The sequence below is a fragment of the Oncorhynchus keta genome, chromosome 17, assembly GCF_023373465.1.
Source record: "Oncorhynchus keta strain PuntledgeMale-10-30-2019 chromosome 17, Oket_V2, whole genome shotgun sequence".
Classification (NCBI taxonomy): Eukaryota; Metazoa; Chordata; class Actinopteri; order Salmoniformes; family Salmonidae; genus Oncorhynchus; species Oncorhynchus keta.
This window is the reverse complement of record NC_068437.1, coordinates 25654291-25798469: the sequence shown is the minus strand read 5'-3', so window position 1 is coordinate 25798469 and position 144179 is coordinate 25654291. Positions and strand designations below refer to the sequence as shown.

The following is a 144179-nucleotide window of genomic DNA, read 5'->3' as shown; positions in this document are numbered from 1 at the left end:
TCATCGGTCTGTTCCGTGTATTCAACAGCTGAAGTGGGAGCTCTGGCTAGTTTATCGTACTGTTCCTACCATCGTCAGCTTCCACTTGAGAAGCTTCTGTCCCAGCTTGTACAAAGTATAAAAAGTCATCGCAAGTGATCTTGTGGTCACGGAGTCCCTGTGTCACGTTTAGGACAACCTGCATCCTTTGGTTCTTCTCAGGGGCTCCTCCATCTGGCTTCCCCATATACACTTGCAAATTCCACACATATGATGATGTAGCATCACAGGCAGCCCAGATGTCGATTCCATATTTTGCGGGTTTAGACGGTATGTACTGCCTGAAGGGGCAGCGGCCCCTAAATGGCATAAGCTGCTCACCAACAGTAACGTTATGCCCAGGGTTGTAAAACAGGGTCCCACTTGTCCCACACTGACCTGATTGCCGCTAGCTTGTCTCTCTGCCGCCGAGCTGGTCTGGTGTCTCGGTTATCGAAGCAGATAATCCTGGAAATAATGTGAAAGTTTTCCAGAGACATTGTTGCACTGAAAAGTTCTCTGCCAGTTTCTGCATCCCACATGGATTCTGTGGATTCCCCATTGGATCTGAAAACACCAGCAAGGATAAGAACCCCAAAGTATGCATGTAAATGAGTTTGGTCCATCTCCTTCCATCTCTCTCCAAAAACATGCCTTCCCTCCAGATTAGTCCAGTCCAGAATAATTTTCTGGATGGTGTCTGGGTTGAACAGTTCAAAAGAAGACTTTATGTACCCTGCACATCTGTAACCGCCATCCGTGTCGGCCCTGGTTGCATCCTTGTCATATTGGCAGCCAGTGGCTCATTCCTTGGGCAAGAAGACCACTCAATTTCATTTTTTTTACATAATATTTCTCCTCATGCTGGCTGCTGACGGGCTGGTCTAGGGGCTGGCTGAGGGTCAATCTCATCCTCTTCTTCCAACTCACTGTCAGACTCTGAATTGACAGAGACATGATCCTCACATTTGGAAAATTCTTCATCTTCCAAAGTGGAAGACGCTCCTTCCACACAAGCTTCTCTATTTGCAAGAAAATGTTCCCAGGCCCGCTGGGCAGAGATTATTTTTACCATGCTAATTGATTGTGGTAAGGTGCCACACATGCAAAGCTATTTATATGTTGTGACCCTCCCAAAATGCGCATCTGGCTGGGGTAGAAGTGGGGGAAAATACATACTTTTTTTTTACAATGTAGCGAAATAATGTATTGAAATAACATTGTGCAGGTTCTTGCAAGACATTGTGTAGTTTCACACACTACAAAGGGTAAAGAGTACGAGAAAAGCGGGAGACAGGCAGACAGGCAGGGAGACAGACCGGTTCTTGGTGCTACATTGAAACAGCAAGGAGAAGGAAGACAGAGTGAAGGCACACAGATTTTTGTTTAATATTTACTTTTTTCACCTTCACCTTCATTTTCACCTTCACCTTCATTCTTCCACACTTTTATTACCCTCGGGTCCGGTGGACCGGAACACTACATATGTAATATAAATGTGTAGGCGGTTCGCAGTGTGCACTCAATGAAAATGTGTTCTTTTACATGTTCTTCACAGAAAATGAGCCAATGCGTCTCAGATTGAAAAAATACATTTTATTTTAGTAAACATTTAAAATGTGTCCCACAGACCCGAACACCACACAAGGGTTAAGTTGCTTGGTCCTAGGTACAGTAGGTACATTATAATTACAAGTATATTCTATGTAACTACATTGTTCATAAATTACACTTGATTCAGTATATCCTTTGAGCCAGGTCATAACATAGAAATAAACTAATTGAAAATGACCTGTAGTTAATGACAGGGTGTGCCTTGTTACAATTGCAGTTAAAAGGTCCTAGCCTATTTATCAACCCTGATATTACATTTGGATTTGATGATAGTGGCACCTTGTAGTTATTTTGTTTTGAGTTATTGTCACGACTTCCGCTGAATTCAGTCAAATTCTCCTTTTCTATTTGTTTTGTCGTTGTTTTCTACACACCTGGTTTCTATTTCCCAATTACATGTTCATTATTTACCCCTCTGTTTCCCCCATGTTTGTGTGCGTGTTTGTATATAATGTTCAGGTCGTTACTTGTTGGCTGCTATTGTTTGCCTGGTTTGTTACTACGCCCGTTATTTACGAGTGACTGGTAATTTCATGCACCTTTAGTATTTTTTTTTTATACTGGTGCTTTTCCTGGAATAAATTACCTTGTACACTCATCTCTGCTCTCCTGCGCCTGATTCCATGCACCAGTTACCCACAGCCTGACAGTTATTAACATGGTAATTCACAGGTGACTTTCAAACGTGTAAATACGAAACATTACTTATGTAGTGGAACAAGAAAATGTGTAATAACAGTAATAATCTTCAGAGAGCGGATGTGTAATTACACATTCCGTTTTCCAATTGTGTGAGAACTGATAGCGCTAAAACCTTAATAGCATGTACTTACATAGTAAAACCTATGTAACTACTATGTTCTTACTCCAGTTATTACTGTGTAGTTGCATAGTAATAGGGGTGAAGTAATTGTATAGTGTTACCCAACTGTCAAGTGTCCAAATGTACAGTGTAATTTGATATGGTATGCTCATGTACAATTGAAGTCGGAAGTTTACATACACCTTAGCCAAATACATTTAAACTCAGTTTTCACAATTCCTGACATTTAATCACAGTAAAAATTCCCTGCTTAGGTCAGTTACGATCACCACTTTATTTTAAGAATGTGAAATGTCAGAATAATAGTAGAGAGAATGATTTATTTCAGCTTTTATTTCTTTCATCACACTCCCAGTGGGCCAGAAGTTTACATACACTCAATTAGTATTTGGAAGCATGGCCTTTTTAAATTGTTTAACTTGGGTCAAACATTTCGAGTAGCTTTCCACAAGCTTCCCACAATAAGTTGGGTGAATTTTGGCCCATTCCTCCTGAAAGAGCTGGTGTAACTGAGTCAGGTTGGTCCTTGCTCGCACACGCATTTTCAGGTCTGCCCACAAGTTTTCTATGGGATTGAGGTCAGAGCTTTGTGATGGCCACTCCAATACCTTGACTTTGCCACAACTTTGGAATTATGCTTGGGGTCATTGGCCATTTGGAAGACCCATTTGCAACCTAGCTTTAACTTCCTGACTGATGTCTTGAGATGTTACCTCAATATATCCACGTAATTTTCATTCCTCATGATGCCATCTATTTTGTGAAATGCACCAGTCCCTCCTGCTGCAAAGCACCCCCACAACATGATGCTGCCACCCCCGTGCTTCATGGTTGGGATGGTGTTCTTCGGCTTACAAGCCTCCCCCTTTATTCTCCAAACATAATGATGGTCATTATGGCCAAACAGTTCTATTTTTGTTTCATCAGACCAGAGGACATTTCTCCAAAAAGTACGATCTTTGTCCCCATGTGCAGTTGCAAACTGTAGTCTGGAGTTTTTTATGGCAGTTTTGGAGCAGTGGCTTCTTCCTTGCTGAGTGGCCTTTCAGGTTATGTCGATATAGGACTTGTTTTACTGTGGCTATAGATACCTTTGTACCTGTTTCCTCCAGCATCTTCACAAGGCCCTTTGCTGTTGTTCTGGGATTGATTTGCACTTTTCGTACCAAAGTACGTTCATTTCTAGGAGACAGAACTCGTCTCCTTCCTGAGCAGTAAGATGGCTGCGTACTATTGTTTGTACAGATGAACGTGGTACCTTCAGGCATTTGGAAATTGCTCCCAATGATTAGCCAGTCTTGTGGAGGTCTACAATTTTTGGGCTGATTTCTTTTGATTTTCCCATGATGTCAAGCAAAGAGGCACTGAGTTGGAAGGTAGGCCTTGAAATCCATCCACAGGTACACCTCCAATTGATTCAAATTATGTCAGTTAGCCTATCAGAAGCTTCAAAAGCCATGACATCATTTTCTGGATTTCCAAGCTGTTTAAATGTCACGCCCTGACCATAGAGAGCCCTTGGTTCTCTATGGTCAGGGCGTGACTAGGGGGTGATCTAGTATATCTATTTCTATGTTGGTGCTAATGTGGTTCCCAATTAAAGGCAGATGTTTATCGTTGCCTCTGATTGGGGATCATATTTAGGTAGCTATTTCCCCACCTGTGTTTATATTGATTGTTTGTTAGTATGTTTGTGCACTACGTCCTCACGGTCTTTGTAAGTTTTGTTATTTTGGTTTTGTTAGTTTCACTTAAATAAATATGTGGAACTATACTCATGCTGCGTCTTGGACCGCTCATTTCCAAGACCGTGGCAGAATATCCCACCAAACAAGGACCAAGCAGCGTGCAACGATGGGAAAAATAAGTTGGACCTGGGAAAAAATCATGGAAGGACAGGAGACCCTTCCTTGGCAGGAGTCGCAGAGGACGCAAGGAGGACGGCGATTATGCCGGGGACCGCGGCAACAGAAATCCCAAGATTCTTTGGGGTGGGGGCACATGGAGCTGGCGGCTGAGCAGAGGGAAGAGCCAGAGAACATCTGGGAGGAGATACAGAGGTGGTCGGTCGACCAAAGGAGAGTACCAGAGCCCGCCTGGGAGTCTATGGAACAGTGTGAGAAGGGATACCGGAGAATAGAGTCGGCTAGGAGTATGCGGCAACGCAGGCATGTGACACACCCTGAAGTGCGTGTCACCAGTCCCGTGCATCCTGTACCGGCTCCATGCACCAGGCCTCCGGTGCACCTCCCCAGTCCGGTGCGTCCTGTGCCCGCTCCCCACACCCGCCTTGAAGTGCATGTCACCAGTCCCATGCCACCTGTGCCGGCTCCACGCACCAGGCCTCCAGTGCGCCTCCCCAGTCCGGTACGTCCTGTGCCTGCTCCCCGCACTTGCCCAGAAGTGCGTGTCACCAGTCCGGTGCCACTTGTACCGCATTCACAGTCCAGAGCTTCCGGTGACGGTTCACAGTCCAGAGCTTCCGTTGACGGTTCACAGTCCAGAGCTTCCGGCGACGGTTCACAATCCATAGCTTCCGGAGACGGCTCACAGTCCACCACTTCCGGCGACGGTCCACAGTCCGGAACCTCCTGCGATGGTCCACGGTCCAGAACTTCCAGCGACGATCAACGGTCCGGAACCTCCAGCGAGGGTCCACGGTCCGGAGATTCCAGGCAAGGCGGCCAACCCAGCTCCATGGCCGGATCCGGGGTCGGGGCGGGGGCTACGACCTGCACCGGAGCCACCAGCCTCCCCATTTGGTTTCAAGTTTTGCGGCCGGTGTCCGCACCTTTGAGAGGGGGGTACTGTCACGCCCTGACCATAGAGAGCCCTTGGTTATCTATGTTATAGTAGGTCAGGACGTGACTGGGGATGATCTAGTATATCTATTTCTATGTTGGTGCTAATGTGGTTCCCAATTAGAGGCAGATGTTTATCGTTGCCTCTGATTGCGGATCATATTTAGGTAGCTATTTCCCCACCTGTGTTTTGTGGGATATTGATTGTTTGTTAGTATGTTTGTGCACTACGTCCTCACGGTCTTTGTAAATTTTGTTATTTTGGTTTTGTTAGTTTCACTTAAATAAATATGTGGAACTATACTCACGCTGCGCCTTGGTCCTCTCATTTCCAAGACCTTGACATTAAAGGCACTATCAACTTAGTGTATGTAAACTTCTGACCCACTGGAATTGTGATACAGTGAATTATATGTGAAATAATCTGTCTGTAAACAATTGTTGGAAGAATTTCTTGTGTCATGCACAAAGTTGATGTCCTAACCGACTTGCCAAAACTATAGTTTGTTAACAAGAAATTTGTGGAGTGGTTGAAAAACAAGTTTTTATTGACTCTAACCTAAGTGTATGTAAACTTCCAACTTCAACTCCAGCAGTCTGAGGCACTGCATCTCATTGCAAGAGGCAACACTATAGTACCTGGTTCAAATCCAGGCTGTATAACATCCAGCTGTGATTTGGAGTCCCATAGAGTGGCGCACAATTGGCCCAGTGTCTTCCGGGTTTGTCCAGGGTAGGCTATCATTGTAAATAAGAATTGGTTCTTAACTGACTTGCCTAGTTAAATAAAGGTAAAATGTATGTTATTGTCCAAACAGTTGCCTTAATTTCCTGTCCTGTCCAGCATACTGTAGACCAAAGCCTTGCAGGGTCACAGATATGAAGTTATGGAGTGCATTACATAGTAGTATCACAACACTAAGCTGCCCTTGAGCTGTGCTGTGAGATGGACTTCTAAATGGGCCTCTGAGACCAATTTGGACGGAGAAATTCTGCCTAACGAGAATTCCTCTCCTCCTGTTAAGACAAATACAATGCTTTTGATATTGCAGATCATAGGATGAAACATGAGTGAATAAGCGCGCGGAACATACATTCAGTTTCAAAGCATTGCATACTTCAAGCTAGCTGACATATTCTATTATTCTAAGCCTTCATCAGAAGATAGGACAGGGAGAACATCTTCACTATTAACCATTGTAGCAATACTGAAGGATAACCTTGGCCTACAGGGCCATTTGGTGACATTTTGTGTTTCGTAAAACTTTGTGCAAGTGTTTATGTCAAGTTCACCTTTTCAAGCCTTTTTTTATGAAACTAATTGTTAATTGTTGATTCTATGAATGAGAAAACATGACCTCAACTACTGTACATATGCTGTGCAGATTTACATAGCATGTCATTTACAGAGAGGAATTAATAGTTGAAGTTCAATGTTTTGTTGGTTTGTTTTGCATTGGCATTTGCAATTGTGAAATATTCCTATACTGATATACAGTACTGATATACAGTATAATGTATATACAAATATCATATAAGTTGAGTTTAGTCTTTCATGTTCATAATCTCCAACACCACCACAACATTATGTGCAAATAGTGCATTTCTATGTTTGGCAGTCAAAAAGATAGAGGAAGGTAAATGTTTCCAATGACATCATCGACCAATTAGTAGGCAATTAGTAGGTAATGCCTATTAATAATTGGTTGAAATCACCTGATGCACAGCGATGATGTCACTGGAAACACTTATCTTCCTCTATCTTTTTTTCCCCAAAAACATAGAAATGGTGTAACGGCGTTCTTCGTTTGTAGAAAGAGAGTCGGACCGAAATGCAGCGTAGTGGTTACTCATGACTTTAATAGAAAAAGTGACACATGAAAATAACTATACAAAATACAAAACAACAAACGGAACGTGAAATCTAATTACAGCCTATCTGGTGAAACTACACAGAGACAGGAACAATCACCCACGAAATACAAAGCGAAACTCAGGCTACCTAAATACGGTTCCCAATCAGAGACAACGAGAATCACCTGACTCTGATTGAGAACCGCCTCAGGCAGCCAAGCCTATACAACACCCCTAATCAGCCGCGATCCCAAATACTACACACCCCAATACGAAAATACAATAACATAAACCCATGTCACACCCTGGCCTGACCAAATATATAACGAAAATACAAAATATAATGACCAAGGCGTGACAAATGGGGTGTTTTCACATATGTTGATGATGGGATGGTGCTGGAGATTTTCACAAAATCATCTACAATATTTCTTATCGTTCTTAAAAACGTAATTGCAGCACAAGCAATCACACAGGAGAGGTTGAAATTAAGCTCCTTAAAGATTTTGCTGTGATCTCTTAGATTTTTTGCATAATAATTGACCTACGGGAGCCCCATTAGGTATTGTTAATACATACTGCTTTAGTCATCCCTGCTCTCTACAAACATCATTCATTTAGCTGCTTTATGTAGCCACAGACCACAATCATTTGATTGAGTGTCTGTGTTTGATATAATTAGATAATTTCTTGAAAGAGGAGTAATTGTCATGCTCAATCACAACCAAAACATTGCGAGAAGAGGAAGAAAACAGCTAGGTATCATGTAGCTTTTGAGGTGGATACTTAATCTTTAGTTACCATTACCGGAATGCTATCTTTCCCAATTATAAACATTGAACAAAGACCCAACAAAAGAGGGGACACTTTTGTTTCAAAAACTTTCTCAGCTGCTGTATCATATATCCATTTAGACTCTTGGGGGATAGAACTAGTATATGTTTTCTTGAAATATACATTTGTGATGTGTAAATCCAATTTTATTCTAAATCTGAAAAATCAATTAGGCCGATATAATTGTCAGGTGGATTTAAATCATCGACAGTTAACTGTGATGTTAAGAAAAAGGGACATAACCTTTGCAAAGGTATAATGACACTGTCACGCTGCTGTACTCATTAAAACCTGTCAGTCACTCCGCTCCCTCTCATATGCAAACAGCCATGCTCTGTTAAGACCATTTATCAATGTCAAAATTGTCAACAGCTAAGATGAAATAAAGTTCCACACATGAAAGGGGTGCATAATTACTCAATGCCCATTTCCAATGCAACTGAAAGTTAGGTAAACAAACACAAAGGGTAGTACTTGATGTTTGGAGATTTATGTGCATTTAACTTGGTTGTATGGCTTTCAAATTGTTTAGAAAGACTTTGTTCTGATGCTTTCTTCTTCAGTCTCAGTTATGGGAAAATGTACCTACAGTAGGGATGATTCGCAAATCAAATCACATTTTACTTTAGAAACTTACGGGTCCTTCTCCAACAATGAAGAGTAAAAGATAAAGATACATCAGTACTGTACACTTGAATATCCCATCACAGGGACCAAGACAAATCCCTCATAGAATGGGGGAGCACAGCATTACATATTATCCGAGCTGATGATAACATCCCTTTTCCACAGCAAAAGTTTATCTTGTCAACAAAGGGTTGAGGTCTATTGAGAGAAATTACAACGCAGAGTTGGCTGGCCAGCATTTGTGGTCAATGTATATGAAATAATTATCTTTCTTACTAAGTAATTGTTCCGGACTGTAGTTTGCTTCCCTAACAGCTCTATATTTTGTGTCGCACAAGCATTGGGGCAGAGCGAAGTCGAATATGCTAATGACTCTAATTGGACTTCTAATAGAGCATGTCTCTATAGTTTTGAAGCTTTTGGGTGTCTGTGTAATCAGTGCAGACAATCGTTAAGGGAATGAAGAGGCAACTAGCAATGTCAGGAGAGGGCCCAGGCGGTTCCAGCTGACACTACCCCAATCTTCCAGGACCCATTAAATGGCAGTTTCAACGCATTACCAACCATAACATCCTTGAATATCACTGATTTTATTTGCAGTATCAAACCTTTCATTTCACGCACCATTAATGGAAAAGTGCTGAGGTTCTAATGCTGCCAAACATTTAGTAACTACCTGGACTTGGAGAACCAATTAACTCCAGAGACAACATGGCCAATTAAACACAAAAATAGGTAAGTCCACCATTTAATGCCCAAGTCATTTTCTCATGAGCAAACCCTGGAAAAATACAACAGGCTGTACATTGGAATGACCACATGAAACTGTACAATGAGTAGGTTTGAGTGTACTCCTAAGGCAACTAACTTGCTATGAATGCATTGGCAATATCATATTACAACCTGTATTTGAACCTGATCTAGAACTTCCAATAATTCATCCCAAAAACTAAAAATAACTTATTTTTTTATTCATATCTTGATAAGATTGGAAGTTAAATGTTGTTTATATGGAAAAAGCATATATTGTAAATAAGCAAACCCACAACAAAAGAGGACAGTATATACCACATCCCAGAGTAATTTCATTTGGTGCCATGCAATCATTTCTAACCAACAAGAACACTTCATAAAAATAGTATCCTGCAGGATGAGGAGTGTTGAGGGGCTCACCATTAGCCACCCTGATACTGACCCCTAATGCTGTTATGCCAGAGCAGAAACTTCAAGTGGCAATTCAGGAGATGGGAAATAAGCACATCTCCTCCTTTCAATCGATTACATTGGTGTGTGTGCGTGTTGTGCGTGTATGTGTGTGCGCGCGTGTGTGTATGTGTGTGTGTGAGTGTGTGTGTGTGTGTGTGTGTGTGTGTGTGTGTGTGTGTGTGTGTGTGTGTGTGTGTGTGTGTGTGTGTGTGTGTGTGTGTGTGTGTGTGTGTGTGTGTGTGTGTGTGTGTGTGTGTGTGTGTGTGTGTGTGTGTGTGTGTGTGTGTGTGTGTGTGTGTGTGTGTGTGTGTGAGCGTGCGTGCGTGCGTGCGTGCGTGCGTGCGTGCGTGCGAGTGTGCGAGAGAGGTCAATATGCCTGAAATACCTCAACTTTATTTTGTTAACTAAAACTGCAACTTATCCTTTCACCAACAATTTTTCATCACATGCTGAAATGGGAACTATGATTGTGACTGCCACTGAACTTCTACTTTACTTTGTATTAGACATTCCCTCTGTCATTCAGTCTAGACCATTTTCCATTCACATAGTAGCAAGATACGGCAGCATTGCTATGCTGGCTAACACTGGTATAGGTTGCTTCTTCAACCACTCCATTCATAGATTATTTTATAATGTAGATGTTATGTCGCGTTCAAGTGTGTTATGAATCTGTTATAAATACTTGTATTTATAAATATTTGATTTACATAAATCATTACTAAGCTAACAGGTATGAAAGTAGTATATATTTTACCATAAAATATATTATGCTAGGTATGGGTGATTTTCTCTAGCATTTTCCTCAAACCTTTGTGGCACCGGAAACTGTGCACAGTCCTCATCCTTATGTAGTCCATGTTGTTAAGCACTTCTCCTCTGTGTTTACGCTGTTCTCAGGTCCCACTGTCTTGTGTTAGGATACAAAGAACCAAGGTGTTGCTCTGTGAACCTTGCACATTGCCCACTAACCTATCTAACCCCATCTGAACTCGCTAATATTATTCCTATTGATTTTCCAGCAAGCTTTCAATGATGCTGTCATTGAAAGGCTTAGAATGGTGTCAATATGAAGCTAATGACTCAGGTGGCAAAGCAAAGAGAAGCATAAAATATCATTACTGTTGTCGACCTCATCAAGGGATTTTAGATTATCATAGCTGTGTATTGGGATTGCAATGATATTTTAAAAAACAAGATATGTGGGGGGATTGGATATAATAGGATTAGCGCTGTAAACATAAATTCCCACCCATGTTACTTTTGGACTAGCAATATTGTTTACATTTTCACACAGTTTTCATTTGGTGAACGTGCTAAGATATATTCAAAATTACATTGTTTCTTACATTTTTGTTTATACCTTTTTCTAGCATGTTCTTATCCACAAAGGGACTTAACACAAAGGTGATGTGATGTGACAATATACTTAGGTTTTCCAAATGATTTTACATGTGACGTGATACGCTAGGGGTGCATTGCTTGTTAGGGCTAGCTAATCAATGATGCATTTCAACTAGAAGTACTGATCTCAGAAGGAGGACCTTTGTAAACACTTCTGAAGTATTTGACCTTTCTTTGCTGCTTTTCTAGGGTGTTTCCACAGAGTTGTTTTAATTAAAATGAACGGGACCACATACTAAGAGGACCAAGCAAGCCCTGCAAGGAGATTGCATCAAGTTGCTCCTCTGTGCTGTTAATTACTCCCCTGTTACACAACACGGGTGTCCAATAAATGTATCGCCATCAGGTTATAAGGATGTGGTAAGGGATGTGGGTGTGGGAGTGGACGGGTGGACTGGTGGGGATCAGTTAAGGGATAGCCAGTGTCTTGTTAAACAGCATGTGATTACTGTACCTGCTAATGTTCCTGAAAAAGGAAGGATGCAATGTGTGGCTGCATATTTCAGAGACGACATCCCACCAGGAGGCTAATGTGGTAAATCACTCTTCCCCTGGCCTGCCCTAGTTTCGCTACTGCCTGTGTATAGGGACAAGTTTTAATGTTGCCTTGCCTACATCACTTAATTGCACACATTTAAGTCAATCCGGCATGTTGAATTAGTTTTCCATACTAAGCAAGTAATTTATTAAAACATTAGTATAAATGGAACTAAAGAATTGTGCGGTGAATCTTTGTATAAATGAAATGTCTACAATTACTATCTTTGAACAGTACATATATATTTAATTATCAGATGAATTCCAGCCTCAAAATGCATTATAGGTTTATAATCATACAAATATTTATCTCTCTCTCTTTTGCTCATCCTTTCCCTCCTTTCCACCTCTGGGGTAAACATCTACCGGTATTCCAGCTTATTGTTTGGGAGCAACGGGGTAGCCAAGGGGCAGGTAACATGCATCAGACTGTTGTATCCCCCTGTCCCACAGGACATGAGATACAAATCAAGTTGCTTTGACCCCATTGTCATATCCACACTCCTAGTCCCCTAAAGGCAATGCTGTGTTATGGGATCCTTTCTTTACTTTATTTATCTTGTTCCTTTGTGTGGCTGCAGCTAAGGGCATAAGGTACATACATTTCCTTGGGTAAACTAACCGGCATTCAGGACCACAGCAGTGCACCATTTTCATTTTAAATGGTGTTTGCCCATTGTGATAGCTGAATATTCAACCAGACAAGTGCTGGCAGTGAGTTTCCATGTCAGTGAAAACACAATCAGATTTTTCTTATATTCATCGTACATACTGCAAATAATTGTGTGTAGAAATTCCTAGAAATCATCATACTTGCTTGTAAAGAGTACAAAGAAAGAGACAGATCCCTTAAACTGGCTTGGCTGGCCACACCTTGGAACCTGGAGAGGCTGTTGGCCAGTGAATAATGACCTGGTTAGCTAGCCCAAGTGTAAATACATAAGTAAACACAGGCGTCTGGAGAGCCGGCAGCAATGCCTATACCAATGGAGATGAATCCTTTTTCATGTCACGTTGACCTTTTCCAACCAAGATGAAATCAGTCTTGGCTAAAAACAAATAGCCACATTTCATCTGCTGTTACCCTTCAGATCACGCCAGAATGACCTTTCAACTTAATTTTCCATCCAAACTCATTTCCATGTGTGGCATCTGCCCCCTCAATGATGATAAGTGTCTCTGCAGCCCAAGCCTGATTTGAAATATATGATAATGGAAATACGATCTAAAGATTTTTGTTGAAGTATTGTGGATGGCCAGACATAATGGTAGTTTTTTACAAGAGCCACAGCCTTTCCTTCACTTTCAGTAATTGTGTTGGTCATCAAGCAGTCAGTAATGGAAGTTGGTGTGGTGTGGTTTATTCTCTGATGGTAGTCTAAATAAGCAAACAGAGCCAAGGACATGAGCTATCTTTAGAAACACAGACAGGCATTTAACTCAGATGCAGGGCTGTTTTTCTATTTGGGAAATGTCACATTAACTCTGAAGGTCTGAAGTCATATGAGTGAGGGGAGATTACACATTATTATTTTGATGTTATTTTTTGCATGTTATTTTGGCATAAAATACGTGTCACATGTCAGTTTGCAAACAATGTATAAAAAATATATATATATATATATATACTTTAGTTAATACAGCCGCATACAAACATGGTCTCTTTTTTGTTTCCTTGAGTAAGGCAGCTCCAAAATGCAGGTGTTTCAGCCTAGCTCAGTGCTTTCTGTGATGGTGGAGCAAGCCAGCAGAAAATACGGAGCGTTGCGCCGTGATCGGCTCAGTGTTCTGTCACTCATTGGAACACTACCTCACTGCCAAGTCTAAGGGGATACCTAGAAAATTCAAGCCCCTTGGGTGCTGCTATGGAGTTACATTAGAAGTGCCCATCCAAGAAGACTCAAGGTCATTGGCCCAGATAAAATGACATCAAATCACATTATATCTACAGTAGCTTTGATTGGACTGATCATGTCAACATCATACTTTTAAAATCTTAGCTAGAAGTCATCATCATGAATCAAGTCAACAATCTACTGGCAAATCCAAACCTTGTAATATGAAGAGAAATAATGAAGAGAAATTATAGACAAAATGTATCGGTGTTCATCGGCCATTGGACATAAACATTACACAACAAGTTGGAAATCTCAAATTCAACAATGAGTGGTTTGGAAAAAAACAATGGCTAACTGAAATCATTGCAAAGCAATCATTAGCCTGCTATTCAGTGGAGTGGCTGTGTGGTCCCAAGTCTAATATTAGGGGTCTCTTTTCCTATTTTAAAATGATAAACATTCAACATTGGCCATGCTGTCAATGAAGCATGATTTGTGCCGCGCTCAATTGTCAGTAGAAAACACATTTATTTAATAATTAGGCAAGTCATTTAATTAAGAACAAATTCTTATTTACAATGACAGCCTACCCTGGCCAAACCCTAACCCAGATGATGCTGGGCCAATTGTGCACTGCCCTATGGGACTCCCAATCACAGCTGGTTGTGATACATTCTGGATTTGAACCAGGGTCTGTAGTGATGCCTCTATGTGTGAAGTTTGTTTTGATTTAGAATGGACCATTATCATGCACCTGTATCAAAACAGGGGCAGTGGGAAAAAATATATGCACTTAAATAACGAATGGAGGACACTTTTTCCGTGGTTTATTTTCATGCCAGCCAGGAAGGCTAAAATTGCGAATGGAGGACACTTTTTTCCGTGGTTTATTTTCATCCCAGCCAGGAAGGCTAAAATAGCGAATGGAGGACACTTTTTCCGTGGTTTATTTTCATCCCAGCCAGGAAGGCTAAAATAGCGAATGGAGGACGACACTTTTTCCGTGGTTTATTTTCATCCCAGCCAGGTAGGCTAAAATAGCGAATGGAGGACACTTTTTCCGTGGTTTATTTTCATCCCAGCCAGGTAGGCTAAAATAGCGAATGGAGGACACTTTTTCCGTGGTTTATTTTCATCCCAGCCAGGTAGGCTAAAATAGCGAATGGAGGACACTTTTTCCGTGGTTTATTTTCATCCCAGCCAGGTAGGCTAAAATAGCGAATGGAGGACACTTTTTCTGTGGTTTATTTTCATCCCAGCCAGGTAGGCTAAAATAGCGAATGGAGGACACTTTTTCCGTGGTTTATTTTCATGCCAGCCAGGAAGGCTAAATTAGCGAATGGAGGACGCTTTTTCCATGGTTCATTTTCATGCCAGCCAGGTAGGCTATTATACTCCTGTTGTAAATGTAAGCAATGTTCTTAATATTAGGAAAGTTGAGTGTCACGACCGTCTGAAGAAGTGGACCAAAGCGCAGCGTGGTGAGCATACATTTCTCTTTATTTGAATCGCAAACTAAACAAGAAAAAAATAAACGACTGGGAAGCTTACAAGGGCAATAGTGCCTCTAACAAAGATACTTCCCACAATAACAAAAGGGAAGAAGACTGCCTAAGTATGATTCCCAATCAGAGACAACGATAGACAGCTGTCCCCGATTGAGAACCATACCCGGCCAAAACATAGAAATCAGAACATAGAATGCCCACCCAAATCACACCCTGACCAAACCAAAATAGAGACATAAAAAGGCTCTCTAAGGTCAGGGCGTGACATTGAGAAATAAATAGTGTATAGAAAGCTGATGGGATACTTCTCTTTTTAGTAAAGGCCGTCACTCTGTTTTCTTTCGCATTTGCATAGCCTATAGAAATGTTGCGCAACATGAGTTCTTGGGTTCTCATGAAGTGTTTGATTAGATTTTCGATTACATTTGCATTGATGTCAAAGTGTTTGGAGGGACAATAGGTAAGCTGCTAATGACCAGCAGCAGCATCAGAGCTTGGAGAAGCCTAATTACCGTGACTAACGGTAATTAACGATCACATGGAATTTGACTTCCTTCATGACTTGTGACCGCCGGTGTGGCGGTAAAATGGTCACTGAAACAGCCTTAGTCTGGACTGTCCTTCAGCTGTGTGAACTCACATCAGAAATACTGGTATTTTCTTTCAACATTCTACCATACAAACTGGATTAGAGCTCAGCTGCTCATTTAACCTTTTCAAGTAAACAAGATGATTTATAAAATAAAGAAATGATTAACTCATACACAATGTTCCTATGCTTGGTCGAATTTTCAAAAAATAAAATAAATATATGCCATTTAGCAGACGCTTTTATCCAAAGCGACTTACAGTCATGTGTGCATACATTCTACGTATGGGTGGGCCCGGGGATCGAACCCACTACCCTGGCGTTACAAGCGCCATGCTCTACCAACTGAGCTACAGAAGGACCACACAGGGAACAAATGAAAGTAGTAAAACCCTGCTTTTAACCACCATCAACTCTAATATGAAAGGTTAAACTCTCTTGACAGTACAACATGGTCACCTGAGGCAAATCTCTGTTTGTATCCTTACAGATGTGTAGGGATCAGAGGTCGGGTAGTTTTGGGGCACAAAGTGGAGTTGCTCTGACATGCCTTGAGGCCCACACACTGACACAGCTCGTTAACCACAGTTTCAAAAATAATTTTAATGAATACATGACTGATGTTATTTCTAACACTATCCACAAGGTCAAAAAAGCATTGGTTTTGTGTCATTATGCACTTTTTACATAGCTCTTGCTCCCGCTTTGCTAATAATCTAATGTCCTTATATTATTCAGGCTACTTTATGTATTATTATGAGCATGAGTTGCAATACATTTAGCTGTGTAGATCCTGGATCGTCATTGAGCCTACCTGTGTTGAACCTGCATTGTAATGTAGCTGTGTTGATCCTGGATCGTCAATGAGCTTACCTGTGTTGAACCTGCATCTTAAATTAGCTGTGTAGATCCTGGATCATCATTGAGCTTACCTGTGATGAACCTGCATCTTAAATTAGCTGTGTTGAACCTGGATCATCATTGAGCTGTGTTGACCCTAGATTGTCATTGAACCTAGCTGTGTTGATCCTGGATCCTTATAACGCTGCCCATAACCACATAGTAATGCAGCAAACACATCAACAAACACCCTAACCCCCCTCAGCAAGTTACCCATTAAGACTTAATATGTTGTCTCTGAGAAAACACGTCTGCGAGGCTAGCTCTAAAATCATGAGTTCAGGCTGAATCACTGAACAAATGGGTAACCAATGTCTAGACTTGCATTGGTATTGGGTTACATATTATGTATATCTGTGAAAATATTGAGTGTAACAGGGCTGCATTTGTGTTCCATCAGCCTTGAGTGTCGAGTGTTTAATTTAGACTGCCTGGAGTGCCATTGGCAATCAGGGGCAGTATTTGAAAGAAAACAAATACTATTTGAACCCAAGTTTAAGCTGTACAGGCATCTATGTTTGTGAATGGAAATACACAAGAACAGAATAAAATGGCCTTGGCACCTGTTCCTTTTCAAAAGAGACAAGCAGTGCAATCCTTTAACCCCCCTCCCACTACCTTCCTTATCAGCACATTGGCTGTAAAGGGTTAATTCAATCACGTCAAGGCTCTTTGCTCTGTCACCCGCTTCTCCCATCATACTTTAGGCTCAGCAGAGCGTCCCCTCAATGATGGCACCTTTGGCTCCACAATAGAAGCTAATTTGTTAGAATCTTTTACAGGTCAAAGGCTGCTTTAAGGCGACGAGGCCTCCAGAAAAATAAAGCCACCCACCAAGGTGGTTGTGGTGGTGTCGGTAAATTAAATGCCATCTCCTCTTTATGACCATAGACATACAATAGATAGATATCAATTTTCCTCCCGTCGATGCCGGGTATGAGATCTCGCCACCCTGCCCAGTTAACGCAGGTTAATAGATTGATTCCAGTGACATGGCTCATAATGAACAGTAAATTATTTTATCTCTTAAGTCTTATTTGGTCAGCCAGGAAAACATATGAGGTAATATGGCTGGGGCTAAATGGAGCGTATAATAGATCTCTCGCTAAGGCATAAGGAAAGGGGTGACGACAGAGATATGATTCATGAAAATAATAATGCTCTTGAAATTGAAATTTTTCTTATTCTTTTTTTGGCCCCTTCAACTTTTTCCTCCATGGTCGTTCTGACTGTTCATGCGTGATGTGATTTGTGTGCAATTGCTTGCATGGTTTTTTATTTTTATTATCGGGTCCATTCTTCCCATTGGGCTTCATCTGGCCATGTCGTTGATGAAAAAAAGTCCTCTACATTATTTGCACTGAAAATATTTCATAACCCAAATTATGAGGTAAAATAAGAGGACAGAAGCAGACCAGAGGGATGCAATCAATCTAAAATGAAACCCATTATCCAGCCCTCAGGAATTGACCTTCTTTCTTTGTGCAATTTACACAGCAACCACAGCACACATAAAAAAGACATGCGGTCACCTCAGATCGTCCCTGGTTCACAGTTCAAACTCAAGAGTTGCCCAACAAATCACTTTGCTCTCATAATAGCCAATAATGTAGCTGTGCATCTCCACCATCTGATTCCACTGAGCCAAAGCCATTTTTCACCACTGGTAATGTGTCCAAACATTTACAACGTACAGCATCTGGTAGAAATAGTTTGTCTGTTACATCAGAAAGTTCATGCTAACAGAAACTAAATAAGACCTCAATTTAAATGTGTTTCTTTCAGTTGTTTTATTGATTCTTATATTGAATCTTCTGCACTTTAAATACAATATAGTATAGGAGGATTTGTTAACTTGATGTTATACTCTAATTGAGTACAATTTAATATTGAATTCAGAACATAGTTAACATTATTTTGACAATAGTTTAAAAAATATATATGTCATGTACAGTACATACAATCTGAGTTAACAGTACTGTATGTTTAGTGTTGTCATGGTAATTGCTTAAGAGGCCTTTACACAAATTATGCTCTCCCTCTTTCACATAGACATCGGTGGCATGTCTTTTAATATGTTTTTCAGTATGTTTTACTATAGACAACACTTGTAACCTGACAATGCCAATCCTTCAATTCTGAGAGGTGTTTGCTTTCTTTCTCGATCCCATTCGAGAAATGGTTGTGTTGTTATCACAGCTGTGTTGTTATCCAAGACACTGCTGGAAATGGAGGGCCATCATCAATAGAAGGTATTTTTACATAGGAATATACTATTTACTTAATTTTTGCTTATTTACCAGTTTACCACTTGGATTTTTTTTTTAAGTATTTAGGTTCAAATACATATAGCCTGATATTGTTAGAGACATACCTTCATATCATTAACAGGTATGTTTGACTGATGCAAGATTCAAACGCTAGAGGGTGGGCTTGATATCAACATGGGAGAAAACATAAGTAGAAGATATAGTCTTAAACTAGTAAATAGGTGTTATAACAGCGTTGATTAAAGTAATATTTAATTATGTTGCCCATCATATCCTTCTAGTGAGGAAATACAGCTTTGATATATAGTTTAGCGTTTTAGTAAGTCACTAAAAGAGAAATACCCTTACAAGTTCCTTTTCAACAACCAAAAACACATGCAAAAATCAATGCCTTTTAATTCCACACTATTGATATACCTAGATAATGCAGCAATTGAGAAGTAGATGAAGAGTAATTGTGCCCTGGTCCATGAAACACCTTGACCACCATATCACCTCAGCTTCCCACTGCACACTCCACCCTACACGCAGGAGGCCTTATTTCACAAACCTTTGGCTGTGGCAAGGTGATAAATTACAGTTGTTAACTAGCATTGATTACTTTCTGCTTCTCCACTTTGTGTGACAACTGTCCAGTCACTCTGAATGGAACTTAATGGCACATTAGAGGGAGGAAAGCATACAGCTTCCCTAGCATTGATTAAACCTGCTTGTTGCTTAATAAAGACAAACTGACACGTACTGGCCTTTGGTGGCCAGAGACCAAACAAAGGCATGAGACCAATATCTGGAAAACCTGGAGGGCTTTATGAGTTCTCAACACCTTAGTCATTTAAAACCTGATTCCAGAGGAGTGAAATGGAAGACGGTGTATAGGTTCAAAGACGGACACTATAGTCTTAATACTAATGGGTGGCTGTATTTGAGAGCAGGCATTATATAAAATAGGTATTCTCTGGTAGTATTATGGACCTGGGAGGAATGAGATGTCTTTATAGTTTGACCTGTTTCAACAGCTAGTTAGTAAAGTTCATGGAACTGTCACTCTTGTCATGAATAGTCAGGTCTAAACAAACATTATTGCAAATGTTTCATTTCAACCATTACTGGGGGGAATTGGCTACGGGACTCAATATGAACAGGAATTTGGTCTTCTTTGTTGAAGTGTCTCGGGCATTACATTTTAGTTAACTTTTTTTTTGTTGCCATTGTCGAAGAATCCAGTAACAGAAATTTGAGAAAAGAGGAAATGTCTTGCAAAATGTTGGTTCCACATGATGTCAGAGGGGGGGGTCTTGTTGATAGGTACAAGGCTGCCAATCTGAAAGAATCAATTTTGACATTTTTGTCAGCTTGTGACCTATTGGTTATACTATTGACCCAGTCATCTAGAAAGTGTCAACAACATGTCAACAAAGTGTCAACCCAAGACAGATAAAAAAACTAAAGAAAGTAACCCTCATTAGAATAAAGATAATATCATCTCAGAAATAATAGTGGCGGCTTGAGGAGTCTATGAGAATCTGTTTCAAAGATTTCTATAGGTTTCTCCTGACAGGTCAGTATGCCTCTGGGGTCGAGGCTTTTGCCCTGGCCTGGTGCTCCAGGCCACCATCAGGCCACAGCTAGTTCAGAGTGGGCCTGGCACTGCTGTCACCCACAGATCATGTGAAACCACAGAGAGTGAAGCGGGTATATGCAGGGTTAAACTGATTAGCTATGCACTTCTGCTCTGTGTGTCAGAGTTTGTAGAACAAAAGTGTTATTATTATAGGATCTGTATTTCTCCTCTGGGTTACTTAATGCCATCATTTCTTTTAGCACACACAAGTCAGTGGAAGATGGCCCCTAAAAAAGTTCTGCCATTCCTTCTGTTCAGCTGTCCTTTCTTTCCTCTTTCTGTGGCTATCACAAATCCCCTACACCCCCCCCACACTCCCATCGCAAACTCACCATCACTCTCTGTTATAACACACACAAACTCTCTTCCTTCTCTGTTCTCTTTCTCTTTTTCTCTGGCTTTCACTTAACCTCCTGGTCCGTCTTGCAGTTTTCCTCACACATTCGCCTACACTCCTCTCTGGGAAATGTAGATCTTTTCCTGACAAGTTCCTCACTGACTGGAAAAGAAGCAAGGCCTCTGGAGATTGTCAGAGTCCTCTGCCAAAAAATGCGTGGGAATAGTCTGGATGGGAAGGGGAAGGGACTTTTAATTGTTTTTTTTTCTTCGTCTGGAATTAGCCAGTGGAAAAATGTACTGATTGTTCATTTATTTACCTTACGTCATAAAAGTGTGGGTGGCAAAGATTGAAAATGAGTAGCCATAAAATATTCCGAACATAGATGGAGAGTCAAATCCACTTTGTTGCTGTTTCATCAGTGTAATAATTGGACTCAATGAGACAAAGATAATACGGCAATAGTGCTGCACATCTCTTGAAAGATACAGTATGTAAGGGTAGCTCATAAATCAGCCAACTTTTAAGAGAGCATATTTAGTCTCTATGTTTTTACACTTAGGAACCTGCCTGTAACAACAGCTGGAATAACAAATGCTGTACTTTTGGGTTCATTAAATGCACAATCAGATGGTTTCCTGACTGGAGCGTTTTTAGGTTAAACTCTGGGGTAGAGGACTTGGAGGGTGCTCTGGAAGTTCATGGGTGTCTAGAGACAGATGTTATTTTTGTTGGCCAAATTGTCTTGATCTGTAATGATTATATTCCAGACATCCTCTCCAGTGTGTCACACTAGGTGACTCCTGAAAGACTCAATCAACTGATTGATTTATATAGCTATGTATGGACGGATATTGAACATTGATGCAGGGGAATGTATTTCATTGCCTGTACACTTCAAGCTTTGTTCATACTACAAGCTGTGCTTCGGATTCAGAATTTCATTCAAAGTGAAGTGAGAACATTGTAGTTTATACAATGAAAAAGTTAAACAAAAGAAGCTTGGTCTCACCTGACAAAGTAATAGCCATTTGTTTGCCAAACAAGCCATCTGCAATTGTCAAAACAAATGGACCAAAAAGTTGAATTAGACCCTTAGGAAATCTCCAATTTCGTTTGGTGTGGTTGAGTTTGCTGGTAAGAAATGCAGTGAGCATTTGTGGTTATTTTTATTGTTCTGTACAAAGGAGTCTAAGCAAAACAAACCTATGGAGACTCAAACTACATTTTTGGGGAAAGGGGTTTAATATAAAGCCCCCAGTTTTATTTTATTTATTCTATGAAAACATATCCCAGTAATGGTGAGAAGTTGATAATGCATTGAATGATTCCTCTCATGGGGAACTATTTCTAAGAGATGCAGTCATGTGACACAGAGGGATAGCTTTGAAAAGTGGATGACTTTCCTATATTCCCAGAGGAGGGGTAGGCAATCACCGAGACATAGTCTGCTGCTTTTCTCTCTGCACAGTCCAACTAAAGTCCTCCAACGGACTAAGCTAGGTCAATCTGTTGTTACAAAATGTCACTTACCATCTTTGTTCCGTAATGGACTTAAAAGGGCCTTTATTGCTGTTGAACAATAAGGCTCTATTCTTCTAGCAGATAAGCATAACAAAGTAAAGGTAGGGGGGCATCATAGGGCAAAGTGAGATGTGTCTAAGCAAATGTATTTACATATTGTCAACTCTGATGGAAGGAAAGGAAAATTGCTCAATAACTTTACTGATTAATAAATTCTGCCCAATCTTAAAGAAGATAGCCTCAAAATTATACCAGGCCCCTCAATTTTTGGGGAGCACTGAGCAACTTTCAGGTCTGCTGAATGCAAACTTGAACATTTTGAAAATTCTATGTAACTTCCAGCGTGTGTTTACTGTGAACACTGAGGCTGTACCTGCTTTAAATTACACTTTTAACAGTGGCCAAGTAGACTACAGTGGCTATTTGACAATAATGTAGTCCTCAGTGGTGTAAAGTACTTAAGTAAAAGTACATTAAAGTACTACTCAAATAGTTTTTTAGAGTATCTGTACAGTACTTTACTATTTCTGTTTTGTTTGCCAACTTTTACTTTTACTTCACATTCCCAAAGAAAGTAATGTACTTTTTATTCCATACATTTCCCCTGACACGCAAAGGTACTCGTTACATTTTGACAGGAAAATGGTCCAATTCACACACTTATCAAGAGAACATCTCTGGTCATCCCTACTGCGTCATCCCTAATCTGGCAGACTCAATAAACACAATTGCTTTGTTTGTAAATTATGTCTGAGTGTATATAAAAAAAAATGTGCCATTTGGTTTGCTTAATATATGGAATTTGAAATGGTTTATAATGTTACTTTTACTTTTGATACTTAAGTATATTTAAAACCAAAACTTTTTAGACTTCTAGTAGCATGTTAGTAGTATTTTACTGGGTGACTTTATTCACTTGTCCTTGAGACAACGAGGTGACTGAAAATGTTGTTGTTTTGTTTGACAAAATAAAATAGATTATTATTTCCATTACATTATTACAGAGAATCATAGAAATGATGTTACACTCTAACTATTGGCTACTTAGATTATTCAAGCCTGTCTCAAAATATAACACTGTGCCTTTAAGCTCTGTACCTGACTTGCTTATAAAAGATGTCTAGAAATGTACCCATTTTGTACTCTTGTAGGAAGTAATCACTCCCCTATTGCTGACTACAAATGAGCTATAACTGGGCTAATAACTCACTAACTAGCAAAGGATATGAACAAAGTGTGCACATGTGGCTACATGCAGCTTTTACTTTGATCTCAAAACAAGCTCATCTACTCATGACCACAGCTGTAAACACAGTCCAGTTCAAAGTAAATGGCACAGGTCCATATTCGGCAGTGGTCTGTTTGCATATAGGCCTAATGCAGCTCTGATTGGTTATGCCGCAGTGGTCTGTGTAGAGTATGGCTGAGTCATGCACAATAGAATCCTACACCTGTGCGTTCTGCCTACAACAAAATATTTTGCTTAGTTCATTTTGTTTTGGAATGTTCCATTGAAAGTGGCTAATAATGCGTTGATTCGATCACAATTGCCACAGTAAAGTGAAACGTTGATAGTGTTAACTAACAGGGAAAACTCTAGAAAGTTGAGTGAGGTTTAATCTCATGCTTCCCTCTGTTGGCTGATATTTCTTCTGAGGTTCTGAGTCTCGGGGATACTACGCAACTGTGCACGCATGCAGTTTAGAGAGAACATTGGCCATGACTGTCTTGAAAACCTGAAAAAAAGTTGAACTTTGTGAATAATTTCATGTTCCATGCAGCAACCTTTCACATTTGCCCTTTCTTAATTTACCTTAAAAACAATGTTAAATGTGAGAACAGAGAAGGTCGAGGAATGACACAACTGAATTAGTGAGGCCAAACAATGGATCTGTTATTTTTAAAATGTGTTATTACATTATGAGCAGCTCCTAAGGTTAATATTCCAAGTTGATAGAATGGAGCATATTCAGTTCCTCTGTACCACCAAGGATAACATAAGTAATTTGAATCATATCCCCGTAAAATACATACAGTATGTATATATATTTTTTTTAAACACATTTTGGTAGGAATTCCTGTTTGTGTGATTCTTTTAAAAATTATTTTTCATTTTTAATGTCATATTGATAACTTCATTGACTCGGCCCCTCTGACATGGCATTTGGTGATGCATGCCTACCACAGTGACAGCATTGACGGCCTGGGCCTGGCTGCTTTGTCCATATCATACAGCCAACACCAATGGAGAAAGGCAAGGGAAGCTGGCTAACGTAAACCAGGGGAGTTAGGGTATGCTCTGTTTTGACACAGTTTCAAAAAATAATACAGGAATCTACATTAATCTGGAACTGGAGTGGTTGTGGGCAGCTGGGTGAGCCATCCATCCACATATGTTGTGATGGTGGCGTGCAGGAGCTCAGGAGCTCCTCTATGCCAAGCCCTGGGATTTGAATCACAGCTCCACAGGAAGTTTGACTGGCTGGTTTGTTTAGCTGTATGTGATTTGGAGTTGCAGCAGGGTGTTGCCTGGTCATAAGAAACACAATGGGCCATACTTTCTGAACACGATTAATAGGCAGTAATAACGTGGCTTGCATCCAAGCAATTTGTTGCCCATGTCTGCAGAATAAGATATGCCACCTATTTATTAATGACTGAGGGCCCCAGACTGTACAGCAGTAGGAGAATATGGGTGTGTAATGAGAGTTAATTTTCTATGGAGTCAATCCAGTTTAGTCATTTTTGACCCTGAGTTATTAATCCATCACAGGTACAGTACATTTGATTATTTGAAATGACTTAAATTTTAACATAAGTGCAATTTAGTCTGGGCAGGGATTTTGTTAAATGGAACACAACATAAAACATGTTCAATCTTACTAACATTTGGCTAAACACTAGTAACATATTTTATAAACAGACAGGACGAGAAAACCCAGGAGTATCCTATTGCAGGAAATAACTACTCTCACTCTCCCAGTAACTGATTCCAGGAAAGGGGGTACAAGAGAGAAAGAAAAAAAGATTGGGAGTCAGGCATTGGGATTTAGAACACTGAACAAGATAGATTCTTCCAAATTCTAATTGGAGAACAGTTGATTTAATTGGTATCCATTTGGCTGACAAAGGAAAGCAAGGGTAGTGGGCAGGCAGGAATGCCCCTGGGGGCGATGTGAACATGGAGTGGCTCCGCTTAACGCTCGGGGACGGATCACTTCCAAAGACAAACCGTGGGAGCTGGCACGACAGATTGCAGTGGGAGGGAATGGGGGGAGACCAAATTCATGGTGGAGTGAGAAGCTTTCAACAGAGAGACATCTTTATTTGGAGGGCGAAGGCCATTTCAGAGGCAGAGCTGCACTTCGGCTAGGAGTAGTGATGTGTAATGTGACTCTGACCCTGGGAGGACAGAAGTGGATACGCTTCATCAGTCCCTGTAACCTGAGGCTTTGGTGGCAGATAAACCTAAATTAAGATGATCACAACAAACTCCTAAGTACTCTCAGCATCTGAATGTCCTTCGTATCAGCTTTGTGAAAGACGAAGATGTCTATACATACAAAGAAAAATAAGGAAATGGAGCACTAAACAAGAACAGTGTTAATCAACATTGTTTTATTATTTTCTGTAAAATAAAACATTTCAATGTTTCCCTCAGTGTTCACTCTTTCTACAATTAATAAAACGTACAGAACATATATTTATTTACAGATGTAGCAGAAGGGGGAAAGGCGCGGGTTACTGAGCATTGCTTGTAAACTGGTATGTGCTCTAATCTATAGGCTAGTGAGCAGAAAATGTATACACAAGGTATGGAATAACATGAATTATGTCAACCCAAAATAGCCAATGGCTTAATTAAGCCCTCCTTACTAAAAAAGTATAATAATTCTGAGTAGAACTCCAAACGGCTAATCATAAAGCTTGTGTCTGCTGTCCATGTAGATGATAAACGGTGTCTGTGAGTTGGAGAGGCTCATATGTGCAGTGCGAAGCAAAGCGAAGAGTGAACCCAGGTGTTGGAGTGTTTTCACTGCCTCTGCGGAGAGGAAGGGTGGGGGAGTGAGGGCAGATGACCTGCAGGGGGTTCAGAGACAAGGGCCAGGCACCAGAGACCTTCACGCTCTGCCTCAGGGGAACGCAGACACTGCTTATCTCTTCCTACACTTTCGCTTCTTTTTTATCCTCTTCCCCAGTCCGGCTTTCATTTCCCTTTTCCTCCCAGTTCAGGAGAACAATGATTCTAGCATTATTTCCTACTTAAAACCATTGTGCTGACAAGCATATTTTAAGAGAGGAGATAGTTTGTTTTTCTTGTTGTTACTGTAACCTTTTCTACATTACCACATTTATATTTTCTTAATATCCATTCTTAAAATGCATTATAAATGAAAAAGTAATTATCTCTTTGACATACACACATACGCCCCTACACACACGCGCACACGTGTAAATGCGTGTGCACACACACACACACACACACACACACACACACACACACACACACACACACACACACACACACACACACACACACACACACACACACACACACACACACACACACACACACACACACACACACACACACATGTCTATTATGAACTATACAGTATGTTTCTATATAAGGTACTTCCAGCTATTCCACTGATCGGTGTAAGAGCTTTAATCCACCTACAGTATGTGACAGGCCTGCCCTCACCTTGCCCAGCACTTAAAGAAGCAATCTCTCAAAAAGTCGCCTTTCAATTAAAGCCTGTGTGAATGTGCGTCCGTGCAGAGGAGAGTGCTGTATGCTGGGGAAGAATGGGCCCGTTCCTGATGTAAATGAAGAGATGCATATCAGTGTTAATCCATTGCTTTGTAGTCACAGCCATACCCAAAGTCTGTCTAATTTCCCTCGCCCTCCCTTTTGCAGCCAGAAGTGTATCGATCGTCAGTAATTGAAGTGTACTTGATAATCCGCAAGGCAACAGGGGAGAGGGAGACCCTCAACTCTCACATCGATGCACAGAGAATGAGGTTGTGGGGTTGTGTGTGTTTGACTGTGAGTGTGTGGCGGAGGGGAGCTCTCTAAGGTATGGGCGGGTAGGGCAACACCCCCTTCACCGTTTCTTCTCAGCTGATTAAACTCATTGAGAGCCAGACGAGTGGAACAAATAGATATAAAGGTTTGCCTGGCAGCTTACAGCCATTCAGATTTCTTCATTGAAACAGACAGAGCCTAGTCTCCAAGGCCTGTTTTATACTGACATTACGCCGCTGGACTGCCTGTTTCTGAAATGAACCATACATTATTCTTCACACACTCTAAGATATCTCAGGTGGAAACTTTAAGAGTGTTTAATTGGCTTATATGGTTAAATACATTTCTTGGACCAGTGATTAATAAAAATGCACGGTAAAATATAAACTTGACTGCTGCTGTACGATCAATTATGTACACATCATAGGCTAAATGCACAATAGATTATATGTCTGAATGAACTATGTACACAGTGTACAGAGATATCATAAGGCTGGTTCATTCAATAGCAGATGTCAAAACAGGCTCCAAATTTGACCAATAAATGAACTGAATCCAAGTCCTTTACCCCCTCAAATAATGACTATATTTGTCAAGTTGGTGAGGTTCCTCTTTCTGAAAGGTGTATGGGTGGGTTCAATGGGCGGGATCCTCCAGGCCATGTAAATTAAAGAGATGTTTTAACAGTAAACACATAGAACTCTCGTAGATCAAAGTGAAACTGGGGTAATCCAAGAGGTGAACTATAACAAGGACCCTTCAGAGGGTTAAAGAGGATCTGTATCATTCCATTAATGTCTGGTGACTAAAATTAGAGGCCCATGTTCAATACAAACGAGTATACCTGAGATTCCTGGATAGAAGGTAAAAAAATATGCCCCTCTGCCAGTATGTGATACCAAATACTAGATTTTTTTAAAACTGAAAACTATCTTACGACAATTCAATGAAGCGGGCGGCATGATGGTGAAATAGCTTTAGTAGTGTTGGGAAAATGAGATCAATTGTTTAATTGCTCTGGGTAGCGATAACAGCTTTCAATCAAGAGTCATTGATATATACAAATCTATGTGGGGCCTGGCTGTGTGGTCAGGTGAAAAGGACACCTTTGAGAGCCCTTCATATCTATGCTCTGCCATAAACACTATCACACAGATCAAGTGGCACTGGGCTTCATTGGTCAAATGCATTAAGTGGCATAAGTATTGGTTCATGGAGGAGGTTGATTCTTGATTTTTTGTTTATTTCTAAATACATTTGTTGGACTCCGTAAATGAAGGAATGTGTATGTCTTGGTTGAACATCAATGAAGCCACAATTAGTATTCAATGTAAATCTGTCATTCAATAATTTATTGGCCTGATAGTTAACATTTTTTACATTTTAGTCCAGAGCGACTTAGAGTTAGTGCATTCATTTTAAGATAGCTAGGTGGGACAACCATATATCACAGTCATCATAAGTACATTGTTCCACAATAAAGTAGCTATCATCAAAGTCAGTGCTAGTAAGGGGAAAAGAGTCAAGTGCGACAAAAGCCTCTTTTGTGTGTGGGGGGAGAGGGGTGGGGAGGAGGTGCGAGGGGGGTGCTGCGGGATTATTTAAGATACTCTTTGAAGAGGTAGAGTTTCAGATGTTTTCATAAGATGGGCAGGGACTCTGCTGTTTTAGCTTCAGGGGGAAGCTGGTTGCACCATTGGGGTGCTGGGACAGAAAGGAGCTCTGAAAGTGACAGATCCCTACAGGAGGGGTGTATTAGGTATGATATATGTAACCAGTATACCTAAGCCTAGCCTGGTTGCTGTCTCTGTTCACCTATTACATTCCACTCCTTGCCACTCCTGTCATTTTCCAAAAACAAGAGTGGCAAAGAGAGGAATGTCAGCTAAAGAGACTGGTACCCAAACTAGCTTAAGCCTGCTCTCTCTCTCTCTCCCCCTCGCTGCCCCTCTATCTCTCTCTCTCTCTCTCTCTCTCTCTCTCTCTCTCTCTCTCTCTCTCTCTCTCACACACACACACACACACACACACACACACACACACACACACACACACACACACACACACACACACACACACACACACACACACACACACACACACACACACACACACACACACACACACACACACAGTGGCTCACTGACATAGAGCGCCTGCCCTGCAGAGAAAATAAGATATAACCATAACTCGTCTCTCCATCGGCCTGCCCTGTGTGACCCCTGTTTTAAGTGGGCAGCAGGTAATTGCTGAGGCGGTGTTGCCCATCAGCCTACAACTCCATGTGTGTCATCTCTATTTATTATATTCTGCACGCTCCTCAGGCCTTGATAATCCATTTCACAAGGATACAGGGCTGATATCAGCTGCCATGCACATTATGAGGCGAGCCCTCGTCTTATCAAGTGCAGAATTGCCGGCTAGAGGTCAGGAACAGATAAACAGTGGTGTAACGCAACACCCCTCCCCGTGCGCCCCGCGCCCCGCCACCCCTGATGAACACAGAGGTGGGAAGGTGATGTTGTGAGGGGGGTACAAAGAACAAAATACACAGCAAGGAAAAGGTTACGACCCTTGTAAGGTGCCTCTTGTTACGGCCGACCTTCAGAATTTCATCATCAGCGCTCCTGACTGCTTAATAATTCGGAGGCATCTCTCTTTTGAGTCGGGGGGGGGGGAGCCTGCAGATGCCCACTCTCTGATTTTCTCCCAGCACTCTTTGCAGACCTTTATAGACCAGCCACATCTCCATCAATCACAGGGTCTACCTCCCTACTCATTGGGCTGCCCCAATGTTCCCCATCATGTCCCCCATCTCCCACCTCACCAATGCTGGGATAATATTGTTGTGTCTGTGGAAACTGCCCTTGTGCTTTTACACACATGGTCGGAATAGAGTGGATTCCCTCTCCAAAGTGTTTGGTTTTAATCCATCATGTAGATGGAATCCATCATTGGTAGAGAGAGAATACATCCGGACCGCATAGGGCCTATGTTTGAAGAAAGCTCTACACAAAATGTCTGATTGTCGATACATTTAAATATTTATGGTTTTACAAATCCAAATATGCATTGTTTGGGAATCATGACTTGGCCATGCACACAGAAAAGGCATAATAATGATATGATGACCATAAAAAAGGCTTGCAGTTGCATCAGCCTCAGTAAACATTCATTATTTGGGGGCTTGCCTTTGTATACTCATCCCAGGATCCCACACAAGCAGCTGTGTGTATTTGTCAAAGTGATTGGGTCTTTGGTGCATATATTTTGGATATGCCTTTATCACTGGCTGTAAGCAATGTGGTATGTTGTAGACACATTAAGTCACAACATTACAAAACATGACTATAACAGGATACACCTTTATTTTAAGTATAGAAATAGGCAGAAGTCAACAATAGTACTACAGTAGCCCTGGATTAGGAGGATTGGTGTCGTACATATGTTAGAATTACAGCATACCAATGTAGCCATGCACTGGTATAAAATACTGTATTTCCAAATTACATGTGCAGTCATGGTCACCTGCCTATTGTTTTGGACAAGCGTTTGCCTCACACCCCCCCTATCTCCTGCCAACAGCTGACCTTACACAGCCTTTCCAGGCCAAAGACTTGATCAGTGTTTTTTTACCCCTTCCCCCAACATCCCTGGGCATGTGCAGTGTACTTCCGCTCCGTCCTTAAGCCTCTACCCGTGGGTTTAGAACCCAGCCATATGGTGTTGCTAGCAGAGTGTGCAGAGGCTCGGGATGGCTATGATCTGATGAATCTTTCTCAGAAAATGTGTTTTTTTTCTGGGATGACATCACAGCTAGCCAGCTGGACTGAACCAGGCTTTCCATGTATGAGCATGCATGTGTGTTTGTTTCTGTGAGTGTTTCTGTTTCTGTTTCTGTGTGTGTTTCTGTGTGTGTTACTGTGTGTGTTTCTGTGTATGTTTCTGTGTGTGTTTATGTCTGAGTAATTTTGTCTGAAGAAAGCCAACCAATAGTTTCACTTTTCAGATTTTAGAAAATGTATTATCATACTGCAGATTCAAGTTGCTTCAACTGTGTTGACAAATGTATGTTTTACTATAATCAAAACTATTTGTGACTTTCAAATTATGTGTCTATTAGACCAGAAGTAGATCTTTAAGGGAGGGGTTGCAACATGATTCAATTCAATACATATAAGTCCTGTGGAGGCTGAAAGGTTGCCCTTGGAGTCGTTAAAGGCATGTTCAATAGCTGCCAGTTTCCCAGTTAAGACATAGTGAGTTGTCTGGCAACATGTTTAGTATTCGGCAAGCAGAGCGTATCGCGCACAAAGATAAAAGATAAAATGTCTACTCTGTGGCCCAGACAATTCTAAAGAAGCTATCAAGTTCCCAACATAAGTATGACTTTACTCATAGCCAGTATATACTATCAACATCCACAGGCTAAAACCATGTTGATACCAAGAGCATTTTGTTGGGCAGAGAGGGCCTCCTAAAACCTTTAGAGCTTTAAAAGAAAGAAATGCTGATATATATCATATAGGTTGTGTGTGTGTGTGTGAGGTTGTGTCATGCATATGCTTGAGCCAGAGAAGGGATGTTCTGACAGATCACAATTCTATGGCAATTAATAAGGTGCATGAGGGGAAAAAAGTATTATATTTTTTGGGGTGGGGGCTGATAAATGAGGTTCTTGACACAAGTCCTGTTTGATGTTGGTTACATCTGCTTTCACACATGGAGTCTCTCCAAACAGTTACAGCAGATTAGTCATGGCATTACTTGTTTTAGCCCCTCATAATATTATTGCGCTATTTAAAGCGACCTACTGACCTATAAACACGATGGAACAAACTGTGGTCAGATAAACATGAGCTCAGTCCCTCTGGAGAGAATTTGAATATTTAAACCCAACCAAAGGACAAAGACAAAATCATTTGAATAAAATGTATTTTTGGTTTATGATCTATGCAAAGGCAAATTAATCAATGGAAAAATCATACTGTGAGATACAGTAGGATGGTTTACAGTTGTTAATGCCCCTGTCTATGGCCATTACCAGAGAATATCAACAATGTCCTTACTTCTAATTCACAATATTAATAATGTTAACTGGGTCAGGTTAGGTACTGTTGACTTTGGCAGGTTACACTTTCCCCTATCAATCTCTTGTAGTTCACTGAGTACGTTCTAGCATTGTAGCCCCCCACCCATCACCCCATCCAGCACACACAGGAACATACTTGCATGTGTTCTAATAGGCCTTGAGTCCTCTCGACTGCTTCATTTTGCCCTTTTGTGTGTGGGAGGGTAAACAGCAAGGGAGCTATGGGAGGCATTTAGCAGCAATTTCACCAGACTAAACTCTATTACAGATGGAAATTATTAATTTGTATCTGCTTTGCTTCAGCTCTACCACTTACCAAAGGGGCAAAAGTGTCATTCTATTCAATTTTTGTGTTTCTGAAGTCCCTGGGCTTAGGCATAGCCTGGGCCAGGGTTGCGAGTGTTAAATGTCAAGTCTTGTAGTGAGCTGTCAAAGAACAGAATAGGCCCTGGATGATTGATGACTGGAGAGCCTGAAACCAAAACCCCCCAATTGCAAATGCTACCTTGATCAGTCATCTTGCCCCCCACCTTCTCACCCTAATAGTTGCTCACTATTCAAGGTCAGTTTGCACACCCTGACACCCCAACTTACTGGCATCTCTGTAGGCCTCCTGACACACAAACCAACTTCATTTTTGCATGTATATGTGCAAGTCCTCTGCTGGATATATCAAACCGTTTAATCCCAATAAAGGGAGAATAATAAGGTTTTAAAAAGGCCATATATTCCCTTGTGCTTATTTCTAATTTTGGCTTGTTCTGCACTGTGCTAGCTTCTCTCTGTAGAACGAGAATCAGGCCCTGGCATTTGCGGTGGTTGGAAGAATGCAAGGAGAGGATGGGGAGGGGGTACAGAATAACTTTGAGCTCTCAAATCAGATGACAAGATTATTAATGGCCCAATGTATAACATATCTGGCTCCATGCATATTCATTGTGGAGCTGTACAGATGGGACTGCTGGCTGTGAAAACTTTCTGCTGTCTTCAACGATGAGGTCAATTGGTTTATACAGCTCTGCATTGTAATGCTTTACAGCAGACAGCTGACAGGACAGTTTCACTTCCATCATTCAAATGGTACTCTTTTAGGAATACATATTACAGTAGTAGTGGTTGTACTGGAAGCAGATGTACAAGTTCTACAAAGCATTAATTTATCAATTTCTGTAGGGCATGTTTGATCATTTTGAAAGACAAAAAATAAATAATGAAAGTTAGTGAGCTGACAAATCAGGCTTATGTTTGTTGTATGTTAAATCAGACTTATGTTTGTTGTATGTTAAATCAGACTTATGTTTGTTGTATGTTAAATCAGGCTTATGTTTGTTGTATGTTAAATCAGACTTATGTTTGTTGTATGTTAAATCAGGCTTATGTTTGTTGTATGTTAAATCAGACTTATGTTTGTTGTATGTTAAATAAGACTTATGTTTGTTGTATGTTAAATCAGACTTATGTTTTGTTTGTTGTATGTTAAATAAGTTAAATCAGACTTATGTTTGTTGTATGTTAAATCAGACTTATGCTTATGTTTGTTGTATGTTAAATCAGACTTATGTTTGTTTGTTTTATGTTAAATCAGACTTATGTTTGTTTTTTATGTTAAATCAGACTTATGTTTGTTGTATGTTAAATCAGGCTTATGTTTGTTTTATGTTAAATCAGACTTATGTTTGTTGTATGTTAAATCAGACTTATGTTTGTTTTATGTTAAATCAGACTTATGTTTGTTGTATGTTAAATCAGGCTTATGTTTGTTGTATGTTAAATCAGACTTATGTTTGTTGTATGTTAAATCAGACTTATGTTTGTTTTATGTTAAATCAGACTTATGTTTGTTGTATGTTAAATCAGACTTATGTTTGTTGTATGTTAAATCAGACTTATGTTTGTTGTATGTTAAATCAGACTTATGTTTGTTTTATGTTAAATCAGACTTATGTTTGTTGTATGTTAAATCAGACTTATGTTTGTTTTATGTTAAATCAGACTTATGTTTGTTGTATGTTAAATCAGACTTATGTTTGTTTTATGTTAAATCAGTTTGTTTGTTGTATGTTAAATCAGACTTATGTTTGTTTTTGTTAAATCAGACTTATGTTTGTTGTATGTTATCAGACTTATGTTTGTTGTATGTTAAATCAGACTTATGTTTGTTGTATGTTAAATAAGACTTATGTTTGTTTGTTTTATGTTAAATCAGACTTATGTTTGTTGTATGTTAAATCAGACTTATGTTTGTTGTATGTTAAATCAGACTTATGTTTGTTGTATGTTAAATCAGACTTATGTTTGTATTATGTTTGACTTTGTTTGTTTATGTTAAATCAGACTTATGTTTGTTGTATGTTAAATCAGACTTATGTTAAATCAGACTTATGTTTGTTGTATGTTAAATCAGACTTATGTTTGTTGTATGTTAAATCAGTTTTATGTTAAAAACTTATGTTTGTTGTATCAGACTTATGTTTGTTGTATGTTAAATCAGACTTATGTTTGTTTTATGTTAAATCAGACTTATGTTTGTTGTATGTTAAATCAGACTTATGTTTGTTTTATGTTAAATCAGACTTATGTTTGTTGTATGTTAAATCAGACTTATGTTTGTTTTATGTTAAATCAGACTTATGTTTGTTTGTTAAATGCTTATGTTTGTTGTATGTTAAATCAGACTTATGTTTGTTGTTATGTTAAATCAGACTTATGTTTGTTGTATGTTAAATCAGTTTGACTTATGTTTTGTATGTTAAATCAGACTTATGTTTGTTTTATGTTAAATCAGACTTATGTTTGTTGTATGTTAAATCAGGCTTATGTTTGTTTTATGTTAAATCAGACTTATGTTTGTTGTATGTTAAATCAGACTTATGTTTGTTTTATGTTAAATCAGACTTATGTTTGTTGTATGTTAAATCAGGCTTATGTTTGTTTTATGTTAAATCAGACTTATGTTTGTTGTATGTTAAATCAGGCTTATGTTTGTTGTATGTTAAATCAGACTTATGTTTGTTGTATGTTAAATAAGACTTATGTTAAATCAGGCTTATGTTTGTTTTATGTTAAATCAGACTTATGTTTGTTGTATGTTAAATCAGACTTATGTTTGTTGTATGTTAAATCAGACTTATGTTTGTTGTATGTTAAATCAGACTTATGTTTGTTGTATGTTAAATCAGACTTCAGTTTGTTGTATGTTAAATCAGACTTATGTTTGTTGTATGTTAAATCCAACTTCAGTTTGTTGTATGTTAAATCAGACTTATGTTTGTTGTATGTTAAATCAGACTTATGTTTGTTGTATGTTAAATCAGACTTCAGTTTGTTGTATGTTAAATCAGACTTATGTTTGTTGTATGTTAAATCAGGCTTATGTTTGTTGTATGTTAAATCAGACTTATGTTTGTTGTATGTTAAATAAGACTTATGTTTGTTGTATGTTAAATCAGGCTTATGTTTGTTTTATGTTAAATCAGACTTATGTTTGTTGTATGTTAAATCAGGCTTATGTTTGTTTTATGTTAAATCAGGCTTATGTTTGTTGTATGTTAAATAAGACTTATGTTAAATCAGACTTATGTTTGTTGTATGTTAAATCAGACTTATGTTTGTTGTATGTTAAATAAGACTTATGTTAAATCAGGCTTATGTTTGTTTTATGTTAAATCAGACTTATGTTTGTTGTATGTTAAATCAGACTTATGTTTGTTGTATGTTAAATCAGACTTATGTTTGTTGTATGTTAAATCAGACTTATGTTTGTTGTATGTTAAATCAGACTTCAGTTTGTTGTATGTTAAATCAGACTTATGTTTGTTGTATGTTAAATCAGACTTATGTTTGTTGTATGTTAAATCCGACTTCAGTTTCTTGTACGTTAAATCAGACTTATGTTTGTTGTATGTTAAATCAGACTTATGTTTGTTGTATGTTAAATCAGACTTCAGTTTGTTGTATGTTAAATCAGACTTATGTTTGTTGTATGTTAAATCAGACGTATGTCTGTTGTATGTTAAATCAGACTTCAGTTTGTTGTATGTTAAATCAGACTTATGTTTGTTGTATGTTAAATCAGACGTATGTTTGTTGTATGTTAAATCAGACTTATGTTTGTTGTATGTTAAATCAGACGTATGTTTGTTGTATGTTAAATCAGACTTATGTTTGTTGTATGTTAAATCAGACTTATGTTTGTTGTATGTTAAATCAGACTTATGTTTGTTGTATGTTAAATCAGACTTATGTTTGTTGTATGTTAAATCAGACTTATGTTTGTTGTATGTTAAATCAGACTTCAGTTTGTTGTATGTTAAATCAGACTTATGTTTGTTGTATGTTAAATCAGACTTATGTTTGTTGTATGTTAAATCCGACTTCAGTTTGTTGTATGTTAAATCAGACTTATGTTTGTTGTATGTTAAATCAGACTTATGTTTGTTGTATGTTAAATCAGACTTCAGTTTGTTGTATGTTAAATCAGACTTATGTTTGTTGTATGTTAAATCAGACGTATGTTTGTTGTATGTTAAATCAGACTTATGTTTGTCCTATGTTAAATCAGACTTCAGTTTGTTGTATGTTAAATCAGACTTATGTTTGTCCTATGTTAAATCAGACTTCAGTTTGTTGTATGTTAAATCAGACTTATGTTTGTTGTATGTTAAATCAGACTTATGTTTGTTTTATGTTAAATCAGACTTATGTTTGTTGTATGTTAAATCAGACTTATGTTTGTTGTATGTTAAATCAGACTTATGTTTGTTGTATGTTAAATCAGACTTATGTTTGTTGTATGTTAAATCAGACTTATGTTTGTTGTATGTTAAATCAGACTTATGTTTGTTGTATGTTAAATCAGACTTATGTTTGTTGTATGTTAAATCAGACTTATGTTTGTTGTATGTTAAATCAGACTTATGTTTGTTGTATGTTAAATCAGACTTATGTTTGTTGTATGTTAAATCAGACTTATGTTGGTTGTATGTTAAATCAGACTTAAGTTTGTTCTTAGTTTAGACTGACAGCATTTGTAACCTAAGAGTTTACACACCCAAAACATGGTGCTACAATGTTGTTACTGCACATGTGTGTCCTATGAAACCCATTGCGATGCAATGACCCTCCTCCCAGCAACAATTTCATCGCAGAGCACTTCTGATTAAGATATCATTGTGAACACGTCTGTGATTAAGTTCTGCCATACCATTACAATAGTTTCATTTGTTTGCCCTGGCAGGGACATGCATGGTGCTCACTGGCTGGTTAATCAGAGGGCCTCTATCCTCTTCATCAGCTGTAGTCCCACAGAATGTACAGCGAGGGAGTGTGCTCTTTATCTTCCTCTCCCCCACCGCCTCTCACTCTAGTCTTTGAGATACTATCGGAGCCCTGAAAGCGCTACCCATTCAACAGATCAAAGACGGATCTTTCGAACCTCAACATGCTGATTACAGTTCATTCTCATGCATAAGTGGTATTTAGATGTCATTAACATTGAAGAAAGAAAAATATATTATACAAAATGCATGTTTTTTCAAAAGGTCAAATTCATATATAGCCTGTTAACCTGTCATCTTCAGAAGAATTCTAGGTCTATGTCCCCACACCCCCTGTCGATGTCTTCACCATTTCATGCACCTAAGCAAAAGGCTGCTCTGCATTGTGGCTGGCTAAGCGGAAAGGGTTATGAAATCAGAGCTTTGGAAAAGCACAACACCTGCCAATCTGACCTGCAGTGACAAGCCATGCTCTTATCACTCACATTAATAACACAGAGAAACATCAAGCTAAATACCAGGCCATGCTCTGTTAACTTTTATGTGGTTAAGAATGATTGGGTTTTTGCTTCACTACACAAGATGGATCAAAGTACCTGGGAGGGACATCAGAGGCCTAGTCTCCCAATGGAGATGCTCCTCTATTTCCCTTTAATTCCAATGCATATATAAGTGTCACTGTTCCCTCCCAAAGCTATCTAAAATCTCTGCAGGTCTGTCACATACAATGTATTCCTGTGACATATATTTACACAGCGAAGAGAATTTATAGCATGGGATAAATATGTCTCTGCAGGGGACTTGTAAAACTGCTTTTGAACAATTTGACCTTATAAACCCACACTATCTATGCAATCTCTGTTTCTGGCTTTAAACCGCACAAACCATTTACACAATGAAGGCCCTACTGGCAAATTGTGTATTTTAAATATTAAATGTATGGCTTAGACTAAAGTATTTGGTGACATGAAACAAAAAGTATAAATAGAGAATTATTAAAGCATTTGTGGATGTTGTACAATTATTTGTGCATTTACAAAAGGCCTATGGCTGTATTTTTACTAACACTTGATATAACATGTAGCTGATATCTACTCCTAAACACTTCCTAAACAACTATGTGAGGAAACTAAATGTTCCACATACGTAAAAGTAATCAATGTATGTTTGGGACCATAAACAGTGTGTGGGTTTTGTTTTCCTTGAGTGTAAAGAATGTTTTATATATATTTTTAAAGTACATAAGTCAGAAGTATGCAAATGTTTGTTTACTACACCGTTCACTGGTGTCGGACTTCCTGACATTCTCTTCTTCTTTTACCTCATATTTTCTGTAGTCTGCTAACTGGTGCCAGTGAGCATTCAGGGATGTGTGTGGGCTGTACATCCATGGCTTTGGATGCACTTGCATAGAGTTCACCCAAAAGTGCCGCGCTTGTACTCTTGAAGAGCAGTGGTGTAAAGTACTTAAGAAAAACTATTTTGAAGTACTACTTAAGTCGTTTTGGGGGTATCTGTACTTTACTATTTACATTCCTAACAAAAATAATGTACTTATTTACTCCATACATTTTCCCTGACATCCAAAACTACTCATTACATTTCGATTGCTAATCAGGACAGGAAAATGGTCCAATTCACACACTTATCAAGAGTCATCCATACTGCCTCTGATCTGGGCGACTCACTAAACACAAATGCTTAGTTTGTAAATGATTGCCTAAGTTTTGGAGTGTGCCCCTGGCTATCTGTAAATGTAAAAAACAAGACAATTGTGGTGTCTGGTTTGCTTAATATAAGGAATGTGAAAATATATATACTTTTACTTTTGATACTTAAGTATATTTTAACAATTATATTTATTTGTGATACTTATATTTAAAACCAAATACTGCAAAAAAAACTTTTACTCAAGTAGAATTTTATTGGGTGACTTTCACTTTTACTTGAGTCATTTTCTTTTAAGGTATCTTAACTTTTACTCAAGTATGACAATTGGATACTTTTCCCACCACTGTTGAAGAGTCATGGTCAGAGGAGATTAACAGATGTGATCTGGCTGTGCTGGGAGAGATTTGACTGAGTGTGGTGCTGAGGTGCTGCAGAGGGCACTGCAGTCCGGAACAGGTTCAGCCCCTGCATGCTTATCTTTGGGCTCCACTGTCGACAAAACTCTCTCGGTCCCAGAGTGCTGAGAGGGGTGTAAAAAATGTGTTTACAATTCAAGGAGGTCAAGGACTTGAGGACAGATAACTATTAAGAGAATAATCCTGCCACAGCCATTCACAAGAGGGAGAAACATATGGGTGCTAGTTTTATTTGAAGCCACACATGACATCCAGAAAAATAGAAAGCCCTTTAGTTGAGTGGCTAGACATACTGTAGGTATACTGTGGTATAAATAAATACCATTATTCATAGTTTTTTAAATATTGTATGAAAAAAGGACTTTCATAAATAGCCAACATGGTATGTATTTTAACAGTTTAGTATGTATCAAAAATTCCAAATGCTAAAAACAATTGAATGGAAAGTAGATTACAATTCTCCTGGAAGTTTGTAAACAAAGACACTGCATAAACATCATGATGCTGGCCTAAAAAAACAAACATTATAGGGAGGTACCAATTTGGTGCAAAACCACACAATGTTGTTTGCATGCTTTTCAAGTCATTGAAGACACATTTAAAACATTACATTTGAACTATATTCAGAAGATGGAAATGACGATGGGATTCTCCTGTAGGAGTAGGCCAGACGAGAACATTGTATAGCACAGGGGCAAGGGGTCTTTGGGAGGCCGGGCCAGACTTAGACATGGTGTGATAATTACTCCACCTCTTACTCTCTCTGTAAGTTAGGGCTGCCCCTGACCTGCCCAGCAGTAATGGTTTCTTTCCAAACCCATTCCTCTTATGATTTTACTGTATTTAAATATAGACGAGACGGCATGTGAGCCAGCTGACCAGGGTGATAATCTCTGGACCTTGAAGTCTTTTTTCAGACATATGAGGGATCGATTACACATGGCTAGGTGAATGGGTGACAACAGCACAGTAGAGTACTTCACCTATAGATCGACAGGGCAGCTGCGGGGTTGTGGGTCATGCGATGAATTGTGTCGCCCTTCTTTGTGGCTGTGGTATGACTGACTCCGGCTCTAAGGGTAGTCACCTAGTGTGCTGCTGGATACCATTGCATCAGTGACAGGTGGTTATTACTGTATAATAACTATGTCATAGTTATTGTGTGATAAAACATGAATAGCTTAAGGTAAAATAAAGACAGGGTGAGAAGAAACGTTGCATTTCCAAAATGCACTTGGTTTGATCAGACAAAGAGGAAAGTGAAAATACATGCCAATGAAGGCCAATGTCATTTTACAGTTTCTTTCCCGAGGTTGACAGCCATGACTGACATCTCCCCCAGAAGCTTGGTGACCTCCATTCGTGCCTGAACCTTTCCAAACATACTTTCTTTACATTGTTCCAGGGGTTAGAAATGTGAAGCAGCTGTTTCCCCACATGTATTTTCCGACTCCCTTCTCTCTGGATTTGACCAAATATGAGAATGGACCTAAGTGTCATGTCTGGAGGATGTACATGTAGCTAGGGGTACATGTAGCTAAAGCTAGCTAGTATGTTGTCCCCTCGAATTTCTAGCTAGCTAACTGTAGCTAACAACGGCTAGCTAGCAGCATATCAAAATCAGGTTGGTTCAGGCACTGTAACCTACACTGAGTGTACATAACATTTGAAATACCTGCTCTTTTCATGACAAAGACTGACCAGGTAAATCCAGTTGAAAACTAAAATCCTTTATTGATATCACCTGTTAAATCTTCTTTGATCGGTATAGATGAAGGGGAAGAGACAGGTTAAATAAGGATTTTTAAGCCTTGAGACAACTGAGACAAGGATTGTGATATTCAGAGGGTAAATGGACAAAACAAAAGATTTGCAAGTGCCTTTGGATGGAGTATGATAGTAGGTGCCAGGCACACCGGTTTGAGTGTGTCAAGAATTGCAACGCTGCTGAATTTTTCATGCTCAACAGTTTCCTATGTGTATGTAGAATGGTCCACCACCCAAAAGATATTCAGCCAACGTGACACAGTTGTGTCACATTGGCTGGATATCTTTTGTAGTCAACATGCTCTCAACGCTTTGTAGAGTACATACCCTGACAAATTGCGGCTTCAGTGCTTGAAGATCTTTGTGTAAAACTTATTCAGTTTGTGTTGCAGTCAAACGTGCTCTTCAGGAAACCATCTGACATATTATTCCATATATCAGCACCCTGGCCATATTTTGGCTCTGTATTTAATCCATTGAAGTGCACCCCTCACTTTATTACCTGACATTGAGGTTCTGAACCTGGCTTTGTGCTGACCCTTCATTCAGCTCGCCACACTCATCTCTCGCTGCCTTGACATTGATGTCAGTGAAACTTACAAGGCTCCCTTTCCTATGTCAGAGAATCCTAAGAGCAGGGTAGCTTTACCCTGATAATGACAACAGATATAGAAGTCTTTAGTCCAGCAGGTTCACCTGGGACCGCAATCAAAACGAACAATCAAATAGCAATTCCATGGAGGTAGGTGATCCATGTTGTGATATGTGGATTGGTTGAATTGAATTCACAAAAGTCACAGAAAAAATAGTTTGTAACAATGTAGCAGTAACAATGCAGGACTTAGTAGAAATGAAACAACCTTAATTTCCTCCAGTACTTCTGTGGAGAGTGTCTGGAGAGAGTCTGGAGGAGGAGCAAGAGGAGCAAGAGGAGGTGGAGGAGAAGTAAAATGGTTATCTGTAGCACATCGTTTTATTGGATGTCTGCGGAAAAAAAGGACACAACTGTTGGTGACTGGACCAGCCTTAGCAACGCTGTACAAGGAGAGAAAAGAAGGCTGCAGTAGCTGGTACTTTAAAGTGTCAGGGCCTTTGTAGCCATGACTAGTTTATGATGCTGATGTCAAGCATCCCACTCAATGAGGCCTTTGTCCCTGGCCGAGACCAGGGCAGTGGGAAAACTGCCCACTCTTAGTCTGCAGGCCCATCCATCTTTCTGTGAGGCCTTACCGTCCCCTTTGCACCAAAACGCTTGTGTATTAAACATCTCTTGGCTTAATGTGCTGGAATATTGGCTTGCATTTTTATTGGGGGAGGCCAGCTAAATGAAAGCAAAGCAACTCAGGGAGGGCAGAAAAGGACGAGAAAAATATCTCGAGCTGTGATCTGGGAGGGCAGGCCCTCAAGACTTGTATCCTGTGACCTCAATAAAAGACAAACTCCTATCTGACACACCATATATGATATTGTCCTCTGGCAGAGTCTAGTTCCATCCGTTAATCACTACAGTCATAACCAGCAGTTGTTACTGTAGAAGTATTGACCCGGTCATGATGTCTGTATGAGAACAGATATAAATCTAAGAGAACACCAGTGAAGGTTGAAGCAGCAGAAGAAAAATGTTGTTTTGTTACCCCTACAATCAAGGGTTACATCTTATGCTAAATTCATGAGCACAATATTGTTTGTAATACTACAACAACAGGCTCAACTAACCCCAGTCTTTTGCTGCAATAACAGGCCTTCTCAGTTTGAGCATGTGGGTTTCATCAATGTGCCGGTGTCAACTGGTAGCCATCATTGTTCTTGATGTGAAGGCTAAGTCAAACATGGGTATGGAACACATCAGTCCAATCAATGAGCCTGGAGTGACTGACCTACTGGACATGTTTATGGATGTGGGAGGCTAATTAGGAGTGTCTTCCCAGGGTCTGAGAGAGAAGCTCACAGAACAGCTGGTCAGCGCTGGACCCTTGTCCTTGGGTCAAATTTGTGGCAGGCCGTCACAGACAGTGACACAGCTATAAGTCTACAGAGACCAATTTACTTAATGGCTAGCCCTGAGGCTGGGGACTCCCTAGTATCTCTTCACTTGGCCACTTGTAGATGACACTGGGGAGCCCAAGTGATCAACTATGCAGAGAAGGTTTACATATGGGCTTTGTTGATTTCAATGTGTTTAAGGTACAATCACATTTTACTGTAAAGGTATAGTTTGGAAAATTATTTAAACTTCACAACTCAAACCATTATTCGTATTCAATACGGTATACTGTACTTTTTGGGAAAATGCTCGCAAAATTAGACCCCATCCAAGAGTTAAGAAATGGTAAATAGTAAACCAACCTGTATGCAACCAAAATAAGGATTTGTTTCTAAAGTGAGAAAAGCTTCCCGTGAATAGTCCTCAAGCAAACAGTCCTTCAGGATACTAAATCAAACATTGGTTATTAACATCCAATAATCCTAACCATAGGTTTTTCCTGTCAGTGCCCCAAGAGTGAAAAAAAGTCTCTAAACACGCAGATGTTACAGTAACATGGCAAAAAAAATCAGGCCCAAACGTGACCTCTGACCCTGCCTGTCAGCTGATCCAGCATAGCGTCTTTTGAAATAGACTCCCTACTTCTATAAATTACCACATTTTCCCACCATATCCCTCCATTCATGTTGTCCGGCACTGGCCATTCTCCAGTGGGAGGCCTGCGGTCAACGAATACTGATGGCACAGTTGCCGAAATCTGTCCCCTTGGGTTCAAAAAGGTCACAAGGGCTCACACCAGGGTCAGGGCCTGTCTTTATATCTCTTCCCACCAAAGGCTTTGTGATGAATAGGGAGCCCCAGGAAACAAAAGCTTTCACTAAAGACAAGCAACTGAGCTCTATACATCAGTGTTTCTACTCGCTGCAACCCTCCCCTGCAAAAAACTCACTTTCTAATGGAGGATGGAGGGAAAATAAGATCCACAAAGAGGTCCCAAAGAAATAAGTGAAGAAAAGGAAATAAAGCATGGTGGGACTAGTTAATGACTTGACAGGCAACCCACAATCATCATTGGATCAGTCACTGGAAAAAATAACACATTGGGGACAAAGCCATGCATAACTTTCTATTTTGGAAAGTGCATGGGGACCTAAGCACTTAGGGGGAAATGCCTAAGCGCTTAGGGTGGAATTCCGACCCGAGTTAAGCGTGCTTAAATGGAACGTAATTCATGTTTTATGCACATTTGTCTCTATGTGTAATGGCCGTTGGTGGAAGAAGGTATATGTTCATCATTTTATTAATGGAACTGAACACTGATTAACAAAACAACAAAAGAGAACAACCGAAACAGCTCCGTCAGGTGCAAAACACACTAAACAGAAAATAACTACCCACAAAACCCATGTGGGCAAGAGCTACCTAAGTATGGTTCTCAATCAGAGACAACGATAGACAGCTGTCCCTGATTGAGAACCATACCCGGCCAAAAACAAAGAAATACAAAAACATAGAAAAAGGAACATAGAATGCGCACCCCCTAGTCACACCCCGGCCTAACGAAAATAGAGAATAAAAGCCTGTCTATGGCCAGGGCGTGACACTATGTGTATTCTGACTTTGAATATAAGCTTGAGAATAGCATGTTATTCACCGGCTATTCGTTTGGGGTGGTGATCGAATAAATGAAGATGTGGCTATAGACACGCCACTCCAGACTTTCCCATAAGTCGGGTTGTTGACTGAGACACATATACACACTCTTTAATAAACCCTGTGTGTTCCTTAGATACCCTTGTTTCAAAGTCACTGACATATATACTTCTAACCATGGTAGCCAAAATAATAGGCAAGTGGGCATTTTTATACATGGCTTTGAGATCATACCCCCAAGACATGATAACGTCTCATAATTTACCAATAACAGGGGAGGTTAACATGTCTTGTGGGCAGTGGCGATTTTAGCATGTAAACCGTGGTGGGGCAAAGCACAAAATATAGCACTGAACAATACATGAATTGCACTATAATGATGACAAACGGTGCCCACAAACTGTTAAGGCCTACATAAAGCTATCCCAACAGCAGAGTTACAACCCCTTACCACTACTACACATGGCTATCAGTGGAGCCTTGTCTGGCAGCGAAACAGTTTGTTCAGCCTCGTTTACTGCCTTTTTAAAAACATAGCTGATTTCTACTGACAATTGAGTATAACAGAACTCATATGGCAGGCAAAAACCTAAGGAGAAATCATAACAGGAAGTGAGAAATCTGAGGCTGGTATGTACTCAACACAGTTCCCATTGAATTCCGCTTGAGATATTGATGTTGCACTTCCTAGGGCTTCCACTAGATGTCAACCGTCTATAGAAATTTGATTGAGGCTTCTACTTTGTTGTGGGACTGAATGACAGCAGAATCAGGTGTCTGGCAGTCAGACATTTTCTGGTCACGCGCATTGCACATGATGGTGACCTGCGTTCCATGGCTCCTGAAAACACAAAGGAATACTCCAAAGGTTGGAACTTTATTGAAGATGAATGTTAAAAACATCCTAATGATTGATTCTGTACTTAGTTTGAAATGTTTCTTTGGACTGTAATATAACTTTTTGAAGTTTTTGTCCGACGTAACGCTGACCAGAACGAGAGTTTGGATATGTATACCAAACGCGCTAACAAAAGTAGCTAATTGGACCTAAATAACGGACATTATCGAACAAATCAATCATTTATTGTGGACCTGGGATTCCTTGGAGTGCATTCTGATCATCAAAGGTAAGGGAATATTTAGCATGTAATTTATGGCTTATGTTGACTACAACATGGCGGCTATTTTGACGTGATTGTTCTGAGCGCCGTCTCAGATTATTGCATGGTTTGCTTTTTCAGTAAAGTTTTTTTGAAATCTGACACAGCGGTTGCATTAAGGACAGGTATATATATAATTCCATGTGTATAACCTGTATTATCATCTACATTTATGATGAGTATTTCTGTTGAATCAATGTAGCTATGCAAAATCACTGGATGTTTTTGGAACTAGTGAATGTAAACTCAGATTTTTTTATATAAATATGAACTTTATCAAACAAAACAAACATGTATTGTGTAACATGAAGTCCTATGAGTATCATCTAATGAAGATCATCAAAGGCTAGTGATTAATTGTATCTCTATTTGTGGTTTTTGTGACTCCTCTCTTTGGCTGGAAAAATGGCTGTGTTTTATTGTGATTAGGTGCTGACCTAACATAATCGTTTGTTGAGCTTTCGCCGTCAATCCTATTTGAAATCGGACTCAGTGGTGGGATTAACAACAATAATATATTTAAAACAGTATAAAATACATGTATGTTTGAGGAATTTTAATTATGAGATTTCTGTTGTTTTGAATTTTGCGCCCTGCACTTTCAGCGGCAGTTGTCATAGCATCCCGGTAACGGGATTGCAGCCCAAAGATGATTAATCGGATGGAGTCAATTTAACTATTTGTTCAGCACTTTTGAAATGTACAGCAACAGAATTCAGATCATGGACCGTTCTTACAATGTTCTCCCTGTACACCAAGTCAGAACCCCCATTGATCCTCAACACGGGGGCCCCACAAGGGTGCGTTCTGAGCCCTCTCCTGTACTCCCTGTTCACCCACGACTGCGTGGCCACGCACGCCTCCAACTCAATCATCAAGTTTGCGGACGACACAACAGTGGTAGGCTTGATTACCAACAACGACGAGACGGCCTACAGGGAGGAGGTGAGGGCCCTCGGAGTGTGGTGTCAGGAAAATAACCTCACACTCAACGTCAACAAAACTAAGGAGATGATTGTGGACTTCAGGAAACAGCAGAGGGAACACCCCCCTATCCACATCGATGGTACAGTAGTGGAGAGGGTAGCAAGTTTTAAGTTCCTCGGCATACACATCACAGACAAACTGAATTGGTCCACTCACACTGACAGCGTCGTGAAGAAGGCGCAGCAGCGCCTCTTAAACCTCAGGAGGCTGAAGAAATTCGGCTTGTCACCAAAAGCACTCACAAACTTCTACAGATGCACAATCGAGAGCATCCTGGCGGGCTGTATCACCGCCTGGTACGGCAACTGCTCCGCCCTCAACCGTAAGGCTCTCCAGAGGGTAGTGAGGTCTGCACAACGCATCACCGGGGCAAACTACCTGCCCTCCAGGACACCTACACCACCCGATGTTACAGGAAGGCCATAAAGATCATCAAGGACATCAACCACCCGAGCCACTGCCTGTTCACCCCGCTATCATCCAGAAGGCGAGGTCAGTACAGGTGCATCAAAGCTGGGACCGAGAGACTGAAAAACAGCTTCTATCTCAAGGCCATCAGACTGTTAAACAGCCACCACTAACATTGAGTGGCTGCTGCCAACACACTGACATTGACATTGACCCAACTCCAGCCACTTTAATAATGGGAATTGATGGGAAATGATGTAAATATATCACTAGCCACTTTAAACAATGCTACCTTATATAATGTTACTTACCCGACATTATTCATCTCATATGCATACGTATATACTGTACTCTATATCATCGACTGCATCCTTATGTAATACATGTATCACTAGCCACTTTAACTATGCCACTTTGTTTACTTTGTCTACATACTCATCTCATATGTATATACTGTACTCGATACCATCTACTGTATGCTGCCCTGTACCATCACTCATTCATATATCCTTATGTACATATTCTTTATCCCCTTACACTGTGTATAAGACTGTAGTTTTGGAATTGTTAGTTAGATTACTTGTTGGTTATCACTGCATTGTCGGAACTAGAAGCACAAGCATTTCGCTACACTCGCATTAACATCTGCTAACCATGTGTATGTGACAAATAAAATTTGATTTGATATGATTTGAATAAAGGGGGCATATAAGCAGAAAATTAAAGCTCTTACAATATTCGTTGACTACTTTTCTCCAAAACTGGTTATAGGCTACATATGCACCACTAAGTCAGAACAGTAGGCAAAATTCAGAGGTGAAAATAGACCAAATTATTAGGGTGAGGCACATGGGCTACTAACAGCTTACTACACAACACACACGTAGTATTACTTTCTTAGCTACAGTATACAGCTTAGCTGGCATATTACATCATTTATGCAGTGACATACAAGACATTTTTGGACTGTCCTACGTGTACTGTGCTCACTTGAACATTAAGGTGGCGCAACAGTCCTTTGTGGGCAAATTTTGTCATCAAAATCTGGCATTCTCTGGAGTTATGGTGCTTTCAAGACAACTGGGATCTCAAAAAAAAAGGTTGAATCACGATCTTCAAGTCATAGCTCTAGAAAGAGGCAAGAGTTCCGTATTTGGATAAAAGTTCAAAACATATTTTTCCAGTCGTAACATATTTGTCTTGAACTCACTAAAGTCAGATTTAACAGTTGTTTTGAGCGCGGCACAAATCGTACTACATTGACAGCATGAAAAACGTTGAATATTTATCCTTTTAAACTAGGAAAAGAGACCCTTAATCTTAGACTTGGGACCACACAGCCACTTCACTGAATAGATGGACGGGCATTACTAATGTAACTCTATGGCAGCACACAAGGGGCTTGAATTTTCTAGCTATACCCTTAGACTTGGCAGTGATGTAGTGTCCCCATGAGTGACAGAACACTGAGCCAATGTAAACAATGTAATATATATGTATACATATATATACATACGTATATAGGCAACACATCTGGGTAGGCTGCTACACTGATCTGCTACACTGATCCTCAACACTGGGGCCCCTCAAGGGTGCATGCTTTGTCCCCTTCTGAACTCCATGGTTCACCATGACTTCATGGCCAAGCACGACTCCAACTCCATCATTAAGTTTGCTGACGACACAACAGTGGTAGGCCTGATCACTGAAAATGATAAGACAGCCTATGGGGAGGAGGCCAGAGACCTGGCAATGTGGTGCCAGGACAACAACCTCTCTCTCATTATGAGCAAGACAAAGGAGCTGATCGTGAACTACAGGAAAAGGAGGGCCGAACAGGCCCCCATTTACATCGACTGGACTGAAGTGGAGCGGGTCGAGAGTTTCAAGTTCCTTGGTGTCCACATCACCAACAAACTATTGTGGTCCAAACACACCAAGACAGTTGTGACGAGGGCATGAAGAGAGCATTTCCCCCTTAGGAGACTGAAAAGATTTGTCATGGGTCCTCAGATCCTCAAAAGGTTCTACAGCTGCACCAACGAGTGCATCACCGCCTGTTATGGCAACTGCTCGGCATCTGACTGTAAGGCGCTACAGATTGTCGTGCGCACGGTCCAGTATATCACTGGGGCCAAGCTTCCTGACATCCAGGACCTATATACTAGGCGGTGTCAGATGAAGGCCCAAAACATTGTCAAAGACTCCAGTCACCCAAAGTCACAGTTCTCTCTGCTACTGCACGGCAAGCTATACCGGAGTGCCAAGTCTAGAACCAAAAGACTCCTTAACAGCTTCTACCCCCAAGCCACAAGACTGCTGAACAACTAAACTAATCAAATGGCCACCCGAACAAATGCCCCCCTTTGTTTTTACACTGCTGCTACTCACTGTTTATTATCTATGCATAGTCACTTGACTCGGTACCGGTATCCCCTGTAAAAAGCCTCGGTACTGTAATGTACATTTCTTGTTACTATTGGAATGATTACATTTTATTATATTTTTTTATTTAGTTAATTTAGTAAATATTTTATTAACTATTTCTTGAACTGCATTGTTGGTTACGGGCTTGTAAGTAAGCATTTCACAGTAAGGTTTACACCTCTTTTATGCGGCGCATGTGACATACAATTTGATTTGTTTAGATTTTGGGAGGTTCCCGCTATCTTGCAAATATCTTGCATTTTTTGGTTGAGCTGAGGTCAATGACAAAGGCCTCTTTCACACCCTGAGAAGTAACTGAAAACCCATCTCCTCTCCGCACACTGACGTGACCCCTGAGCCCAAGTGCAAAGTTAACGTGCAGTAGTATCCTTTACCTTAGATAACTAAGGATTTTTACTGTAGTGTCCAGTGTGCTACATTTGGACAATCTTGTAGAGACCCTCTACATGTGATGAAGTATTTCAAGAAAGATATTGCGTGTTCCGGACTAGGTTATCTAATACACCATCAATAGTCCACCTAGTACAAGGCTTCGTAATAAAAACACTTTTTCCTCCTCAACTTGTTTTCCCTGCCATTGCATTTGACCCTTGTAAAATAGTATCAGCAAACTAATAACCAAGCTTGCCTCTAATCTATTGCCTGTGTTCCCCTCTCCTCCTTTAATGTGTTGCAGATTCCAGAGGTTAAAACCAGAAGAGATTTTGGGCAAATGGCATCTGGCTTAAGTTCACAGTCAGGGGGCTCAGTGGGTGAAAGGTTGAATAACTCCAAGGAAAGTAGTGGCCATTTCAGAGGGGAGATGTTTAATAGGTTTAGACTCTAGTTCTCTATGTTTTAGCCAGATACTACTCCAGGCTCCCTCTAATCCGTGCCTGTGTTATGTATGACACTTTAATGTTTAGCACTTGATTATTTCATTCACTAAGCATACCTTTTTGATTGAGCACAGGTGTGTTACTGTATGCACTCAATCAACCATAACTACAATTAGAATTTCTATCACTTAATTACATCTGGAAAGCCTTTACCTTAAACTATGTGTGACAATATTACTTTTTGATTATTCATGATAATCTGTTGATTATTTTGCTATGTTTAGTTGTAAGAATATTTGTATTTGGTATGATTCAGAAATGTGTTGCTTAAAACATTCCATGGGTTCTATTTTCAGATATATATGTTTTACTAAACGTAAATGCTAAAGGTTTAATTGCTAAGGGGTACAGATTTTTGCAGAGTTCAAAATGCATGTGTGAAGCAGAACATATACTTTTCTTTTAAATTAGGCGTTGAGGCTGGGAGAGAGGGGCAGGAAAATCTGTGGAATTACTGGTTGATTTTAACCAGATGATTGCTCCAGTTGGACACCAGAGAGTTTTCATTAGGGGCTCTAATTTACAAGCCTCCCTCTGCATTCCAGCAGATGGACAAACTTCCCCAGGTCTTAAAGATCCTTCTCTTAGGCCATGGTGCACGTCAGAATGCTCACAAATAGACAAACGAATCACCCCAAAATGGTTTGGTTTAGAGTAACTACTGCATACTTCCATGGTAGCAACATAGGCAATAACATCCTTGACACTGAATTTCATACAGTGGAATGCAATGGCCTCTGTTATCAGCTCACATGCGACATAATACTTCCTTGAGTTATGGCAGCAGTGTTGCTTGTTATATGACCTTCACATCTCACGCATGTCCTCCTAAAGGACTCAAGATAATCTCCCCTTGAAGACCAGTGTGTTTCTCTAAACATCATAAAACAGAGTAGGAGCCATTGTCAATTTGACACCTTTCCACTCTCTGAGACCTCAATGTTGTCTTTAAATCGAATTCCTATTCGTTTTTTATGGGACAGGTTAACCATCACATTTTGAGAAGATTCTGGTTGATCTGTATCAATGAATTGAAACCTTTCACATACCTTTGATACCTATTAGTCTCTCAGTGTAGCCTCTTAGTTAAATCAAGAAACTCATTGGTCAAAATTGCAACCAGCAGTCTAAACAAGAGAGACTGCTTAGTGACAGCCCCAAGTCTGGTTAACGTTCTAATCCCACCATTATTTTTCCAGCACAATAAATCAATTCTCTACAACTGTTATTTTGGGAATGACCTTTGATCTCTTTCAAAAAAAGGTTAACTCACCCAGTATGAATTGTAAAAAGTGGGCAGCTATACAAGCACAATCAATTTCCCCAATGTAAGTGTTAGCGGGCTGTAGGTTGCATCAAAGCTTGCCTCAGATGTCTGGAAATGCAGATTTAGTTCATAAAATTGTCTGGTTCAGCTAATAGCTGTGAACATTTAGCATTAGCATAACATGATAATTTGATGACATATTCTTCCTCCAACAAATAGTTTTCCTCTGGACATATGTTTGTCAAATATTTTACCTGCTATAGGCTATCACAAGTCATACTCAGTGAAACAATCATACTTGACTTGATTTCTTTAAAAAACAAACATGGTAGTCTACAGTAGATCTCTTAATTAACAGTTAACAGATATGATACTGTACCTTCAACATCTAAAACGCTGAATTGTCATTCTAGTTGAACATCCCTTGAAATTCCTCAGTTTTATGACATTATTCATTTAGCAGGGGGATTGGGACTAAATGGGGTTGTCATTGTTTCCAGTCCATTACCAGAAAATGTCTGGGTAAATGAAGCCACAGGTTTCCAGTCACGTAAACTATCACGTACTTGTACATATGTTTGGAAACACTTAACAGAGGGTTCGATGCAGTGCAGCCATGTGCTTGTGCTAATGATTGGTTGAGAGGAGGGACCACTGTGAGCTAGGCCCCATGGTGCTGCTTAGCTCTCTCTTTTGGATGCCGGGTCATGTGTGATTAAGATGTTTGTGTTACCTGGTGCCTTGCTGAGAAACGTTCCCTTGGTGTTTTTTTGTCCCATCCACCTCATCTGTTAGTGGCCATTAATGGCGCTTTTCCACTGCAGGGACATGCCGGGCCGTAAATATCACATTTCCTGTATAATTTCCATTTGTCCATTGCCCGCTTGATTCCGGGAACCAAGCTGGATATTTGGTGGGTGAGATTACAAATGTCCGTAATCAATAATTGGCACCACGCAATGATGTCACAGTGTTACGTATCCAGAGGCAGCTGGATTCTTCCACCAGGAATGAAAAGGTCTTCAAAACAATATTGGTTACGTTACCCGAAATGGTAATTCATTGGTCAGTAAGGCAGTTCAGGAAAAATATGAAGAAACACGAACAAGAGTATAAAAAGATAAAAGACCACCACAAAAGTGGATCAGACCGCAAAGCACAATGGTGGTTCGACACCATCTATGCTGTGATATGATGCAGACCAGGAATGTCTAGTCAGGGGACGCTGGATTCGACATCACCGACAGTGATATTGGAAGCCATATTGACACTGAGCAGAGATGATCAGCATGGTAATACATTGTCTTCAGCGTAGCTAGCTGTAGCGTGTGAGAGTGAGCACTGTGCAAACCAGGGTTGATAACTTGCCATATAAACATCCATAGAAGGCCAAAGCTGTGGACTGACTTTACATTATGCAAACAAACATTTTCAGATGACATTCCTGAACGTACGGACTCAGAGGAAGCTGTTTGCTTGAATGGTGAAGCCATCCCTAGGCGCCAAGGGTCCATTCTCGGTCAGTAAACAGATCAATATCAATTGATTGTCATGTTCACTTGTTCAGCCATAATCACATAATTTAGCTGTCTTCATCAGGGGTGAGCAATCTTATCCATAGAGGGTTGTTGTCATGACAGGGTTATGAGATAATTCAAGGAGACAGTGTGGATCTAGAAATTTAAATATTAAACTGTCACACTGATTCAATGAATCATATTCTGACCCAATACCTTTCTTTTTTTCGCCATTGGTGTATCTGATTGCTAGATCTGATTGGTCCCACACTGGTCTTTGCTGAATAAGATTTAATACATTTGATATACAATACATGGTTGGAAAACACAAATGCACTCACACTGACTGCCCTCATGTTTGCTTTAGAGTCTGTACCTTATCATTTCTGTACTGTACATGTCATAACTTCTGTCTATATATTTTCCCAGGGAAGACCAAATACTATGCGAGCACTGCCAGTGAATACCTGAACTTCATGAGGGAGACCGAGGCCTCATACCTGGAGACACTTGAGGCCGAGATTCAGCTACGAAGGATCAGCACTTCAATCAGCTATGTGACGATTAGGTCGAAGCCAGTATAGCAGAAAGGGCAGCCAGGGAGGCTGAGATGGCCCAGACCACCTAATTTAAAAACAGCTTCTTAACTGTATTTGTCCAGGCCATAAGAGGACGTCATACACCAAAAGCAGACATGTCACTAGACTAAACTAGCTGAAGTTCTTACGTAAAATAGTTTTTTTTTATTATTCAGCACCAGGTGAATATTCAGGTGTCACAGGAAGGCCAAGACGATCATCAAAGACTTCAGCCACCCAAGCCACAGCATGTTCACCCCGCTACCATCTAGAACCGATCGCTGCAGCTGTACATAGTCTATCGGTAAATAGCCCACCCATTTTTACCTACCTCATCCCCATACTGTTTTTATTTATTTACTTTTCTGCTCTTTTGCACACCAATATCTCTACCTGAACATGACCATCTGATCATTTATCACTCCAGTGTTAATCTGCAAAATTGTAATTATTCGCCTACCTCCTCATGCCTTTTGCACACAATGTATATAGACTCCCCTTTTTTTCTACGGTGTTATTGACTTGTTAATTGTTTACTCCATGTGTAACTCTGTGTTGTCTGTTCACACTGCTATGCTTTATCTTGGCCAGGTCGCAGTTGCAAATGAGAACTTGTTCTCAACTAGCCTACCGGTTAAATAAAGGTGAAATAAAAAAATAAATAGAAGGCGACGACAGTATATCAAAGCTGGAACTGAGAGACTGAAAAACAGCTTCTATCTTCAAATCAAATCAAAATCAAATCTGTTAAATAGTCCCCACTGGCCAGCCTCCGCCCAGTACACTGCTCTGAACTTTGTCACTGTTACTAGCTGGCTACCACCTGGTACTCACGCCTGCGACTTAGAGATTGCACATCTGTACATAGTCAATGAACACTGGTCACTTTAATAATGTTTACATACTGTTTTATATTTACAGTATATACTGTATTCCAGTCATGGCTCATTCTACGTAACTACTGCTGTACACACTGTGGCAGACGGCAGGGAGAGGTGAGGGGAGTGGTGATTGAAGGGAGATATCTTGCAGCCCGCTGGCTCCTCCCCGAACCTTATATGGACTTCCTGCCCCAACGAGGCAAGCCTGTGGAGCATTAAGCCATGGAGTGCTTGGGGATAAAAAAGGAAGCAGGCTGCACAAACAGGAAGAGGACTGAGAGGGAAACCTGTGTTATGGAGAGGAGTTCAAAGAGAGAGAATTATCTGTGTGATTATCCATTGTGACCTGGACTGTCTGACTACCCCACTGTGTACCAAGCCTGTTTGGCTGATGGCCCGAGTTTTAGGATTACCCCTGGAGAACGGAACGGACAACGAGAACGGATTGTGAACTGTGAACTGGTTGCCAGAAATCCCCCCTTTTCCCCAGTATGCAAATCTCCCTAATAAATTCTCGATTTGTATTCTAGTTGTGTTTTGTGTGCGTGTTTGGTTATTGAATTTGGTGATGTGGAAACCCCACCCCCTTGAGCCTGCACATTTGGTGAAGAACGCGGGCACCCCAAACCAAGCTCAATAACTAAACAGACGCGGAGCGCAATGGAAGCATTGGTGAAACAGCTGGTGGAGGCGAACATAGCGCAGCAGGCTATGCATCGGGAGCTGCTGGAGGAACAGCGTCAGCAGACCGCTCTCCTGTGAGCTGAACTTAGCCAGCTGACAGCCGCCCAGATGAGAAACAAAGTAATTGACATATATCAGTCTGGAAAAGGTTACAAAGCCATTTCTAAAGCTTTGCGACTCCAGCGAACCACGGCGAGAGCCATTATCCACAAATAGAAAACATTTGGAACAGTGGTGAACCTTCCCAGGAGTGGCCGGCCTACCAAAATTACCCCAAGAGCTCAGCGACGACTCATCCAAGCGCTCACAAGAGAACCCACAACAACATCTAAAGAACTGCTGGACTCACTTGCCTCAGTTAAGGTCAGTGTTCATGACTCAACCATAAGAAAGAGACTGGGCAAAAATGGCATCCATGGCAGAGTTCCAAGGCAAAAACCACTGCTGACCAAAAATAACATAAAGGCTCGCCTCACTTTTGGAAAAAAACATCTTGACTGACGGGACAAAAGTTGAACTTTTTGGAAGGTGTGCGTCTCGTTACATCTGGTGGAAAAGTAACATAGCATGTCAGAAAAAGAACATCATACCAACAGTCAAATATGGTGGTGGTAGTGTGATGGTCTGGGGCTGCTTTGTTGCTTCAGGACCTGGACGACTTTCTGTGATTGATGGAACGATGAATTCTGCTCTATACCAAAAAATCCTGAAGGAGAATGTCCGGCCATCAGTTTGTGACCTCAAGCTGAAGCAAACTTGGGTTCTGCAGCAGGACAATGATCCAAAACACACCAGCAAGTCCACCTCTGAATGTCTTTAAAAAAAATGGTTTTGGGGTGGCCTAGTCAAAGTCCGGACTTGAATCAGATTGAGATCCTGTGGAGAGACCTTAAAAAGGCGGTTCATGCTCGAAAACCCCCCAATGTGGCTGAAATAAAACAATTCTGCAAAGAAGAATGGGCCAAAAGTCTTCCACGGCGATGTGAAAGACTCATTGCCAGTTATCGCAAATGCTTGATTGCAGTTGTTGCTGCTGAGGGTGGCACAACCAGTTATTAGGTTTAGGGGGTAATTACTTTTTCACGTAGGGCCATGAAGGTTCGGATAGCTTTTTTCCATTAATAAATAAAATCATCACTTAAAAACTGCATTTTGTTTTTACTTGGGTTATCTTTGTGTAATATTTACATTTGTTTGATGATCTGAAACATTTAAGTGTGACAAATGTGCAAAAAAAAAGAAATCAGGAAGGGGGCAAATACTTTTTCACACTACTGTAAATTTCCACGCTCTCCCGTTCGAAACTAAAAAGTTAGTGCAGAAGATCTGGTGGAACTAGTGGAAGGTAAACAGGTGGCTTTGGAGTTCCTGCGCAGGAGACAACCACGGAAGGCTGAATCCTCCACTCGCCCGAAGGAGCGGAAAAGGGAGGAGGACCACACCGGGACCCTGGCGAAGGATGGGGGGACACCAACAGCCAGCTCCCCGAGATGACGCCCCTTCCTGATCCTGGACAGCAGGAAGTGCTACAAGTGTGGCGAGCCGGGACACTTCGCCTAGAACTGTCCAAACCGCAATGTCCCGATGCCTTCGGCCTCAGCCAGTGAGGTAGTCACCGGGCGTCCCTGCGGCTTGCTGATGGCATGCTGGGCTGAGGAGAGCGGTCCTTCCCCGGTCAACCCGATAAGAGCTAATGGAAAAGGCCACATGACACTTGTGGGCTCCGGGAGCATGGTGACCCTGATCCGACCTGACTTCGGCCCATTCCCCAAACCTGACAGATACCGTGGCAAGGACTACCCTACCGCACTCCTCCACGTACATTAATTGTTTTTATTTTTTTCACCTTTATTTAACCAGGTAGGCAAGTTGAGAACAAGTTCTCATTTACAATTGCGACCTGGCCAAGATAAAGCAAAGCAGTTCGACACATACAACGACACAGAGTTACACATGGAGTAAAACAAACATACAGTCAATAATACAGTATAAACAAGTCTATATTCGATGTGAGCAAATGAGGTGATGTTAAGGGAGGTAAAGGCAAAAAAGGCCATGGTGGCAAAGTAAATACAATATAGCAAGTAAAACACTGGAATGGTAGATTTGCGATGGAAGAATGTGCAAAGTAGAAATAAAAATAATGGGGTGCGAAGGAGCAAAATAAATAAATAAATTAAATACAGTAGGGAAAGAGGTAGTTGTTTGGACTAAATTATAGGTGGGCTATGTACAGGTGTCGTAATCTGTGAGCTGCTCTGACAGTTGTTGCTTAATAAAGCTAGTGAGGGAGATAAGTGTTTCCAGTTTCAGAGATTTTTGTAGTTCGTTCCAGTCATTGGCAGCGGAGATGTGGAAGGAGAGGCGGCCAAAGAAAGAATTGGTTTTGGGGGTGACTAGAGAGATATACCTGCTGGAGTGTGTGCTACAGGTGGGAGATGCTATAGTGACCAGCGAGCTGAGGTAAGGGGGAACTTTACCTAGCAGGGTCTTGTAGATGACATGGAGCCAGTGGGTTTGGCGACGAGTATGAAGCGAGGGCCAGCCAACGAGAGCGTACAGGTCGCAATGGTGGGTAGTATATGGGGCTTTGGTGACAAAACGGATTGCACTGTGATAGACTGCATCCAATTTGTTGAGTAGGGTATTGGAGGCTATTTTGTAAATGACATCGCCAAAGTCGAGGATTGGTAGGATGGTCAGTTTTACAAGGGTATGTTTGGCAGCATGAGTGAAGGATGCTTTGTTACGAAATAGGAAGCCAATTCTAGATTTAACTTTGGATTGGAGATGTTTGATATGGGTCTGGAAGGAGAGTTTACAGTCTAACCAGACACCTAAGTATTTGTAGTTGTCCACGTATTCTAAGTCAGAGCTGTCCAGAGTAGTGATGTTGGACAGGTGGGCAGGTACAGGTAGCAATCGGTTGAAGAGCATGCATTTAGTTTTACTTGTATTTAAGAGCAATTGGAGGCCACGGAAGAAGAGTTGTATGGCATTGTGGCAGTTTGGGTCAAGAGTGTCCCCCCCTTTGAAGAGGGGGATGACCGCAGCTGCTTTCCAATCTTTGGGAATCTCAGACGACACGAAAGAGAGGTTGAACAGGCTAGTAATAGGGGTGGCAACAATTTCGGCAGATAATTTTAGAAAGAAAGGGTCCAGATTGTCTAGCCCGGCTGATTTGTAGGGGTCCAGATTTTGCAGCTCTTTCAGAACATCAGCTGAATGGATTTGGGAGAAGGAGAAATGGGGACGGCTTGGGCGAGTTGCTGTTGGGGGTGCAGTGCTGTTGACCGGGGTAGGAGTAGCCAGGTGGAAAGCATGGCCAGCCGTAGAAAAATGCTTATTGAAATTCTCAATTATGGTGGTTTTATCAGTGGTGACAGTGTTTCCTATCTTCAGTGCAGTGGGCAGCTGGGAAAAGGTGTTCTTATTCTCCATGGACTTTACAATGTCCCAGAACTTTTTTGAGTTAGTGTTGCAGGAAGCAAATTTCCACTTGAAAAAGCTAGCCTTTGCTTTTCTAACTGCCTGTGTATAATGGTTTCTAGCTTCCCTGAACAGCTGCATATCACGGGGGCTGTTCGATGCTAATGCAGAACGCCATAGGATGTTTTTGTGTTGGTTAAGGGCAGTCAGGTCTGGGGAGAACCAAGGGCTATATCTGTTCCTGGTTCTACATTTCTTGAACGGGGCATGTTTATTTAAGATGGTTAGGAAGGCATTTAAAAAAAATATCCAGGCATCCTCTACTGACGGGATGAGATCAATATCCTTCCAGGATAGCCCGGCTAGGTCGATTAGAAAGGCCTGCTCGCTGAAGTGTTTCAGGGAGCATTTTACAGTGATGAGTGGAGGTCGTTTGACCACTGACCCATTACGGATGCAGGCAATGAGGCAGTGATCGCTGAGATCTTGGTTGAAGACAGCAGAGGTGTATTTAGAGGGCAAGTTGGTTAGGATGATATCTATGAGGGTGCCCGTGTTTAAGGCTTTGGGAAGGTACCTGGTAGGTTCATTGATAATTTGTGTGAGATTGAGGGCATCAAGTTTAGATTGTAGGATGGCTGGGGTGTTAAGCATGTTCCAGTTTAGGTCGCCCAGCAGCACGAGCTCTGAAGATAGATGGGGGGCAATTAGTTCACATATGGTGTCCAGAGCACAGCTGGGGGCAGAGGGTGGTCTATAGCAGGCGGCAACTGTGAGAGACTTGTTTTTAGAGAGGTGGATTTTGAAAAGTAGAAGTTCAAATTGTTTGGGTACAGACCTGGATAGTAGGACAGAACTCTGCAGGCTATCATTGGCAGTTCTATCTTGTCTGAAAATGTTGTAGTTTGGGATTAACATTTCAGACTTTTTGGTGGTCTTCCTAAGCCAGGATTCAGACACAGCTAGAACATCCGGGTTGGCAGAGTGTGCTAAAGCAGTGAATAGAACAAACTTAGGGAGGAGGCTTCTAATGTTAACATGCATGAAACCAAGGCTATTACGGTTACAGAAGTCGTCAAAAGAGAGCGCCTGGGGAATAGGAGTGGAGCTTGGCACTGCAGGGCCCGGATTCACCTCTACATCACCAGAGGAACATAGGAGGAGAAGAATAAGGGTACGGCTAAAAGCAATAAGAATTGGTCGTCTAGAACGTCTGGAACAGAGAGTAAAAGCAGGTTTCTGGGGGCGATAAAATAGCATCAAGGTATATTGTACAGACAAAGGTATGGTAGGATGTGAATACAGTGGAGGTAAACCTAGGTATTGAGTGATGAAGAGAGAGATATTGTCTCTAGAAACATCATTGAAACCAGGAGATGTCATTGCATGTGTGGGTGGTGGAACTAATAGGTTGGATAAGGTATAGTGAGCAGGACTAGAGGCTCTACAGTGAAATAAGCCAATAAACACTAACCAGAACAGCAATGGACAAGGCATATTAAAATTAAGGAGAGGCATGCTTAGTCGAGTGAGTAGAGAGGTTGGTTGGGGGTCACGGCAATTTAGACAGCTAGCCAGGCCATCGGTAGTAAGCTAGCATAGGATGGAGGTCTGTTATTAGCCACCTCTTGCGTTCTGTCAGTAGATTAGTGGGGTTACGTGTGGTAGAGGGGATTAATCCAAATCACACAACAACAACAAAAACAATAGATATAGTTATAGGCCCAAGAAGAAAAAAATAATAATAATAATAAAAATACATAAATAAATTGTCAGATTGTCTATTCAGATAGCAGCCGATAAGACAGCTAACGGTTAGCGGGCCGCAGATGGGCGTTCAGGTAACGTCGCGACGGAGGAGCCAGCCGGATAACTCCTTTGGGTAGATAACGTCGGCAGTCCAGTTGTGAAGGCCCGGTGGGGCTCCGCGTAGGCAGTAAAACGGGTCCGGATAGGTGATTGTCGCCCAGGTGTGATTGATGGAACTCTTCAGCTGGCTAGCTCCGGAATAATTGATGTTTCCTCCGGAATCGACGAAAGCCGATAGTCACACGGATAGCAGCTAGCTAGCTGTGAGATCCAGGTATGAATGTCCAGAGTTAGCGGTTGAAATCCAGGGACATGGAGAGAAAAATTAGTCCGGTATGTTCCGTTCTGAGCCGCGCTGCGCCGTACAAAACTGGCGATAGATTTTCGAGCTAAAGGATAGTTGATGACCACAAACCGTGGTTAGCTGAATACTAACGTTAGCCAGTAAAGAAGCTAACTAGCTTCTGATTAGCTTCTGGATTAGCTTCTGGCTAGCTTCTGGCTAGCTCCTGGCTAGCTTCTGGCTAGTTTCTGGCTAGCTTCTTGGAAGATTACAGATTTGAGGTAAATAATACTTTTTTTTATAAATATAAATTGGTGAGGCGGGTTGCAGGAGAGTGTTTTGAAGATGAGTTTATGGAAATGAAAAAATATATATAAAAAGGTATGTGAAAAAAGTTGTAAATATATATATGTACAGGACACGACAAGACGAGGACAAAAGACGTCTGAACTGCTGTGCCATCTTGGAATCCAATACATACCACAAAGGGACAACACACGGGGCCAGTGGGAGTCGTCCCGAAGCTGCCTGTGCCGATCCTTATCGGAAGGGATTTCCCAACATACCGCCAACTGTGGACCGGTATGTCCGTAGATGTGGTGAACCGAGGGAACCAGAAGGAAGGAGGAGGCCGGAGAGGTGGAAGGGATGCCAAAAGGAGAGAAGACCGGATGTGGGGTTTCCAGCAAGTTGACCCCCAGGCATCAACAGAACCCCTTTCGGAGGATGACTCGGGTGGAGCAAGACTGGAGGAAAGTGTGGCGAGCCTGGAAGGCATGTTCCCGATGGATCATGAGGTGGCGCCAGAGCTCGCCTCTCTAGTGGGTCGGATCGGCACGGAGGATCCCAACCTGGCCAGCACTCTCCAGCAGGTGACCATGGTGGACAGAAAGCCTATGGAAAGGGTAAGTCAGATAACCTACCTCCATTTTTCTAAAGAAGAAATTGCTGTATCAGGTCGTCAAGAAGAATGATGAATGTATGGAGTTGTTGTTACTGCCCTGTCCCTTTGTACAATCTGTCCTGCAGTTGGCGCACTCCCACCTTCATGGGGCTCACCTAGGAGTGGAGAACACCTTAGCCGGACTAAGGCATGATTTTACTTGTCAGGTGTGAAGAGAGCAGTGGAAGATTACTGACGCATTTGCCCGGAGTGCCAGCAGGTGGCACCAAAACCACACTTTTGCAGCTCCTTTACCCCTTCCCCTACCCATTATTTCAGTCCCTTTCAGCAGGATCACAATGGACCTGGAGGGACCTCAACCCAAGAGCAACTGAGGGCACCAGTACATCCTGGTGATTCTGGATTTTGCCACCAGGTACCTAGAAGCCAGTCCCCTACGCACCATGGCCACCAAGGGAATCACATGTGGGTTAGTCATGCTGTTCTCATGAGTAGGCGTTCCCAACGAGATCTTAACCGACCAGGGAACCCTGTTCACATTGCGAATCATGAAGAATCTCTGAAAACTAATGAAAGTTACCCAGTTCTTCATCTCAGTGTATCACCCGCAGACCGATGGGTTGGTGGAAAGACTCAATCGAACCCTGAAACAGATGCTAAAGAAGGTGATGGAGGCGGAAGGAAAGAATTGGGACCAGCTGCTACCCTACCTGATGTTCTCGATCTGAGAAGTGCCCCGAGCTTCAACAGGATTCTCTTCCTTTGAAGTCCTTTTATGGGAGACAACCCCGAGGACTGATGAACGTGGCTAAAGAAGCCTGGGAACATCAATCGTTGCCCCATCAAACCATGGTGGAACACCTGGAAGACATGTGAGACCGGATGGCAACCCTGTGACCCCTGGTACAGGAACACATGCTGGAGGCCCAGGAGGCCCAAGCACAGGCGTACAACAGAGGGGCACAACGAAGAGACTTCCAGCGAGGAGACAAAGTGTTGGTGATGGTCCCCACCTCAGAATGTATGTTTTTGGCCCACCGGAATGGGCCATATGAAGTCCTTGAGAAGGTGGTTGAAGTTAACTATAGGGTCAGACAGCCGGGACGTAGGCATCTGACCCAGATTTACCATGTGAATTTGTTAAAGAAATGGAATGCATGTGATGTACTCTACTCTATTTCCCCGAAGAAGGCTACCACAGAGACCAAGCCACGGAGGTGCCACTGGGGAAGGAGAGAGAGAGGCCATCAGGACTGAGGAAAAATGATACAGGAAGCTGATATCATCGAAGCGTTGAATAGTGAGTGGTGCCCCATAGTGTTGGTGCCAAACCCAGACGGCACCATTCGCTTCTAATGATATTAGAAAGGTAAATAAAAGGAAAATCTCCCTAATAAATTCTCCATTTGTATTCAAGTTGTACTTTGTGTGCGTGTTTGGTTATTTAACTTGGTAACGTGGAAACCCCACCCCCTTGAGCCTGCTACAATACCTTTTCTATTCATATACAGAACTATCTATACACACCATCATATACAGTGCCTTGCAAAAGTATTCGGCCCCCTTGAACTTTGCGACCTTTTGCCACATTTCAGGCTTCAAACATAAAGATATAAAACTGTATTTGTTTGTGAAGAATCAACAACAAGTGGGACACAATCATGAAGTGGAACGACGTTTATTGGATATTTCAAACTTTTTTAACAAATCAAAAACTGAAAAATTGGGCGTGCAAAATTATTCAGCCCCCTTAAGTTAATACTTTGTAGCGCCACCTTTTGCTGCGATTACAGCTGTAAGTCGCTTGGGGTATGTCTCTATCAGTTTTGCACATCGAGAGACTGACATTTTTTCCCATTCCTCCTTGCAAAACAGCTCGAGCTCAGTGAGGTTGGATGGAGAGCATTTGTGAACAGCAGTTTTCAGTTCTTTCCACAGATTCTCGATTGGATTCAGGTCTGGACTTTGACTTGGCCATTCTAACACCTGGATATGTTTATTTTTGAACCATTCCATTGTAGATTTTGCTTTATGTTTTGGATCATTGTCTTGTTGGAAGACAAATCTCCGTCCCAGTCTCAGGTCTTTTGCAGACTCCATCAGGTTTTCTTCCAGAATGGTCCTGTATTTGGCTCCATCCATCTTCCCATCAATTTTAACCATCTTCCCTGTCCCTGCTGAAGAAAAGCAGGCCCAAACCATGATGCTGCCACCACCATGTTTGACAGTGGGGATGGTGTGTTCAGGGTGATGAGCTCTGTTGCTTTTACGCCAAACATAACATTTTGCATTGTTGCCAAAAAGTTCAATTTTGGTTTCATCTGACCAGAGCACCTTCTTCCACATGTTTGTTGTGTCTCCCAGGTGGCTTGTGGCAAACTTTAAACAACACTTTTATCTGGATATCATTAAGAAATGTCTTTCTTCTTGCCACTCTTCCATAAAGGCCAGATTTGTGCAATATACGACTGATTGTTGTCCTATGGACAGAGTCTCCCACCTCAGCTGTAGATCTCTGCAGTTCATCCAGAGTGATCATGGGCCTCTTGGCTGCATCTCTGATCAGTCTTCTCCTTGTATGAGCTGAAAGTTTAGAGGGACGGCCAGGTCTTGGTAGATTTGCAGTGGTCTGATACTCCTTCCATTTCAATATTATCGCTTGCACAGTGCTCCTTGGGATGTTTAAAGCTTGGGAAATCTTTTTGTATCCAAACCCGACTTTAAACTTCTTCACAACAGTATCTCGGACCTGCCTGGTGTGTTCCTTGTTCTTCATGATGCTCTCTGCGCTTTTAACGGACCTCTGAGACTATCACAGTGCAGGTGCATTTATACGTAGACTTGATTACACACAGGTGGATTGTATTTATCATCATTAGTCATTTAGGTCAACATTGGATCATTCAGAAATCCTCACTGAACTTCTGGACAGAGTTTGCTGCACTGAAAGTAAAGGGGCTGAATAATTTTGCACGCCCAATTTTTCAGTTTTTGATTTGTTAAAAAAGTTTGAAATATCCAATAAATGTCGTTCCACTTCATGATTGTGTCCCACTTGTTGTTGATTCTTCACAAAAAAATACAGTTTTATATCTTTATGTTTGAAGCCTGAAATGTGGCAAAAGTTCGCAAAGTTCAAGGGGGCCGAATACTTTCGCAAGGCACTGTATAATTGTATTCATATTCCGGACTCTGACATTGCCCATTCTAATATTTATACATTTTCTTAATTCCATTGTTGTATCAACATTTTTTATTTGTGGGTATTGTATTGTTAGGTATTACTGTACATTTGGCGCTAGGAACATAAGCATTTCACTACACCCGCGATAACATCTACAAAATATGTGTATGTCACCAACAACATTTTATTTGATTTTACATTGATTTTAAGTTATCAATACATCGGGTGCATGTAAATTGTGGAACACAATGGTCCCACCACTTAGTTGACTGGCACCGGGTCCTGACAGTGGGTGCTCGGCAGCAGCTCTGCAACATGTAATAAATCTGAAACAGATTTAGTGCCTTCAGAAAGTATTCACACCCCTTGACATTTTTCACATTTTGTTGTGTTACAACCTTATTTTAAAACTGATTAATATGAACCACATCTTATCGACACATTTTTTGTTGTTGTTTTTTTTAAAGGAAAAGATGAAATGTCTTCAGTCAATAGGTATTCAACCCTTTTGTTATGGCCTAAATAAGTTCAGGAGCGAAAACATTGCTTAACAAGTCACATACGTTGCATGGATTCATAAGTGTGCAATAATCCTATTTAACATGATATTTGAATGACTACCTCATCTCTATACCTCACACATACAATTATCTGTAATGTCCCTCAGTCGAGCACTGAATTTCAAACACAGATCAAAAATCAAAGAGGTTTTGCAATGCTTCACAAAGAAGGGCACCTACTGGTAGATGGGTAAAAAAATGCATACATTGAAATCCCATTTAGCATGGTAAATTTACTAATTACACTGGATGGTGTATCAAAACACCCAGTCAATAAAAAGACACACGCGTCCTTCCTAACTCATTTGCCGGAGAGGAAGGAAACAGCTCAGGGATTTCACCATAAGGCCAATTGTGACTTTTAAACAGTTACATAGTTTAATAGCTGCGATAGGAGACAACTGGTGATGGACCAACGACATTGTAGTTACTCCACAAAACTAACATCAATGACAGAGTGAAAAGAAGGAAGCCTGTACAGATTACAAATATTCCAAAACATGCATCTTGTTTGCAATAAGGCACTAAAGTAAAACAGCACAATATGTGCAAAAGAAATGAACTTTATGTCCTGAATACAAATTGTTATGTTTGGGGCAAATACAACACATTACTGAGTACCTCTCTTAATATTTTCAAGCACAGTGGTAGCTGCATCATGTTGTGGTTATGCTTGTCATTAGCAAGGACTAGGGAGTTTTTTAGGATAAAAATAAATGGAGTAGAGCTAAGCACAGGCAAACTCCTAGAGGAAAACCTATTTCAGTCTGATTTCCAACAGACACTAGGAAACAAATGTACTTTTCAGTAGGGCAATAACTTAAAAAGGCCAAAAATACACTGGAGATCAATGGAGGCTCCTGAGAGGAGGACGGCTCGTAATAATAAAAGGGACCAAGCAAATTGAATGGCATCAAACCATTTGATTGATGTATTTGATACCATTCCATTGATTCTGCTCAAGCCATGTCCATAAGCCTGTCCTCCCCAATTAAGGTGCCAACAACCTCCTGTGCTGGAATTGCTTACCAAGACGACATTTAATGTTCCTGAGTGGCCTAGTTACATTTTTTACTTAAATCTATGGCAAGACTAGAACATGTCTGTCTAGCAATGTTTAACAAACAGCTTGGCAGAGCTCGAAGAATTTTTCAAAGAATAACGTACAAATATTGTACAATCCAGGTGTGCAATGCTCTTAGAGACTCACCCAGAAAGACTCATAGCTGTAATCACTGCCAAATGTGATTCTAACATATATTGACTCAGGGGTCTGGATATTTCTGTATTTCATATTCAATATTTTTTCACTTTGTCATTATGGGGTATTGTCTATAGATTGGTGAGAAAAAACATACATTGAATCCATTTATATTTTTTTAAGTGAAGGGGTATGACTACTTTCTGAAGGCATATTGCAGATGGGGATACTATAAATTCAGGATTTTGTAATGTTCCTTAGGGAAATAGTATTTTGTCTGCAGTTTCTACATTGGCACCTATTCGCCACTGACAGAGTTCCTGAGAGCAATCACAATTACCATCCAGGTGGTAATGCACAACAGATCAGACTGTCTGGACCCAGCTGATCAATAGAATGTGAGGGGGACACACACATCAACTCACCATAACACAGGTGGAGATAATATTTACTGAACAACAATATAAACAATGTGTCATAAGCTGAAATAAATGACCCAAGAAATGTTCCATGTGCACAAAAAGCTTATTTCTCTCAGATATTGTGGACACACAACAGAATGCAGTTTTTAGGGAGCATGCAATTCACATGCTGACTGTATGAATGTCCACCAAAGCTGTAGCCAGAGATTTTCATGTTAATTTCTCTACCATAAGCTGTGTGAACTTCTACACCTGCATTGCTTGCTGTTTGGGGTTTTAGGCTGGGTTTCTGTACAGCACTTTGAGATATCAGCTGATGTACGAAAGGCTATATAAATAAATTTGATTTGATTTGATTTGAACTTCGTTTTAGAGAATTTGGCAGTTTGTATGCGTGCTCGTCGTCCTCACCATGGTCTTGACCTGACTGCAGTTCGGCATCGTATCTGACTTCAGTGGGCAAATGCTCAACTTTGATGGCCACTGACACGCTGGAAAGGTGTGCTCTTCATGGATGAATCCTGGTTGCAATTGTACTGGGCAGATGACAGACAGTGTGTATGGCGTCGTGTGGGCGAGATGTTTGCTGATGTCAACATTGTGAACAGAGTGCCCCATGGTGGCTGTATGGTTATGGTATGGGCAGGCATAAGCTACGGAAAACTAACGCACATTTTTTCCGAAAGGAAATTTGAAAGCACAGAGATACCATGACGAGATCCAGAGGCACATTGTCTTGCCATTCATTCGCCGCATCGCCTCATGTTTCATCATGATAATGCACAGCCCCATGTCGCACGAATCATTATCAACATTATCACAACCATCACTCCTGTGTTCCAATGGCACGTTGTGTTAGTTAATCCAAGTTTATCCTTTTATAAGGCTAATTGATCATTAGAAAAACCTTTTGCAATTATGTTAGCACAGCTGTTAGCACAGCTGAAAACTGTTGTGTTGATTAAAGAAGCAATAAAACTGGCCTTCTTTAGACGAGTTGAGTATCTGGAGCATCAGCATTTCTGGGTTCGTTTACAGACTCAAAATAGCCAGAAATAAAGAACTTTCTTCTGAAACCCGTCTGTCTATTCTTGTTCTGAGAAATGTAGGCTATTCCAAATGCGAGAAATTGCCAAGAAACTGAAGATCTCGTACAATGCTGTGTACTACTCCTGGCTTTAACTTCTTTGGGGTACCCCCCTTCTTCTCAATTTCCGCCTAAAGACATACCCTAATCTAACTGTAGCTCAGGCCCAGAGGCAAGGATATGCATATTCTTGGTATCATTTGAAAGGAAACACTCTGGATTTTGTGGAAATGTGAACTGAATGTGGGAGAATATAACACAATAGATATGGTAGAAGAAAATACAAGGAAATAAACATAAGTTTTCTGTTTTATATTGTTGCTGCATCATCTTTCAAATGACCAAGAACAGCCAAACATACAGATAGCTGAGCAAAGTTTTGGACAGATATCTTCAAAAATGAGCGAGCTACATGACATTGAGCATGAAGTCACCCAGGTGTCCCACCCAAATGTACCCAAATGTACCCAAGTGGCCGAATTGGTACAGTGATACATTTTGAAGGAAAGAATTATATACAAAATACATAAATGATATTCTATTACACCCCCACCAAAAAAGAAAATATCAAAAAATATTAAATAAATAACTAATAATAATAATAACACAAACAATTAACAAGGGTAACTATTTACATATTTTATATTTACAATATTGTGCTGCTGGTGCCATGGCCCATAGCAGTCTCTTTCTGCTGTAAAGCAAAGGCTTACTGAACAGGTGGTGCTGGTGATGGTCCTTATACCCTGATGAAGACAGCTTGGCTGTCGAAACGTTGGTAATTAAAGCACCTCGCCTAAATAGGTGTGGTTTTCTTTTTCTTCTAGGTGGTGCTGGTGATGGGGCATTTCCTGTTACAAAGGGCACAACAACGTCTCCCTACTGTGCCCTTTTTGCCCTGAGGCACATTCATGCCTGCAGAGATTAATCTGGGCAGGTGAACACCACTGGTTGGAGCAGAAGGGACAGAGGTAGAGGGGACAGAAGGTGCTACAGTGGACTTGCTGTAGCTAGCAATCTCCGGGATGAGCAGCTCCCTCCCTGAATGCTAGCTGTGAGACGGGGGGCTGTCCACAGCTCTTAGCCATTTCCTTCTGGAGGATGAAGGCATTCACCACAGCAATGTCAATGAAATGATAAAAAAATGTATTGTACCATTTCATGGTCTTGTGGAGAACATTGTAGTATCCTATCAGCACATCTGACAGGTCCACACCTTCCATGCTCGAGTTGTCGTCCTTCAAAGCAGCTGGAATGGGGACATTTTTTGTGGTCCATGCCCCGGCACAGTCCTTCACACGCCTGATGACGTATCTATCTATTTCCTCTATAATTTGGGTTAACTCTGTATACCTAGACTTTGTTTTAGCTTTTCCTGATTTATTCACCATATTTTAAATATATAAACTTGTTGAAAATGCTATTGAATATGTACTGCTATGCGTAACACCCGCGGCTCCGTCAAGTAGGATTTGCAATGGCGAATTAACCTCTTTTACGCCAGAGTTTACTACAAAGGCTGGTCTTCAAACGTATAACCATTACATTTTGCAGTTTACTTAAGCTCATTCGCTATCTTCCAAGCTAGATTTCAAGATGATCAGTGGTCATTGGGCCAAAATACAGTCAATCAACGATAGACCGGTCCTACCATTGGTGCACAATGATGTCATTGATTGGTGTCTTCAAATCGGTTTGTTTCGGTCAATATGTCCCGGGAAAAGAACCATCAAGTATGGTTGTGTTAGTAACACCCAGAGGATTGCAATGAAGCCAACCATGACTGGATAAACGTTTGTTTAGTGTGTGTAATTACCACGAACGCATCTTCCAAAGTTGAATGAGACGGAAATCATGACTCAAACGGTTTACAAATGTTTCGTGTTAGGCTATAAAAATTGATTTTATCAAACAATACGAACATTCACTGTGTAGTTAGGACACTTGGCATTGCCACCAGAGGAAGATCTTCAATGGTAAGCAATTTATTTTATTGTTATTTCTGACTTTCATGATGCTAGTGCTTGGTTGGAAAATGCTGGTAATACTTGTGTGTGCGTGGCACCGTCCTCAGAAAATTGCATGTTTGCTTTCGAAGTAAAGGCTTTTTGAAATCTGACACCGTGGCTGGATTAATAACACGTTCATCTTTTAAATTATGTAAGATACTGTACATGTATTTACAAGAATGTTTACTATAACAAATTGTGTATTTAGAATGTTAGCTCTCTGCAGTTTCACCGGATGTTGGCCTGGTGGGACGTTAGCGTCTCACCTACAATAGAGAGGTTAACCAGAATAGAAAGAGGAGTGGGAGGCCAGAGTGCACAACTGAGCGGGAGGGCAAGTACATTAGAATGTCTAATTTGAGAAATAGTCCTCAACTGGCAGCTTCATTAAATAGTACCTGCAAAACACCAGTCTCAATGTCAACAGTGAAGAGGCGACTCCGGGATGCTGTCTTTCTAGGCAGAGTTGCAAAGAAAAAGCCATATCTCAGACTGGCCAATAAAAATAAAAAATGAAGATGGGCAAAAGAACACAGACAATGGCCAGCATCGCAGAGTCGCCTCTTCACTGTTGGACAAAAAAAATGTATTTTCTTTCAAAAACAAGGACATAAAACTGCCTTAAAACTTTTGAACGGTAGTGTATGTATTATTGTTACCCAATTAAATTAATCAATTAACTCATTGGGGTCTGGGTTACCAATGAAGATGTTGTTTAATAAAACCGCATGCAAACATGGTCTCTTTCTTGAGTAAGGCAGCTCCAAAATGCAGGTGTTTCAGCCAATGCTTTCTGTGGTGGAGGACCATTCTGTCACTCAGTGTTCTGTCAATCATGGGGACACTACATCACCACAGAATCTACAGGGAGAGCTAGGCAGTTCAAGCCCCCTTGGGTGCTGCCATAGATTTACATTAGAAGTGCCCATCCAAGAAAGCTAAAGGTCATTGGCCACAGTTAAAATTATGTCAAATCACGTTATATCTACCGTAGCTCTGACTGAACTGATCATGTCAACACGTCTAGCTAGTCTCGCCACCTTCCTGTTCAAGTGAGCACAGCACATCAACGGTGAGTCCAAAAAGATGTCTTGTAGTGTCACACCCTGACCTTAGATATCTCTGTATTTCTATATATTTTGGTTAGGTCAGGGTGTGACTTTTTTTTTCTTACCCAAACGCGATGAAACAAAACGGAGCGATTAGTCGACACAAATAATATTTTTTGTAAAAACGGAACATTTGCTATCTAACAGAGTCTCCTCATTGAAAACATCTGAAGTTCTTCAAAGGTAAATGATTTTATTTGAATGCTTTTATGGATTTTGTGGAAAATGTTGCATAGACATGGATTAGATAGACATCCCATAGACATGGATTAGAAAAAGGCAGTGTTCTATTGGCGAATGTACAATCCCTGGAGAACAAACTGGACGAGCTCCATTCGAGACTATCCTATCAATGGGATAATATACAACTAGTTGTTTTTTCTATGCATGGGAAGGACAGAACGACAGCGTCGGGTAAGATGAAAGGAGGAGGTGTGTGTCAATTTGCTAACAACAGCTAGTGCGCAGTCTCTAATATTAAGGAAGTCTCAAGGTTCTGAAACCCTGAGTTGGAATACCTCAAGACAAGCTATAGACCATACAATTTACCATGAGAGTTTTCATCTATATTTTTTGTTGCTGTCTATTTACCACCACAAACTGATGTTGGCACTAACATCACACTCAACGAGTTGTATTGGGCCATAAGCAAATAAGAAAATGCATCATCCAGAGGCAGCGGTCCTAGTGGCCGGTGATTTTCATGCAGTAAAACTGAAATGACCTAATTCTTACCTAATTTCTACTAGCACGTCGCGTGTGCAATTAGAGGCCAAAAAAACAGAGCAACTTTACATAGAACCGCATACAAAGCTCTCCCTTACCCTCCATTTGGCAAATCTGACCATAACTCTATCCTCCTGCTTTCTGCTTATAAACAAAAACTCAAACAGGTAGTACCAGTGATGCTCTCAATACGGAAGTGGCCCGATGAAGCAGATGTTAAGCTACAGGACTGTTAATGCAGACTGGGATATGTTCAGGGATTCATCCGATGGCACTGAGGAGTTTACCACATCAGTCACTGGCTTCATTAATAAGTATATTGTCAGTCGTCCACACAGTGAACGTACATACATATCAAAACCAGAAGCCATGGATTAAAGGCACCATCCGCACTGAGCTAAAGCCCAGAGCGGCCGCTTTCAAGGAGCGGGACACTAATCTTGACGCTTATAAGAAATCCCCCTATGCCCTCTGATGAACCATCAAACTGGCAAAGTGTCAATAAAGAACTAAGATCGAATCCTACTACACAGGCTCTGACTCTCGTCGGATGTGGCAAGGCTTGCAAACTATGGATTACAAAAGGAGACCCAGCCGTGCGCTTCCCAGTGATGCGAGCCTACCAGACAAAATGCCTTCTATATCAATTCTGCCTTGTGAGCTGAAGTCTCTTCTATTTCTCGTAGTAATTCTAATTTGTCAACAAATGTATTATAATCTTCTAGACTATTATATCTAATGTTTTCCAGTTTCATATTTTGGTACTCTTTTAAGCATTTAATTATGCCTCTCATGTGGGACAGTGTAGCAGAATTGTTTATTGAAAGGGTAGGCCTATTGGTAAATTGTGGAGGTGCATCTTAAGAGTTTTGAGCCATGGTATACATTTAGGTCACACTTTATTTGGATTCTACCATACTGTATAGATGATCTACAGATGGTCATACTATCAACAAACTACAATATCTGTTGATAAGCAACTCCTTGCTTAGATTGGGGTTAGGGTAAGGGCTAGGGTAAGGTTTCAGTTTAGGGTTAGGATGAGGGTTGGGATTAGTGGATAGTTAGTTGAAATGTTGCTGACAGTTATAGAACACCTACAAACCATCTACTTGGGACTATACAAATAAAGTGTTACCTACATTTGAAATTCAGTTCAGAAACAAAAGGCCTCTTTAAAAGAAATCAAAACAAAAAAGATAGCATCAGCACCTAACCACTTAAATAGCTGGGAATCATTTAAAACTCCATCAATTAGGTTTCAAATGAACATCCAGAGAGTCTGAGGATAATAAATAGGATAATTTATAGTTTTTAAATTGTCCCTGAAATTCTGTCCAACGGTGATTACAACTGGTACCATGCTGTGTTTGTGTACAATCGAGAGAGTGGAAAGAAAGAAAGATTGAGACGGGGCAGAGGGGGAGAGAGAAACCAAGAGAGAGAGAGAAACCTAGAGAGACACACACACTCATGACTAATCTTTTGCCTTTGCATGTATAATAATGAATGGAAGAACTAAGCTGTGTCTATAGTTTTGGAGGCCCATTCCCTCTAAGTGGTCTTTCACAGTGTTCAGGGAGGATTTCATGAGTTGTCAGCCGTCTTTGAAATTCAGTGGGGTCTCCCCCTTGACTCCTCTTTATCCTGTAGGAGAAGAGAAAGCCTTTCATGACATCCTCATTATGCAACTTCACATTCCAATCAGATATAATCAAATGTGTAAATGCTAGCTATACACTGAGACTACCAAATATTAAGAACACCTTCTTAATATCGAGTTGCCCCCCTCACACACAGACACACATACATTTTTCCGTCAGAACAGCCTCAATTCGTTTGGGCATGGACTCTACAAGGTGTCGAAAATGTTTATTATGCTGACCCAATGATGCTGGCCCATGTTGACTCCAGTGGTGTAAAGTACTAGTAAAAACTACTTACGGTGATTTTTGAGGAATCTGTACTTTACAACTTTTTATTTTACTAATCACTACATTTCTAAACAAGATAATGTACATTTTATTCCATACATTTTCCATGACATCCAAAAGTACTTGCTTATCAGAAAGGAACATTGTTTATTAACATTGTTTATTTCATACACTTATCAAGAGAACATCCCTGGTCACCCCTACTGCCTCTGATCTGGCGGACTCACTAAACAGTGTGAGTGTTGGAGCGTGCCCCTGGCTATCCGTAAAGTTAAAAAACAAGAACATTTTACTTGAGTCATTTTCTATTAAGGTATCTTTACTTTTACTCAAGTATGACAATTGGGTACTTTTTCCTTCCTTGGTTGACTCCAATGCTTCCCACAGTTGTGTCAAGTTGGCTGGGTATCATGTCGGTGGTGGACCATTCTTGAAACAGACGGTAAACTGCTGTGCGTAAAAAACCCAGCAGCATTGCAGCTCTTGACACAAACCGGTGGGCCTGGCACCTACTACCATACCCCATTCAAAAGCAGTTAAATATTTTGTCTTGCCCATTCACCCTCTGAATGGCACGCCTACACAATCCATGTCTCAACTGTCTCAAGGCTTAAACATCCTTATTTAACCTGTCTCTTCCCCTTCATCTACACTGACTGGAGTGGATTTAACATGTGACATCAATAGCTTTCCCCTCGATTCATCTAGTCAGTCTATGTCATGTAAAGAGCATGTTTTGTACACTCAGTGTATTTCAGACTTGATGAATCTGTTGGTTGTAAAAGTGGATGACTGAAACTGTATGAAAAGGCAAAAATGTATATCATGACTTATCTTTGCCTCACATGAATGTAAACATGTCTTAGATAAAGTGAGGTTACTGAAAGGTAAGAGCAAGGGTTAATGTTGGCCAAGAATCTACTCTGACTAATCCTGAAAGCTAAACTAGATCATTTAGCAGGCAGACTGTTTTGAACAATAATAAACATTTCCTCTTAAATTAGATACATGATGGCTTTTGTAATAAAACAAGAATAATATAATGTAGCTATCCTGTGTATTGTGCTCAGGTTTATTATTCAAAACAATGCAGATGGTATCAAGTTTCTCAGCACTGTGAATCTCCCCTTTCATCCCTCTGTCCCAACCCCTTGGCTCGGACCACCTTTCCTGGTGCCAAGGAAGCAGGGGTGTGTACTTGTTGAGTGCACCGTGGAGTCAACTGATATTGTCAGGATGCTAAAGTGGAGATGTGGTGCTGTTTTAAGGGGGAGAGACAGAGCAGAGGGAGTCCAGCCAGGACAGGGCCTTGAGTCACACCAGCTGCACCCTGTCTTTGAGGAGGAGATCGGATGGAGAGCTGCTCATTGAGGTTGGCAAACGCTGGCTCATAAACTTTCCCCTGCTTCTCCCTTTGATTGTCCTTGGACATCTGCCTGGCCCTCCCATCAGGAATGTGCGGCAGCTGTTTGCTGCAAGTGCCTTTGCCGTGTGAACTCAGGCCTGTGCACGGGGCCTGGCTTAATGATTTGAGCCAACTCAAACTGGGTCGCCTGGGACACTGGGCCCTGGGCCCTGGTGCATAACTCTGCCCGGGGATGACAGGCAAGTGCAGAGAAAGGGGCTGAGAAATGTATATTATGCAGGTTAACCATTTGCCCTCACACCGTAATTGGCTTAGACTGTCTAGCAACTGGATTTGCAGGGGGGGGGAAACCTGCCCTGTACCACAGTGCAAAAGTTCAGCTGCGCCTGACAGGATTGTGTGTTTACGCCTGGTGGTGTGCACGTGCTTATGTGTGTGTGGGAGAGAGAGAGAAAAAATAAAAAAGAGGGTAAGTAAAAGTTAGACAGAAGGGAGTGTTGAAAGTATGAAAATTAAGGTACATTGCTGTGTCAGGTGTTCTAGCTGACAAATCCTTAATGAAGGGAGAACTCTTTCAACTTTCTATGTTGCAAAGAAAAAAAAGGAGGAGGGGTGGACCGTTAAATCTTGTTCTGTGTTTTGGGGGTAGACAGGGATATTGTTTCCACCTCATCTCCTTATCACCTTATCCTGAGAAACAGCAACAACTAAAAAGAGAAATTACCAGCTATTCGTTTTCTATTTGTAATCAGGTACTCAGTGCCAATCATCAGACCACACACATGGTTATGTGCATGAGTGTAACACATGCATGTGCACACAGATGCACACAGTCACGTTCACACTTACACTCATAACAAAAACAAAAATTCCTCTGCCAACACAATGAGATAGGGAGAGACATCGTGGCAAAAGGTAAAATTTCAAAGGTGGAGGATGCTCAAAGATGGAAATTCCCTGATGCAAAGAGGAATGCTTTTTATTTTTTTCAAGTCAAGGAGAGGTTAAGATCTTAGTGTCCCAACTCATCTGAGCTTTAGTCTAAAGTAGACAAGAGGATTACTGATAATGTGGGCAGTCCTCTCCCAAGTTGATCTGGCAAACATGCTTGGGTGCTGACTGAGGGGAAAAAGGAATCTGATGCTGCTGCCTGTTTGTTTGAAAGAGGGGATTAGACAGAGGATGCAGAATTCAGGAAGGTAAATAGCATAGGGGGATTGGCCTCTTTGTGACTCTAGTATGTACCACAAGTTAGGGCTCTGTGGCATTTGGGTTTTACACAGTTTGGTTTATAGCAGCAATGCAGATAAAAGTTTGTTTTATCTGTGATTGCACCCTAACGTCTTACAGACCAACTGTATATTTTCCAATTCTTGCTGTTTTTGTTGCTTTTTGATAAGTCATGTATGGAGAGCCAGAGACAGAGCAATTGAATAGTAATAGGGGTATTATGCTCATTAGTAACTTCTGCGTTATTGTTTTTATTTTTTATTTCCTCTTTTATTCCTGCATGACTGGAGATGCTCGGTAGTGAGGGGAGCTCCATGGGCCATGATGAGTTGTTTAAAATCTAATCAGAAACTAACAAGTCCCTGGTTATTTGTTTCTGCCTCAATACTTGAGAGTTCCCAGATGTTGTGGAAGGTAGGGAGTCGATTGTTTATACAGCAGTGAATCTTTTCCAAACACACATTCTATCAGCCCGCATGGCTATCTATCAAGGGAGGCAGAAGTTACAGTTTTTCTGAAGTCAGGCAGGCACAAAAGCCCTTCAGCAGCAAATTACAACTCCCACCCCACCTGCTGAAGCCAGCGTGCTGGCGGCGCTGTGTTCAGACGGTAACCTGCCTCCGATCGATCGCTTGTTGTTGCAGCTGTGCTCCGGTTGATGGTTTATTTAAGGGGCTCCACATGCTTGTTGAGGGGAAGGCAGCTGAATACATAAAACAGGCTCTCAGAACCACTTTGTGGTCCGGGTAAGAGTAAATGGAATAATAAAATCCAAATGGCTTCATCCTATGTTCTGGGCTCGTAAATCCAGCAAGTCACTGCTTACCTTTATGGTCCAATGCATGCAGGGAGAATGCATGTGTGTTGAAGAAAGGGGTTGATTTGAAAATAAATACTTTTGGTCAACAGGATGGCCCCAATAATGCCATATCTAATCATCCATCAGCATGTCTTATACAAAAAAAGGTTTACTGTGTCAGGAATATGTATATAAGAAAGCAGTAATGAATTGTTACTTTGAATAACATGTTGTGTAGCATAAAGGAATAAAGGTTATCCTGTTTCTCAGAGGGTCCTTCACTATAGGGTTGTGCCGGTCAAGCCATGCTGAGAGTTTTAAAGTGCTTCTAAACTGTACTAAAACTTTCACAAGTTCCAGTTTAAAGTAATAGGAACCCTATGGTCTTCCTCAAGACCCAATGTGTCCCTACTATCCTGTATATTTGCCTGTTTCTTAACAAAACCATTGACAGAGCATGTGTTGTGTGAGTTAGTTAAAAGCATCTGAGACAAAAAAAAGCAAGCATAGTACAGTAGGTTTCAAAATGCATACAGTCAAGTAGTTGCTAATGTAATACTTGTCTTTGTTGTTAAATCAAAGCTTGACTATCTATTGAAATGCATTCTTGCATTACAACTCAGAAAGCCAAAACCTTTTAAGCAAATGGTGTAAAGTCATTCCAAATATTTGCAAAGTTTCACATGCTTAGATTGGTTATGAACAATGTCTATAGCCCCTCCATGTGTGCCTTGTCAAGTCAAGTCAAAACTAAACAAAACACACTCATTCAAATACCTATGTAGTATTATTTCTCAAAGGGTGTCTACATTACACTATTATTTCACCCCTGAATTGTGTCCACAATGACTGATGAGTAAAATTGTCAAACAACGGAATTCAACTTAATTTCCACACAAAATAGTTGACGGAGGTCTTTTACTCTGGCCTGTCAGCAATGCTTCAAGGTCGGACCATGACTATCTTCACAAAGAGGTCAGAGAGCAACACCCCTCTTCCTTTCCATGGGGCAAAGAGAGGATGTGTCTCCAACTTCCTCCTGCCACAGACATAGACAGGAAATGAGTGTCAGTCCTTCACTTTCTATCCAAAAACTCCGGAACTTAGCTATACATATCAAAAACATATAATGTATTTACTTTTTGTACATTTCTGGCTGAATTCATATATCCATTTGTTAGACATTCACTAAAACACAAGGTAAAATACAGATTATATGTACCTTTTTGTCCGGCAAAATGTCCGTAGTCAGTATCAGTTAGGGTTATTAATAGAGGGGTACGGCTTACCAGAGACAAAATAAATAACAGTCCATTTCTGCGTTCAATAATTTGTGTTTATTTTCCATTTCATTTAAATCAATGCTCTATTATTTCTAAAGGTTCCTAGTACCTAGACACAGCAGACTCATATTTAAGTTTACAGTCTAGTTAAAAAGAACACTGCATGGTTTGTCCATAAGCTGCATATGAAATATTACTTTCATTTCAAATAAAACAATAATGGGTATACACTATAGCCAATTGCAAAAGTGCAAGTAAGCAGGATTTCATGGGCCTTTACAGTCAGTTGTCAAGCAGTTTCAGTTGACTTTTGTGGCCCTTGGAAACAACAAAGGTAAGTCTTGCAAAAGAGTCAGACGCTCTGATATTTGGGATATTTCTGTCAACTCCCAGGGGACTGAGCTTGCCCTAGAAAAGGCTGAGGGCTGAAAAACATTGTTAGAGCACCACTGCTTATGCAGACCTCATGTTCAACGTTAGAGAACAGGGGAAAGCAAGCATATTCCCTGATACATTATGGCCTACTGCAAAGACACAACAATAGCCACTCCCTAAGAAATGTTATAGTGCATTACTTTTAGTTAGGTATTTTAAGACTGATATTTATAGCGTCTATATTGTCCCTCATAACCAACACAAATATATACTAAATGGCACAATGTACAATATGTAGACAATGCTAGACACCTTGGCATTAGGGACAAATGTCTGATATGTGCTAAAGATTCAATTATAATCATCACATCTCTGAATCACAGAACAGCATCCTCAACCTTGCTTTGTCTTTTTATCCCCACATTTAAAACAGGGATAATATTAGCTTAAACATGTACAGACAGGCATGATTCCACCCTCATTCCTTTCATGATGATGCTTGTTAGTCGTGGAGCAAAACATGTATTACCTGGAATAAATCACCAACTGACCAATCTTAAAATGTCCATAACCTTGAGTTATAAGGTTATATGCTCTAATGTCACATATGGGATATATCTCAAAGGAATTGCAATAGTCCTATCACAATCACCATCCATAGTAAATGTGTAACATAGAAACGCATATGTGTAAACATCGCAGGGAGTTCCTTTTCACATGAATGCAAAGCATTTCCACACATGTATTCTTTGTACTGATTGCATGCAATATAAAAAAGATCATAGCCAATCATTAGCATTAATATGAACGTTTTTATTTATTTCCAGGCTACATCCAATATGTCAACAACATAACACCAAGAGGACAGTAAAGGTTTGTGCCCACATGTAATGGAAAATTATGTTTAATACAGTATGTTTCTCATTGATAAAGAGGACATGCTAAACAAATAATCCCCCAGTTTAATCTTCAAATGCCGTAAAGCAGGTTCTTTCTTACCGTACGAAACTATTTTCAGGACACAGCAAAATCCCACAACATGAAACTGCACTTATACTGCATGTCACCAATTGTCAGTAGCCACCTAATACAGCCGGGATTCGCCTCTTAACCTTGAATTTGTGTCATCAGTTCTTGTACCTGCTACACTTTCTGTAACCAGAAACATCCACCCATACTCGGCTTTTGACAGGCTCTCTAATTACCTTTGCTATTTACGGTGCGCTGGCCGTCTGCTACTGATTTCTCTATTATCTTGACAGTCAACGAACTGGTCCCATTAGAACACTGCTGCTTGAGGCTCGCCTCCGGCAGGCCTGGGCTTTAGCGGCCACAAATCGCGTCTGCATTAAAAGTCACCATGTAATAACTGTCTTCAGCTTTATCGCTAAACTGCCTATTTTCAGGGAGAAGACGGCCTCTTTGTGCCTGCACTTGGGCTTTATTGGCCTTTATTGACTGACCCAGGCACTCTGTTTGAGAGTTATAAGCTTTGAGGGTCCTAGAGGAGCACCTAAACCTTTTTTATCCCTTTGATACATCCTTAGTTGCTTCTCATCTCACGGGCCCATGCAAATGTATTGAGAACAAATGTAGGCAGTGGAGGTCGTCTTGAGCAAAACTGAAGTGCAGGTATAGCTAAGATTAAGAACAAGGCCAGTGTACAGTTCCCAATCAAATTCTACCTAATAATGTCACGGCTCTCGTCGTAATGAGGATCGGACCAAAGCGCAGCGTGGTATGTGTTCATGATTTTATTTGATCACAAAACACTCAAACAAAATAAACAAGAGGGAAAACCGAAACAGTTCTGTAAGGTGCATAAACTATACAGAAAACACCTAACCACAAAATACAGGTGGGAAAAAGGCTGCCTAAGTATGATTCCCAATCAGAGACAACGATAAACAGCTGTCCCTGATTGAGAACCATACCCGGCCAAAACATAGAAATGACGAAACTAGAATGCCCACCCTAGTCACATCCTGGCCTAACCAAAATAGAGAATGAAAGCCTCTCTATGGCCAGGGTGTGACAAATAACCATCAATTTGCTGGTTGACGGCTGTAAATGTTTGCTAGCTAACATACGCTGAGTGTACAAAACATTAGGAACAGCTTCCTAATATTGAGTTGCACCCCGTTTTGCCCTCAGTATAGCCTCAATTCATTGGGGCATGGACTTTACAAGGTATCGAAAGCGTTCCAAATGGATGCTGACCCATTTTGACTCCCATACTCAGTCGCATGGTTCCGGATTCAAGCCCCAGTTGGGACTACCCCCTGACTTCGCTACATTGGTCAGAATTGTGCCACCGCGTATGCAGAGATTGAGATTGTGATCAGGCATAAGGAACTTAAAAGAATGAAGCTTGAGGATAGGCTCACTGAAGGAAGGGGCTAGTGTAGCAATCTTAACCCTACACCTAGCAACCAGGTTCGGGACTATCTTCTGACCTTGTTATGCCTTATTTTAATCGGGCAAATCATCAGGTTATAATGTGAATAACATAAAGGGTACCCGGCCTGCCTGCTGATATATTCATTAGAGGTGGAGTAAGGAGGGGTCACTCTCATGTGAGTGGGGGGCGTAATTTGGTGTGAATTAAGTTTTTCACAGAAGAGAGGTGAGCAAATTAAACGGTTCCAGAAATTCAGGCCCACATTTCCACTGCACCCTCTCGTTATATAAATGTTTCACCATAGTACTTTCTTTCTTGTTGCAGGGACAAAAATAAGCAAACTCAGATGGGATAGGGCTCCGCTAAATATATTGTCAATAAATATCAAAACAATTTTCATTCAATCTATACCAGTCCGTGTCAGAGGAAGGCCCCAAATATGGTCAAAGACTCCAGCCAACCAAGTCATAGATAGTTCTCTCTGCTACTGTGCGGTAAGCGATACCGATGCGCAAAGTCTGGAACCAACAGGACCATGAACAGCTTCTGCCCCCAAGTCATAAGACTGCTTAATAGGTAAATAGTTCACCAAATAGCTACCTGGACTATCTGCATTGACCCTTTTTGCACAAACTTTTTTGACTAATCATATTCGCTGCTGCTACTGTTTATTATCTATCCTGTTGCCTACAGTAGTCACTTTATCCCTAGTTATACGTGCGTACTGTACCTCAGTTATCTTGTACCCCTGCACATCGACTCGGTACTGGTACAACGTGTATATAGCCAAGTTATCGTTACTGATTGTGTATTTATTATTACATTTCTCTATTTTCTTTCCCTCTGCATTGTTGGGAAGGGCCCATCTATAAGTGTTTCACTGTTGGTCTTCACCTGTTGTTTATGAAGCATGTGGCGAATAACAATTTATTTTAAACTGAACAAAAATATAAACCCAACACGCAACAATTTATTTTATTTTACTGAGTTACAGTTCATATCAGGAAATCAGTCAATTGGAATAAATTAATTAATTAGGCCAAATCTATAGATTTCACATGACTGGGAACACAGATATGCATCTGTTGGTCATTTAAAGAAATGGGCCTCACAATGGGCCTCAGGACATCGTCACGGTATCACTGTGCATTCAAATTGCCATCGATAAAATTGTGCAATTGTGTTCGTGTCCATAGCTTATGCTTGCCCATACCATAACCCCAGTGCCACCATGGGGCACTCTGTTCACAACATTGACAGGAACAAACTGCTCGTCTACACAACACCATACACGTTGTCTGCGGTTGTGAGGCTGGTTGGAGATATTGCCGAATTCTCTAAAATAACGTTGGTGGTGGCTTATGGTAGAGGAATGAACATTCAATTATCTGACAACAGCTATAGTATGGTTGACATTCCTGAGGTCAGCATGCCAATTGCACGCTTCCTCAAAACTTGAGACATCTGTGGCTTTGTGTTGTGTGACAAAATTGTACATTTTAGAGCACCCTTTTATTGTCCCTAGCACAAGGTGCACGTGTGTAATTATCATGCCGTTTAATCAGCTTCTTGATATGCCACACCTGTCAGGTGGATGGTCACTTATCTTGGCAAAGGAGAAATGGTCACTAACAGGGACGTAAAGAAATTTGTGAACGAAACTTGTGAGAAATAAGCTTTAAGTATGAAATCTTTTTTGGAATCTTTTCTTTCAGCTCAATAAACATGGGACCAACACTTTACATGTTGCGTTCATATTTTTGTTCAGTGTATTTGATCAGTTTCCAAAAAACTGTTGGCAAATGTGTTGCTGCATATTAATAACTTACATTCCATTTTATAGAAAGATCATACATATTCTTTCATTACTAATTTGCATGTTAGTCTATACAGTGGCCTCTAGACCAATCAGAGGCAGCCATGTCTACAGCCGGCTTCTCGTGGTCGGTCAGTAGGCTTCAGTGTTTGAAGTCAATGTTGAGGGTAAGAGAGGTTAAGGGCACGTTCCTATGCTTAGACGTTGTTGACGCCTGGCAGATCTTACAACACTCGGATAGGTATTTTAAGTATCAGCTAACCACATTATATGTTACAGAAATTTGTCAGTCAATGACACAGCCGGTGACGTGGCACTCATCCATTGGTTATTGCGTTGCCTTAGCTGTGGAATGTGCTGTAAACCTTTGACATTTGCTTTGACACAAGTCGGCTATTTTTACACTGAGCCTCCTCTGCCAATACTAGTCTGGATGTGTATGGGGTATCAAGTTCCAAATGTCACCATTTTAATGTCACTGACCAGATATACATTTTACAGTTACATTTTAGTCATTTAGCACACGGTCTTATCCAGAGCGACTTACAGTAGTGAGTGAGATAGAGTCCTCCCGCTGACCTCTGTCAGTACAGTTTAGCTATTTCTCTGCATTATCAATATACCATCTGTGTGGGACACCATGAAACAAACAACTAAGCCCTCACTGCATCTAAATATGATCCAGCCAATTATCTTGACATATTAAGGACCAAAGATGGATAGGTGACAAATATCTGCAGAGGTCACAGTGACAGAACAATAACTACATATCTTACTTGACTTTCGGCAGTAGATGGCAGGCAGAGGGGGTATTACATATGGGAAATCGAATTTAATCACATATGGGGAATCTACTGGTTGCTTCATAAACAAACATGAGGTGGCATTGACTATCATAACAAACAAACGTGGACACTCAATAGATGTCGCTGAAAATGTGTTGTGTTCTGACCTGACATGATACTATAGCTCAGTTTGAAGAATATTTTTAAGTATCACAAAGAGTTAAGGGAGGAGAGCCAAAAGGTCAAGTGTTTGGTATTTATTTTAAAATGTAATAAAATGTTAACTGTCCTCTCTCCCCTCCCTGCAGCATCAACATATTTTATTATCTTTTAGAAAAGTATTTTGAAGGAGGAAAAATTCCTGAGAAATGATGCTTTAATTGAACTATAACTCCATTTGGGGAGTTAAACTATTTCAGTGTCCAGGTGACAGTTGTCGATATTCAAGTGTTTAATTCAATCCCTGTGGCATAAAGCGACCAAATACATTGATTTGTCATCCTCCTTGTTGCATTGACTCACTAAGCTACAAGCGGCTTTTTGAAGGCTGTTGATCCCTGATATATGTAACACATTTGTTTTAATTAAGCGTGCACACAGCATGGAAATTGAATACTTGACTAAATGACTGAAACCAACAATAATACTACTAATTGCAATCTCTGTTTTAGCTACTGTGCCTTTTGGATCAATACTTAGAGAAGCGTGGTATAGTGTTTCAAAAAAACTGAACACGGCTTGTCAAGCTTTATCAGAGAGATGAGCATAGCTGTGTTGCAGGTTGTTTAACATAATTGTAAGGATGCATGTCAAACCTTCTGAAAATATATAGGACAAAATATGTTGTTGTGCTATAAACATCTTGCTTATCTGCTTGAGTTGCAAATTATTACATATTTTATAAATATCTATTTTCATTTCATATCAACATATGGCCCTGCTGGGTCCCACGACCACTGTCTTTTTGGACCTGTAATGGGTGAGGTGAAGCATATGCACAGGCCAAGGCCATGTTGCTAAACTACAAAACCCAAGGAAATAAAACACTCAGAGGATTAGAACAATTTAGAAAGGGACCCCCTTTTTTAAATTGTGTCTTCACAGCGCTGCAGCTATTTCTCTCTGCACAGCATGAGCTCCACTTTGTGGCTTTTAATAACCTGCCTCTCCAAGCTCCTCCCCCTTGAGACACATTTTTCCCCCACTTTTTTTGTGCCGCTCTGTTTCTACATACCAGCAGCTGCAAGAAGGAGTGAGCAGTGGAGGCGGCAGCAGCAAATTTCTTCCAGTTGCTCCACACGCTAATCCTCCCCTTTTCTTCTCAGCTCAAGCATTATATTGCAGTTTCATTGACTGGGAGGTGTTGTGTTGCAGTGGAATCAATAGCTGAGGGGATCCCAGCCTAACGATTAGCTTGTCAGTCAGGCCTCTGTGGTTGGAAGGAGGGGAGGCAGTGTAAATCCCAGAATACCAGGGGCCACCGGCATGGAGAAGCTGGAAATTCTGGGAGCCGCCGATTGCTGCGCACCACCTGTTGTAAGAGGCAACATGTGCTGAGCGTATTAACCTTTCTGCTACTGTGGTTTAACCGCTGCCATTGGTCTCCCCATACCATCTAAAGTATTTAACCATGTGAGTCAGATACACAGCTATGGGAGAATCAAAGAGACAGCAACATTTACTCTGTGTTCATTCTTAAAAGCACTATTTCGGGGGGAATTCAAATAACTTTGTCTTATAAATGCTTACATGACATGATGATAGGGGAAGGATTTTTTTTCCAACCCTTAGAGTTGTTCTTGGTCAGGCCATGTGGTAAGGAACATCTCTAGGCTTTACTATGATATACAGTGATACTGTATGTTTTGTACTTTGATTGTACTGGAACTTGACACCCCAACTTGTCACACTAAAACATTAGAACTAGAGTCATTGTATTAGTACTGGCAATTGATTGGTCAAACATGATGTCATGCATGTCCAGTATTTTTATAATCAAAGTTTATTTCCACATTCCTAGGAAGTAGAGATTTAAGTGTCATTACTGTCTATTTCTTGGGGTTTAGAGTACACTGTGTCATATTTGTTTTGGCGCATTAAATCAATCCCTCAGGGTCAATCCCTGGAGACACTGGATCTGTATTCATTTCCTTGTGCACTGAAGAGTAATTGTAAACTATTTGTATAGACAGAGCAAATCTTTGACCTTTCAGAGATATTTGGACCTCATCCCAGAGTTGACACACAGTTCATCATCAATAGAATGCCATTTGATATTCAGAGTACATACAACATAGACAAACAGTAATTATGTAATGTTATACATCTTCTTTCATCATTTCCCATGTGTGGAACTGTGGCCTGTTACCAGAGGCCTTTTTACTGAACCTCACCCAAGTATACCTTGTGTTGAATACGGAATATAGTTGCATGTTGTTTCCCTGTAGCTCTATGGTTACCCAGAAAAGGGAAAAACATGTAGCATTTTAGCATGATAGGCAGTTGACGTCTGCCGAGCTTCTCAATGGGCAAAACCATGATGCCCATTTCTGCTGAACTTTTAAGTCATAATAAAATCCATGTCTCAACCAAGTCTCATTTTCATATCGTTACATCCGAGTTTGAATGTTAGGCTTCTGTGCAACATGGTACAAGTATATTTACCTTTGAGAATGACTGGTAAACTAAGTACTGTAATGGAAGGGGCAGGGTTAAGTTACAACCAGTCAGAGATGCTGCTCTTTTGAGATCACAGCCAAACATGAAATGCAAAGAAAATTACATCTGGTTGTTTAGCAGCAAAGTGTGTATTATTCCATCACAATAATGAATTACACATAATAGCTGTTTTTCTTTTCCTTTTTACAAAGAACACTCTTTTTCACCAGGTGAAACACTACAGGACCACTTCTTCTTCCCTCTCCCTTTAAATAGTTTTGTTTCACAGGTCATCCAGTGGACTGACAAGGAAAATTAACGACTGAATACTTACACTTGGTTGGCAGGTACTGTAGCTGGGACACAGCGTATAGAAAGCCTCTTGCTTATAATGAATTGAAGCTCCTGTCATCAGACCTGGGATAGTAAAAAGCAGCCCAGATAGGAACTGGAGGCCAGCTGATGCAAAACTGTCACTGGGGGAGAGAGAGCAGGGGCACCACTGAAGGAGGGGTTGAGTCAAGGGCAGGATGGCATGTCCTGTTGATAGAGGAGTGTGTGTGTGTGTGTGTGTGTGTGTGTGTGTGTGTGTGTGTGTGTGTGTGTGTGTGTGTGTGTGTGTGTGTGTGTGTGTGTGTGTGTGTGTGTGTGTGTGTGTGTGTGTGTGTGTGTGTGTGTGTGTGTGTGTGTGTGTGTGTGTGGGCGAGAGCATTGAGGGCCTCATTAACACTGCTACATTATTGTTCAACACAGCCTATCTGCAACACAATGATAACTCTCCAAGAATGCAGTTTATCACATAAAACAGAATGGATGCAGTCTTTCATAAACATATTTCCTGATTTTTTTTTATATTTATGTGTGTTTAGAAACCTTATGTAAAGCATGAGACAGCCATTTATGTCAACAGAGACCTCTGTCTGACTCCATAAAGTCACTTAAAATGTGATGATCTTTATTTTAAACAACATTGAGTGAGCCTGGCTAAGCCCTCTGTTTATCAGGGAATCTGGAGCCTTTATTTCACGTATGATAGAATGCTCCAACTCATACAAGACATGTTCTGTTGTCTACAAAATACATATTTTAGTCAAGAAAACTACCTCTGCAAACCATAATTACGCCAGTAAAAAAAGAGCTTATGTTGGGGAGTTATACTTCATTGGCAGCCACAAAGAGAGGCCTCCATACTTGGTGAAAAACTACAACTGCGAGTACCCTCTACAACAGAGTGCGGTCACCACAATTCTGAAGTGTCCAAGTCCCGTTGAATAGCAGATAATTAATGTGTGTTATGTGTGTGTGTCTTTGTAAAGAGTTTGGCAAGAAAGTCTCTCAAGAGTCCTTACTGAGGGATCTGGGAGAACGTTCTAGATCCCAGGGAAAAGACTCTTCAAGAGGGAAAACACACCAGCGTGTTAAGTTATTAGCCCCACTTTGCGTGGTGTATGTGAAACAAGCTCTTACAAGAGCTGCTGAGAATCTCTTAACTCACATTACTCCTCCTCCTTGTTTTGTCTATTTTTCAGGACCAGGTTAGAAGGGTCACCCTCTCCATGTGGATAGGTCCTCGGGCCCAATGATCTGGCTACAACGCTCAATTAGCGGCAAGCCCTCTTTTGAGGTAACAAAAAGAGGGCTTTACATTTTAAAGACATTAAAAAAAGACAGACCTCAAAGTAAGGTGAAATTAGGGGCATATATGTGGGCTCAACTCTAAGGAATAATTAGAATGTGTTTTCTGTCTTCAACATGGTCATTTTACACGTTTTATTTTTCCTTCAATAATATTAATTATGCTACGTACTCAACCTAAATGAATATCAAATGTGCATTTTAAACCATATGTTTAGGTTATTGGGCACAGCTACAGTTGGAGGATATCTATAGGTGGATGCATATCTCAGTGAAACCATCACTAACCAATCCCTGGATGCTCCTGTCCAAGTAACAGCCACCCCTAGCAAGGTCACGTTCTGTCACCAGGTGCTCAATTAAAAGGGGCATTACACTTGTTTATACAATATAACAGCAATATGGAATGAGGCAGTACATTTCTTGTCGATGAACAGTGGGAGGACACTTACTCCTAGCAGCCTGCCCGCATGTCACATGAACTGGACTGGCACACACAGCCTCTAAGCCAATACAAGTGACACATTTGGGACATGCTAGTGATAGCTGCAGCCAAACAGAGAACAAATGTTTGTGCTGTACCCTACCCTTCCTCCACATGCCTTGCAGAGGACTAAAAGCGTTCTTGAGAGGTGTCAGCTACAATGGAAACTGTCTGCACAGCCTTATGACGTGGGACCAATGGACACTGACCAAGTTCACAGCAGTATGAAAAATACAAATAAAACAATGACGCCATTAATGTGGTGGTGCCCCTTGGATTATGATTGTGCCAGGGACTTCAGCCTGCCACTCACTTTCCTTCACTTACCACCAGCTCCACCTGCTTACCTGCCAAAAAAGTCTCATAATAAAAGCCCTAGCCAGATGAAATAAAATGTTTTACTCTGTCTTTATTTTTTACGGTATAGTTTAGTTGGAATTTGCCTTGGACAAGCAACTTGCGCAGACTTTGGAAAGCTTAACATATAGTGTGGAGTGCAGGTTGTTAAAGAATCTCATTTTGAGACTACTGACACATGCACTTTAACTGCTTGGTTAACCCACCAAATGTCATTACTCTAAACTGCTGAACAAGTAACTTCACCTCAGATGACCTCATACATACAAAATTAGAAGATTATGCTTAGGTTAGTTTGTATTGAACTTTACAGCCTCTCTCCCTCTCGCGCTTTTGCACTCTCACTACCTATATCTTTATCTTTCTCTCTCGCTCTCTGTCTCTCAAAACACTACAACACATGTTCGAACACAATAATACTCTATTACATGTACAAAAGTTCAGAATTTCACATATTCCTTCAAGCTTGACATTGGCATTCACATATTTTGAAGGATTTGAAGCTCATACTGGTCATTATGCTGTGTCTTAACCCGTGTTAAGGGTTCAAATATCAAGTGTGCAAGGAACAGATCCACAACTTTCCATAGAATACATTTGTTCTATTAACATGACAGCCAATATTAAGTATTCTTATACCGTGTTCACTAAAAGTGAAATATTGTAAATCTGCTATGCACTTATAGACAATGAGCAGTATTGTTAAAACAAAGTGGTAGAGGAGAGCCTGTTTTCTATCTATCTGTAAAGGCAATTTTCAGCTCCGGCTTTGCAATCCACAATAAACAAGATGCTATTTCATAAACGGAGACCGTGTTTATCCCCAAAACACACAATAAATGCATAAAAGCTCTCTCTTTGCATCTATGATTTAAAGTGTATTGTAGCCTACAATAAAGAGCTATTATATATGGTTATGTTTTAGAATACCTATTACTGGCCTTGTGTACTGTATTATGAAGGCATCTGTAGCTTTTAGGCAATTAAAGACTAGAAGTAGTATTGAGCTGTTATAAATGTGCCTTAAAATACACTCTGGGGTGGTTATTGGTTCTGTATGTGCAGTCAAAGTGCATAAATATAAGAGTTTATTTCCAAAATGCTATATCCACCAATTTTTCATGTGTTTTTTCATCAGAAATGATTGCATATGGGTTCCTTCATGTGTGTGTAAAATATTACTGTTCTCAGATTTTTAATTCAGAGATTTTAGATGTGCATGAAAATATTTTGTTTTGCAAAACGCTATATATTCATTGGTTAACTGGAATGGAATGTTTCTATCCGGTATATTTGACTGTGGTATGCGATTGTCTCACCGAGCCATCTTAATATGAATGCACTTACTGTAAGTCGCTCTGGATAAGAGCATCTGCTAAATTACTAAAATGTACATACATACAGATCACATATTATCAGATCTCAGATCTCTGCATTTAATATTATTCAAATATTGATGTCACAAATGTACAATTCTTTATTAAAAATGTATGTATTGGTTACATTTGACTGTGTAAAACCTAGCAGTACAACTTATTTCTCTGCGAGGGAGGTGGATGTATAGCAGTTTGAAAAAAGAACATGATTATTTGCCTCGGAAATGAAACTATAAACAAATACCTGTCTGTCATTGAACAACCCTATGCCTCCATTATACGGTGAAAAAAACACACCAATCTCTTTCATCATTTCTTTAAACATTAAAAGCTCATTTAACATTTCTGAAAGTGGATATATAGCCATTTAGAATGAAATCCTTCATGTACAGTATATGTTACCAAAGTATTCACACACTATTTTTAATCCATAACTCCATTTGCCAAAAAAGGTTGTCCTCTTTGCATGCCTGCTGATCTATCAATAAAATCTAAATAAGTGATACTATTTGTGTGTTTATTCTGAGATGTGTCTTGCCTATGTTCTATTACAGGTGGTTCCTACATAAGTATTGCAACTGTCACTGTTATTCTTAGAGGAGTGGCATGTAGCTAAACTAAAATCAAAGCCAGTAATTTGTGGTTGATGGCACACTTTGAGATCAGTTCAATCTCAGTGCCTGAGGCGTCTCTGCACAGGACTTGATTAGAGCAAATGACGTGGGAGCTACTTCTGTAACCACAGCTTGGGGTGAATGTCATCGTGGCATTTCTGAATGAGACCATGTGGGAGGATCTTACAATGTGCAGTAGGCAAACAAAAACCATTGTCAAAAATAGTAGATCTGACTACAAACGTCTGACATTTTAAATGTTTTGTTTTTCAAGTAATGTGATGATTTAATCTGTTAAAAATATACTTTTAAGTTTGCATAGAGGCTTCTACATTCGTAATCTCAATTAAGGAATTGTCTGGATTCAAACTTGAAACATCACTAATCAGAAACAACAGATCAACTGTTTTCAAACCTCTCTGCACTCAACCTGTGGTTTTCTACAAACCCACTCCAAACATTGTGGTGAAGGAACAACTGTTTTCAATCATAAGAACTTCATAGATTCCTGCTTTATCTGTATAACAAGTGGCTTGTGAGCTTCAGGGTAAGACAACAGATCTAATCAAGGCTATAGGACAGTAAGGGAAACGGGGCTTAAGGCTTGGACCCAGGCCTTGTGGGACATTGTTTTACAATGTAATCATTGCAAATAATATGCAATAAATTACCTACACACTTAGATGCACTCATGCAGGTAAACATTTACAAACATTTAAATTAAATAGTCATTTTATTCAAAAAATGTTTGTTTACTTCATTATCTTCTACTTTATTGATTTTGAGCCCTTGGGGATAGATGCTGTGTAATCCCCCTAAACCACACACACGCACACACATCTTTCACATCACATCTCCTCTTGAGGAATTAGAGAAGAGACAAAGGCAGAACATTCTTTAAGCTTCCCTCTGTTCTGAATGGGAGTGTGTATGTCATGTCAGAGGAGTGGGGTGGAGCTTCCTATGGATTCATAAGCCTCTTCGGGTTCCCCCCTCTTCATTCCCTTGGCCTCTTTTACTTTATGTCAGTTCTCTCTCTCTCTCTCTCTCTCTTCCCCTCTCTCTCTCTCTTCCCCTCTCTCTCTCTCTTCCCCTCTCTCTCTCTCTCTCCCTTCTCTCCCCCTCTCTTTATTTCTATCTTTCTCTCTCTTTTTGTTTGCTGTCTTTAAGAGGTTTTTAAGCCCAGCCAGTGTTTGTAATTAGCTCCCTCATTGATTTGTATTGGGTTCCCAGGTGCCTGTGGGTGATAATGAGACGACCAGGCCCTCTTTCTCACAGCAGGCTGAGAGCAGAAACAGAATCCGGGCTTTGTTCCCTGGACAGGAAAAAGACAAAAAGCTGCTAGAACGTGTGTAGAATGTCCTCTGGAAAATATGAACAGGCATTCACAGTAAAAAGGAAAGCTCAAATTGAGTGAAACTGAAGGCAGTTATAATGACTGTCACCTCTAAAGTGTGGAGTTGGAAACCCTTTAGGAACCTGGTATTTGCAATTTCTGGGCTATTTTGGAAATGATGCAGAACCCCTTTCCATGAAATATCCAACTCAATGTCGTGGTGTAGTTTCTCATTATTTTTTATTATCGTGGAATTTATTGGGGTTTTATGAATGTTAGGTATCAGCATTATGCTATTACAGTACTGTTGATCCCTAAAAACACACCCATTGTTGTTAAGACCAGGCACCACAGACTGAAATTGCATTTTTGTAACCCTAACCCTACTTATAAATTTTGAGATTCGTTGGTATTTTGGTCCAGTAATATTAGTATTTTCAAAAAGTAAACATAAAACTAAAAATCTTGATAAATGTATATTTTCATTAGTTTATTATACTGCCACCATCAAAACTTTATGAATTTTAACCACTTTAAAGTGTACATGCAGCCATACATTTCAAAGCTCACTACATTGAATTGCGCATCATTTAAAAGACCATTGCACAGAGAATGTAACAAACTGGACTTTGTGTAGTAACTTACTTTGAAGATATGGTGATTGGGTCTAAATAAGTGTTTGGCGTCATTTTCCTCAGCTTCAGAAGCATCTACATTCACCAGCTTTTGTGTGGTTATCCTTCGATATACTTGCTCAGAAGGAATTGTTGATTTGTTGTTACATTTTGTATTGATAACAGTTTGCCAAAAATGCATTTTACATATGTCTTTAGTATTTGACAGATACAAAGATTAAAAAAATATTCATCCACGGTCGGCTCTGAGTCCCGTCCCGTCCTGGAGTGTCTTCACAAAATTATATCAAAATATGTAGACTTTGTGGGATTTGCAAATATGTGCATATTTAAAGCAATATAGCCTCATTTCTATATTTGTATACAATATTTCAGAAAATTAATACAAAAAAGTATTACATTTGTATCTACATTCAACTGGCGATGTGATTAAGGGAAAACAATCCCTATTAGGGTGTGGTGCCTGGCCTTAATTTGTCACATGTTTTCCTTTACTGGAATCACAAAGTGTAGTACATATTGACAAACAAAAATGTATTGCAATGTGTTATACACTGATATCTGGAGGGAATAACAAAGATCTAGATATAAACGCTTTGTCTTCCAGGTCAGAGTTCAAACTCCCTGGGAAAGCTGTGGGCGTTGTTCCCAAACCTTTTAAGATCCATCCTTTTTTCACAAGCCCCACATTTAACTGCACTGCTGCCGGAGCAATCCATTATTGTGTCAAAGTTCTTGTTCTGGTCCGGCCTGGAAGCATGGCACAACAGCTTGTTTTAATTTCAGTAGGAGAAAGCCAGGACTATGTTTCAAGTCCCTCGCTCCTCCAGATGTGCCTTGATCAAGGGAAGTTGACTAAGCGCTTTGTGTCCTTTAAGACACTAATGTGATTATGTCACATATTTTCAGCTGATTCCCATTGCTATTAGTCATTGTGTGGGGTCTCTGACTCAATGGTCTCTAACAGGATGGAAAGCAGGGAGATTTTTCTTTCAGCTGTGTCTGGTTCCTAGCCAACCAGAATAAAACTTTTTGTTGTGTGTGTGTGTGTGTGTGTGTGTGTGTGTGTGTGTGTGTGTGTGTGTGTGTGTGTGTGTGTGTGTGTGTGTGTGTGTGTGTGTGTGTGTGTGTGTGTGTGTGTGTGTGTGTGTGTGTGTGTGTGTGTGTGTGTGTGTGTGTGTTTGCATGGTGGGGGTAGGGTACCTCAATAGGGAAGCTAAGGGAGTATATAGTACTTGGACATAGAAGCCTGTAATTGAAGATTATATGGTAAACTGGAAACTTTGTTAGCTTGCAAAACAATCCATAAGATCTTTCCATCCTCTTCAGTTGTTTCAGTTTGAATCGTTAAGGATACTTTCTTTTTTTTTATCTGTGAATGTGCAATCAGGTGTGAATGTTAAGGATACTGATTTTGGTCACACTGGACATGAATAGTTACATGGAGAGAAAATCCTGTTGATTTGCTGGTCCACATCTGAACAAAGGCAGATAAAAATATGTCAGAAAAAGCCTTTGGCACCTGGCAGGATGCATAACTGTATTCGGACCTTTCCACACTCACTTAGCCTTCCACACTGAAATGAAACGTCGGAAAGCAATAGTGAGACCAATGCAACGTATTCAGAAAACAAATGCTGACAATCTTTTTGTTGTTGTTGTGTTTAATCAACAAAATGTAAAGTTCAATTTAAAATAAAAAAATTCACGTGCAAATTTTACTTCATTTTATTGTTTTTGTTAATATACCTCAATCAACTATAGGTAAACAGCGTACCAACCAATCACACATGTATACAGAGACCTCCTTGCATCCTTGAAAATATAATTCTTCACTATTTGAGAATTTTTGCAACGCTTACCACAAATGGGATAGAACATTAATGTGTAATTCAATGGTTCTATAATTTTTTTGAGAAGCTTATTAATAAGTACCATTGAATTTGGCGGTGGCAGAGTGCGGCCTCAAAACGTTCAAGGTTTTAACTGGGTCTGCACTATCACATTTGTAAAGAAACATTTTGAACGCAACAGACCACTTCAGGCTTTACAGGTCTGACCTTGATCATTTATATGACAGCAGACTTCCCCAGGTATCCCAAAGAATAAAAATCGAACTGAATGTTTCTTCACCTACACATTTTCTTATTCTGGCAACTGGAACATTTAGAAATGTGATTAGTCATATTGCTATAAACAAATGCATTGGTGAATTGCTCTTGTAAAGAACTGCCCCATAAGCAGCTGAAGTCGGAAGTTTACATACACCTTAGCCAAATACATTTAAACTCAGTTTTTCGCAATTCCTGACATTTAGGCCTAGTAAATATTCCCTGTCTTAGGTCAGTTAGGATCACCAATTTATTTTAAGAATGTGAAATGTCAGAATAATAGTAGAGATAATTATTTACTTCAGCTATTATTTCTTTCATCACATTCCCAGTGGGTCAGAAGTTTACATCCACTCAATTAGTATTTGGTAGCATTACCGTTAAATTGTTTAACTTGGGTCAAATGTTTCTGGAATTCTTCCACCAGCTTCCCACAATAAGTTGGGTAAATTTTGACCCATTCCTCCTGACAGAGCTGGTGTAACTGAGTCAGGTTTGTTGGCCTCCTTGCTTACGCATGCTTTTTCAGGTTCTGCACACAAATTTTCTATAGAATTGAGGTCAGGGTTTTGTGATGGCCACTCAAATACCTTGACTTTGTTGTCCTTAAGCCCTTTTTCCACAACTTTGGAGGTATGCTTGGGGTCATTGTCCATTTGGAAGACCCATTTGCGACCCATTAACTTCCTGAATGTTGTCTTGAGATGTTGCTTCAATATATCCACATAATTTACTGTCCTCATAATGCCATCTATTTTGTGAAGTGCACCTGCAGCAAAGCACCCCCACAACATGATGCTGCCACCCCCGTGCTTCACGGTTGGGATGGTGTTCTTCGGCTTGCAAGCCTCCCCTTTTTTCCTCCAAACATAATGATGGTCATTATGGCAAAACAGTTCTATTTTTGTTTCATTAGACCAGAGGACATTTCTCCAAAAAGTACGATCTTTGTCCCCATGTGCAGTTGCAAATCGTAGTCTGGCTTTTTTATGGCTGTTTTGGAGCAGTGGCTTCTTCCTTGCTGAGTGGCCTTTCAGGTTATGTCCATATAGGACTTGTTTTACTGTGGATATAGATACCTTTGCACCTGTTACCTACAGCATTTTCACAAGGTCCATTGCTGTTATCCTGGGATTGATTTGCACTTTTCGCACCAAAGTACGTTCATCTCTAGGAGACAGAACACGTCTCTTTCCTGAGCGGTATGACAGCTGTGTGGTCCCATGGTGTTAATACTTGCGTACTAGTGTGTGTACAGATGAACGTGGTACCTTCAGGCATTTGGAAATTGCTCCCAAGGATGAACCAGACTTTTGGAGGTCTACAATTTTTTCCCTGAGGTCTTGGCTGATTTCTTTAATTTTCCCATGATGTCAAGCAAAGAGGCACTGAGTTTGAAGGTAGGCCTTGAAATACATCCACAGTTACACCTCCAATTGACTCAAATGATGTCAATTAGCCTATCAGAAGCTTCTAAAGACATGACATCCTTTTCTGCAATTGTTCATGCTGATTAAAGGCACAGTCAACTTAGTGTATGTAAACTTCTGACCCACTGGAATTGTGATACAGTGAATTATGAGTGAAATAATCTGTCTGTAAACAATTGTTGGAAATATTACTTCTGTCATGCACAAAGTAGATGTCCTAACTGACTTGCCAAAACTATAGTTTGTAAACAAGAAATTTGTGGTTGGAAAACTAGTTTTAATGACTCCAACCTAAGTGTATGTAAACTTTCGACTTCAACTGAAAATCTTACATTTTATACAATCTTGTAGCAATGTTATGAAATGTGTGCTGCCACCTGTGAAGGTAGTCCCTAAAAACGTTTACACTTTCACAAGGCAAGACTTGCCTCAGCTAATACTAATACATACTATCTGACCAGTCAGCTTCCCATCTTGATGCTAGCTGTTAACTCGAAGGGTTAGCGTTAGGGATTGGGATTAGGGTTTGGCTCGCTAGCAACTGGTTGAGGTTTGGGTTAAGGTTTTTAAGGCTAAGGGTAGCAAACATTAGCAAACAAAAACATGACACTAACATAATATAACTCCTTACTTGAATCTAATTCCCTGCTTCTCCCTCCAAACAAACATGCACTTTTTTTTACCACAGATCTTTAATCGTTCTGTCCAACACAAAATATTCCACTCAACAGGGCTCAGATGCGAGATGCAAGGTGCCTAGGTGCCAAGTAGCTTGTACCACAACCATACCATCAGATTGGTACTGAAAACCCCAAGTCAGTTGTCTCTGTGCAGGTGGAGAGTTAAAGTTAATCAGCATCTCTACCCAAGGTCAGGGAAGGACCCTGACGAGTGGATAAACACCATTTTTCTGCATAGAACCACGTGTGTCATCGAGAGTCAGGGATTACTGTGTGATTTCTGAACTTTGCATTACGACAAACGGGATAATCCTGCTGTAGACAGTTTGTTAAATGCAAGAGCCACTTTCTGGGTTACTCACTGTTTGGAGCAGATTAGTAGAGGAGGGTAGTGGATCTCATATGGCCTGGTCAGGGGCCATCACTGCAGGGCTTAACGGATTAATGCTCCCCTCTCTCTCTCTCTCTCTCTCTCTCTCTCTCTCTCTCTCTCTCTCTCTCTCTCTCTCTCTCTCTCTCTCTCTCTCTCTCTCTCTCTCTCTCTCTCTCTCTCTCTCTCTCTCAGAATCTGTGCACTCTGGTATTCTTGTTTGACACTTACAGTACTCTCACCAGTCTAGCTAGCTGTTGTGATTGACTTGTGATGCAATGGACTTCCATGACAAGAGCCAGTTTCCTATAGGGTTGGGGAGGTGGGCTCTGAGGCTAAATCTCTGTTTAAAGACATCACAAGCCTACTCCATCAACAGACAGGCCATTACAGCATATGTTGGGATAAGATGTAATTTCCCATCTGCTTTATGGCCATTTCTGATCCTTGGGCTCTTGTCAGTGAACTCCTTGGGAGAGATATCATCAGTAATATAAGGAAGACTCTGGCAATACTCAGGGCCTTAAAAGGCACTTCAATTCCCCTGGCCGTGTGGATGGCTTAAGGAATGTGAGAGCACAGGTCACAAGTAAACGGTTTGCAAACACTATCGAATTGCGCACATTTAAGTGTCTTAAAACAGCTTGGATGGTCAAATTGAAATATGTGACTTCCGTTTAGAGTAGCCTCAGATATTCCCTAAACCTTAATTACTTCCTGAAACATGGGCTGTCATCATGTAATCATGTGGTGTAAGCACACATAGAGGGAGCACACTGCTAAATTAACTTCTGGGTAATGTTGTTGGACAAATGATGCACCAAGCACTTTGTTTGACAAGATTACCCCACCAAAGTTCTTGGTGTATGCTTCTTTCAACAACAGACTATTCGTTTGCGATAGTTTATTCAAGAATGGATCAAAAATTCTAATTCACGCTTTGTTAAAATATCTTAATATGTTTTAATGATGACTTTGGACAACATGTGAATACACATCTTGGAATACAAAGAGGCCATAAATGGTAGTTGGAGTAACGGCTCATTAGATGGTTTATATTGGGTAAAGAACTCTGAGTAGCAGAAACAGTAGAGTTCAACACTGCAACACTAGTATGGCCCTTGTATGATGGTGGGGGATTTTTCTACCTCATTATCGGCAAACAGAAACTTGGCATGTGTAATGACTTATGAATACGCTGTTGAGGAGAATACAAAACAGCATGAGCCCTGGTCAGGCCAGGAGTGCTGGAGTTATAATATGAACAACTTGGCTCCACCGCAGCATCTCTACACATGTTATTGTTTGTTGCCAAACGGCTCTTTAATTAAGAACAACAGTAAATCTGAGGTAAAATAATTGTAGGACTAGTTGAGAACATGTGCCCATATCCCACATTTTCACTACTTCCTGTTCCAACCTATCAGGGAGACATTAATTTCAACGGAACCAATTTCTTCACAATAAATTGTACAAAAATGAGAACAAAGTAGGGGAGACTATAACTGAGGGATAATTTATTAATCGTTTTCTGACTTTTTCCATGATTTCTTTCCACAGGTGAGATATTCTGTTTCAAAGATGTCCTTGAAATGTTTTCCATCCGATTCAGTCCATCTCATCTCAAAAATGCATCCTGCTTAATGTCTTTCAAATACATGTATGTAACTCTTTTTCATTATTAGTCATTCATAATGGGTGGTGTCTGATCCAGCCCTTGTCTACTCTCTCTCTCTCTCTCTCTCTCAGGATTTGCAACCCAGAGACTGTCTTCCTGCTAGGTTCTGTCTTCCCAGCCCACTATAGCTACAGTACAAAGAGTAGCTCTCTCATCTCCCAACCGCAACCACCCTTGCGGCTTGATAAACCCAGCTGTTTCCCCTTGTCTCTCTTGCACACACACCCTCTCATTCTCTCTCCCCTTCTCCCTCTCCCTCTCTCTCTCTTTCTCTCTCTCTCTCACACACACACACACACACACACACCACACACACTTTATGTAGTACATCTCACAAACTCCCCCAAATGAGCTAAGGGAAAACAGGTCATTTATACAGGGGGATTACATTTAAGACAATGACATGTTTTAGCTGGATCCGTCATTGCGTGGGATGCATATCCAGCTGTGTCTCTTCAACCATGATACATTTCACTTGTAAAACATGCTCATTAGTTACTCAACACTTCTTGGGCTGCCAGACAAGGAATTCCTGTTGACAGTTTCCCCACCCTGTTCCCTCCCACACTCTCAGAACCTCCCACCATGAGGGCTCCGGGACTCTCCCTTTGCTCTGCTCGTGAGAAAGCCAATCTCCCATAAGTTAAGGGTGAAGTGTTCATCCAGGAAGAGAAGAGCTTATAGGTCTAGTAAATCATTTATCATAATGAGGTACACGGGCTGGTATGTAGTTCAAGAAAAGGCATCTTGGGTCTCTATTACACTATCATTTGTAAGTAAACACTACAAATGTCAAGTTTGGATATTTATATGTAAGATCTCATTTTGGTTCCATATTGTTTTGTTACATGTTCGTCTGTATTTGGTGTGTGTTTCTTAGCCTTCCTTCTCTTCTGCTTTCCATTCAGTGACATGGACATCGGCCTCTGATAGGGAATGCTCAGTTCCCAGAAGGAGAGCCTGTCCTGCCATATGGCATTGAACCAGCCCAGGACATTTACTCCATACATCCCACAGGCTGCCTAAAATAAGCCATGTGCATTTTTCCCCGACCAAATGTTGAATAGTTTGAGACCTATCAGGCACAGGGATTCAGGTTTTGAAATACACAGATCCTTTAGATCTTTTTATGTTTTTATTAGCAAGTACAGAAAATTGTAACCAGAATTTGACACTTTACTTGACATGTTTGCTAAGTCAATTTTATGAAGATCGCATGTGATTGTATGATCAACAATCAATCAATAGGGGGCGGTAGTACTGCTTCGGAATGTTGGATAGAGCTCTCTTCTGTTTACAGAGGTATGGTTTACCACACTAACACATGAGGAAGGTTAGCGGACTCCATGGTTAGCGGACTCCATGGTTAGTGGACTCCATGATGAAGGAAGTTTCTGATGAACTTCACCAACGGCGTGGAGCCGAGACAAGGCTTTGTGGAGTTTAGCTCCGACTACATTGATTTGCCCAAGGTCAATACTTAAAAATATATAGAATTATGAAATGCCCACCTTGTTCCCATGTTTCTCATCTGTAGTTGCGTGCCTTTCTTTGTTTGCTGAAATCCAAACTTTTTCAATGAACGTTAATAAAATACAACAACCATTTGATCTGCGTTGCCATCTTAGAGAAACAACAATGAACAAACAGCCGGTGGTTGTATTTGATTAACGTTAAATTGAAAAAGTATGGATTTCAGCAAATAAAGAAAGGCACGCAACTGCGGAGGACAAACAAGGTGGCCGTTTTTTTCCCCCACTTGGAGAAATCGATGTAGTTGGAACTGGATTCCACAAAGCCTGGTCTCGGCTCCACACTGTTGGTGAAGTTCATTAGGAACTTCCTTCACCATGGAGTGGAGTTTAGTCTACTAGAGGAAGGTCAGCCTTGAGCTTGTCCCTAGAATTGAATTAAGACAACCTCCTTTGATTCTACAGCATAGTTTACATTTGGCTGGAATTCCTTCCTTTGAGGTGTCAGAGTTGACTGTACAGCAGTGTTCCTCCTTGGAGCTTCATTTCAGGAATGCAAATGCCTTGGGCCCAGACAGGCAGTGATTTATCTCCTCATCTATCCTTGCACACAACTGCTTGTGCCCTTGTGTCTGCCTGTTGCTCATTCCTTCCTCCTCTCAGTCAGCGCGTCTAGCATGAGCCCTGGGACTCCCCCGCGTGCCCCTGTCTGCCCTACCTCCCCCCACACACTCTCAACCTGGCCCTGGTGCCTCCCCTAACCCTGCCACAGCAGACAGTGACTCTGGGGGGGGCACAGTCAACCCTGATAGGATCAGTCTGGTCAAAACCATGTGGGGAAGGTCCCTACACTTAGAGTATCAATAATATGAGTACTCACTTTGCTGAACTGAGAGGCACTGCAGAGTGCATTACTACTTACTGTAGTGTGTGCTGTGTAAGAGTGACCTGATATCCACACTTGCTTTCTGCCAACAGAGATTACTCTCAGAGGAGCACAGTGGGAGCTCCTGGCAACCCAACATGCTGCTCCATGACTCATGTGGATGAACAGAGCATGTGCGGGAAGGGATGCAGGTTTATTTTTCCTGTCAGAACAGGGTATGAACAGCAGCAGGGCCAGCGCCTGTGAAAAAGTATCATATTTCTAAAACACTGTGGCCCACCCTTCAGTAGAGCAATGGTACAAACGATGGCTAGACATGTTTGCCTGTATCCTTGCATTTCATCTTCAGATGTCCCCTGTCCTTTTGCACTATGACCCTCACCTTTCTCCTACAGCTCCTCCTGCTTCATCTTGAGTTCTAATTTCTTAGTCCATGCTCGTTGTAGGGTGCTGCTGAGAAACTACCGCCTGGTGTGAGGTCAGGTGTTATTTATCACAGCCGTCTCACTGGGAGTTGACATTCTTAAAGGTGTTCTAATTGAGTCTCCTTGTCTTTTCTAGGACACCAACAGATATATCTACGTCAGGACACCTCACAGCTATATATTACCCGCTTCACAGAGGAAGACAAGAGATTACTTATCATTCTTCATGAGCTTAATACAGAGTGGGAGACACATCTATCTCAAAACATGGCGCTTTACACATTTTCTGGTATTTGCATAAATGCTTTATAAGTATGCATATCACTATTTTCAGAGGTCACACAGAGTTAGTAAGCATCATTTTAGTAAGTTATATTAGGTAACCTGCCAGGTATGCCTACAAGCAGAATGAAGTACATCCTTGATCATTCAAACAAGGTGTTTGCATCACACTTTATTTGAGTAGTCCAGATAGTCCATCTGTAGATGCTCTACAGATAATCATACTATCAACAAACTATCTGTTGATGAGCAACTGCTTGCTAAGGTTACAGTTATGACTAGGTTTAGAATAAGGGTTAGGATAAGGATTAAGGTTGGGGTAGAGGTTAAGTTTAGGGTGGGGATAAGGGTTAAGGTTAGGGCTAGGGTTAAGGTTAGTAGATAGTTAGTTGAAATGTTACTGATGGTCTATTTAAATAAAGTGTTACCAGGTGTGTTTGCTAAAATTCTTCTATTTGATAGTTCATTGCAAATGATGGGGGATGTTTCACCCTGTTTCCGTATGAAATTAAAACCGACAGGGCAACAGGATCTCTAACTTTATCAAAGTTAGCTGACGCCTGAATAGTTCAAGACCACAGCTGTGTTGCAAAGAACAAAAAAATCAGGCCAAACCCTCTGACAGTGTTGACATTTATGGGGCAAAGGCTCCATGCACATTTGCGGAGGTCATCGGAAAGTAAACACCTGTTAATGGTTACCTGCATGAAGACCAGATAAACAGGTCAAGGTAATGATTAAGCCAAGGTTGGTTAGGTTATAGGCCATGTGTGCGCAAAAGCATGTTGGGCGAAAGCAGGATCATGCCGGCGCTAAGGAGCGAATGTAATTGTTTTAGGACAGGGATCTTTGACTTGTGATGTGTGAAAGCAGTAGTTTTAGAGGGTACCTCTGGAGCACTTTAGAAAATTGGGGAGCCACACAGACACTTGATCGCAGGGACAGCAGTAAAATATGCCTGTTGAAAGCCATCAGAACTCTTATGCAGGTATTGTATAGTGGGTGGGTTGTTGGCTGTTCATGGTAAAAATGAAGACAAAAAGCACTCTCAAGTTCACAAGGTCACTTCCAGCCCAGGGATAAAGTAAACTGAGCGAAACTGCACAAGCTGCAACTTATCAAGCCGCCTGCATGCCAGAGTTTTTTTCTTATTTTCTCACTTTTGTGAGTGTGAATGTTTTTGAAAACAAAACAGTGAGCTGACTGTCCTCAGCACAAGTATTCAACATCAGCAAGATAACAATTCACACATTTCTGCTTTGTAAATGAACACAATACAAGAGTTGTATTTATTTATTGCGCAAAGGACATGATACACATACTTGATAGAAACATTTAAATTGGGTTTTGAACCCCAACATTTAAAGTCCTTGAAAAAAAAAAAAACATTTTTGTGTGCCATGAAATAAAAGAAAGTGTCCCCTTTTGTTTGTCCATGGTCATTTTTCTTTTTTAATATAAAAATGTGGTTACCTTGTTCAATGAAATGTCAAGCTAGTGAAAGAGGAGAATTGAAGGCTACTTCAAGGCTAGTGATTCAGTGACGAGGCTGTAAGTACTGTCCTTTCACAGTGTACACTCGTCAGTCCTTGAGGGTCCAGGAGAAACATGAGGGTAATCATAGGCATCAATGGAATTCAACATCTTTTTGCCCTCATGAAAATCTGTTGATGATTTTGTGGAAATGTGAAGCGTTTCCTCATTGTTCGCCACCATGCTTCTGACACTTGAATAATGTGTCAGGGCATGGAGACATTACTTCTTCTGTATGAACCATTTCAACAGTTGATCATCCATAAACACCACAGGAATATATGCATAAAACCTCCATATTTGTGTACATGTTTTTTCCTTTTTCATTACCCTAAAATTAGGAAATAAACTGTGAAATGTTTTAGAGTGCTTTAAATTTCATGCACTTCAACTCTCCATCAGACGGGATTGGAGATACAGCTACTGTTGAAAGTGTAAAGGTTTGCCAGTTTTCTGTCAATAGTCTGTTCAATGTCAGGCCAGGTTGATGTCAGGCCAGATGGATGTCAGGCCAGGTTGGTGTCAGGCCAGGTTGATGTCAAGCCAGGTTGGTGCTTGTCAGGTGTTTCTGTATGGGTGGTGTAATTTGTCCAAAATTAATGGCGTGAAGCTAATCTATAATATATTGTTATAGAGTAATTTTTAAAAAAAATTCAAGAACACCAAGTAAGTAACAATTATTACCTGTTATACTACTGGTTGAAATGGTGTTGATTTATTTCAGATAACTGCACTTTTGCAAATGTTGGCTAGATGGCTTTTATGTAGTTTAAACTAAATATACCTTATTATAGTACCATATCAATACATCGGATCTAACTTTCCTGAAAACAGTGCAGTACTCCTGTATAGTCTCTCGGACATGAAACTACATTTATGTGGAATATGACTTTACCTAATGTCACATTCCTGTGTGACCACTGCATATCTTTCCAATTTGGTAAACCTGGGTCAAGCTGAGATAGGATGACATACAAATCATTTTGTGGTATTCTAAAAGATCATAATCTTAGTAACTCAAGTCTGTGTTAATCAAAAAATGTGATGTTTTCATTGTTATTAAGCCCCCCAAGACCTAGATTGGTATCATAAACCCGACAATAGGCAAAAGTGGAGGAAACCTTATTTTGTAGGAGTGAAGAAATAAAACACTGGCATAAACTACACGAGTGGGAGGGTTGTACAAGTATATATCACCCCAGCAAATAGTGTAACATAAAAAAATGAGAAAAAAGCAAGGGTCATCTGGTTTCCACTAAGAAGATAAAATGGTTCACTGGGAGTATTTTACCAGCCTCTTTGTTACTGGGAGGTGTCCATTCTGCTCTCTCTATCATCATCCAGTTGACATAACATTAAAGGCTTCAAACAGACGCGCTGGTCCCTTAATCAAAAACTAATTGTAATAGATATTGGGGGAGTGCTAACACTCTGACCGCTCAGGCTGGTATCAGTCATCCAAAGCTGGAGATATCATTAAATTCAACACAGTGATAGCTGAGACAGGGCAAAATAAGTGTGAAGTGCTCCATTTACTCTAATACCATACTCCATGAGATGAGTTCACAGTGAGCTTATCAAGCTGTGTTAAAAAGGAATTGAAAAACAAAACAGGAAAGTGATCCCTTCAAGGAGTTTTGATATGAGCTTTTTTTATGCCAGAGAGTGTCTTTATTTTGGCCAAGGCTCATTCCTTGACACTACAACGTGTAGTCTACTGAATGGCTGTTTTAGCTTCAATCCCCAAAGGTTAGCATGTCACCTTGTTCGAAAGTAGTGATGATAATATTTTAGAAATATTTTAATATCAAAAATAAGAAATTGCAAGTTTCTTTGTTTTAAATCCAATCACAGATACAGTAACATAACAGTCAAGATGTCGTGAAACAAAAAACGATTGGATTTAAACATGTGTATGTGCGTTCTTGCGTGTGAAGTGGATCTGTGTATGCATTATGCTATGATAGGGATTACTAGTTGGTCATTCCACTTTTAAGAAATTGAGCAACACAAGGTTTAATTACACTAATTGATTCCTTTTGCATTTTGATTAGTTAAAGTCATTATAATAGCAATTCTTCCCATTGGCACGACATGTTGGTACTTTAAGGAGGTTTTTCTTATATTAACCTTCTTGACAATCCCCAATTTAGCATATTGGAATCGCTGTCAAATTCCATGAGCAAGGATGCAGCAGGCTGTCTTGTCAGAATGCAATTCCCATCTCCTGAGATGATTGGGTTAGGAATTAGGAGTACAGATACACTTGCCTTCCTCACCATGTCGTGGCTTTGGCAGAGTTCATTATTTTGTGGTTAGTTATGCAGCCTCTAACCATCTTAATCTCTGCCATGTGGGTGTTAACGACTTGACTATAAGTGTACATTAGATAAGAGCTCGGTTTGTATAGTCAATTAAAAGGGTGATGGTGTAATTAACGTTAGTATTAATGTAGGCTTTTATAGAGAGTACTTTATGCCTCCACAGTGGATGGAGGGAGACCTAACCCAATCCTTTCCCCAATGATTTTGACTGCACTTCTAACTGATACAATCAGTTTCCACTAGCATTGCTATATTCTCCAAAAAAGATAGACAGATTATTCTGGATGTTCCTAAATAACCAAACAAATGCTAAAATGGTTTGACGTAAACAACAACACCCTAGGAAGTTGAAAATAAGCTAAAATTTGAAAGAAAGGTGAACTGTCTCTTTAAGCACCCATGGAACCCCTACCTAAACTGGACAAGGGAATTGGATTTCTTCCTCAACATTGACACATATCATCAGGCAACTGCCAAAAGCTTGAATGAGCTTTGGTGTGCAGTCCCAACTTTCTATGTCTCATCAGTCCTATTCACGTCTATGTTTACGTATAAAGATAATGATATGCCCATTGATATCTTGGATACAAAACCCACATGTCTAGTATGTTCTATTTAGAAATGCGGGGCATATTTACCACAATATCCAGTTGTATGATGCTAAGGAGTTAAACTGTGTGCCCTATCTGGACACTGGGTTGGGAAAGTCCGTTTTCTACTACCAAAAATGTATGCCTGAGCAATGTAATTGGGAAAGTGCATGCAGTACCCACCCAGCACCACCACTCCTTCTGCTCTTCCTTGTGGATAACAAATGGGCCTTTTCTCTGGGAATTGAGGCTAAACTATGGTTTCACTTAGAGAGGAAAGTGACTGTCCATCTTCATAACAGTTTCTCCATCAAAGAGCAATGAATCCCATCCCATCCCACTGGCTTTGATTAAACACAGGCACTGGATATCCTCTCTGTGTAGGTCTGCAAGCCAGCCCCTGTGTCAGCCTCGCACCTGCAACGATCAGCTTCTACTCTTGTAAAAAATAAATAAATTTAAAATTTAAAAAATACATGCATCTGCCCAGGGGAGCACACCTCCATTTGATTCAAATTACCAAAGGCATTTCTTATTGGTGAGGTCACATGGAAAACATACAGGTCACAGAGTTCAATGGCTGAGGGAATTTCACTCTTTGTTTACCTTTAAACTTGTTTGGGCTTTCTCTAATTGTGGAGTGAGAACACTTTTCCAAGTTTAAGCCTCTTACAATTGTAATTACTTCTAAATATATCTAACAACAAACAATATTAGATTGAATGTTACAATGAAATATTTACCTATAGCATTTTACCCTGCTTTATGCAGATTGTCGCCTATTTATAGTATATAGGTGCAACATTTGCAACTATGTTGATATACAGCTATGTACATATACAGCAATTATGATATACAGCTATGTCGATATACAGCTATGTTGACCTACAGCAATTATGATGCACAGCTATGTTGATGTACAGCTATGTTGATATACAACTGTGTTGATATACAACTATGTTGATATACAGCAATTATGATATACAGCTATGTTGATATACAGCTATGTTGATAAACAGAATTTATGATACACAGCTATGTTGATATACAGCTATGTTGATATACAGCTATGTTGATATACAGCTATGTTGATATACAGCTATGTTGATACACAGCTATGTTGATACACAGCTATGTTGATATACAGCTATGTTGATATACAGCTATGTTGATATACAGCTATGTTGATATACAGCTAGCTATGTTGATATACAGCCATGTTAATTTTCAGCAATTTGACAAACTAGGGTGATGGTAAGGGCTAGTAGATAGTTAGTTGAATAAAACAAAATAAGAAGAAACACACTGATTGGCATGGCATTGGGCTCATGGTCAGCCAAATCTAACGAATCCTGGCATGGGTTTGTATTAGGCTACTATACATTTTAAGGGGGTAACATTTTACACCACTCTTGGCTTGAGTGTGGCACGCTGGTGGCACATACACCGATGATAATTTAACTTAGTCAAAGATATTACCCTGTAAGACAACAAGCTAAGTCAACTGAGTTATCCTGATGCCACACAACAAACCGTGAAAGCTTAAACACACCAATGCCTGTTACACTGACACTTTTAAAACAGCAAACATTATGTACTCTGAGAAAGGAGTTCCTTAGTACATGTTGCACAATCATTTGGCATAATTGTTTTGCCTTGTTGTTTTACCTTGTCAGGTAATGGGCTTTTTTCTGAGCAGAAAGACACTGAATAACTCCCACACAGATCCAGGATGAAAAGGGAGCTCTCTTTAGATCACAGTGTATTGATGAATGTTAACAGTTTAAAACTTAATCAGATAGAGATGTAGACTTAAGCATGCTGAAGGTGTACCTATAAAGTGACATCTTGTGTCTGTCACACAGAGGTTGTGTAGTGTTCAGACATTAGCTAATGTCATTTTCTCGTCCGTGAGGTCAAAGGGCCTAATCTCATGTTATAGGATTTACTGAAGCCTATTATCTCATGGGGTAAACGGCTGGCCCTGTGACAAGGTGTTAGATAACAGTCTGAATATCCTAACAATTTCTAGTGCTACGAAATGTGCTTACACCAACATCATTTTTTATTTTAATCTAACCAAACCCTAACCCGGACGATGCTGAGCCAATTGTGCGCCGTCCTATGGGACTCCCAATCACTAACGGTTGTGATACAGCCTTGAATCAAACCAGGGTCTGTAATGACGCCTCTAGCACTGAGATGCAGTTCCTTAGACCACTGCGCCACTCGGGAGCCCATAGACAATGGCCAAGAGGAAGTCTATGACATGGAATATCCAAGGCAGTTTTTTTTTTAATCTGGTCCTTTTGTTGTAATGTATTCACTTTGTTTTCCTTATGACAAATGCAACAATTAGGCCTATTCCCTCTCACTAGGATTACGATGTGTCAACCTTGGCAACGTCTTGATGGCACCAGCTCTTGTGGATCAGTCCCTCGGGCTTCATTGAATATATTTCTCCCTTAATACTCATTCCCTATTTGTGTTAACATGCTGGGTCACCTGTCTCACAGCTGTCCATGTGACTGGATCTGCCTTTTTGTCATCACTACCTGCAGTAGTGACCCTACAATAAAGAGTCATTATCTATACGCCCACAGTCTTGTGTACCCTGCACAAAGCCGCTGGAGGAATCCTGGCCTTGTCTTTTATAATTCATTTCTGGTGGGTATAAATGTCAGTGTCCTTTTGTGAGGATTACAGACATTCCCACATTAGAGCTGGGCTGACCGTTCCATGAGGAATCGTGGGAGTAGAATAGAGCATTTGATTTCAGATAATGTTGAACGAGACAAATGCCACTGGACTGGCAGGGGCCCTTTGTCTGAGCCTGGCTGGAGTTGGAGACCTGAATCTGAGACAGTCTATGTCAGCGAGTGCTTGAAGAGAAGAAAACGGCAGTGCAGTGTGGATTTCACTGACTGTTATAATACAATTTGTCAGGTTTTATGATGTTTGTGACAGCTGAAATTCATCCCCTTAACCTTTAAATTCCATCTCATTACGCCACAAAAAGCCATCTAAGATCCTAATTTGTCATTTTGTACACCATCATTCATCAGGACCCATCTAAGGAGAACTCTGTAGTTTCCCCTGTGGTTGCGCAACAAACACAATCACTACTGATACAAAACCCGAACATAAACGTTGCTCGATAATATGCCAATCTTTTCACATGTTGCACTTCTTTGAATTTGCACCTGCAAAGATACTCCCTCGGTCCTCCAAAAAGATACTCCCTCGGTCCTCCAAAAAGATACTCCCTCGGTCCTCCAAAAAGATACTCCCTCGGTCCTCCAAAAAGAGGCTCCCTCGGTCCTCCAAAAAGATACTCCCTCGGTCCTCCAAAAAGAGGCTCCCTCGGTCCTCCAAAAAGAGACTCCCTCGGTCCTCCAAAAAGAGGCTCCCTCGCTCCTCCAAAACAAAAACAAACAACTGTTAGGGCCAGAGGGGAAATATAAACTACAGAGTGAGCTCTGCAATGGCCTTATGCTTTTTCAGATGATTTTCAAACAGAAGTCTGTATAGCAATATCTGTGGCCCACCATGAAATAAAACAGAATTTGGTTACTCGTTGTTTGGATCCTGGAAGGATCATGTGGATCAGGTCAAATAGAGCATATCTGCATTATGTACATGAGTACAAAACACTTGTAGCACAAACGATGGCTTGAAGAGATCATCCATAAGTTCAGTAATCGGTATATTGATTGTTAATGTCATCATGTGTTAGTATAGAAGCAGTCATGTGGCAGGCAGAACAATTCAAGGGCCTCATTGTTCATTCATCAGCACCCCTGATTGGGCCCATGTCTTGCTTAGCTGCAGGCTAGCTAGATAAAGATCACTAGATGATTGGGCACACACATTCTTAACATGGCTGACCCGTGACATCTCAGAGGCAGGCGGGGAGCCTGTCATTATGTGTACAATGCTCTGCTTTCTTCTCTCTTATCTTTACTGATGACATTGAGAGTTTTTGCATTAACTCATTAACGGCAAGACTCATCATTAAAGGCATCAAGGGGACCATAGGCGTTGTGCAGGGGCGGTGACACTGCAGTGAGGAATGTGACCATGGCCCTCCTGCACCCTGATGGAGACTTTAATAATCCCTGGGGGCAGTTACAGGTCTTGTTGGTCTATGTTGTCAACTCAGCCATTTTCATGTCATCAGACACTGGTCTGCACACCATAATAGTAAAGCTTCTCCAAAATCCCGATCACATATATATATATATATATTTTGCGGTACCGCATATATTACAGCACCATTACTTAATTTTGACCAGGCAAAAGAGAACATTATCTCTCCCTTAGAGATCCTTAGATGAGTGATTGCTGCTCTTTTATTCCAAAGGCCAAAGTTCCTGTCCTTTTAAAGTTTAAAGTTGGTCATACAGAGGTCTGGACACCTTGATCTTTATTATTGATAGGGTATCTGGTTCCACTCTACAATGCAAGCACTGTACATAATAAACAAGGAATACCATCCTTTCCACAGATCTGTGGAAGCAGCCTTTTCACAGTGTTTGTTGTTACTGCATGTCACCACAATTACAGCAAGGAGGAGAAAAATAACTAAAGTGTCTGTGAAAGATTGATAGCTTTGGTCTTTGGTTCAATTATACATTAGAATGCAAGTCCCTCTGGGATACAAAGGCTCTATTTGTGATTAAGAAACAGGCTCCATAATAGAGTGATGGTGGAAAAGTTTGCTCCCTCTTACAAACAGGCAATTAGCTTGATGAAATGGCCCCTACTTTTTAGTGTCCTGGATATGTAAACCGATATTATAATGAAGTGTCTGATAGTTTATGCTACTATTTCACCTTGAGCTGTGCAGGAAGTGGTGTTATAGTTTATGGGGGCTTTGTCCTGCATTGGCTGACACAAGCTCATGACCAGCACAGTCAATGCACAATGCAAACTTGAAGAAACAGAAAGAAAGAAAGAAAGAAAGAAAGAAAGAAAGAAAGAAAGAAAGAAAGAAAGAAAGAAAGAAAGAAAGAAAGAAAGAAAGAAAGAAAGAAAGAAAGAAAGAAAGAAGGAAAGAAGGAAAGAAGGAAAGAAGGAAAGAAAGAAGGAAGGAAAGAAAGAAGGAAGGAAAGAAAGAAAGAAAGAAAGAAAGAAAGAAAGAAAGAAAGAAAGAAAGAAAGAAAGAAAGAAAGAAAGAAAGAAAGAAAGAAAGAAAGAAAGAAAGAAAGAAGATTCTATGATGATGGTGGTGCTGCTGGCAAATACTGTGTAGGTGCAGTGTGCCAAAGTGACAAAGACCTTTTTAACAGCCTTGTGTAAGTAATGCTGAGGCCTGGAATATTTTTTTGTTACAGGACTCACAAACAAAACATAACAGTTTTATTATAAGAGCTGTCCTGTTCCTAGGTGCTGAGTGGTTTCTACAATTATGTGGAAAATATTGTCAAACAACAATTAACAAAGTCGGTAGGTGTTGTACTAAGGTTGTTACACTACGCCTTTCCTTCAGAAAGTGCTTTCCTCTGCTTAATTTGCACAAGTTTCTTGCTCTTGTACCAATGGCTCTCCCAGCAGTGCCAACCCACTTCTGACAACAATATAGCTAATTCAGTGGGAGCCCTACTGGGACTTGAACCTGGGTCTCTGAGATTGTCAATCCAACACCTTAGCCATTACAACAAAGAGGAATGACTCAGTGAGACCACAAATAAGATTATCATCTCCAGATACAGACCTAACTCTTAACAAGATCTCCTAGTTTCCCTTTTAAATTCAACGTAATATGTATGAACATCTATTTTTGCGCGTTACAGGATCGAAACAGAAACAACTCAAAGGGTGAAGTTTAGATATTAATACCGAGTGGTTAAGGTCTGGGCTATGGTTTGGGGAAGGCTTAAAACCAAATAATGTAAAATGATGCGCTATTACCATCAGGTATAATCCGTATTCTCAGTATTGCCGTGGCTTGCTGAGCTTTGTGAATTGCGTAGCGCAGTGGTTTAAGAAGCCGGCTTCTACTCCGAGCATCACAAATTTGCATCTAATTTTTTTATTTTTTATTATTTCACCTTTATTTAACCAGGTAGGCAAGTTGAGAACAAGTTCTCATTTACAATCGCGACCTGGCCAAGATAAAGCAAAGCAGTTTGACACAAACAACGACACAGTTACACATGGAGTAAAACAAACATACAGTCAATAATACAGTGTAAACAAGTCTATATACGATGTGAGCAAATGAGGTGAGAAGGGAGGTAAAGGCAAAAAAAAGGCCATGGTTGCAAAGTAAACACAAAATAACAAGTAAAACACTGGAATGGTAGATTTGCAGTGGAAGAATGTGCAAAGTAGAAATAAAAATAATGGGGTGCAAAGGAGCAAAATAAATAAATTAAATACATTAGGGAAAGAGGTAGTTGTTTGGGCTAAATTATAGGTGGGCTATGTACAGGTAATGCTGGGCAATCATTTTTAATATCATGGGTGAGCGCAGAAGGCGGCATATATCAATGTTCTCTGAACTTTTTTTAAACTTCTGGAAATCGCCATCTGTATTTTGTGGTTATCTGTGTGACCTGCAATTGAGCTCCAGCTCTGAGCATCAAGAGTGCATTCCTAGTGCTGGGCAGTCGTTTTTCATTTTTTTTGGTGAGCACAGAGGAAGGCATATATAATTGTTCTCGGGACCTTTTCAGAATCTGAAATTCCTGTCTATTTCTAGCGATCACTCTGTAACTATAGCTGTATATATGGAAAACACCTATTTGTTCATATCCAGAATGTGTCTGAGTTCTGCTGTGGGTAAACAAATAGTAAGGGTAACAACACTGTACCCTGAGGTACCTCTTGTCAGCAGGTGGAATTGGATAGAGTGATTGTAAACAAATCACAACACAAGTATTCCTTTGGAAGGGATGTGCTTGCAAGAAGGGGTGAGTGGGGTCTAATATGGAAACAATTACATGAGAGAAGGTGACTCATTGCACAGGAAATCTGTACAAAGTTTTTTAATGTCTTTGTTCATCTACAGGTCAACATAATTTATGCAATTGCAGAATACAACTGCTATGTCAGAATGGGTATTGTAGCCTACACATGGTGCTTGACAAAGTTCAGCATTTCTCTTTGTTGAAAGACATTTTTCAAGCGTGACCTGATTTGTACATTTTGAACAAGTAACAGCCTAAGGGCTCTATTGAATATGTAAGGCTGAAGCACTACAGATTCCGCAATAGAAATGTAAAGGTAATTTCTGATTGATGCAGTGTTTACTGTGAAAGCAGTCTCCGCTGAGGCGGGAACATTGCCTTTAAATTTAATTCACGCTGTAAAGCTGAACTTCTGCGATGCGGATTGAATAGAGCCCTAAGTCTATGAGCAGTGTGACCCAAATCCTGTAATGAATCCTATTTGTGTACTGTTGATATTCCTATTCATGCCCTTAGTTTACATTAGTCATTGACACTAAGTTCATTAAAAAAGGAAGCTGACAAAGTCAAAATGTATAATAAGGTCATTGGGATCTTTACCTATGGTGAGAATGCTGACTTCCACTGTGTTCATTATGTAGAGTAAGATTTCATTAGAGAAACCAACCTGACTTGTCATTTCAGTCAGGGATTAAATATATTGATACATTTCTCACAGCAATTTCAGTTTGATTTTACATGATCTGCAAATTGACAGAGGGATAAATGGGGAGCAAGGGGTCCATGGTCTGGTAGTGCTGAGACCTAGACATTAGGGTATCAACAGCATTACCTTTCTGTCAGGAGCTGTACCCTTCTCCCAGGGATATAGCCACAGCCACACCCTTCTCAGCAGTGAGCTCTGCTAATGTTTCATCCGTGAAGGAAAATCTAGACCATAGAGGGCCAAGTGGTCGTATTAGTTAACACTCTTGAACAGTCTACCGATCTTGTGAAAATATGTTTTAAAAAGCCTCCTCAGACATAAATTGAATAAAGGATTATTTCTTGCACAATAAGGAAATGGTTTGGACAAAAGCTATGCAATCTGCTGCTACTCATGTGCTCAGCGGTGCTAACGTTAACAAATGTTACAACAAGAAAAGCATATGACCTGAAGCATTAGCCAGTATATGACCTGATATGATGAGTTGTATAGACAATAAGGTGACTTCCTGGTCATTCACTACTTTGGTTTAGCCTGAAGGGTCTCAATGAATAATTACAAGCCTGATAGGTCGTGGTGTAACAGATTCATTCAGATGATTATCTTGATAGAGCTGCCATTTCGAACAAGATGTGTGGGAGTTTCAAGGGTGGCTAGACAGTTTAAAATATTGTTATTTTGTAGCTTTACCTTTACATACCTTTAGTTACTTGCAATACTTCTAAAATAGCAATGACACATAATAGCCAAAGCTGCTTGCATGGTAGCTAGTGATTTCTAGTTAACAACAAGCAATGTCATATTGTTCATCTGAAGTTCAAGACGTTTGGCCACAATGTAAGTACAATTGTTGAAATGTTTCACAGTGTAGGCATGATAAATTGTGAGAACTGATGTAAAATGAACAAACTACTGGCCTCTCAACTAGATGAAAGACGTAGTCACATGGGGCATGGTTATGTTGCTGGTCTGGTTACTGCAGCTGCTCTGGTTTGGAGGGATCATATAAACATTACACTATCTGTCTATGTAATTGTTCCCAAATCTTGTTTGACAATGTTTTTTTTATTGCAGACACTTCACATGCTTCCTGAACATAGCTGAGCCTTTTTGGCACTGTTGTAAATACTACAACTCAGCACTCATTAAATCTAGTGCCGAGTATAGGATGTTTCCAGTCTTTGGTACTGTCTCTGATCACTCTCTAAATGCAATCGTCACACATGCCATATGATGATTCATGGCTCAACCACACAAATGTGGGGTTTCCCTTGTTTCAATGGAAAGTGCCTTACTTTTAAATTGATAATTTTCCATTTTGGCTTTATTGAAATGAACATATTAATTGAATTGATGAGCTGAAGGCCAAAGGGGGACCTCTGTGTTGAGGTGGATCCTGAGTCAGCAGGATGGTCTTCTTCTGTAAGGAAAGTGTCAAAGGGTGAAAGGGAGCATTTTATAGTGTCATGACTGAAATGTTAGGTTTATTTACATGCAATACCAGTTACCTCAAAAGCCCATTGATACAATAATGTATTGTATTAATATTTTCAGATTCTGAAAAGAAGTCTACAGTTTAAAACTTAGACCCTGCGGGACGGTTGAGCTAACATAGGCTAATGCGATTAGAATGAGGTTGTAAGTAAACAAGAACATTTCCCAGGACATAGACATATCTGACATTGGCAGAAATCTTAAATTCTTGTTAATCTAACTGCACTGTCAAATTTACAGTAGCTATTACAGTGAAATAATACCATGATATTGTTTGAGGAGAGTGCACAGTTTTGAACATGAAAAGTTATTAATAAACAAATTAGGCACATTTGGGCAGTCCTGACACACAATTTTGAACAGAAATGTAATGGTTCTTTGGATCAGTCCAAAACTTTGCATAATACACTGCTGACATCTAGTGGCCAATATCTAAATTGCAACTGTGCTGGAATAATACATTATGACCTTTCTCTTGCATTTAAAATATTATGGTACCAAAATAAATATGGTTTGAAAATGTGGTTTTTTATTTGTATTATATTTTACCAGATCTAATGTGTTATATTCTCCTACATTCCATTCACATTTCCACAAACTTCAAAGAGTTTCCTTTCAAATGGTACCAATAAAATGCATATTCATGCTTCAAGGCCTGAGCTACAGGCAGTTAGATTTGGGTATGTAATTTTAGGCGAAAATTGAAAAAAAGGTAAAACTCACTAGAGTGGACTTTTGGTAGGAAAAATGTAAAAGGCAGACAGGTATATACAATTACAACCTGCTGAAAGACTGTCCAGGGACAGGACGAAGCAAACCTCAGTCCATGTCTCCAAGCGGTCCTCAATAGAAAACAACCTGCTTCCAATTAGAGTACAATCCACAAGGCAAATCAATCTCTCTCCTTCCCTCACTCTTTGATTACTTCAGAAAATATTTATATTTCCTAATAACTTGAGTTTAGTCCAATGGCCCATGATTAAGTCCAGACTCAGACGGTGAAGGCAGTGAGAGAGGGGTAATGCTTGGAAAACATTGTATTCTTTGTGTGTGCTCACATTTGCCTCCAAATAGAACCTTGCAATGTATGCTATAAAAATGTCAGTTTCAGCTGTGTAATAAATAGATATTGAAAGCTTGTACAAACCATTTTTTAAATAATTTTACACTATTGTTTCATGTTAAAGATAAACATAAATTGTGCAAGTCATGACAAAAGAAGCCATTTTTCATTGTTTGTTAATGTCGCCAATTCCATCTGGCCTTCACGACAGACATGAGAATGGGAATAATTGTGTATCAATTCAACATTACGAGACAAATACAGCTGAAGTAAGTTGCTTTGTAGATTTTATTCATGTCTTACATTTGTGATCTGCAATTTAAAGATAGTATTATTCATTAGTATTGGTGTAAATCTATACATTCTGTTAAAACATGACAACATAAGTTCTGCAATAAAGCAATTTCTAATGCTTTTACAAATCTTTACATCATAATCTATTATCTGTGATATAGTTTTGCAAAAGGTCATCAAGTGAACGTTATTTACACCAGGTCATGTGGAATCATTCTGTGACGTTCATCAATTAACATGATTTTCAGAATTTAGTTTAGTTTAGTCCAAGGCCACATTGGGCCTTCAAATAAAACAATGACTGTAATCAATCCCTTTTGGCATAAAGTGAATGTACACCAAAGCACACTTTTCCCGACAAATCCTTTTAATCTCCACCATCACATTTCAATAGGTGGCCACATCCCTACCATGTCTCAGCAGTCTGACACTCAGGAAAGCCAGGAGCAGATCTGTCAACTGGAGATCACCAGTCACCAGGGGTGTGGGGGGGAGAAAAAGAAATTTTCATTTGGTCAGAGAAAGAAAATTCATATATTATTATTACACAGTAATAGCAGCATGGTCGTAGCATGGACAAAGAGCATAGCTGGTTGTTGGCTTCCAAAGACCATAACAACACTTGAACAGGTTAACTCTTTTCCTGGCTATATACATCATAATCATCATGATTTCAACTATACCCAACATTTATAGGAAATGTAGTGGATGGGAGAGAAAGCACCCTGGCAATCCGCCTAAAGAGGGATCATTGAAACAAATGAATCCATTGCTGTTTAAATTGACACGGTAATCCATCATTGGCAAATCGAACTCTGTGAGCTATCTTGAAACTGCTGCCTTCTTAGATTGGCCCGCAGGCCAAACAGACACAGAGAGCAAAGAGAGTAGTCGACACTGCTGAATGAATTCCATAAACACCCAGAACGCCCCCCACCCCCACCTCCACCCATACACATATACTGTACTCTACACACACAGCTTATTGAGCAGTTCTTTAAACATTATAATTTATTACTTCAGAGTCAATCATTGGTGATATACAGTACTTGTTCATTGAATAAGAATGTGTTTTACAAAACATCACATACGAAGAGGAAACTATGTGTGTGTGCTGCTGATGGTTAACACACCAAGTGGTTGACATTTTGCCCACTCATTATAATATATACTGCAACTGTATTTTTATTTTCAATTACACTCCCTTACCCCAAATGAGATTTAACCATTCCTCAAATGTAATGTTAAGCCACTACGTGTTCTGATTTCTTACAACGTCAACGAATGCGGTCTTTCAGGGGCCCATGTAGCCTGCTATGTTATTTACTTTGCATTTTGCCCAGTTCTTTGCCATTTAGGCATGTGTTTTACCCACAATCTCCTCTTTCACCTAAAAGCAACAGAAGATTCTACTTTAATCTGATTTGTTTTATGAAAGCTGAACAAATAATCTGCTGACTATTAAACAATGAATACTCAAGAACAAACTATTTATGAAGTGCAGTAATCACTGCTTTAATGCTGAATTCATGAGATCAGTCATGTTTAAGATGTTGGTGTAGATATGGCATTGCTATACACACAAGATGCCTTAACAAAGTGCTCATGTTCATAATCAATGTAATCAAAATAATAATGTGTAATCATGCTTAGAATTTTTTTTTTTACAAATGGTAGATACCCGGACAAATATAATGACACTGCAAGTAGATTGTGTATCTCAAGTATGCATAATAAATAAGTGAAACATTTCAATTTATAATTCAAGTCACATAGCATTATGAGACACTACAACCTTATTTGTATAGATTATAATAGTTTGATCCTATTGACTAAGTTTACCTATTGTCTAAGTAATACAGTAGCATCAAGTTCTACAGTATATATGTAAAAGTCACACTAAGAATCCCTGAAAGTAATTCCTCTAATCTATGTAACTATTCAAAAGCCTATAATACAGTTACAACCAAATTAAATAAAATCATGTTTTTATCCGCAAAGAAGTCTGGCTTGATGCCCAAATATGTTGTAATTTGTTCAACAACATTACCTTCAGCATTAAGACAACTCTGCTGCTTTGGGAATTATGGAGACGGAGGCAGAGCCGTTCTTCACAGAACAATGTGCTCTCGCACTCTGCGTATAGCAAAAGCGTCAGGACTTCATGTTTTCATGTACTAATTTATCTACAGAGTTAATAGTCTGAAAATGAGTCTGAGAAGCATGAATTTGACCATACCGTCCCCACTTGAATGGTCCATTATAAACTTTATCATAGTGGAATTAGAATCATATGTGACACTGCATGACTATGTTTTTAAGAGAAAGTTGAGAAATGTACATGTTTGTTTTTAAGGACAGTTGACATGCCACTCAAGAAGAAAGACCAATAAAGGGCAGGGCCACTAGAGCTCCTCTCCTGTCACAGATTATTAGAGCTCATTTGTGAGGGCTGTCTGTCCACCTGTCAAACTGCTTCACTGAAGAGAGCCATTGAATCAATGTCAATTCTGTTGGAAGGAAATGAGGGCCGAGGGAAAAATACAAGTTATATCCCAGGACAAATTACATCAGAACACAGGGCTCCCGAGTGGTGCAGTGGTCTAAAGGCACTGCATTTCAGTGCTAGAGGCATCACAACAGATACTCTGGTTCAAATCCAGGCTGTATCACAACTGGCTGTGATTGTGTGTCCCATAGGGCGGTGTACAATTGGGATGGTGTAGGTAATACATTGTAAATATGAATTTGTTTCATAACTGAAAAAATGACACAAGGAGCTAGTATGCTCTGAAATTAGGTGAAGAGAACATAACTCCACTATCTACAAAAAATATGGCTTGTTTCTGTAATACAGAGCTATGACTATGCATAGATTTTAATTAATAACTTCAAAGTAAATACTTCAACACTAGGATAATTGTTGTGGAGATTCAACTAGACATTTGTTTATTCCCATTTTTGGATTGCTGATAGGCCTATAGGTTATAGAGTGAGATTCACACAGACTAAAGTGTTGCCAGTGGTTGGCCTCTGACTTTTTGGGGGGAGGACAGTTGTTTCCCCCTTGACTCCTTGTCATCTAATTCAATCAGCCTCTTCAACTTGATTAGCCGGGTTAACCTTTGCACCCAGTTGGGTCTGGAGGGGTTAATCAGGCTGGGATCTCAGAGACCTTCAGGTCAGTATCCCTCTGAAGGACTTGCTGAAGGCAAAGATAAGATTAAAGTGAACTTTCATCCTTGTCTTGCTGCCTCTCCCCAATGCACGGAGACTAACCTGCCCCCGCCTGATCCCACTATTCCAGTATTGCCGACTCCTTAAAGCCTACATTATTATTCAGAATAGATTCCCCTTTTCTATAAAATATAGTTAAGTTAGGAGGTAATGCATATACTTTTGTGTTTGAGTGCAGCTCCGTAAACAAGTAGGGCTGTAGGCAACACATTTTTCAAAATGTCCGTCAATTCATTGACTACACGTGATTTTAGTTGAACAAAAGGTGTACTGTTTTTCATTTGTTAGTTTAACCTGTAACACGAGTGAAAGCTTTTTCAAAGGATGACCATGAATCTCAACCACTGACTCGGCCATTCACTCTCTATCGAACTGCGCTCATCTGTGCGCGCATTGTTTTACAAACAATAATAAAGTGATTTACCGATTTTCCGTGCTATGAGCATGACAAATCGTTAAAGATCCTGCAATTTGTGTGTGATCAGTAACTATTTAGTGTGGCGAGTCAGCGTCATCCTCGAGTCTCGTCCTAATCGATGTAGGTGCGCTATTGCGTATAGTGGCTTCCCGTGCCCCTATGCTTGAGATTCTGTCTTGAGGAGAGCATTTTCCCCAAGAAGTGCACCAGCACAGAGAAAGAAAATGCCTTTTGTAACTCTATCATTGATTCTTCATAGACATAGGGCCTACATATATCCAGAGAATGTGAATAAGTATAGGACAAAGATTTTAGTAGCCTACTTTTCAACTCACAAAATATCACATAGAATGTTGGCCCACTAGTTGTATTTCTTTACAACTTTCGTTGTCCAGACATGACTCTATAGGCCTAACCCGGCTGATCTACAAAAGTAACGGGTTTATATATGAATGCGTGAAGGGCAATTAAAGCCATATGAAAACGTAAACTTCACAGTTTTAGGAACAAAAACTGCATATCTACAACCATCTAGTCTCTCTCTCTTTCTCTCTCTCTCTCTCTCTCTCTCTCTCTCTCTCTCTGTAGAGGTCATGTCACATCACACTCTTTCCCCCTTTTCTCCCCCTCCCTCCCTGTCTTTCTCTCTGTGTGTTAATGGAAGTACATTTGTAGACATATGAGGATGAGATCCTACTATCAGAGAAACTATCTGTCAATTGAAATGCGCCTATTTGAAAGCAATCCTCTCCTTCCCCTGTCCAATAACAACAGTTAGTGTTTTGTCAACCGCAACAAAAATAATAATAGTCATAATATTAAAACAGCAATAATTGGCATACCAATAATTGCAATTGTTACCAGTATCATTGCTGTAATAATAATTACAGCCTAATAATAATAATATTAATAATAGTTTTCGTGTCACCGTATCTGCCATCTAAAACTGATATTAATTTCTGTTTCATTTAATGAATTAGTTTAGCTTTCAACAAATGTGTTTAATTGCCATTTTGCTATATAACATTTTACACGTTTTGGTTATCCGCTTTTGTCAGCTCATCGATTCATAATATATTGTTGTCAAATTAATTTACGTTCATGATTCTAACATAAATGAAGTGATAATGTATAAAAGCATCCCTAGTTTCAATACAAACAGACAGGTGTCTGACTATGTGTAGTCTGAATTCACCCCTCCCATCCAGCCCACTAAAAGCAGCGGCATACAGGCGCGTTTTAACCCATAGCCTAGCCTACAGTAGGACAGAAAGGAAAGACGCACAGGAGCATTTTCTTGCCGTTTGACTTTTGTCATTTTTAAAGACAGCCATAACAACCGCTACTTAAGTTATGAAGACAAGGCAATTTACATTACAAGGTATAAGTTCAGCACATAAGTTATAAAATGTTGTGACTGTGATTAATCCTTTGTCAGTCTTACGTTTTTTGCTTATTGTTCTTCAAATAAACTCAAGTATTTTTGTGATTCATTCCATCTGGTGGAAAGTACACCTTCCCGTCTATTCTCGACATTATATCGAAAAGAAAGAGAAGACTAGTATATTCTGATAAGACAGAAGATGCATCACGCTGCGGACGAATCGACCTATGCATTTGGTACGTTTGTGAGAATAGCCTATACATTATTGTCTACAATAATCTCACAATATATATTTTTTAATACATATAGGTGCCTTTAGGCGTATACAAATTGTGTTTCTGCTCAATATGTATTTCCATTAACATTTAATTAGACAATAATTAGCATGTTATGCGTTATAGTATCTTTATGCCTGCGCCTGGTAAGGTTCATGAGGTTTTTGTGATGTTTTATGCTAGAAATGTGTTTTATGACTAAACAGCTTTTTGATGTATCCATTTTGATAGTCGTTCTATTTACGACCGAGACAATTGCCTAATGCCAAGCACGTTTTCACATTCAAACATTTCATTAATGAAACAAATATGCCAAAATGTTCATACTCACCAATGGAGTGGTCAAGTAGAATCCACAATAAAACAATACAATAAACTGCAGACAGTGATATCATTTAGACCATGCAGTTTGCTTTAGAATGAAAGTGTTACGCTCAAGACCAATTATCAGCCTATATCAATCAATGATTAAAAGTAAAATACAAAAACTCCCTGTGCCTACGGAGGCGAAACAGTCATCAACACGCATACCTCGATGACGTCCAAGTCAATAAGAGGACATTTTCTTAAACATGAATCAGTTAGAAATGGGCGCACGTTACTTTGGTCATTGTGAGAGACGAGAGACCCAGGCAGTTTCCATGTCGGAAGGCTCCTCCGAATTGAATGTTGATTTGAGGCAGAAACGATACATACGCTAGGGGGCACTCAGATACTGTAATAGATCCTGTCTGCTGTATTGACAGCATATGCTCCATTTAGCTGTGTACATTTTTCACAGGACCCAACTTTGACAGACCCTGGTGATTTTGAAAGTACTAGCTAAAAATGCTCAGACTAGAAACTTCTAGGAGCACATAGGGGCCACTTTTAGGCTATATACTTCATAGATATGCTTTGTCTTCAAATGAAACATCATTCACTCAGGCATTTGTGATATTATGTACAAATTGTAGATTAGGATATACCTATAATTAAAGTGTCTTGAATTTGTTTTTTTGGGGCAGAAACATTTAATTAAGACCTATACTATCATGATATAGTTTAACAATTTGCAATTACAGTCCATGAAAGTTGTTATAGCCTAGAATCATGAACCAATAAATAAAACAATAGCTCATCATAGCTCGGGATTTTCTAAATTACGAGAGAGGTCTCAACTCTCATATAGGATAGCCTATGTTATATTTTATATATTCATGATTAAAATCCCTAGTGCTTAGGTTTCTTTTACTGTAGCTCTATGAAAAGAAATTTTATCATATACTTGCAAATGTGAAGCCTACACATAATTCATAATTATCATAACCAGAAGTATCAACAACTATCTTGTCAGTCAGAAATAGTCTACTAATAGGCATTTGACTAAATTGACTGAAAGAAACCGTGATGTAGCCTGTTCGGGAATAAGATTATATTGTAAGAAAATTGACCATCCCAACACTGTGATTGAACATAGGCTAAGTTGTCTGATAATATGCCTGAATCAGCCTAATACAATAATAATAATAGTCCTAACTTTATTTGTATAGCACCTTTCATACAGCTCACGATAGATTTAGAAAGCCTATGCAGCATATAGACAAATGTGTTGCAACGAGAGGACTTTTCAATAAGGTTTAACAATGATTTTCACTTACAGATGCATATCCTACATTCAATTGTATGCCGTAATTGTAATCATTTATTTTGTACAAAGCCATAACCTATAATAATGGTTCATTTTAACTTCTGATGGGCTACTTCTATTGCATTCGGCTATTTCATATAGGAGCACTATATGCTACTGCATCTCATAAAAGCCTTTATCAGACGCAATATATAGGCTACACCTGAGAGAGGTCAGGGTGGTATTTTGGTGTCTGATATATATCAGACATAGGCTATATCAGAGGCAATATCAGACATATATCAGACGCAAAAATACCATCCTCACATCTCTCAGACTATTACATTTCAGGCAAACATTTATTAGGCAACCGACTCACTTAAGGCTACTCAGTAACTTACAAACACATACCAAGAAACAGTACGTGGTCAGAGAATGTAATCATTGAACATTTAGAACTTTATATGTGTATTTCATGAAAATCGATGAATTGGGAGCATGGTCCTCTCCTTTAACATGTCTCCTTTTAGGACCAAGCATCTTCTCGACACCTATCCTTGCTTTGGCAAGGCACCAAGTAGCACAAGTGCCGACTAGCCAATGGGGTTCAGGGGGAGGTCCGTGAGCTCTGACCAGTCAAACACAGTCACTTTCCTTATATGGCAGCTCATCTCCATGGTAACGTGTGCTAAGTTGCAGCAGTCGTGTCAAAGTTCACTATATAGAGAGCTCAGTGAGCTGATCAGAGAGAAAGCATTCTGCTAGCCCAGCTCCTACAATTCGCAATCACTTCCTAACCTCACCCTTTTTAACATATTTGATCACTTTGATTCTCTGCTCTTTTTCAAATTAATTTTCCTGCATGAAGGATGTTCTATAAGTTGTGATCTTTTTGTTTTATTTTCACTTGCTTGTCGGAGAGTTGACTTCATAGCATTGGCTTCAGCTGCGCGCTGCTGCTCGCACCACCTCACAAGAAAAGGGAGAAGCAGCAATATTTTTTTTACCAGTTGATGATTTTCTTCATGACTTGAGCTGGAACTTGATAGCGCTCTGCTGCTAGTGTGTAGCCTAAATCAATTGTGTGTTTTATGCTGCTGTCACGTCGCCTATACGTTCAACTTACTGCTTCGTTTCTTGAATAGGCTACCTCATTTCATTATTGCAATCATTTGCTCTTTTTTTTCTCCATTTCGAGTCTCCTGAATGGCTGACTGCAAGCGCCCCTGGACTTGGCCTCTAAGCGCAATGCTGCGAATCAGCTCGCCATCACATCAGTTTTAAAACGTGTGCTTAGCATCGTCTATAACAGCAATACAATTTGACATTTTCGCCAGATTCAACGGACAATCGACATCAGTAGGCTTTTGTCATTTATTTATTTGACTATTCATTTTGATTACAGCGTGCTGCATTCTTTTGAGAGAACAAGCACGGCGAAACCAAAAACGGCAGACAAAAAGTTTCCTTACGTTGACTGATAGATATGGCAATGGTAGTGTGGAGAGGCTCCCAGGACGATGTGGCTGAGACCCAAGGTACCCTTTCTTCGCAATCTCAAGGAGGACTATCCCTTCCGACCCCTCAGTTGAATCTGTCAGGCTCTCAGGTCGCCCCTCCGACCCCTCAGACAACCGTCCAAGGACCCCCGAACAACACTGTACAGTCTACGCCGACAAACCAGACGACGCAGTCGGAGAAACAGCAGCCACAGCACATAGAATGCGTGGTTTGCGGGGATAAATCTAGTGGTAAACACTATGGCCAGTTTACTTGCGAGGGGTGCAAAAGCTTCTTCAAACGGAGCGTACGAAGGAACCTCAGTTACACATGTCGTGCCAACAGGAATTGTCCCATTGACCAGCACCATCGCAATCAGTGTCAGTACTGCCGCCTCAAAAAATGCCTGAAAGTTGGCATGAGACGGGAAGGTATTGGAATTTTTATTTTCTTATTGATGTATTTGTCCTGTATGTCGTGCGATGAATTTATTATCTTAATTAATAATTGTATGTGTGGCGGTCTCCCATATTCTCTCCCCGACTCTTCTTCCCAAGGCTGTGCGGCCGAAGCACGCAATAGAGCCGCCTGCATTTAGTGCTCTACACCGTTAACAAACCTCCCTTTTCGCGTTCGATTAAAGAGTTATATTTCTTGAGCTCCCTATTAATAATGTGGCCGTCAGAAACAATAGTCATACGAGTTTGGATGTAGATTATTAGAGCTGACCCGTCCCCTTGGAAGAGACAAAATGGATATGCGTCTGTATTTGAATAGAAGCACATAGAGGCTACAGCGCTATTATGGCGAGTGTGGAGTGAAGAGACAGCGTGTTTAGATCCCACACAATGTGTCGTGTTAATCTCGACCAAAAAACGGAGCTGTACATAGAAAAGGGCATATTTGTATCTTTAGAATTGTTTTATTCAATGATCAGTCGAAAATATTAGTCAAAATAAAATTAGCCGAATATATTTCTAAGTAGGTTAAGGGTTACAACATGCAATAACTGCCTTGCCTTTGTGCTTCTATTCAGTTCGCTCATGTTGTTGTAGTCCAACAACAAAATGAGAATGTTAAATACAGATTTGTACTTCTAAAATGTTCCATAGAGCATCATGACTTTTCCGGGCAATATGCTTGTATCGATCTCTACAGTAATTGAAAGTCATTGTTTGCATAGCCTACTTCATATTAGGCTATAATTGTTGTAACCTATGTAGGCTTATTGTTTTTGTTTATAATGTTGGATCCATAGATTTCATCATAGCAGTTGAATAGCAAAAGCAATGTCTAAACTCGTATTCAGTATGTGTATTCCTCGAACTGCTATAGTGTAACAATATTTGTCATAGCGTCCTGTCAGAAGGGTTACATGTCTCTTGATGTGTAGAATTCAGGCATCAATATCTGCAGTTTCTCTTTTTACTGCAGCGGTGCAACGGGGACGGATGCCACCCACACAGCCACACCATGGCCAGTTCGCCTTGACAAATGGGGACCCACTCCACTGCCATTCCTACTTATCCGGATATATCTCTCTACTGCTGAGAGCGGAGCCCTACCCAACGTCCCGGTATGGCAGTCAATGCATGCAACCCAACAACATCATGGGCATCGAGAACATATGTGAACTGGCGGCCAGGATGCTGTTCAGCGCCGTGGAGTGGGCCAGGAATATCCCCTTCTTTCCAGACCTTCAGATTACTGACCAGGTGGCTCTTCTGCGGTTGACCTGGAGTGAGTTATTTGTGCTCAACGCCGCACAGTGCTCCATGCCTCTCCATGTGGCTCCACTTCTGGCCGCGGCTGGCCTACATGCCTCCCCCATGTCTGCGGACAGAGTGGTCGCATTTATGGACCACATTAGGATCTTCCAAGAACAAGTGGAAAAGCTGAAAGCTTTGCACGTTGACTCTGCTGAATACAGCTGCTTAAAGGCAATTGTGCTCTTCACATCAGGTAAACTCCAAATTGCATCAGAATATGACATTTCCAGTTATGCAGTATGAGAATGTGTTTAGGTCACGTGTGCTTGAACTTTCCCGGTTTGAAAACAATATAGGCTAGGCATGCAATGAAATATATAAACTGAGCAAAGTTTGCAAATGCCTGGCCTGTCTTAAAATCCCATAGAGGAAAAAAACATATAAGCTTTCAACTAACCGCCTGTAGGCCTATATCAATGCACTGTTGGGCATTAGTCATAAAATGGCCAATCATTTGCCTTTACTGATTGGTCAGGCATAGCCACACACTTGATTACATTTACATTCTGAGTACACGCTGTCAACAAAATAGGCTGCTCTGAAAGATAACTTTGGCCCACATCATAAAAGTCACTAAACTAGTATTTCAGCAAAGACATGTATGTCATCACAAACAAACTGTCGATATTTGATTGAAAATTACATTTTGAGAATAATTTACGTACCTTTAGGATATATTGTATAGCCTATGTGGATTCACTTGTTTGTATTTATAATGCATTGACAGATATTAATGATGTCACGCTCTAAGGGGGTGGGGTATAGCAAAGGAAAGACGGGCCTAATGCTCCATTTGTTAAACCACGGCATACAGCATACAACGTAACCTATTCACGCCAGGGAGGGCCAGGAATTGTACGGAATAGTTTATCTTATTGACGGTTTGATTAATAGAATAACAACAATTTGCCGTTCTACCACATTTAGCCTGATCACATGACGGACATTTCAGTTATTGTGGGAAAATGATTTTCTATTCCCCTCTGTTCTGTTAGGGAGATCTAGGGATCCAATGCATTTTTTGGACTTCTTCCAAAACTGGGTCATGGCCTAGACTTCCCTGCTATATGATTACATTACATAGGTCTGTGAAAATACAGACCTATGCAGAATTAGGCAATGACTCCTCTAATTGATAAGTTGTTTTTACAATAGGCCTACAACATTGTCTTATTTTATATAGCCAACATTTTACAAACTAGGCTATTGGCTTAGGCCTAGCCTATTCTACAAAAATGCCTGGGCGGTTTAAACAATATATGTTAATTATATTGCGTGTAGTAAATGTATTCAATGTATTCAATGAATATTTAGAGTTTGCACTGCTACATATCATTGACCGCCATTTTTCTTGGTTATTAAGGTGACTTGGTTAGTACTATCCATGTTAGGGATAGCTTCGGTTTCTAGCCCTTCTTCGAGACAAATCAAAACGCAATACAGAGGTCACCATGTCACAACTCTCTTTCCCTCTCTGTGTGTGTGTGTGTGTGTGTGTGTGTGTGTGTGTGTGTGTGTGTGTGTGTGTGTGTGTGTGTGTGTGTGTGTGTGTGTGTGTGTGTGTGTGTGTGTGTGTGTGTGTGTGTGTGTGTGTGTTAACCCAAACTCCTATTCAAATGTAAGCATTTGTAATTAAGTTCAGTGCCTGTCCAGTTTCTTTCTGCTCTTTATACACCGCGCTAGGGTGACATTAATAATCACATGATATAGGCTATTGATTATGAGACAGTTTTTCCAGAAAACGTAGTACATTCAATGTAAATTCAACAAAATATAGCCTATGTTCGCAAACAGATGGGTTTGTTCTTTAACAATAAAACAATGTAGGCCTGCCTACTGAATATGTTAGTGATGGCGATATTAGTGGCCATAACTTGCTGTTTGATTATGGTAATCACATGCAGTTTGATTGGTTGTTATTGTTTAATCAACATAAAATAGGTTATGTTATAGGCTACTAACACACCTCAGTGACCAAATTTAACACCGAAAAAGGGGAATGTTTTCTTGAAATGTACAAACATTTTTAAGCGCACCTGTCACGTAATATACCGTATAGCCAACGAGAGGGGTCTTTATTAGCATTTCTATTAGTGTTCTGTCATAAATATGTGATGAATTTTTAGTTAATTTGCTACTTTTTTTCAGATGCTTGTGGCCTCTCAGATGTGGCCCATGTGGAAAGTTTGCAAGAGAAGTCCCAGTGCGCCCTGGAGGAATATGTTCGGAGCCAGTATCCCAACCAGCCTACACGATTTGGGAAGTTGTTACTTCGCTTGCCTTCGCTGCGCACAGTCTCTTCATCGGTCATAGAGCAATTGTTTTTCGTCCGATTGGTAGGTAAAACCCCAATTGAAACCCTCATCAGGGATATGTTGCTTTCGGGGAGCAGTTTTAACTGGCCCTACATGTCAATTCAGTAAGCAGAAGGAATGAACAAAGGGGGTAAGACTACAATGGTTAGCGCTTCTTTTGTTGAAGGAAAACGGCTGTTACAAGAGCTTGCTTTCACAAAGAAAGACATTGTTGTAAATGACTGTGAATTTTAAAATTGAGACATTCAGCGAACTTTCAAAATGCAGATTAAAGCTCCCAGTGTCATTCGGAACAACTTGCTTCTTATCCATTTTTATGAAAAAAGAAAACGAAAAAAAATAAGGAAAAGGATTTTGGTAATCCTCAAAAGGAAATGGAAACTATAAAGTGCATTTAAAATGAACATTTGGAAAAACTTAGGAGAAAATAAAAAAGTACGTTTTCTTTTTCCAAATTACTTGTCCTGTGTCCATGTATCTAGCTGTTTTTTGTACTTTTCTTTTGTTCCTCCTTTCTGGTTCCAAACCGGCCTATGTGATTCTGTAGTACAAGTGGTGTTCTTTTCTAAAACCATGACTTCTTTTGAAACAGTTAAGTAATGTAAAATGTTCTTCAAGAATTAAAACTAAATCCACAGCAATATAGGAAAATGCTTATAACTACATGCTTAATGCTGCAAACGCACTTACTCTTAAAATGACACACAATAAACTGGACAATGGTGTTTTTTCGGAGTTCAGGTTCAACTTTCTGACCCAGCTAAATCATTGCTCTTTCCAATTGAGTATAGACGTTATGTTCCAGGGTTGCCCTGTTTTGTCACTGCTTAGTTGAGCCAGTCGAACCACATCTGCTCTTAACGTTTCATAGAAGATTCAAGGCAAAACAGCTATTGCTGAACAGTGTGTGATATCGGTTACCAGTATGTAGGCTATGCTTTATGAACCCATTTCAACTTTGTGCATCCCCACATGCACCCAGCTCGAAATGTTTTGCATCAATTTAAAGACAGTTAAAAAAAATTATGAAGCCTCGCTATTGAAGGGTGATTGTGGCTTGTAAATGTAGATGCAAATGAATTATTATTTTAATTTAGGCAGGTAATGCATATAACATTGTGTCTTGCAATGTAGGCCTAAACATCAATGAAAACATCTAGCCATACAATACCTTGTTTTGAAATTGGAAAGGTCAAGGGTCATATACCTTTAAGTACAGCTGGAATAGTGTTTAATAGCAGTATTATTATGACATCCCTGAAATGTCACCCTCTATACACTGCAAGCATTAAGTGCCTGAAAAGCGCGAAGTAATTTCTAATCAAAACGTTGTTTCAGTATACAACTTTGGGAACACTATTAGGTTTGAAACTTCAGTCTTATGCTTGTGTATTTCACTTGAAAAACGTTAATTAGAGGCAGTATTGTTGTAAATATAGGTCAATTCATTTCAATGAATTTTCCTTTATACAAAGTATGTGATTAAGAAAAACTGTGTTTGCTATTTTTTCGGTAATACAACGTCTTCAATTCAGTGGCAGACTTAGCTAGTATCACTGAAAGTTATGTTTGTAATGTATATACATATTAAGACAAAAATGTTTTCTTTTTCATGTATTTAGACTGTGAATGCATGGCCACAGGTCGCTAACCTATTTTACCTTTGATATATATACATGTAAATGTTTTTGACTGTATAGATATAATCTGTGCATTCAGTACACTAGCCCTTGTATTTAAAAAAGAAACAAAATGTTCATCAATAGGCTAAGACTAAACAGGGTGAGCTGGTCTGGAAAGCTATTTTGACTTAGTGTTCTGCGTTCTGCTCCTTTGGTCTGTGACAAATGCCTTGTGTGTGTGTGTGTGTGTGTGTGTGTGTGTGTGTGTGTGTGTGTGTGTGTGTGTGTGTGTGTGTGTGTGTGTGTGTGTGTGAGAGAGAGAGAGAGAGAGAGAGAGAGAGAGAGAGAGAGAGAATAGGTGAGTGAGAGAGAGAGTGTGTAAGTGTGTGTGAAAAAAATGTGTCCTTGTTTTTGGGGCTTTTCTTCAACACACGAGACACCATGTTGTGGTTGGATAAAAAGGGATCATATTGTGTAGTTGATTGAACAGTGCTCTTTGGCTGTTTCCATGCCACATATGGACCAGAGAATGATACATGATTGTAATTATGAACAGTTTAAACTGACCCACGTTTTTATATAAATATATAAAAATATATGACTGCAGGGTATTGATAACGTATAGATACTTTTTTTTAATGATTATGATTATTATGATTATTAATTGCAAGTGATATATGTGAGTGTGTGTGGAAGTTTATAGTTGAACACAATTCTTGTTTGTTTGTGTTAGCTTATTGTAAACAAGCATTCTGCTGTAAATTTGTTCTTGGTATTAAATTATAATTTATGAATTTGAAAAAAAATACGTATTTCCATGTTTTCTTATTACTAATCAGTCAAAATCGTGTGTGCGTGTGTGAGAGAGAGAAAGTGCGCGAGAGAGAGAGCGAGAGTGAGAGAAAGGCTTTTGGGTATGGCCAATTTTTGGCCTCACGAATTGAAGTGAACTTGGCCTATGTGTACCATTGCAGAGGAGAGGACTGTTCGTATGTAGGTTTAATTTATATTTGTACATAGCCTTGGTGCTTTTGCACATTATATCAAATTCCTTTAGTGAACTTATAACACCTCGACGAATAAGGCAACCCTGCAGGTACTAGCATGTCTGACTTGAGTTCATAAATAAAATGCTACAGTGGACGTTAAAAATATGTCCGAAATGCTATATTTATAGGCTACCCTATGTTTTTTACCGGAAGCAGCAGACAATATATAGGCTATCGTTTGCTTGATTTTACTACACTAAGTACCACCTCTACCTCTCTAGTTGCGTATTAGTTGACATTTGTGTTGTGTGTAAAGCGAGATCAAGCGTGCGATCCCCCAGCCTTAAAGCGCACTTTAACTCGATGTCCTATTAGTTGAGTCAATATGGCGTCTTGCAATCCAACGCATGCTACGGCTCCCCGGAGCAAAGCAGTTTTCCATAATAGAAACCACATTGCTTAAGAAATAGACCCCCTTCATCGAGACCCAGAGCCTCAATAAAACTATCGGAGGTATTCAACTATATCTTCCATGATTAGTAGGCCTAACCAGCACTTGCAAAATCGTGAATTATGAATTGTTGTCTTCATGATAGAATTTGACAAAAGCCTGATGATTATTTCATTACTTACTAATGCCCAGCACCTTCAAATATATACGTTTTAAGTTCAATAGGCCTATTCTGTGTACAATTTCTGTAAGAAAGAATACTAAACAATACGCTATCTCATATTATCCAAGACAAATGGCCTATAGGTAAATTATATTTTATTCTTTATTGTATTAATACTACATTTGAGATTATTATTAGTAGTGTTACTACTACCACTAGACCTACTAATACCACTACTACTACCACTAGACCGACTACTACCACTACTACTACTACTAGCCTACAGATTACTACTACAATAAATATGCAGCACCAGATAAAGGATATAAAAGTGTAGCCTAAACCATACTGTGCAACACAGTGTCAGGATTTATTTGTGTAAATAAATCGAATTTCAGACGACTTTACTATTTCTCAGATTGCAAAGGCATCCCACCATGCTTCTGTCTAATTAATGGTGAAAGTGAACTAAATCTAATTATGCTGTAATTCCATGCAGTTTGCGTTTGCCCCTGTTAGTGTTACTAAATTGTGACTACAATGAAAGGGTTGTTTATGATTGGCCTTATACGAAATGTTTTAAATGATTTTGATGCAGACATTCCACCTGTCAATGTATCTTTGCAACCTTTTGAGATCTGAGACCATAGGCCAAGATACAGTACAGGGAATATACTGTATGTACTTGCACGTTTTATGTCACTAAATATCTTAGGCCTACATGTAATAGTACTAAAGTCATTAGGCCTACAACTCAGAAATCTCATGAAAAGGGCAATATTAATTGTCTTATTTTCTTTTGATTTTTAATGAATTGCTTTACGATAGTAGCCCGGTAGGAATACATTTGAAGTAATTCGTATCATGGCTTCACCGGACTGATTTTAGTTGACAGAGCGTGTGTTGAGGCTGAACTCTATAATTTGCACTTCTGTTCATTTATTAGCGTTGGACAACGAACTAATGAGGTCTCCCTCAGTACAATGTCACTTTTATTTATTTCCTCGTGAAAAAAAAAAAACCAAAAAACATTTTGGATTTAATAATAATATATTTATTTCATATACCGCTTTCATTATACATGTATTCTCAAAGACGCTTGAAAACAAAACAAACCAATGTATATATAGTTATTGGGCTGAACAAAGGTCTTGAACAGAGGCTGGCGTCAGGTCAACATCCAACTCCGGTGGGCTCCACGTAGGCCAAGCCTACAACAGTCTCCTGAAAGTCAGTCAATATGCCTGTGATATGCCTGTGTCCTGCACGAGCACTGCAAACACTGCATGAGCTCTGCAAACGAACAACCAACACTGCTTTGTAATCTCATTGATTGTGAGATTCCTGACGTTTTTTCTTCTTCTTCAGTATATGTATGTCTGTAGTCTATGTATGTAGCATATGTGTATGTTTGTATGTTATATGTTTCTCTGTTTGCATAGGCTGTGTGTAGGCCTAGCTAAGTATTTGCATGTGTGTGTGCTGTGCGTACTTGTGTGCTTGCGTGAGAGCAAGGCGTGTGCATGTGTATCGTTTATATGTAAAAATGTCATGTTTGTGATGAAAAACGTGGGAACATTAGGCCTACGTCAAAGGCAAAGTACCCAAATGATGACCGCGCTTAAAGTCAAATTACAGCATGATTTATAGACTTAACTGTGTTTCGTACTATTATTATCACTATCACGGTGTTATCAAGGTGCTGCTCATAAACCTTAGTCCAAATCTACAAAGCAACGGTCCAGTTCCAAAACGCTCCTGGACAAAATGTGAAAGGGCGAGACAATAGTTAGCTGATGATTTCATAATCATGCTCGTCCCTCTATTTTATTCTGTTGTTTGTTTTGACTTTTCTTTAGATTGCAGGTCATTTGATAAAGTAGCCTATACATAATGTGGTGGCCTGGCACGACCGGCAACCCACTATTTTGACCCCCAGAGAGAGAGCTTGTAACCTAGCCTATATCTGCCACTGACTTGATTATGAATCAGGCTCAGAGATAGGCCTTGATGAAAAATAGGTCCATCTAAAATGTTTGTTACATTTCTGTAAGTACTGTGTCATTTGCTATACTGCTCCTCTGGCCATTTGAGGGGCTATCGTCCATCCAGAATTTGAGCCGAGGACTGATCCCCAGTCATTCAGAGCCTGTGCGGCCCAAAGACATTTGAAATCGTCTTCATTCAAGCGGTGAACATACAAACCTCGGTAAACCTGTCACCATCCTGTTGATAGTAGGCCTATGCTAATATAATACATGTCAAATAACTTTAATACAGTTAGACATGGAAAGTATTAGGCTATTATTATTATTATTATTGTTATTATTATTATTGTTATTATTATTATTATAGTCTTATCTTCTGACCTGTGCCTATTGAGATTACAATTACGTATATACCTATGCTCTTTTCTAAATAATATTTGTTCCAAATCAACTCCGCTTTAAACATGCACTTAGTTTTGTCGTAAACAAAGCCATAATTAGGCTTATTCTCTAAAATCTTACATAGAGAATTGTGTATTTAGACTGCCTCTCGGCTATCTTTATTATTTTTAATAAAGTGCTTTTAAATCGACTTGGTGCTCCCGGCTTCCTGCGTTCTCGCTCTAAATGTTAGAAAATTGTGCCATCTACCCGCTATTCACAGAACTGTCACTTCCAGGCCCTCCCGAGACCTCGAGACAACTTTAACACAAAGGGAGAGACCAACGAGGCTGATGAGAGGCTTCGCTTTATACCATCCCCTCGATTGCAATGAACAACTTTAAATAACATTGAACATCTAGTGTGTTTATTGTTCTAACGCTATCAGACTTGATGTATAAGATCTCTCTCGCACTATCTCTTTCTCGCAATGTTGACTGACACCCAACATGTTTAACGAATTGGTTTATTTCTACGCATTTACACGTACGTCGAGCTCTGTGCTGCACCTTATAGGTCTACCTGACAATCACTGGCATATTATCCAGTTTTAACTGCCAATGTAAGCTGTGTAGTGACACATGCCTAACTTACACTTGATAGCTGAATGACGATGTAGCTTGTCTTTCAACGACGTGGATACAGTACTACCAGGATACATGACATAGTTGCAGGCTATGTTGCAAATAAGTTCTGCTAGTAATATTGTAAACGTGTTTCTCTGAACTTTTTATACACTCACTTCTGCACGAAATCCTATTCCCCGCACTAAAAGTGAGTTCTCAGAGCAAATGCAAAAAAAGGGGCCAGTCGACACCAAAATGGCAAAGTTCATCTCGAAAAAACTGCACCGACTTACAAAGGGGCACAAGGCTTTGTGATTATAGAATTGAGGGAAAAGAACGACAACTGCAGTTGAGGTAGGAGGTTGAGTGTGTTTTTTGTATAGCCTATATTTGAGTGTTTTAAAGATTTTATTTGAGGCGCTTGTGCTGACAACGCACAAGCTCTTTGTCATGGTCTGGGAAACTTTGCTGTTGTACATGGAACACTGAACACAATAACATTATTTGCCGTTATACTGATATAATAGAGGACTAACAAACAAATGTAGGAACAAGAGCGGGTGCGGGAAACCGGAAAACAACTGGACAAGTAAGCACAGAATATTGTTATTTCAAGAAGACGGAAAACGCACTTCCTTAATGTTTTATGGAGAGAGAGAAGCATGTACCATTCCTAAAGTTTTTGAGTATGAAGTATAATTAGCGCGGAGCCAATGGAGAGTGATGGGACTTGGAGCCTCACTGATTACACTGAGGAATGGCATGTGGTAAGATGAAGTTAACAGACCGAGACGATTTTATCAACATACAAAAAGAGAATGCAAAGGTCACATCTATGGTGTTCGAAATGTAGCATATAGGCTACAGCATCCTCAAACTAGCTCACCTTCTTTATATTGTCTTACAATAAAAGTGTATGAATGTTTTATGGATTATTTATTGATAATGTATTGATATGTATTCGTTTATAAAAACGTTTGATATAGGTAACATACTTAATTAAACTAATAATCACTATGTATCACATTCGAAGTTATAGCTTAAATGTTGTAGGCTAATACACTGAATTACAACACGTGGCATGTGTAATTAAGCATAGCAACAAGAATGTATGGATGTGTAGCCTATTACTTCGTGTTGCGCGCATATAGACTCCCGAAACATTTGGAGAATAATAAATAACCATAAACTCTTATAAGGTCCAGTCTAAAATTGGATTAGATTTTTTTAGTTGTCTTGTGTGTGTTTTTGTTGTTGTTATTATTCGTGATTATTGTTCAGTGTACTGGACTTTTTATTAAGCCGTTCAAATTGAAGTCATTAAAGTAATGCAAGGTTGGGACTACCAGCTGACTGTGTGTGTGTGGGTGTGTGGGTGCGTGCGTGCGCGCGCGCGTGCGAGAGAGAGAGAGAAACAGAGGGAGAGAGAGAGAGGGGAGAGAGAACTGTGGGAGAGAATAAGTTTGAGAAAAATTATATTAGGCTACATCAAGCTAATATGTAATATCACGATTTTATTACGCTTTGGACATCATGTCTCTATCTACAATAACCGTTTTAATATAGGCTTGAAGTAATGCGAATTCGCTATTTTCTAAAGGCGTGCTGAGCACTGTTGCTTTGTTGTAATGGCTAGAAATTGCAAATGACCTTGAACTGTATCTGGATCTGTTGGATTTTGGGGAAAATGCACATTAAGTTCTCTTGCTAATAGAGACAAGTTAAAATACACACAGCATGAAATTCAATACATTTCATTGCGACATGATTTAAGAAACCTGACGCCTAACAACTATGATACGGATAATAATAGGCTGATGATAATGTAACTAACAAGTGGCATACGCTAATGATCGTGATATATCTCACAAAATTAGCTCATTTAGCTCACTGCTGCCTATGAGTCCATATAAACAGTTATCAACTAGGCCTAATTCAACACCTGTCGCTTATTCAATAGCCTATTTTCAGAAAGACCGGATGGAATGCCATGTAGGCCTATACCGGATCAGCTCAACGTCGTGTATTCTTATGGAGACGTCACCCGTACACATAGCTTTGTCCCCGACTGCTTGTGATCGAACTGTTGTTTTTCCATCTCTCTCTCAAAGCCGATTTAGGCCCCTCCTTGAGATACGCACCACAACCCGGAGGTTGAAGAACACCTTTCGCGCGACCGTGAGATGTCAAACGCGCACTTGGCAATGCTCCTTCATATCCACTGCACACTAGTCAGGCATGGTGCAAATAATAGTATTTAGGTTATATTAGGTATGTTACATTGCTATTTTAGTTTTAGATAAGGAATGCCATGACATGTCATTGATAGTAGCTATATTACTGATGGTAAGACAAGTTTTCATTGATTAATACATTATTATTTTGAAAATATGTTGGTGAAGTTTTTGAAGGGTTATAGGTCTACACTTTTTATCCCTACATGTTTTATTAGTTATTTTATTGGCCTATCATAACTTAAAATAGAGTAGCCTATGTGTTTAATTCTATAAGAAGGCAATTAAAAACGCTATAATAAACTTAATGCCCGGCATCTCTTAGACAAAAAAAAATATATCACAAATTAATGTAGGCCCATTTGTTTTTGACATAGAACATTTAAATACGTACTTGGAGGACAGTTTCACAACTTTGGAAACAAATATAATGGGTTAAACTCAAGCAAAACCTTGAGAAGTGTGAGCATCCTGACTGTACGTACCTTTATCGTAGCCTCCTCCTCCTACTACTACTGCTACTAGTAATAATACAAATGACGTAGCAGTTATTGGTGGTGGTGGTGGTGGTGGTGGTGTTGGTATAGTGGTCAAGTTGTAGTGGTAAAAAAAACGAGTATTCCCTGAAGGACTTGTATCCCCTTTTGTGATAACAAAGAGGCAGCTCCGTGAGGGCAGAGCCATGTCGACAGCAACACATAATATCCCTAGTGTACCTGAACATCAGAGAGTTGTACAGTTTGATGGCCTTCTTTGAAGGAGTAAGCAGACAGCAATGGCATTTGCTTTAATGATAGCGAGGGATGCAAAAACTGGTCAAATCAACGTTGTTTCTAGGTCATTTCAACCCTAAAATCCATGTGATGATGTTGAATCAACATGTAAAACGAATTGGATTTGCAAAAAGACATCTACATAAGGACATTTTGTATTTTCTCACCCAAATCCAATGAAATTGTGGAACGTTTTATTAATTTCACGTTAAATTCAAGTTAGTTGACAACTCAACCAAATGGAAAATAGATGTTGAATTTGAAATCTGAGCCCAGTTGGTTCCTCCTTTCTTATCCTGCAATCATTAGCAGGCCCCTTGAGCAACATGTTCAGCATCTTTACATGGTTGTTCGCTCTGATGCCCCCCTACTCTCCCCCCAAACCTCCATGCCATAGGCCTACATGTTGAGGTGGTTACGCTGATGATTATGGTAGGCTTCTTCACTAGCCACCGCCCAATCTTATCAAGTGCTGCGGAAAAGTTACACACCGACATCTGTGAAGTTGAAAGCAACTGCTTGTAAACTAATGGCTAGATGTTTAATTATACGTCCTCTGAATGTAGTAAAGAAGGTATATTGCCCTACAGTACATTGTACATTGAATATTTAATGACCAGGGGAATACAGCAAATAAAGGGAAAATACATCTGAGTTACAGCTTTAGGATATATGACACGTAAAATTGGTAAACTTATACAGATGAAAAGAACACTGCAGAGCTGCATTTGTTGAAAATATTTATTTGAATTATCTTAGGTCCTTGATATAAACGAGCATCCATTCAAATACACACATATTTCAACCAAACTATGTATCATCAAATTTGTAATGCATACAATCACAGGGGTTGGTTCTTTCCAACCTTAGATGGAGTATATATTAAAACCATACGGGGTGGGTTTTCAATGAAGGACTGAGCACAAAACTGTAGTGAATTTCTCACTTCAAAAGCGAGATGGCGCTATTTTGCACACCAACCACCACAATGCATGTATGTGGGGACTTCATATCCCAATCCAATTCTTTGTTTCCAAGATGATCAAAGTCATTATGCGTTTATATTTAAATGTATACTAATTAAATATCTAAGTAAAGGTCAATATGACATAGAAATATAACTTCTTAAATGTTGTTGATATAATACATTGTAGCCTACTTTCAAAATACTGTCTATTCATTACTCCTGAGAAAAATTATATGGACTGTCGAACGCTTTTCGTGTCGAAGACAACACATTTTAGACTATGGAGCAGAAGAGTCCAGGACAGCATTTTGAATGATGTCTTATAATACTACCCTACTAATACTAACTAGAAGCCTAAGAGTTGTATGTTTTATTCATTTCAAATATTCTATATAGGCTACATTGTATGTATGGTGGTCCAATATTAGCCTACAAAAATCAATGTTAAGTTGTATTTTATTTGGTGATTAAAATGAAAGACAATTCAGCTCAAATTGTGGCCTAAGTCGTTTTTAAGTTTCATTCTAACCTGTTTCTAGGTAATACTTTATTGTTCCCATGGCCATATTAGTATTTGAAATAAAAAGTAAATGCCAATAAGTAAATCAACCATGATTTCCCTGGCAGTGCCACATACACGCACACACAGACACAGACACACATCTTACTATACAGTACCTCAAAGTTCCACGTATTAGGCAACAGCATCGTTGATTCAAAGCAGCGCGTTTCTCTTCTTATTGCCATAGAATGGTTTGCATGATCTCTTCAGGGTTCATGTAGTTTGAAGAGCATGATCACACGAACTTTTGTAATTTTGTCTTTCTTATTATCTTCGTATTCTAAGAATGGGATTATCTTCTTATTTAAATAATAATAATATACTGGCCTATATTTATTTATATGTATTTATGCCCCATTCTCTAACTGTGACAGTGAATTACATTTTATAGCATAAAATCCGAAAACAATAGGTTTTCTTCACATGCGTGTTTTTCTGTATGTAAACTATAAAGTATTTTTTTCTATGAGTTGAAGGACTTCAATCGAACGAATATCATTTTTTGGAGGATACTGGAAACGACATAACTTTGGTTTAAATATAGATGCCTACAATCTAGGAAATAAACTTCACTGCAGTTTTATTTCTTAGCCAGAGGTCCATTTGCTGAGAGGGAAATGTGAGGAGCATTGTTTTCATATAAAAACCTGATAAGAACTTTCTTTGACCAAACGTACACCAATTTAAAGCTGTCAAAATTGATTAAAGGAAACGGTCACCTACATCTCTATAACATTGCTGCAATTTTTAATATTTGAATATTGAACTCGCCTTGAGACAAATTATTGTTAATTCAATAAGGAAAGTGACGACAGTATGGGGATACAGAAGTTGCAGTTGAAATTATAAAAACGACTTACGCTTAGTTAATGTGCATAAACAACGATACCTATTTCAAACTTTGTAAACGTAATTTAATATTTAAATTAGAACTCGTGGATGACAAATGTATTTCCAAAATATATGGCAATTTCTATACATAGTTAGAAAATGTGTTTTTGTAATAATAATAATAATAATAATGCCAGATTATTGATATTACAATGCTTTCAATGCAACATATAGGAGTTTTGGACATGTTTATGTTTTACAAATTGTCTAGAGGTACCATAGATATAATGTGTATCATCACATGCAGTACAAATATAATATGATTCAGTTACCAGACAAGCACTCTATCCATTCTAGAATATCTTAATTACCTAGACACAAAGGTAGAGACTGGACTCTGGTCTGACAAAGAGGACTTAAATCTAGCCTTTTATATGCTTCCTTTATTATGTGCAGGACTGAGTGTGCAGCCTCTAATCGTGTCCCCTGAAGTCTCAGCTAGTCCTCTGAACTCTACAACTATATGTAAACAAGTTGTCAGTTTGGAAATAATCTTCTTTGCTTTTTATTGGAAAGAAAATTCAATCTCCCAAACGTAGATTTTTTTTTATTCCTTGTCATTGGTTGGGCTGGACTTTGGTGGACAATAATGTGGCAATTGTTGATGCTTTGTGACCCATAAAATTTGAGGGTGGCTATTCTGGCTTTGGTATGTAATTATGCAAAACACTTTGTATAAAGACTTGCCATCCGATCTAATGATAGAGCCTGCAGTCTCATTTCAAGAGCTGGAGGGACTAACAGCACGTACACTACTAGAATGAGGGAGGGAAAAGTGACATTCAAATAAAATCAAGGCAAACTGCAAATTAACAAGTATCTCATTGTTAATGAGTTGTGTGTTAGTGTTCATGTGTTTGTGTCTTTCTCAGTATTTTCTGAGTGTAAGTGTGAGCATGTACATTTCAATTGGCCTAAAACCAAAATACTTTCCTGTGTGCATTTTTGTGAGTCAAAGGAAAAATGACAGTGCCATTAAAAACAAATGTCTAACTGGTGGAGGAACAGTGATGCTTTGTAGATTTTCCGATCTTTGACAAATTAACAATGTGATTTTCAATAAAAGACACCACGAGGAAATGCTGAGTTTTTTTCTTTATTTCCCAGGAGTTCACGTGAGAAATATGGGTGTAAAATGCAAAACAATGCTTACATCTTTTCTCCTTCATGGTTCACTAAAAAGTGAGAGGCCAGATTTCCTTGCCCTTTCTGGATTGCCGGCATCAGAGGTCTACTTAAAGGTGTCTGAACAGAATAGTAAGTATGAGTCTCCATGCAGTTTCTTTTACACACACAGAATACACGTACAGTCAGTTTATATGGAAATATTGGTGAATTCGTTTGAAAAAGACAGGACAGTAACAGAAAAGAGAGCATCCAAGGAGATGGTGGGTAGTACAGTTGAATCGTGAAACAGCATAGTATAGATATGATTTAAAGATTGCATGCTGCATGTTTTTTTTGTTTTGTGGTGTGCACTATGGGGTATTCTGTGTGTATGCACATAATAAACACTTGTGCTGTCTGCCAGAGGTGTGAATCTGAGAGCTTTTCTACCAAATGAAGTGCCGGCAGAGAGAGAAATAAAGAGATCTACAGCAGTCAGGGGTCAGCCAGGCTGAAATTGCTTCCAGAAATCTTTTGAAAAAATCACACGTTTGAAGGCTTAGTGCTTTGCTGCCTTCGCATTTCAAGCTCAGATGAGTGGAATCACAAAAAAAGAACAGGGGTTGGAGAATTGTGATGTTGGGATGGCCATGGGAAGAGTGATTTGGGAAGACAGCAGACAAGCCTTTACCTGATCCCTCAGAGGAAGGCGTGGAACAGAAGATACCATTGTTACTTTTTAAACATGGATCACACAATTAAAGCTACACTGTCTCTAATGATGTCTCTTTCTGTCTGTATGAGTGTTTAATGTGTGAAAATCAGCTCTATATACCTCCTAAGAGGTATGTACCTAAG

At 40.0% G+C, this 144179-nt stretch overlaps 1 protein-coding gene and 2 long non-coding RNA genes across 5 annotated transcripts; 1 reads left to right on the top strand and 2 right to left on the bottom strand.

The window, feature by feature from the left end:
- Nucleotides 1-39606: 39606 nt before the first annotated feature.
- LOC118396141 (uncharacterized) lies at nucleotides 39607-42485 on the bottom strand. Its single transcript, XR_004828138.1, has 2 exons — nucleotides 41884-42485; nucleotides 39607-39893 (listed from the first exon to the last, which is right to left on the bottom strand). It is a non-coding gene; the product is annotated as an uncharacterized LOC118396141 (long non-coding RNA).
- Nucleotides 42486-57843: 15358 nt separating this feature from the next.
- On the bottom strand, nucleotides 57844-124200 carry LOC118396704 (uncharacterized). 2 transcript variants are annotated; one of them, XR_008066425.1, is made up of 4 exons: nucleotides 123706-124194; nucleotides 118471-118519; nucleotides 113697-116629; nucleotides 57844-57901 (listed from the first exon to the last, which is right to left on the bottom strand). It is a non-coding gene; the product is annotated as an uncharacterized LOC118396704 (long non-coding RNA). The 2 variants fall into 2 exon arrangements; XR_004828251.2 differs by lacking the exon at nucleotides 57844-57901 and having other exon boundaries at nucleotides 114566-116629; nucleotides 123706-124200.
- A 1503-nt stretch (nucleotides 124201-125703) lies between these two features.
- Nucleotides 125704-132611, top strand: LOC118396703 (COUP transcription factor 2-like). 2 transcript variants are annotated; one of them, XM_035791060.2, is made up of 3 exons: nucleotides 125704-126914; nucleotides 127900-128445; nucleotides 130401-132611. In XM_035791060.2, exons 1-3 carry the CDS (start codon nucleotides 126470-126472, stop codon nucleotides 130673-130675), a joined length of 1266 nt encoding a protein of 421 aa, XP_035646953.1. In that variant the 5' UTR covers nucleotides 125704-126469; the 3' UTR covers nucleotides 130676-132611. The 2 variants fall into 2 exon arrangements, with proteins under 2 accessions (XP_035646953.1, XP_035646954.1); XM_035791061.2 differs by having other exon boundaries at nucleotides 125706-126914; nucleotides 127918-128445.
- Nucleotides 132612-144179: the final 11568 nt, after the last annotated feature.

Excerpts from the sequence above, each read along its gene's own strand:
- LOC118396703 (XM_035791060.2), top strand. The coding sequence starts at position 126,470 with ATGGCAATGGTAGTGTGGAGAGGCTCCCAGGACGATGTGGCTGAGACC. Across the intron at positions 126,915-127,899 it reads AGTTGGCATGAGACGGGAAG|TTTCTCTTTTTACTGCAGCG; the intron begins GTATTGGAATTT and ends CAATATCTGCAG. Across the intron at positions 128,446-130,400 it reads AATTGTGCTCTTCACATCAG|ATGCTTGTGGCCTCTCAGAT; the intron begins GTAAACTCCAAA and ends ACTTTTTTTCAG.